Source organism: Patiria miniata, unplaced genomic scaffold (genome assembly GCF_015706575.1).
Source record: "Patiria miniata isolate m_02_andy unplaced genomic scaffold, ASM1570657v1 HiC_scaffold_1, whole genome shotgun sequence".
In the NCBI taxonomy this organism is placed as follows: Eukaryota; Metazoa; Echinodermata; class Asteroidea; order Valvatida; family Asterinidae; genus Patiria; species Patiria miniata.
Window position 1 is genome coordinate 20,023,732 of NW_024037047.1, and position 144,179 is coordinate 20,167,910.

At 41.8% G+C, this 144,179-nt stretch overlaps 8 protein-coding genes across 13 annotated transcripts; 5 read left to right on the forward strand and 3 right to left on the reverse strand.

Moving 5' to 3' along the window:
- Positions 1-11,254: 11,254 nt before the first annotated feature.
- On the reverse strand, positions 11,255-17,410 carry LOC119725006 (ras association domain-containing protein 8-like). Its single transcript, XM_038196374.1, has 4 exons — positions 17,286-17,410; positions 14,124-15,104; positions 13,020-13,239; positions 11,255-11,430 (listed from the first exon to the last, which is right to left on the reverse strand). The coding sequence occupies exons 2-4, from the start codon at positions 15,051-15,053 to the stop codon at positions 11,336-11,338; spliced, it is 1,245 nt and encodes a 414-aa protein (XP_038052302.1). The 5' UTR covers positions 15,054-15,104; positions 17,286-17,410; the 3' UTR covers positions 11,255-11,335.
- Positions 17,411-23,766: 6,356 nt separating this feature from the next.
- On the forward strand, positions 23,767-35,763 carry LOC119731537. Its single transcript, XM_038204711.1, has 5 exons — positions 23,767-23,797; positions 29,787-29,951; positions 31,295-31,494; positions 32,160-34,226; positions 34,781-35,763. Exons 1-5 carry the CDS (start codon positions 23,767-23,769, stop codon positions 35,030-35,032), a joined length of 2,715 nt encoding a protein of 904 aa, XP_038060639.1. The 3' UTR covers positions 35,033-35,763.
- Positions 35,764-36,339: 576 nt separating this feature from the next.
- Positions 36,340-42,991, forward strand: LOC119725034 (gamma-butyrobetaine dioxygenase-like). The gene is made up of 5 exons (XM_038196403.1): positions 36,340-37,344; positions 39,128-39,233; positions 40,080-40,276; positions 41,055-41,221; positions 41,706-42,991. The coding sequence occupies exons 1-5, from the start codon at positions 36,791-36,793 to the stop codon at positions 41,870-41,872; spliced, it is 1,191 nt and encodes a 396-aa protein (XP_038052331.1). The 5' UTR covers positions 36,340-36,790; the 3' UTR covers positions 41,873-42,991.
- Positions 42,459-51,274, reverse strand: LOC119725017 (gamma-butyrobetaine dioxygenase-like). 2 transcript variants are annotated; one of them, XM_038196385.1, is made up of 7 exons: positions 51,052-51,274; positions 50,063-50,393; positions 49,234-49,446; positions 47,936-48,041; positions 45,889-46,088; positions 44,868-45,031; positions 42,459-44,502 (listed from the first exon to the last, which is right to left on the reverse strand). In XM_038196385.1, the coding sequence occupies exons 1-7, from the start codon at positions 51,062-51,064 to the stop codon at positions 44,336-44,338; spliced, it is 1,194 nt and encodes a 397-aa protein (XP_038052313.1). In that variant the 5' UTR covers positions 51,065-51,274; the 3' UTR covers positions 42,459-44,335. The 2 variants fall into 2 exon arrangements, with proteins under 2 accessions (XP_038052313.1, XP_038052320.1); XM_038196392.1 differs by lacking the exon at positions 51,052-51,274 and having other exon boundaries at positions 50,063-50,475.
- Positions 51,275-52,039: 765 nt separating this feature from the next.
- LOC119725043 (gamma-butyrobetaine dioxygenase-like) lies at positions 52,040-58,341 on the forward strand. Its single transcript, XM_038196409.1, has 6 exons — positions 52,040-52,278; positions 53,320-54,305; positions 54,792-54,897; positions 55,326-55,528; positions 56,349-56,515; positions 57,934-58,341. Exons 2-6 carry the CDS (start codon positions 53,467-53,469, stop codon positions 58,098-58,100), a joined length of 1,482 nt encoding a protein of 493 aa, XP_038052337.1. The 5' UTR covers positions 52,040-52,278; positions 53,320-53,466; the 3' UTR covers positions 58,101-58,341.
- A 4,606-nt stretch (positions 58,342-62,947) lies between these two features.
- LOC119725052 (gamma-butyrobetaine dioxygenase-like) lies at positions 62,948-69,683 on the forward strand. Its single transcript, XM_038196419.1, has 5 exons — positions 62,948-64,022; positions 64,520-64,625; positions 66,287-66,489; positions 67,403-67,569; positions 69,333-69,683. The coding sequence occupies exons 1-5, from the start codon at positions 63,184-63,186 to the stop codon at positions 69,497-69,499; spliced, it is 1,482 nt and encodes a 493-aa protein (XP_038052347.1). The 5' UTR covers positions 62,948-63,183; the 3' UTR covers positions 69,500-69,683.
- A 4,995-nt stretch (positions 69,684-74,678) lies between these two features.
- Positions 74,679-86,442, reverse strand: LOC119725062 (serine/arginine-rich splicing factor 7-like). Of its 3 annotated transcripts, XM_038196440.1 has the most exons (5): positions 86,277-86,299; positions 83,987-84,205; positions 82,445-82,699; positions 76,852-76,923; positions 74,679-75,248 (listed from the first exon to the last, which is right to left on the reverse strand). In XM_038196440.1, the coding sequence occupies exons 2-5, from the start codon at positions 84,187-84,189 to the stop codon at positions 75,233-75,235; spliced, it is 546 nt and encodes a 181-aa protein (XP_038052368.1). In that variant the 5' UTR covers positions 84,190-84,205; positions 86,277-86,299; the 3' UTR covers positions 74,679-75,232. The 3 variants fall into 3 exon arrangements, with proteins under 3 accessions (XP_038052368.1, XP_038052361.1, XP_038052355.1); XM_038196433.1 differs by lacking the exons at positions 74,679-75,248; positions 76,852-76,923; positions 86,277-86,299 and adding exons at positions 78,190-80,007; positions 86,347-86,442; XM_038196427.1 differs by lacking the exons at positions 74,679-75,248; positions 76,852-76,923 and adding an exon at positions 78,190-80,007 and having other exon boundaries at positions 86,277-86,301.
- Positions 86,443-86,724: 282 nt separating this feature from the next.
- Positions 86,725-119,145, forward strand: LOC119725086 (serine/arginine-rich splicing factor 7-like). Of its 3 annotated transcripts, none has more exons than XM_038196451.1 (7): positions 86,725-86,856; positions 92,873-93,115; positions 95,080-95,259; positions 98,328-98,387; positions 100,764-100,823; positions 107,204-107,250; positions 117,190-119,145. In XM_038196451.1, the coding sequence occupies exons 2-6, from the start codon at positions 92,886-92,888 to the stop codon at positions 107,229-107,231; spliced, it is 558 nt and encodes a 185-aa protein (XP_038052379.1). In that variant the 5' UTR covers positions 86,725-86,856; positions 92,873-92,885; the 3' UTR covers positions 107,232-107,250; positions 117,190-119,145. The 3 variants fall into 3 exon arrangements, 2 of the variants coding, with proteins under 2 accessions (XP_038052379.1, XP_038052385.1); XM_038196457.1 differs by having other exon boundaries at positions 86,725-86,837; XR_005270685.1 differs by lacking the exons at positions 107,204-107,250; positions 117,190-119,145 and adding an exon at positions 96,847-97,155 and having other exon boundaries at positions 100,764-100,782.
- The last annotated feature ends 25,034 nt before the right edge of the window (positions 119,146-144,179 follow it).

Here is a 144,179-nt window from a genome sequence, read left to right on the forward strand (position 1 = left end):
CAGATTCATGGCTATGCTAACCACAGAATTCTGCGTTGAAAACAGCGTTAGCAAAAATTTCCGGGGTAACACTGTAAGCACAGAGTCCTTTTAAGAACTCTGTGCTTACAGTTTTACCCCCGGAATTTACAATTTACATGTATATACGATGTACGAATGTGCATAGTCAAAATTCCTTGTTAACCCATGAAATATGTGACCGGCTCCACAAAAAAAGGGTATTAAGTCACGCTGAGCATTATTGTGTCATGACCCGCTCAACATTGAGAAGGTGAAAATTTTGTCAAAATAAGATTTTCATTTTTGGTCATGAATGACATCTTTAATACCTACAGTTTCAGGTTTCATTCACAGAACAGTTGATTCTAGTGTATATATTGGAAAAAACAACCATTTTGTGTGCATCATTCTGTTGTTCAACAACAGAGCCAGCTATTTCAAAGCCTGTTTTCTCAGTTGTGTAATTTGAACTCCAAGGAAGTAATTAACATGCAAATACATCATATCTCCAGAACGGGAGGGGCTATGGAGCTCTATTATATACCAACTGAAAGCTTACATTGTGGGCTTTCCAGACATAACTCAATTTCACCTTTTTGCGACATAATACCCTTTTTGTGTAGCCGGTCTCGTATGCTAACTGTAAACACAGAATTCTCAGCTAAAGTGAGCGGTTTTTTTTACTGATGGTAAGCAGAGCCATGTATTTGGGTCCTAGAAGCAATTAAGCTCAGCTGCTGAGTAAAAGTTTTTAAAAAAAATCATGGGATCCAGGGAACTAGACAAATCCGGCGGCAGCCATTTTCCACGGTGGCACCAGGCTCGCGTGAGTTGCACTCGTGAGTCGCACTCAGGGCCAGGCTCCTTCGACCAATAGGAATACCAAAATGCGCGTGCACCTCGTCTTTAAGGACCGCATGCAGCATGCGCGTGAGTGAGACAACACACGTTCTTAAAGAAGAGGCGCGTGCGCATTTTGGTATTTCTATTGGTCGAAAGAGTCCGGAGTGCGTGTGTACTACCTGAGAGCGACTCGCCCGAGTCTGGTGGTGCCACCGCAGAAAATGGCTGGTGCAGGATTTGTCTGTAAAATTCACACAACATTTTGACTGTAATCTGTTTCTGCTAAGCCCAGTAATATCTTGCACTAAGCACATTATCTGTGCTTAGCTGCTTCTTTAAATTAGCCCTTCTGAACTGGTGAAGTGGATGGATAGTGTTTCCTGTTCATATGCATGACATTCAACTTTTTTTCCTAGTAACTGTTTCAATCTATAGGTGAAATTAACGGCAGAAGGCTGCGGTTCAAAAGTCTAGAATCAGCCTTTGAAACTATTATTAGTTGTTAAAGCTGCGAGTATTTTGTATTGTCAGTAACGTAACGCTGTCTATGATATCAGTTATATTGATAAAGCAAGCAATAATAGTTCTATGCCTCTTTTTATAACAAGTATTAAAAATAAACTGCTACATTTTTTTAAGGGCTACAAAACAAAACACTAGGTATAGCTATTAGTTTTGTGTATAAAAAGCAAAAGGTAAATAGCAGAGGTTTGAATGTACAAATGTAGTACATGTAAGTTGCCAGTTTTAATTGATAAATCATGCTATTGCTCAGCATGTGTTAATTGAGCCATCAAGCCCTGCCCACACGGTGTTTTGACCAATCACAGCCGTGATTCATTCTGACCCGTATGCACAAAAGTCAGACATGTATGCACAGTGGCGTAAATCTGTGCCGGCAAGTGGACGGGATGGGAGATGATCAAAATCCAAAAATTGTCTGGCCATGGAAATTTGAAAGGGGGGGGGGGGGGCCTGGACACCACATTACACTAGGGGGCGCTTTTCAGGATATAGATACATATTAATATGTATTCTCGCGCTTACATAAAAAAAGCCACGTTTTTAAAGCGTTTGTACTTTGTTTCTCCACTTTTCAGTGCTATTGAATACATTTTGTTGTTGGGATGTTCCAAAAATACCTTTGAAATCCGCATTTGTTTTTCATCACGAAAAAATGGGGGGATGATTCAATAGCCCATCCCCCCCCCCCCCCCCCCCGGTCAAAAAGTGGGGAGATATAAACCCCCCCCCCCCCTTCTAGTTCTGTCCCAATTTTTTTTTCCGTAGAAATTCATCAAAAATAATGCCAAATCTAAACCATAGCATTCGAATGTCTTTCGAATGGTCTCCTAGACTTATCCCCGCCCCACATATCTATGATGGATACATTCAGAATCCACAATGGTTGGACCGGGAACCAGACTACGTCTCCCCAGACCCCAACTGTCCTTTTCTGGCCGTTGAAGGTGCTCGCCTCAAATTTAAGTTGGTTTTCTATTCATACCAAATTGCCTATTAAGCACATTCATTATTTTTTTTTGTCCCAATTGTATTTTGTTTTAGTTTCTTTTTCAACTTTTACTTTTGAATCTTCAAATTTTATTTTATAAATATTTTTAATTTTCTTTTGCCTATTTTTGGGTTACGCAATCTCCAGTCTTCATAAGCATATTTATTTAGTGAATGGTTTGAACTGTAATACAGTCTCTACATGTTGACAGTTACGAAAAAATTGTGTAAAAAGCAACAGTTTAAGTCGAATGTTAGTAAATGTAAGATTAACCATTAATGTTGGGGTTTTTTTTAATGGCAAACCAAAATGAAGATAATTCATTGGAATTGTGGTAGGTCTAGGTTCAATACATGTACATCATTTGAACTTTGTTTTGTTTTTTTAAAGGAAAACTTTTGATGATAAAAGTATATTTGACAAAGGTGGTATAGTTGTTTACTTTGTCTATATTACTTGTATGACAGTGAGCTGGATTGTTTGGTCTATTGTACCGGTAAGTGTGTGAATATAGTTATATACTAATCAACTCAAAAATGAAAAGGAATGATTTACTGTGAAGTGATTCCAGATATTAAAATATGTATTGAAATTGTCTGATATATTGTCCATGTGTTTCTTCTTTGCGTATACGCCTTTTATGTGCTGATTCCTACATTGTTTTCATAAGAAATTTAGGCAAATAAAAGCAGTTGACATAATCAGCCCAAACTGTGATATAATACATACATGTACATGTATTACATAAAGGCTCCTGTACGATATTCTCACTACAACTTATGAAATTCTGAAAAATGATTTCTTGGTACTTGGTACTTGGTTGGTTCCTCTCCTAAGGACTTCCACAAGGGAGTATAACTAGGAGGCCAGAAACACCGGGGCAAACCCATTCTCTTAGCGATAAGTGTTACTGGGTTCGTTTACGTGCGTTAGGCCTTATACAACACACGGGACCTCCGGCTTAACGTCCCATCCGAAGGACGAAGCAATAATGGTTAAGTGCCTTGCTTAAGGACACAAGTGTCCGGGCCCGGGCTCGAACCCACGCCACTGTTGCCTCTGAAACACCAGAGCATGAGTCCGGTGCTCTTAACCGCTAGGCCATGACACTCCACAGTGAGCTGATTTTGATTCATGTTCCAAGTGATTTTGGTGAGGATTTATAGTATGACTGAATTTCCCTTGCAATTTTTTTAACTTTTTTTTGGCAACTTTTAAACTTTCAGCTATGAGGTCATGATCTGATGTATTCTTGAGTTATTTATTTATATGGGAAAGTCCAAATTTGATGAATATATTCATTTAAATGAATGGTCAACCAATAAGCTTGCTTTAAAAGGGTTTCCAAGACATATGGAGATGTCACTGTTACGTGGGGGGGGGGGGGGGGTTGACCCCAGGGTGGTGGGGCCGCCTTATTCTTAGTTAAGTATAAATTTGCTTGGCAATAAGTCACAAACTGTTAGAAAAAGTTAAGTATCAACTCCAAACATTACTGTAAGATAGTTTCAAATGATTTATTCCCAATAGGATATAATAATTGGATATTACACAGAGGACGAATCTGTCATAAAGCGTCGGTGTTCAAAAAAAAATTAATTAAATTTTAAAAAACTCAGTCACAAAAAAAAACACTTGTGGACATATTGTCTTCAGTGTAGTGAACACTTTTGTTTAATCACCGAGTAAATGATGAAATTGGCTAAGTTAGCCATTTGTCTCTGTTCAACCAAAAATTAATTATTTTAAATTTTATATAACAATTTGCATCAAAGTAAATGACTTTCAACTGATTAACAAGTGTGAACAAGAAACAACCTCGTACTTTAGTCGCTTGCATTTAATAATAACAATAATAACAATAATAATTAATAATACAATGGAAATATAAATGAGTTTTACAAGGCATTAGGGAAAAGTACAACCTGGTGTGCAATTTTACATGCCATTAAACATGTTAAATGTGACCATATTGATGTAGTACGCATCGGTGAAAAATCAACTTTACATGTGTACATGTACATGTAAATATAAATTGTACCAATTCTCTTTTTACATTTGCACAATGTGCATGTAATTATGCATAATTTGTATGTTTGTTGTGAAGAATTTGGCTCATTTTTAATTGCAAAATTTTCACAATGGATTACATGAGGTAGACATGTCTATAGGTGTCTTCCAACAGCTACATGTAATGTACATGGAAACAGCAGTCACTGAATTTTGCAATTTATGTATGTAAATTCCGAGTAACATGAATAATAAGCCATATTTTCTGATGGCATATACATTTATATTTGTGACACTTCTACCCAGACTTGTATTCGAGTCACCAAACATCGAGTCCGAGTCACGGAAAATTTGACTCGAGTCGGATTCCGAGTCAACATGGTCAAGAGTCATACAAGTCTGCCACTACCTCAATAACACTACCATATTATTTTGTAGATAACATTTCTAACACGTATAAAAGGTGAAGTTGGACGTTAAAATAAAACAGCAATCATATGAATAGTTTAACTTGACAAAAACTTACACACATAAGTATCTCACAAATACCCTGCTTTTTCCATAGATGTTTCCGTACACTTACAACAGAGATATAAATGTATATAAAACTAAAGGTGCAAAACTTTGTACGCGTACAAAACATTTAATTTCAGAGTGGAAAGGGTTCAAATTCGTGCATTGATTTACTTTAGTACTTGTACAAAACAGGACAGAACGTGAATAATTATATAATATTGGATGGCTTTGAGGTGGATACAAGAACATATTGCACAAGCTATGACAATATTGCACGAGTCGAAGACATGTGCAATATTGTCATAGTACTTGTACAAAACAGGACAGAACGTGAATGAAGACAATTAGTGAACAATGTACAATATTCTCTGTTCAACTGCAGGTAAATTAATTGGACCCCAAAACACTGGGGAAAAAAAAGAAATTTTTCTTCTTATGACCCAGACACTTCAAATATAGTTAGTAAACAATGTGCACCTTTTAACTGCATGTACATGTATTCATCTTTAACATGCCCGTGTATTGTTACAATGTAGGTGAAAACACTCAACTGCTCAACTCATATGTTTTATAAATATCTTACTCCTGCTTGTTATGTTCTTGTTTGTCCGTATTTTGTCCCCATCAGTCACTTGTATTGTACAGGTTGTGGACAAAAGCTATAACGTTGTTCCGTATGTATTTTGTTGATTTGTAAAAAGTAGATTCGATTCTTGTCTAATATACATGTTCTAATTTTTGTATTATGTAAGAAACGTTGTTGAATAAATCAGGGGTGTTAAATCTCAGCTTTAAAGCTGATTTCAGCTTTTTTGTTTTGGATTTCAACTCCTCTTTTTTTTTAGAGATTTCCAAAGTTCAGCTTCTTTTAACACCTTTTCCAGGTGTTTTCAGCTCTATTTATCAGTGGTCACTCACACCCCTGATAAATATCCAAGCAAACAAACAAATTATCTACAAAGCATTTAGTTTGGTATCAAATGAATAATGCCTTTTTAATGGTTAAAATAATTTTGGCATGACACAATACACCTTATCATTCCATTACAGGTGGGTAATACAGTGCTACATGGCACTAATGCTGCGCTTACTGTATAGAATTACAGAACTGAGTAATTCAATAGTACTTCCTCGTTCAGGCATTCCCATTGTGACCATGCATGGAGGGCGACGAGGGCGACGGGTTCAAACTAGTCGTAAGCTCAAGGAAACAAAAGTCCTTTAAAAACAAATGGACTTGGGGTTAGAGAGAAAAAATAAAGTGTATGTATATAATGCCCTTTAGGCCAAATAAAAAAATATATACATGTTTAGCGTCCCCACCTGCTTCCTTTTTGGAGCCAAATTAGGTTTTGCCCTTCACCGACGTTTTTAAACACTGTATACTCAGTGTGTTACCTCCCGAGTGAAAGTTGGAAAAAATTTGATCCTTTTTGGAGGCCGTCTTTTTTCTTTCTTTTTTTTTCTTTTTTGAAAAAAAAAAAAAAAATTAAAAAGGATCAATTTTAAACAGTGACATCATTTTGCCATCTTTGTCTGTTGCATCTAGCCCATATAAAGCTGGTATGTCATTCCTGAGTCCAAGTGGCGGCCATTTATAAAAAAAAAAAAAAGCTGGCGGCCATTTTGAAAAATAGCCCAGTCGGGAGGCCATTTTTAGAAGGAAAACCAAAACAAAAAAGGGCCTCCTTCCTTTTTTTTCGAAAAGACAGGACGCTAAACATGTTTTTTTTTATTTGGCCTAACATCCCCTCTACCATGTCTACTGTAAGGAATGTACATAGTACATGTAGTAAAATTTGTTGTGTATAACGGAACTTAGCAGAACTTCAAATGGTTAAAATGGCCACAAAACGGAATTGGGATGATTTTTCACCGATTTTGAGATTTGGGCACACTCATTGGAAAGGAAATCAACTGAATCCAATAATTTCTAATTTGTGAATCTTAATATGTTGGTAAACTTTCACCTGTTGTTTTTGTTTTTTTAACTTGGAAATTCTGTAACTTTCTGAACACAAAAATCTTACTCATACAATGTAAGTAGGGAATATTACACTTTTCAAGTGTAAATTTCTACGTGCGCACGCCGCAAAAAGTACTTTTAACATGTTTAAATTAAATTTACCTTCGATGTACAATTTTTTGTTCAATGTTTTCATGTAATTTGTGTTATACATGTAATGTGCTTATTGTGCTGTATAATCTGAATAGAAAATATAATACATAATTATAATTTCATTTACACTTTATGAATGCATGTGCTATACATGGCAAGGTTTTCAGCTTAATAGTATACATGTACATGTACCTGTTTCTAAATAACAAATCCATTTGCACCATCTACGCGATGAAAAATATGCTGAAGTTGCAATCACTAAATGACTACAAGCATTTCAGACCTGCTTCCACGAAACCCAGATAAAGTTGCACAAGTTGTTTTCGCACCAGGGGCACGTGAAGTCATTTGGGGTAGGCACTGACTTTTTTTGAGGTTTTGAAATTTTCTAAATCAGCAACTATAAATTTACAGACTCCCAAAATATGAATAAAATCCATCAAGCATGAATGTGTTTTTGGTCGATTTTAGTGACAAAAATATTACTGTGCATAGAAATTTACACAAAAAGCATTTCAATACGTGTATTTATCTCATAATTGGGTTGTCATGCGTCTATCACTTAATCCTTCACCCAGGGGTGATAGGGTCACGGAACCAACGACAATCAAAATATGTGAAAAAATTCCATCTTATAAAATAGTTTTAGCGGTACCCGCTGCTATGTACATCAGATTCGAACCGGCCAATCGATCCCGTTAGCTCGGTGGTCGAGTGGTAAGACATCTGCACTAGAAAGCAGGAGGTCATGGGTTCGAGTCCCACCCGAGTGATGTTTTCCAACTTTCACACGGGAGGTAACACACTGAGTATACAGTGTTTAAACGTCGGTGAAGGACAAAACCTAATTTGATCAAAATATATCATTTTGAAGCTGAAAACCTCAGGAAATTGAAAATGCCTGAACCTAAAAAATTACATTTGTCAACTTTGTCCGGGTTATGTTGGAGCAGGTCACATTTACAGAACATGTAGTACTACATGTAGTTCTGGTTAATACATACATGAATTAAAAATAATACATGTTGTTTCGTGCATCAAAGTACACAATAATGATAAACAAGTACACTAAAGTGTGACAAATATGTAAGTTACATGTAATAAGTTATGTAAATTCTATTGCTCTATAAGCTATTCCAATGAACTGTAGCAAAGGCATTCTTTTGACATTGTTCATTCCCATGACTGTGTCGCCCGACTTGTAACAGACTTTTCACTGGCTGAATTACAACTTCGGATAAATGTATGGCCTCTGTGTATGAGCAGCAGATGAGTGGGAAGGACACACCGGATGGGCGGGCCGTCACCGCCTTATTGTATTGTTGAACAAATTAGGACTGAGGTATGGGGACTTTCTGCTGTCCCCACAGTGTCTTCGGTCCCCATAGTACCATGGGACAAATTGTGTGTACATTTGTAGTCCCCAGAGTTGCTGACTCGAGTCATGTGACTTGGACTCGAGTCGGACTCGAGTCGCTATTTTTGTGACTTGTGACTTGACTTGTAAATACCAGCTTTGACTTGTGACTTGACTTGGACTTGCAAACAATGACTTGTGACTTGACTTGGACTTGCGAAAAATGACTTGTTACCAACCCAAGTCAGACGCTACTCGATTTTGTTAAAATTGAAGTCGCCCATCACAAGGCCCAAAAGGCCACTCAAGGTGTTTATAAATGCAGTTTATAGATGCAGCGAGAAAGTTTCATTCCAGAAAATAGACCTCAGTGACTGAATCCAGTAAAATGAATAGTTCCCACTAGTTTCAAAAGTTTTCAATAAGACTGTCACAACAAACTACAGTTTTCAATGACCAACTGTCTCTTGCTTAATGTACTGGTTGAACAAACTTTGAAAGGAACCTTTCATGAAAAGAAAGCATGCCTTTGTCAATTGCATGTAAAATACCGGATAGCTTAACCCATTGGTATAGGCGTTCAGTATACATGAAAATTGAACAATTAAGTGTTAGTATACTTTCATGTCATCTCAGCATTTATTTCTACAATGTAAAGTACATTTATTAAAGTATACAAAGGGCTAATATCCGACGGATATGTGATAAACTACTAGAATAGTAATTGCAACACATTGAAAAAGGGGAATTAAGGAGGCATGTTCAAAATAACTCGTAAGTTAACGCCAGGTTCTTTTTTAAAGCTGAACAAAATAATGTGCAACTTGACGTGTTCTTGGACAAAGATACTTGTGACTTGACTTGTGTTTAGACCAAATGACTTGTGACTTGACTTGTGACTGGACCTAATGACTTGTGACTTGACTTGTGACTGGACCTAATGACTTGTGACTTGACTTGGACTTGCAAACAATGACTTGTGACTTGACTTGGACTTGCAAAAAATGACTTGCTGCCACCTCTACTTACTAGTCCCACAACTACTGAACTAGTATGTCTGCTCATGGGGAAGACCTTTGTTTCCCTTCTTTTGTGTACCTTTGTTCATATTGAAATCTCAACTCCATAGCGTTTCCCTTATGGGGAAGATTGATTTTTAAAGATTTCCTTATAGGGTCTGTTGTTCTATTGTTTTTTCCACTCCATACGGAACCCTGTACATTTATACATGTACATGTACATAGTGGATGGCGAGTGTTTGGTGCAAAATATGCACAACTGATTCTATTCCAAGTCTGCTAGGGTTGTGCATCGGAACAGGGTATCCAGGTACCCGACTGTTGATGGTTGAAAAATGTCAACCAGGTGACATGGGAAATCAAAACAAATTTCATGTTTGTGACATTCGCGAAAGTTCCCGTTTACACCATAAAGCTGTCAAGCTCACTGTACACGCTTGTAATCTTGCTGTATTGACGCACCGGTGTGGTATTATTCTGCGGACTTTATGAACAATCTGGACAGCAACTTCCGAGATTTCAATTTTGGGTTGGGTTTCTTTAGGCCAAAAAAAAAAAGTCGCCGGTTTCTGGTATGCGCGCGGGTTGCCGTAGCCAGCGCGTCGGCAAACTGAAAAAGGTTTTTTTTCAATGAAAGATGATGTCTCAAAACCGCCAAACTCACTGGCCTGACTGGAATCCTGCTGCTGCACAATTTTAACGTGTTTTTAGATGGGGTTACGATCGAGAATAAACTTTATGTGGCCTCTCTGGACTCCCATATATTTGCACTAAGTTTAGTCGGGCACCATTTGCAGTCATCAGCCGGCATTTGAAGAAAAAAAAAAAACGGTACCAAAAAAAAAAAAGTCACGTCGCCGCACCACTTTTTGGACAAGCTCCATACCAAAAACCGGAGACTTTTTGTTTTTGGCCTTAACGGGTACCCTAGGTTTTTCAAACAGGTACCCGGTTCCTGTACTACCCATAAATGCACACCCCTAGAGTCTGCACAAACCCATTACATCTTCACATGAGCATCAGGTGCCATCAGCAATGCCTTTGAATGTCCCTACCAGTGGTCTTCCCAGACTCTCACTTTGTGACTATTGAGGGGGTACAGAACTGCACAAAGTCCATAATTTAACTCACAAATTAGGCCAAGTTCGCGCATGGACTATAGTTGACCAATGGTTAACTAACATTTGCCCGAACTCTGTCTAGTCGACGGTGGTTGACTACGCTAGTCGACTTTTTGGAACCAGCCTACTGGGGTTGGTTGCTTCGCTGGTAACCAATAGCCACGCGCATTCATAACGCTAGCAGAGAGCCAGGATCCAGAAGTTTTGCGATTTTGACCAGCGTTTGACTAGAGACGTTCGCACATTGCTATCAGTGCGCAGGCGTAAGGTACGTCACAAATCAACCACTAGTCGACTAATGGTCCTTGCCCGAACTTAGCCACAGTTGCTATTCACAGTGGGGGTGGGCTCCGTGCGCCAACAAAAGAGAGCGCGTTTTTACCACTTTTGAGAGCTCCGTGAATGGGACACACAGCGTGTGCGTACTGTACTGGTTCGCGCGTGAAGTTGGCACGACTTCCTGAATGTGCCAAAGCTATTAGCCACAGCATCTTCGTGTGAGTGTCAGGCCTCGTCGGCACGCGAATACATTCAACTTTAACTTGCAATGGTCTCCCAGACTAATCCCTGCCCCCAATAACTTTGGATCATTAAAATAAGCAGTGAGTGGACTGGGAACCAGTCTTGGTCTTCCCCAACTCTCCTTTTTTGGTCCTTGAAGGAGAACTTGTGCACGGAGCCCTTAGTGGGTGTTCATTTTAGAGAAAACAAAATAATATTAAAGCTGAAGTACAAAAACCTGAATACATGTACTACATAGTACAATCTACCTTTGTGAGTTGAACAACACAACTATATATATATATAGCACCTTTGTTGACTGGTCCCCATGTTTTTTCATACAAATACGCCTTCTGGGTTATCGCCCGAGGGTTCCGCGATGGTAAGATTGCGGGCACTGATGAGACGCCGAAACGGAAACGTGGCATACACTGTGAGTGAAAAGACACGGAAAGAAAAAAAATAGGAAATATGGACAAGGGTTCACATTAAAGAGGTTGTGGAATGCTCGAAGACATTTCCGTCATCTTTCGGGTATATTTAGCCTAAGGTGTGATGAAATAAAAACGACTATTGTTTCTGTCATAAAATGAGTACAAAAGGTACTTTTGAGAGCTGTTTTTCAAGTCCTGTCATGCCTGTTTCAACCTGAACGTGCAATTTGTGTAAAAGTCGTCGTTGCGGGCAGCAAACAAAACACAGTAAATCGTGACGTAATAAACAGGACTCCCGATGCAGAGTAGCATAAACAAGTCCTGTTTATTACGTCACGATTCACTGTGTTTTGTTTGCTGCCCGCAACGACGACTTTTACACAAATTGCACGTTCGGGTCGAAACAGGACCTGAAAAATAGCTCTCAAAAGTACCCTTTGTACTCATTTCATGACAGACACAATAGTCGTTTTTATTCATCACACCTTAGGCTACATATACCCAAAAAATGACGGAAATGTCTTCACGCATTCCACAACCTCTTTAACAGTGACCAGATCTGATTTACAACAGCCCCATTGGCAATCTTTTCAATATGGTTTTCTCCTTTCACTGACACGTTTTTAATAGAATAATTAAATCTGTGAAAATTAATTACATGAGTGAAGGGCGAACAAATTTTCATACCCAAAACAACAATTGGACCAAAAATGACTTCATACAAATTACAGATGGCGGTACCTATTGTACAAAGATTTGAAGAGGTCAGCAAAGGTCAGAAAGCTGTGTGGTCCAGTGGTATGACGTTTGCAGTAGTAAACAGGAGGTCACGGGTTCAAGTCCCACCAAAGCAAGTTTGTGAATTGTTTCTCACTTGCTCTTGGAAATCAATGAGTACACAGTGATCATACAGCTGAGGATGTCAAAGGTTACCCTAAGCTCAACAGTAACAATATCTATTTCATGTTTCGAGCAATGATGTTGCTCGAAACAGCAAGAAAAATACCCAGTAAATTTAATTGGGTACAACTAACTTACAGGGTGAGTAAAAAAAAAAAACGAAACCGAAATGTCGAGACCATTGTTTTAGTAAGTTCTGCATGTAGTACTTTCAAAATCTAGGATATGAAAGCCCAATTCATAAGCTTTCTTTTAGTACAAGAATCATTCAAATCACTCATGTACTTTTCGGAGTTTTAAACACAACCACCGTTTTACAGTTCTTTCCACGGATCACAAGAAAGGTGTGCGTTCTTTCAGCAAAACGAAAACAATTCACACACATCCCTATGTGATTTGTTTTCGTTTTGCTGAAAGAAGACTGAAATTTTTGTGATCCGTGGACAGAACCTTAAAACGGCGGTTTTGTTTAAAACTTCGTAACTTGAAAAGTACATGATTGATTTGAAAGATTCTTGTACCAACAGAAAACTTATGAATTGGGCTTTCATATCCTAGATTTTGAAAGTGCTACATGCAGAACTTCACTAAAACAATGGTCCCGACATTTGGGTATCGTTTTTTTTTACTCACCCTTTTTACTCATCAGTTATAGTTTCTGAAACGGGTTTTTGATGGGTTCTTACTTTCGGTGGGCGTACTCTCAGCACGTTGGCGCAGTGGTCTTGCCATGCTCTGGGTACTATGACCACCCGTTGACGTCAATAATGAACCCTCCTCCCCCGCTGATTTTGGCGTCTCGTTAAATCCTCTCATGTTCTCCCTGGCAAGATCATCCACCAGTCTCATCTCTTCGGCCCTCTTGTCTTCCAGACTTTGGTTCAGCCTTGCTAACTCTGACTCCGTCTTTGAGAAATTTAGAAACAGAAAACACAACAATCGTTATGAAATCACACAGGTGGCCCAATTTCATAGCACTGCTTAACAGAAAGCAGAAAAGTTGTGCTTACTATAGCAGAAAATCATACTGCTGCTTAAGCACAATTTCATGCTAATGGTTGCACGCGCACGCGCATTGAGATTACTATTGTTACGTCACTGATTTAAGCAAAGTTTTCTTTAGGGGTTAAGCGTGCTTTTGCTGTGCTTACTGCTTCAAGGTCCCTATGAAACAGATGGAGGCTCGGTAAGCACAAAGTCGGCTGTTAAGTAGCGCTATGAAATTGGGCCGGGTTAATCTTTCCAGCTTAGTCGCATGATCAGAATGTTAAACACATTTGTTCAACTATTTGCTTTGATTTCTGGGGGGAAAAAAACAGATGTACTCGGTCAAATTTGGGCTCTACATGTAAGTGCATTGGAGTGAGTCAAGGAATTTGACACGCTGTCTGCACATTAAGATGTGACAAATCCAAACTGATTGAGTTAGTTAATTTCATCCAGGCACTTCTAGTGTCTCAATTCATCATCTAATTGTCACAATTCGGACTCAGTAAACCTCACTTTCTAAAACCTCTTTTTGTCCAAATAGAATGGACGTACATGTATTAAGACTGTTATGCGTAACCAACACAGAATTTTAAGTATTGAGAATCTGTAGTTGTCAGACTTGGGAGCACTTTTGGAAACATTAACCCTAATCCTTGAGCCCTTTTTGCTAGGATTTATTCTCAATCCTCCCAAATCCTCCAAAACGGCAATGAGGTTTTTGAAAGATGGAGGAGGGTTAGGGTTAATTCTATTTACAGCAGTGTACAAATGTATGTTTGTACATGTACATGTAGGCCTACCTCTTTTGTGCTTTTTATGTACTCTTCATACTCCTGCTCTAGGAATGAAATCTCTTCTTGCAACTCGGCCAGTCTCGTTTGAGCAGCTTCATCCTCGCTGCGACGTAGCCTCTCGCGTTGCTCCAAGATCTCCCGCTCCAAGTCCGCAATCTGCCGTTGCCGTAGCAATAGCTCCTCCTCGCACGCCCGGACGCGGTCCTTGAGTCTGTTGAATTTCTCCGTGAGCCCCGAGTGCATCTGACGCTCAATTTCCAGTTCGCTCTCCCAGAACTCCAACTCGCGGAGCTCCGCTTTGTTCCTCTTGGACCGCAGTTCAAACTCCTCGATCCCCGAGTCCGAATCCTCCCGATGGGTGTCTGCCGGCGGTTCGAACCCAACCAGTGTCTGAATAATATTCTCAATGTCCACGAGGTCTTGATACTGGTGGGCTAAACGTTCCTGCTGCAAGGAAACTAATTCGCTCAGTTCCTTCTGTCTTGCCCTGTCCGTTGCCATGATTTTCTGCGACTCATAACTCGGCTGTGACGCGCTGCCGCGATACCCACTAAAAGTCTGTGATCGTCTCACACTTGCAAGTCTCTGCTGGGGGAACTCCCCTATGGATTCCGTCGGACTATCGGTCTGTTTGAGCTTCTCACTGATTTCCTTTGTCACAGAAGGCGGGCGACTATTCCCAGGTGTAGACCCCGTCTTTCGTAATAAAAAATACGAGTTTCTAGAGTTTGGACCCCATTTGGACATCACCCGTAAGGGGTTTTCGTTAGGGCGGAGGGAGCGTTCTGAATCCTGACATTTCTCGACCAAGTTGAAGCGGCCGACCTGGCCTGTTGCTTGGGCCAGCGCAAGGACAACATCCTGACATCTTGTGGCTTCGCTGACGCCGCACACAACTCGGTGCACGCCGTCAACGTATACCTTCAGTTCCACCATGATGGACAGCGCAGGCGGGGGCCTGTCCTCATGTGCAATTGCTCATCAATTCTGCAAGATACATGTAAAAACATGAGACATGTCAAATGGGCATATGGTCTAGCATAACATGTAGCAGATCTGTTAAAAATTTGGCGATCGTGAAGTGTACATGTAGGGCCCGGTTCCTACATGTATAAGGGAACAAAATCCACTTTAAAATTATTTGACCTACCAAACTAGTTGGCGACATTGTCAATAAACAGGTAGGCCTATGTCATAAATAAAGGGCAGGGTTTTGATTTTTTGAGGGAAATTTGGGGGTAAAAATGACGATGACAGCGCGGCGATGACGATGACGATCACGGAGCGATGTACCGTGAGCACGCACGGCGCGCTGAATCGCGAGGTACAAACCGCGCAGGAAAATTGTGATTTCTACCCCAAGAATCTGTTCAAAATTGCAAAATGGGTGTCATTAGAATTGAGAAAAGTCTGCTTTTGATTGTAAAGGTGATTTTTGAGCAATAAAAAATATTTTTGACTCTAATTTGATCAAAACAAAACAGGGGCCCTACACTTCATGATCGCCAAAAATTTAAACATAATTATGTACATGATGTAGGATGGGTTGCCATATTATCACGGTACTTATCACGTTTCTCGTTCGGAATATAGATTGCCCACTAACCTTCCTGAATTGTCCTCTCTTTTGTGAAGTATAACTCTTCCTTTACACAAGTTGATATAAAAAAATCCGACGGTGGTGTGGTTTATTCCATGTACGATGCCTGTGAAAATAGACATGCTCAGAGTGTGCGAACAGAGGTGGACTCCCTATTATCGGGGTATGCGGGAAGTGGTTTTTATAATGATCTCAACTTTTTTATTCACAGTTAATGTTTGACCAAAACATCCCCTGAATAAAGTCTGATGTTTTCCTAGCTCTACTGAGTGGAGCGTTGAATTACGGGTACCCCTCCATACAAACGCTCCACCGATTTGCCATACTTTGGTGACACCGTCACAGTAGCATAGTCACAAACCCACGCGAGGACAAAAAGACCCCAAAAAAACCGGTAAAAAGAATACAAATGAGAGAGACAGTTACCCTGGATTGATCTACACATTCATGACATTCCATCAGACCCCTTACATTGTTCCCAAACAGCGAAAATTTTGAAGAAATACAGCAAAATAGTCTGAAAACTTACAGCTCAATGTGTTCGCCGTGAGGCTCAATCCTTGCACCGGTTTGCCGAATGAGGGCGTCTGACGTAACGTCACCGTCGTTGCTCGATCGAAGAAAAACAAGTCGCGCTTTATCAACGACTGTTTTGTGTAATAATACGTGCTCCGATCCGCGCCGTACGACATTATGGGCTTTGAACACACGCAAGGTGGAGACGGCTGAAGCGTACACGTTCTAAATTATCAACAAATTAATAATATCAAAGAACTACTAATACTGACAAATGAAAATCCCATTGTTATTAAAATATGTTTCAGCCGTCTCCACCTTGCGTGTGTTCAAAGCCCATACTGTCGTACGGCGCTGATCGGAGCATTATACGAAACGGTCGTTGATAAAGCGCAACTTGTTTTTCTTCGATCCAGCAACGACGGTGACGTCACGTCAGACGCCCTCATCCGGCAAACCGGTGCAAGGATTGAGCCTCACGGCGAACACATTGAGCTGTAAGTTTTCAGACTATTTTGCTGTTTTTCTTCAAAATTTTCGCTGTTTGGGAACAATGTAAGGGGTCTGATGGAATGTCATGAATGTGTAGATCAATCCAGGGTAACTGTCTCTCTCATTTGTATTCTTTTTACCGGTTTTTTGGGGGTCTTTTTGTCCTCGCGTGGGTTTGTGACTATGCTACTGTGAAGCCGTCACCAAAGTATGCCAAATCGGTGGAGCGTTTGTATGGAGGGGTACCCGTAATTCAACGCTCCACTCAGTAGAGCTAGAGGAAAAGCATTTTGAGGCAGGACTGTCATGACTGTCTGACGATTTTGAAGAAGGTAGGCGCTGTTGCAAAATTTTGGAGGATTTTGGAGGATTGAGGATAGCAAAAGGGCCTGGGGGTACTACTTAGTCGTTGACGTTAGTTAGGGTCTAGGGACTAGGCGCCCTAGTTAGACAACATGAAAATTGAAATGTCCGGAAACTGGGCACCATTCACAAGACGAAATTCCCGTTCGTGTCGTGAATTAAAATATTTCCATACTTATTAGTAAACTGTGACTTACCAACATTTCCTTTCTGTGGTGTAACTTGTATGTGATCGAATTTGTTTTAAGGTAGATGAGCTAGCTGCTCTTCGTTCGTCTTCCGCAAACGAACGACATTTTGTTGTGGTTATATTAATCGATACCAATGCATTTCGAGTACACTAGAATCGGTCCTTTTTTTTTTATAGCGCCATGGTTCATAGACTGGTTCCCGCTCCTAGCCAGTTCCCATTTAAACCAATAATCCTCTGTACTAATGACGTCACACTTTGTTTACATGTGCACTTTCCTATAGTGCTCATTGGACCGGCCCCATTGATGTCCATTAGTAATGGAGATCAACGGTGGGCCCCCACTGGCTCCATAGGAAAGTGCACATGTAAACAAGGTGTGACGTCATTGTACATAGGCGTGTTCGGTTCGTTTAATAGTAAAAAGTCATTCACGCGCGCCTTGACCATTGATACTAGCGCCCATTGGCTACAAACGCTCGAGATGCGTTAACTTCCGGTTCCAATCGTGCAGAAAGTGCTGAAGGTGACGTCACACTAACGAACCGGATTGAAATAAACGCCTGAGCGCGTGCGCAGTATGATTGTTTACGCATGGATGACAGTTGATCAATCGGAGCGTGATAAATAACTATCGCCCTTTTGCCCTAACTACTTTTTTTCAAGTAGTACTATAGTACTCAAACTATGTGATCAACCACTCCAAGAATACCACTCACTTAAAATACTGGGCCTAATTACCAGTCAGATCTCAAATGGAATGAACGGGTGATAGACATTACTTCAAAAGCAATTAGCAGGCAAATGTACATGCTCCGACTTTTAAAATAGTTTGCATTGCCTTCGAAGGACCTGCTCACCATCTACATGGGGTACATCAGACCAATAATGGAAATACGCAGTCCATGGTCACCTGGACCCAGCAACGGAGTGTAACCCTGGAACAAATCCAGAAAAGAGCTTGCAGAGTCATCCTCGGGTCCGGTCCCAGTATTAGGGATATTATGAACAGTCATTAACTGATCTCAGTCTCTGCACTCTTGCTAAGAGAAGAGAGGACATCTGTTACAAATATGTGTGTAACCTACTTAAAGATGACAAGTTTAGCAGCTGGTTACCTGTGCACAGATGCAAATCACATAATAACCACTCACGAAACAGTAGCCACCTCTCTATCCCTAACTGCAGAACAAATCGGTATAAAAAAACAACCCTGTACCCTACCTTGTTAATTAGGCTATGGAACTCCCCCAAAAAAGTAAACAATTTTTTTTAGTGCCTCGTCATAAATAATTACTTTTTTTATTGACATTCGTGTCTAATGTTCTGCATGACTTTTTATAGGAATAAAAATCCTTTTTAATCCTGGGAATTTGTGTTATCCCTCCTCTTCCACCCTGTCCTCCCTTAACTTCACACAGCATTTTTATCATGTTGTGAGTTTGATGTTTTAAAACAGTAATGTAATCCTTAGTCTTTTTTGTTTGTTTGTGTAAATCCCTTTTTTTAAGCCTAGAAACTTCTCACCTAAAAACCTTTTATCATTCTTACTCATCCATTTTTATGTAATGTGATGTACATCTTTTTATCTGTGGTTTTGAAATAATTTAATTGAATTTCATGTCTAGCCTGTATATTCCAATCGTTGTTCTTGAAATGATTTAATTTTATGTGTGTTCATATTCCGTTTCTTTACCCCTCCCCTTTCATCCTCACCCCTTCTCAGTTTACCTTCCACATACCCTCTCCATTTCGTGTTTTTATACAATTTTAGTCTTTTGCTGCCCTTGTAAAGTAAAGTTTATGTTATTAAGATTGAAAACCATGGCCGGGTTATGGCCGCAACCTGGCTGGCTTGATTTGCATCAACGTTTTATCGACGTGCACAGCATGAAGTTGTAAACAAAATTATCAAGCCCAGGTTATATCTGCATCCTGGTTGTCAGTAAGTATTTCCATAAAATGGCTAGAGAGTTCTGACATCAACCTCAAAAAATAAAATCAGCTCGAAAACTATTACAATGCGCCGTGAAAATCGGCATATATTTTCCAGTATGCATAAAAAAATGGTCAGTTTTGAAGAGCGCCCCCATTTGGAAGATGAGTACAAGCACCCCCCCCCCTTGATTTTACGGAGGCAAAGTAAGTGTCCAGAGAAAAAAAACATGTCTAAATAGCTGGATACGCTACTGTTCCTTATCTATTGCCCACAATACACGGGTCCCCACAATTACATTCGAAGTCCGACCGAACGACAATGGACTGGGGACTGGGGACCGGGAACCAGTCTTAATGGTTCAATATGTTGGATGGACTAGGTATTATCCCTCGCCAGCAGGTGTTCTTTGCTGCAAAACTTTGGCAAAGCAATCATAACGTTTTGGAAATGGAAATAGTAAAATATTAACGGCACAGATCAAACATTAATACTGAATAAGGAGGGGACTAAAATGGATTATCCACTTAGGGGAATATCGATATCGACACTCATGTATTTTCGGCTTTTGAAACATTTCAAACAGTTCGATCGACTTGCCACGGTGTTTGCAATTCATCGTACTCTATCATGCGTTCGCATCAGCAATGCTTTTTAAACTTCCCGAATGATGCATTCTTCAATTGTTTCCATGCATGTCATCACGGCTCACGCTAATATTTTCGTGGCCCGCCCGCAAAGCAATATAGCTGTAGCTACGTCATGCTGACCAATACCCACCATGCTCGTGGGCATGCGCCGTTCTACCAAATATCCACCCGTTAAGAGCTTGGAGAAAATCAACCTAGTCCCCGTGATGTCGAGCACTTTGCAATATTTTGAAAGAACACCTTTGAGACCTGGGAACGAGGTTGGGAGAATTAAGCTGTCCAAGCGCTCTTGGCTATAAGGTTGGCATGGTGCGAGCAAAAGATCGCAGATCGTGACAACGTACGTACGCCTGGCAAGCCTCGGATGCGGAATCATTTTTACCAGGACGGTGGCGTGATCATGAGGGGGCTGGCAGCGCCTTCATCTCGGCCCAGCATCAGCCGAGTCACGGTGTATGTTGTGTACTGGTCATTATTGGCTTCTCTTCATCTTCATGCCGCATCGGCTGTTCCAGTGACTTCTCAGCGACTGCTTTTAAATTCGACGGCGATCAACGGTACACATAAAGGTTAGTGGCACTGCATTCGTGTGGTAAACCTTGACTAAACTGTTGTTATTTAGGAACTTTCCTCACTTTTTAGTTCTTTGACCTGGGTTCAAATCTCACTCACCCCGCGACGGGGCTGTATCATAAGTCCGACGCCTCATAGGTCCGACGCCTCATAAGTCCGAAATTTCGGACTCATGAGGCGTCGGACTTATGAAGCAAAAATCCGCCTCATTTTGTCCAACGCCTAATAAATCCGACAATGGACAAACACTGTTTTGGACTTATGAGGCGTCGGAGCTATATCGGACTTATGAGGCGTTGGAGCTATATGAGGCGTCGGACTTATGAGGCGTCGGACCTATGAGGCGGAATAAATAAATGTCATGCCTCATAAAACCGTCGCCTCATAGGTCCGACGCCTCATAGGTCCGAAATTTCGGACTTGTGAGGCGTCGGACTTATGATGAGGCGTCGGACTTATGAGCGGACCCCCGGCGACATGGGGATTGTGGGCTCATTCCCTGGCCCTGCATTGTTCCCTTAGAATATAGGCCTATCACTGCAAACAATGAGACAATTAAAATTATGGTGTTCGATATTGATATTGAACCGACATTGGAGAAAGATACTATTGGCTGTGCTGCAGTCAAGACGCGTCACGAGCCCTCACAAGTCCAAATATGGGCAAGTCCAAGTTTGGCTCAAGATAGAGAGGGGGGCGGGGGTTAGCTGTTAGGGGGATGGGGGTAACAGGCGTGCTGTCTTTGTTGTTGTTGTTGTTGTTGTTGTTGTTGTTGTTGTTATTGTTGTCATAGTCATAGATGTCATATAAGATATGCAAATGAACTGCGGCAAAGGCAATCATTTATTATCATCTCCGGTTTGTGATCGTGCCTTCTTTCCCCTGTCACATTATGCTGCCGCGTTGGAGCGAGTCTTCTTCTTCTTCTTCTTCAAAAAAAAAGCCCCGTTAATGGTGAGAATATTGTTAATGTCATGGTTACCGCTCGTTATCATACACGGCGTATATGCGTCACGAACAGTCGGCAGTTACGAAACTACGCGTTTGTGGAAATGAAAAGGCAAACATACCATGCGCTCTGCGTCCACACTGAACCAAATTGAGCAAATACCGCACTTGAACACGCTCGTAATGACAATGTAAACTTTTATCCCATCATTACATTTTTTGCTGTTCAGTGTTTTGCAGCCCCGTGCTAAAAGTCGTGTGATTAAGTCTGTCGATCTCGAGCAAAATGGCTCACCAGACCGGCGTTTATCATCAGTTTCATCGGCACGAAACGACTGAGAATAATTATTTCTATTCTCCCTGGATGGGATGCGCTATCCAGGGACGGATTACGGTGTCCCGTAGGCCCTACAGGCACCAGTGTTTCGTAGGCCCTGTCGCGCCAATTCCATGTTGATGCTAAGCAAGCCAGACCACACTGTGATATTTTCGTAGGCCCTCAATGTTTTTTCGTAACCCCGAATTTTTGTGTAGGCCCTGTGGAACAGTGCCTGTGTGTGCCTTTTGGATAATCCGGGCCTATCGCAGCTAGGTCACACCCCAACTAATAATTTATATTCTGAGTGTGGAGAGATGCAATAGGTATGAAGTGGCTTGCCTTACGACACAAATTAAGGTGGGAGTCAGGTTGGCGTACAACAGTATACTTTCCTCGCCTTCCACCGCTGTGACCCGGGTTCGAATCCCGCCTGGGCCGACATGTGAATTGGGTTTTCAGTCCCTACCTGATTCCGTGGGTTTCCCCCAAAATATTCTTCTGGGCTTTTCCTCCCACCTCTATAAAACTCTACTTCCTTCTCATTATCTCCTCTCTACAGGGTTCTTCAGGCTTGCGAGCTACAGTGCCTAGGGCGCTTTTGAGGAATCCTTGGTTTCATTACCAGAAAAAAATGATAAAAATAATAATAATAAGATGTGGCCAGTAGCGTCATTCGAACCCCTGACCTTCTGATTATGCGTCACAAACCCTAACCACTAAACCGCATTCCCCATGCAGGGAAAATAAACCGAGGCATTAACAGAAGAAAAAAAAGCATTTTCTAAAGGGCATTAATTGAAAGCACATTACAAAAGCCAGCGAATACTGGTTAAATTTAAATTTCTGTAGTTGAAACCCACATCTTGCCTGCTATTTGTTTGTTTTCCCTGTTTAGTATTGTAACGTGAATTCAGCCTGGAGCAAAAGCCATCTTTCCCTCATGTGTAACATCGATTGTTGGTATTAATTTGTAACGACATTTTGTGTCATCAACAACCAAAAGTGGGGCTCGTATGTAATAGCGCACCCAAAACGATGACAGCTTCAACAATAAATGTTCGTCGGTGTCTTTATGCCAGCGAACTCCAATATTTGTTCGGTAAAATGAAGCGAGACGGTATAACTCGTGACTCGGTCGTTGGGAAAGATCCATCATTAGGCCCACATGGGGAAAAAAAATTAGAACCGTGTAAATTGAGATCTCGGAAAACGTGACAAATGGACGGTAACGACCCCACACAAAAAAAAAATCAAGAACAGGTTGCGAAAACCTTCTTCTTGATTATGTAAATTTAAGGAAGTAGATTTGCCGTGTCTTTCGTGCATGGCATGACCGTCTCCATCAGTGTCCGGAATCTGTACCGGACAGTAGGCCTATTTGTTTTCCTCAACGAGAGCGGACAAGCCTAGTACAGCTGGTCTCAGATCGAACGAAAATCTATATTCAATAATTGCTTGAGATTAGTTATTCATTGGGAGTCTTCATGTAGTTTGGTCTACACATAAGGCTGGATTTAACCCAACATTATTTCTTTGGCGTCACAAGGTATAAGCACTGCTAGGGTCACAAGACAGTGACTCGATATAGGCTGGCTCTCTCCGGGACCAGCGAAAAGTCTGGAATATAGTACAAAAGGACTGGTACGGTAAAGTGAACTATTATTGGAGTCTTTGAAATACGTACCCTTGGTTATAATGCGCATGCGCATAGTGAAAATAATTAGGATAGTGTCAGGTCACGTGTCAGGGTTAGCGTCCATATAAGGTAAAGGAGACCAGATTTTATAGGAGTCCAAATTTCATATATGGCACAGGGAAGCAGTCTATTTTCACCCACGGTTTTACAACAGCATGCATGCATGGAAAGTTATCCAGGCATATACATCTATCTTTTACATTTTTCGTAAAGTGTCGCGATATTATATTGAAAATGCCACTCACGTGCCAAGAAAATTGATTACACATTTCCGTTTTGCCGTAAGTACCATTTCTTTTGGCGCCAGGACCCTAGGAACGTGAAAACCTGTCAGTGCTAAGAGAATGGATCAATGACTCTGACAAAATGCCCCAGCAGACTAGACATGAGGCTCAAAGTTGGTAATGAACAACCAGACAATCTTTGCTTTTGCTTTTAGTAGGGGAAAGGGTAATGTTATGCCGCATGTTATTCCGCTTGGGCGGAAAGGACCCTATTTTAAAACACGTGTCGTATATCTGTTCTGTCATATTGTATCTATAATTATTATATCCCTCAGTGGATTCGTCTGTTGTTTTGTTTCCTCTCTTGTTTGATGATGTCCTTCCGAAGACAAATATTAAGGATTTGTCATATTCTTGCTCAAGCAGCAGTGTGATAATTTAAAACCTGTAAACCCTCCCCTCCAAAACAAAATCACATAAAGCTAAATAAAGTAAAATTACATGTAGGCCCACTGTACGAACTGGGTTTAAAACTGTAACAGCATTACATCGAGTTAAATTGTAAAAAGACAATTTGAAAATCACTCTAACTCTCACTGTAAAATGATTGTTAATTTACCAAACTATTAGAACCTATGATAAAAAAATCAGTTGAAAATAACAACGAACCACTTGCTCATTTCATCCTCAAAATGAAATCTGAGGCAGATGCAGAAACCACCACATCAAACGTATGGCCGTCCTGTGTTTGAATGAAAACACTTAGTCATAACCATTGAGGTTGCAGCATTACCATGGAGTTCAATTGTTAAAAGAACATTTTACAAACACTTTAACTCTGACTGTAAAATGATTGATAATTTACCAAATTATCAGGACTTTTGATGAAGAAAATCAGTTCGAAATAACAAAGAAACACGTCTTGCTCCTTGCTTTGTGCTCAAGATGCAGAAATCACTGCGTCGAAAGTACAACCGTCTTGTGTTTGCACTGAAAACACTTAGTCATAATCGAGGAGAAATTATTTCGCCGTCGTAAATCACTATCGCCACAATTTCCAATTTCATACACGAACGCACCGTTATTAAATAAAGAACAAGATGAACGCATCCGGACCCATGTTTACTTAGTGCCCTAAATTGAAATAAATTGGCAAACATCAAAAGTACGGTAAAAGGGAGTTAATGTTCCTTGGTGTTTTAACGGGGAGGGAAAAACGCCATTAGTGCAAAGATTTGTATAGTTTGTCAGTATCAAAGAGCCATAGAAATAATTTCTGTGTACATGTTTTGCGTAGACATCCATGCCTCCAAACTGGTCGGAAACAATGTGTTGTTTTTTTATTTCGTATCTTTCAGTTTCATGAGATACTTTGTAATACCTTACACTGCAAAACAGGGTGTTCAATTCAACACTGGTGGTATCTATATATAGGACCACTGGAAATATTTTGACCAATGGTCATATATACCAACAGTGTTTAATTTACACCATAGTTTTTGCAGTGTAGGCCTAAGGTATTCCCTCTTTAAAGCGGTAAGATACTGACTGGTGTAGTTCGTGTGAACTGACTGAAAATCACTTATACAGAAACACACGGCGCTTTTAGACTAAAGTTTTCATTTCTAGCGCTCGACTACATTTTTAGCTTCCGACTGCAAGCCTTATATTACCTCTTTATGGTAGATTTCTCAGGCAATAATTCTGGCAAGAATTATATTTCCTTTGAATGATTTTAGCCGGCAGTTCGACTCGAGTATCTTGGAGTTACATCTGACTAGGCGCACTCATTATTTTGTTGCTGTGCTATCAGTTTAGGCATTACCTTCACTGTGTAACAATTATTAACCAAACAGGCAGTATGTCTGTACCCAGGTTTTCCACTCATGGACAATGTGGAATGTTCTATAAAAAAAGAAATCGAAAAAGAGAATTGAACAAAAAAGATCGCCTGGAAAATGTAAGAACTAATGCAGTGACTTAAAGATGTCATCTCACAGTGACTTTTGATGAAGAATTTTGCACTTTCCTCACCCCAATGAAATTGATTTATTCCATTATGAGGAGCCATTATTCATTTTCAGATTAGGTAAACCGACGATCGGGATAGTGCACGCATTCAATCAATCGGCTCAGTCATTAGTCAAATCTAACCCGGCAAGACGACAGGATCTCGCATCTAAGTGTTTATACCAAAAGGTTAATTATCTCCGTTTCATTGCGTCATACCATACGCAGCACTCTCGAGTATCGTATCGTCAAAAGAGACCTTTTCTTTGCCAACGCGTGGTTTGCACTTTTTGCCAACCATGGCTTGGCAAACTGGAAGGTCAACGACGCCAAAAAAAAAGGAATATAGTTGTTAATGTTTCTAAACATATCATTGGATTATTGAAAATACACAAAATGTACCAACCGTAAAACACTACCAAAGACTTAATAAGAATTCCTCTTTCTTACCTAGTTTAGGTAGTAATGAGGGTGTTCATGAATTATGGAACCTTTGGCAAAATCTGTTGCCATAATGCCAACCACGGCTGAAATTTAAGCCCATGTGGCAGCCCACTCAAAATGGCGCTCACTTTTTAGAAACAAAAGAAAGGTCTATCAAAAATGTAACAACGAAAGGTCAACCTGTGGTAATAAACCAGCTCGTTAAAAATGCAAATCTATGCGGGCATGCGCACAAGCAATCATCGAAGTGAAAGAGCACAAGCAGTACGGTTGTACGCACGGAGCAACGATTACAAAATTGTGTTTTAATGTTGAAAAATCTCCAGAATCAACAACTTTAACATTATACAGCCAACACGGGTGCCTGTACTCTTTGCAGTCGATGCTTGCTTCTGCGCAAGTGAATTTATTACAGTGCTGATCGATGGTATTTGAACAACTCTCTAGCACTGGCTTACGCCTGTATTAGCTCGAAAAGTCGAAGTCTACAACACCTTACATATTAATTTGATACCACTAGCGGGATTTGCGCGGCAGCCGTTAGCTGGGTGGAGTCATATACTGATGTTTACTTTCACCTCCATGGCCATGTTGACCCAAAGTGCAGGCGTGGTAAGCCTTGGTGAAGTAATTTTGCCATAATTTGTCATCATCAACGTTATGTGATGCGTAATAGCGATACGTTTTGAAGTGTTCTAATAGAGGTAATGTTGTAACATGTAACTGTTCAAAGTCTGAAAGAAACAAATTTGCAAACAAACAAAAACACCGTTTTTGTTCATGTGCCAACCGTGACTTCAGAGGACAGTGAAATCAAAGCATAGGCCTTACCATTTTAAGGCCTTTTACACACAAAAAATGCTCCTAACGTTAACCGTTATCTACTATATTATTTACCACTATCAGCTTTACAACTAGAGGTTGCAATGGGAGTGTAACATTAAAACTAGGCCTATTTCCCGGATATTTTTCAACTTAATTTTTCCCCGTTAGGTCACCTGATGAAATGCAAAAATCCATTTCTGTTTTGTGTCTTTCTACACGTTCCAATCTCATTGCTTAGTCGCGATACGTACACAATGAGTGTACAAACAAACATCGCACGTTCGTGATTAACACGAGTTCATCCAAAGGTTGATCTGGATTGAAAAAAAAGGGAAGTAATCGGGAGATTTTTTTGCTGCCATAGCAGAAAGTGCAAGTAAAATCCAGGTACGGTCATAAATATTTTGAATTTCTAGGGTCCGGTGGCCGAGCGTTCATCCAAAGGTGGAATTCAGTGCGGAGAAACAAAACGTTCGAGCTTTTTTGATATTTTTTCCCCCAATATATTGAGAACGCTATACAGGAGTATACATATAGCGATTCGAAGGAATCACCAAATTGGCGGTGACTTCACAACCTCTTTACGTTTCTCGGTGTGCTGGAGTAAAATTCGAAAACGGCTGGTAGATTATATTAAGTTATTAACCATTTCTGACAATGAAACCAAGGATTCCTCAACAGCGGTCAAGGCACTGTAGCTCGCAAGCTTGAAGAAACCTGTAGAGAGAAGACAATGAGAAAACAATTACAGTTTTAGAGGTGGAGGAAAAGCCCAGACAAATATGCTTGGAAAAAAACATGTAAAAAAAAAAAAAATGTTGGCATAGGCGGCATTCGAATTCACAGCGGTGGAAGGCGAGGAAAGTACCGATACGCAAACCTGACTCCCCAAATTCTGAGAAATGTGTTCTTTGAAGACTTAGAAACATTGTTGCAGAGTTATATTTAGAAAAACCACTAAAGAAGGCACGTAGGCCATGTACTAGTAATAAATCGTATACTACTCTATGACTTTCCACGCTGTTCCTTTCCCAATCCGAAGTAAAGTTATATAAGCATGTTATCAATATCAGTCTTTTTGCTTTTAGCCTGTCTCTATTCGTTAGCGAGAACATTCACAACAATGTATACGAAAGATAATTGTAAGCCATTAAGGGAAGGGATTTGATCAGGCAACATGAGAGAGAATTTTTTATGGGAGTGAAACATTCTTGTTTTTCGTTTTCAACGCCAGAAAGGAATTAATTTGGCAACTCCTAAAATAAAATGTTGAACACGATACCAAGGACGGCAACAAGACACGATCGCTAATGCAAGTTGCAATGACAACACACATCAATAACATTCCGAAAAGGTATAGTGTTACATAGATGAGCGAACGGAAGCTTCTCACTATAAATAACTATGGGTTTAAATCCGTGGTTGCTTTTGCTTTGAAATGGATTGGTTTTAAGGGTATGATGGATTTTGACAGGTGCATTGGCATTCTCAAAAAGTGCTTCTGGCTATAAATAATTATCGGATTGTTCTTAAATCCGTGGTTCACGAGGCTTTTGCTTTGAAATGGATTGGTTGTAAGGATTTGTATGATGAATTTTGCCAGGTGCATTGGCAGTGCCAAAAAGTACTTCTCACTGTAAATAATTATGGGATTCTTCTTAAATCCGTGGTTGCTTTCGCTTTGAAATGGATTTGGTTTTAAGGATTTGGATGATGAATGTTGATATGTGCATTGACAGTGTCATATTGCATGGAGGGATACAATGGGCCTGAATGTACAAACGACATGGACTGGCTGATCTTGTAAAAACAATACGACTGTATTTACAGGCTGATTCACCGAAACAGTCATACTCTTATGCATGGGTTAACCGTGCACAACTGAAATTAGTCAACAGAATCATGTCACTGAGAAAATCCACTTACATCGAGTCGCATCGAAATTAGAAATAAAGCTAACACGATTGTTGTGTGTTTTTCATAAGCCCTAGAAATTTCATAAGCTCGTCATTTCTCGATCTGTTCTAACCTTCTTGTTATAAGAAGTGTAAGCCAGCATATTCTGGGTAGGCCTAGTTCAATTAAAAATTGCTTTTTACTTGAAGCCTTTATGGTTCCCATGATCTTTTGTTCCCGTCTCTAATCAAACAAAGAATTAACGAGAAAATATATTTTCTTTCTTTGAATCTGAACAAACTAAAACGCCCACAGCACTTTCTTTATTTTTTCCCCTTCAGAGACCAATTCACTGAGATGATTTATCGCGATAGCTTGCAACTCATGGTCGTTATCATTTCGAGTGGAGATTGAACAAAGTTCAAGACGTGGCAATCCATAATGAATATAATATGCGACTGGTCAGGTCCCTAGCAACACCTGTTGGGCTGCCCGTCGTAACGGTCATGTTCCCTGCCTCACTCATAATCTTCTGATTCGTGTGCCTGTCTGTCTATTATTCCATCATTCCCATTCTGTACCTCGTACGTTCTCGGATGATGATGATGATGATGATGGGTTTAACAGCCTTGAGTGGGCAAAAAAAAAAGGAAATTGCCCCTTATGTATCTGATCGCTCATACCCTTAAATCCCGGAATGGCCTACAACCGAGGGTTTTACTTGCACATGAAGAAAACACTTAAGCCCAAGAGCACACCATCCATCGTGTCGGCAAAGTAAAAGGGAACACTAATTAAAAATGTCCCCGTACACAAGGGTGATGGATTCCAATCGCGCTAATTTGTTCGAGCAAAAGTTTGATGAAATTAAACTTGGTCATTGTGTTTCTTCTATCCCTACTTAAGGAAATGGGAGTAAAACTTCGCTGAAAAGTCTAGCTCTATTCAAACAAAGTTGAATTGATTAATGGATTATTTAATTAATAGAACTCCTCCTCCTCCTCATCCTCTTCCACCTCATCTTCCCTTCCTCTTCCTTCGCTTCCTCCTGCTCCTCTTTCTCTTCCTCCTCCACCTCCCTCTCCTTCTCCCCTCCTCCTCTAGTTCCTTTCATTGGCTCTGTCCCGGGCTGCCTCGAGGATCTCCTAAGATGTAATAGTTACACCTTTGGAAATCAGTCTAGCCGTGTTTGTAGGCCTACTGGGTACAACCATGCAAGTATAATTCGTCTGCCTTTCCTATGGTTCCCATGCTCAGGTTGAGGACATATAGCTTGACCAGATAGTCTTTTGGTTTCCTCTGGTGATGGATTAATTAATTAATAAAGCAGCGTTGAAATTCACTCCTTCTTCACACGAAGGCCTACTGTGCTGATCACGCAGTGTCTTTATCATTGGCTCGTACTCCAATTCAGCATAAAAAAAAGGTTCGGCAACGTATGGAAACACACCGAATGAAATACGAAAGTGGGCCAATTATTATGTGAACATTATTAGTTTGTAGCATTCCGAACCCTAATCATTATCGACGCCCATCATTCATCTTTCTCATGGAATTGCCAAATAGTACAAAACACCTTCCTTGAATATTTGGTACTGACTATATATCTCTGTTCCAAAAGACTTGTTAAACAATCCCAGGATATTTTTTTCTATTGCCTTGTATGCAACTTACAAGCACTTTCGCCGAGTACAGTGTAAGCACGAGTGTCCACCCGTCTTATTTTTCTTAGCATTTAGGGCATTATATCTCAAGATCTCGCGAGTGTTTATACATCGCAGCATTTAAAATAAAAGCACTGTGGGTCTGCTGCTCCGCGGTTTTAGATTGTTGACGCCGTCACGAAAAATAAAAAGGCATCTTGGGCCGTTTTAGCGTTTCAACAGATAGCAGCCACTTACCAAGCGAAACCCTTAAGTGCCCCCTCCTGTGGTAGATTAGACACGATCCTATTACATCTTGCCTTGCTCCGGTTGCAACGATAAACTCAGAACATGTCACCGTGAAGCGAGTCACGAAGAAGTGAGATCATGTTTCTTGTTATATTGGTCCGGGTAATAATTTGTCCTACTTTGTAAACGCAGAATAGGGTTCAGTACCGACAGAAATTTAAAGGTCTGTGCACAAGACGCCAATCCCATTATGTTATCTTTGCGAACTGGGACAGGCACGCCATGATGTTTACTCGCCACTTACGGAGCAATTCTATCATGACCTTAGGAAGAACTTACCTGCTGGGATTTTTGAGTTCTTCAACTGGGCTTGTCTAGAACGAAGCAAGTTAGATCAGTTAGTGGCGTCAAATTATTGGCCTTACTCACGAATTCCCTACAGGCTTGATGAGTAATTAGCCTTGGGTTAAAAAGAGGGGGAAAAGAGCATAACGCCGGATGGGTGTGAGAAATAGAAACCCATTGCCCAAGCGCTATTTGATATTGAGCAACTGCCATCGTAATGATCCATGAATTTTTTGTTTCGTCCACTTTGCTATCTAGATAGTTTGACAAATGTCACCCATGGGGGCGCTCTCCACAGGTTGTGTATTGCGTGTGCCCCGACGCCAGTTTGCCCGTGCGATGAAGAGTGCCCGTTTTCAAACGGCTGTTGTTACGACTACGCCGAGTTTTGCGAGACAGCCGAAGATGACAACTTTGAAGAACACCCAAGTGTCGAGACACTTGATGAAAATCTGAAGGTAAACAAACAGGCCATTTTTATTGTAACGACTCCATTCTGTGTACAATGAGTAGTCTCCGGCAAGTACCGCGGAAAAAAAGGACTTCTATATCTTAAGCAGGAGTTGAAAATAAAATGGTAAAATGAAGGGCCCACTTTTTGAATGATAACATAAACTTACGTATAAACTTAATATTCATGACTTTTTGCTGCCGCCGAAAAGCAACCGATACAGCGCCCTCATTCGCTTGAAAAAAAATACCATGGCTTTAAAATGTTCATGTTTTCTTTGAGGTATACTGTTAAAAAGCTGTTGATGCGCGGTTTTTTCTTTTTAAATTTGGTTTTTTTTAATTCTAGTGTTTTATTGGCATAAATTAAAATTTACAAAAAATCCCTATTTCGTTTATAAATGACGGAATGGGGCAAGCTTTCAAGCTAGACATGACTAAACTATGCATATGCACACACAAACTATAAATGGGTTCCATTCAAAAAAGGTAATACTGGCCGCGATCATAGAGTTTGTGTGTAATAATCATGTAAATGAGTAGAGGCAACATAATATGCGCTATCGCTGTCATTGGGTAATAGTAACTATGTAAATTAGTAGAAAAAATACGCTATCGCTGCCATTGATTTGTATTGCATTCCAATGTGTCACTGTTTATTTTACTTACTCAGAGTGAGCAGTTCAGCTGTTATGGGGTCAAAGGTGAAAGACATGGATACCTCCTCGTCGATACCTGCAGCAAAGACTACAACGATACCTACGCCTCGGGAAAGTGCCGTAGTGAGGAGAATGGTTCCTTCCACTCAATCTCCCACGTGACTGTTTCGAGTTTGGCAAGTGGTGTTTCGTACAGAAACATCTACTGCGCGGTGTGTAACAACGAGACGGTGAAAGATCTCCGGGCGTGGCCAGTGCAAATGATGTGCAACACGGAAGAGGCTTATGAAGCTTCTCTGGTGAAGCTTCGTAACTCGAACAGAGACGTTGCGGGCCGTGCTCTGAAGGACCTGAACTGTAGTGTAGATGTCCGGCTACCAGTTGCTACCGAGGGAGTTGATTGGAGGACGCCGGTGCGTCGTGTAAGCGCACGACGCTCTGTGACTCGTTGTCACACGGGATATTCTATTGTGACACAACTAAGCAAAACGCAGAGTTCCATCCCTCCCATCTCAATCCTCTTGGATTTCGGATCTAGCAGCCACGTGAGGATAGTCCGGGAGGAAACAGTCGTCGCCGAGGAGCAAGTGGCCTGCCCGGCAGGTCATGTTTTTGACCCCTTCGCGTCGAGATGCCGACGGCTGTTTTGTGAGGATGGATACGTCTTGACCGACGGTCGTTGCGTTTTCGTGCCGATACAGGGAAGTGTCGGGGAACTGGACGTAAAGATACATGTTACCCGCACTATATATGAAAATAATACAGGACCTGACTGTTCACAACGCCAAGACGAAACCAGCTTCTGCCTTGCAAGTTTCTTCGGAATAGATCTCAATGACGTCACGCTACACACGACGAAACATCCAGAAACCGGTATGAAGACTGGTGTGTGTTCGTATATTTTCCTCTTAGACTCCAGCGAAAAAAGCTTTCAGACACTATGGACCCACTTGCTCTCGTCTTGGAGTCCAACTGAAAACTTTGGTAAGTGTCGCAACTCGGGAGTTTGGTTCACTGAGATTGAGAGAAAGGCAAACGACACCGATACTCCATGTAAAACAAGTCTGCTAAATGCTACCGACTATTCGATACAGCGAAACAATTCCACCGGTATTGTCAACACGTACTCATCTGAGCAGGTGGCAATACATGCGACCTTTAACACCGAAGGGATGAACTTCAGCAGAGTGGTAGAACTTGAAATCTGCTATGAAGTAACATTCACCTGCCCCCTCATTTATCTAAACAGGAGTTTGTTCCGAGAGGCAGATGGGGCTAGCGGGTCGGTGGTGTACATTCCGACCGGACGGGTGTTCACGGAGCTGGAGTACCAAGACACGGGAGACGGCAGGTTGGAGCTCTGCTCGTTCCTGGAGAGTAACGGGACTCGCAACGGAACCATCACCACCAGATTCTTCGGGTACTCCGATACGCAAGCCATGTTGAGCTTGGTAGGTAACGTGGTGTCGATGGTTGCTGGAGGAGCGACCTTCTTGACGTACTTTGTCTTTGATGTCCTGCGCAACCACGCCACATGTTGCATCATGAACCTAGTGGCGTCCTTATTCATGGCACAGCTCTTGCTTCTCTTGACGGGGTCAGCCATTGCCAACCCAGCTGGCTGCACTATGGTGGCAGCTCTGAGTCACTACTTCTGGCTGGTCAATGTTTTCTGGACCGGCATCCTGGCTTACGATCTGAACAGGACCTTCGCCGGTAAATCATGCATCGTTGGCCGGGGCTGTGACCGCGGTCACTACCGCCCAAGGCTTCGCTCCTACGCGCTGCTGACCTGGGGAGGGGGTCTCCTAATCGTAGTCCCATGCCTGGTGATCTATCTATGCGATTGCACGGAGCTTCCAATATGGTACGGAAACAGTGAGGTTTGCTGGATCGGCAACGGCCAGTCCATCTTAGTGGTGTTCGCCGCCCCCTTGGCTTGCATCTTACTGACAAACATTTTCCTCTTCATGAGGACTGTGTGGAGTATTCGAAAAACGAACAAGGAGACGCAGCACAACGTTCAGAAAAACGTGACCAAAGTGAGAAGGGCGAGGGAGGAACTTATCATATATGTTAAGGTAAACATTTGGTAATGGAATACCATTTTGCTTTCAATTGATTTGATATATATCCTGGATGCGAGCCCAAAGGTGTTTATGCTGTCGAGACAGAGTGCATTAACGTAACTACGATCTGGGTTAGGGTTCGAATCCCACCGAAGCCGACATGTGAGTTTGGTTTGCTCTCTCACATTGATCATGTCTGCGTCGTTTTCTTGTCGGTGTCTCTTCCAGTGTTGTAGTCAAGGTGCATGCGGTAGATCACATGGCAACACAGGCCATTTCCAAGTCAATCATACTTTATCCCATCCCAAGTCAACTCACAAGCTAATCAAATTATTGTTACAATGGCATTCCTTTGTATGCCTCATGCTCATCCAACTTGCAAATTGACGTTTTAGTCGTGAACGGACTGGTAATGTACCGGTGTTCCATCACTAGTACATCAGTCTCGACCACAACACTACTTCTTTAGACCTCGGAGATACAGTGCCAGTGCCTTCCGGTTCCTGGCTTCAATTTAAAAAAGAAAACAAAAGACACCAATTAAAAGATATCTTTCTCTTTCACAGATATCCACACTGATGGGTTTCACGTGGATCTTCGGCTTTGCTGCCGCCATGAGCGACCTTGGAGGCCTTTGGTATGTCTTCATCATCCTGAACACCCTCCAGGGCCTGCTGATATTCCTTTCCTTCACCTGTAAGCAGAGGGTCCGGATCTTGTGGATGGAGGCCTTCTGTGGGGAATCCTCTCGAAAGAGGAGCTACAGCCTCGGCGTAGCTTCGTCCAGTGCCTCAGCGACGCGCATTACCAGGGTGTAAAGGGCTCAGTCCTCCCGCAAGTGTTGCAGAGAGACGATATAGAGTTGACGGCTTAGTTCAAACTACGTGTAGTAATAATTATGATAATGTATACTTATGTAGCGCTTTTAACTAAGAACAAAGTGCTTTACGTTATTATTACCCCTGGTCATCGGGCCAAGAAACATTCCAAAGACTATCTCAGCTCGCTTGGGAGTATACAGATCGATGCTGCAATTTCGGCACAAAGCAGCTAAAATTATCATTCGCAATACCCATCTCTGCACTCACAGGTACCCATTTACTCTTGGGTCCGGAGAACTAATGAAAGACAAAGTGTCTTGCCTAAGAACACACGCACCACAACAGCAAGTACCCGCAATTAGTCTATGGGGTCAGTGCTCCGGACCACGAGGCCACGGCGCTCCACACATTTGCTACAAACTTTAGTCATTCCTTTCATCATGAGAAAAAAAGTTGGATTTTTAACCTGTAAATGGCACCATGCAGTGTTTACTGCAGGATCAATTCATCATTACATCATTAATTCTGGTTGCATCACTGATGACGCTTTTAATTATTTTGTTTTCCTTTTTTTTTTAGATCTGTGCGTCGGTATGAAAATTCTCTTAAATATTGAAATATTCTTATTTCTCTGCTCTTCTTTTCTACAATCTGAAATTACTTTAACCTTTGCCTGACATTCTGGTCTTGTGTTATATCCATCAAAATCCTTTACCTTAAAGGGGCAGTAGGTCCTGAAATCCCCGAAAATTTCAAACATCTGGTTGTCTTACCGTTCCCGACATGACATGACGGAGTACGAATACGTCTTTCGTGTCGTTCTCAGTGTACGCTATACACGTTGTGTGTCTCGGGAACAGCGCGCGGTGACCAATCACCAATGCAAAAATTGGTGGTTTCTTCCACGTCCGCAAAAGGCGAACACTTTACGCGTACGAATGAAATCACAACTAGCATCCAAACAGCTCGAATTTATGGTGTCGCAAAAGTGGACCCCGAAATTCGTTCTCGCACGCATAAAACAGGAATAACACAAAAACGCCCAGTTTTGAAAGGATAGTTGTGTGGATGTTTATGTCCTACTTTTTAATGTTATTTCCGATTATTTATCATCATCTCGTTCAAAGCGCGTTTTGTAGCCCAATTGGGCTGTTCCAGGACCAAGTATCCCTTTAATGTACAGAGTATTTGCATACAATCCAGGTAATATCAGGGCAATGTCTGTATTATTTGTAGTAGATTCACGAATCACGTACCGTGTCTTGGGGTCACTGCAGTTACAATTGAACTACCTTTGTACATGTACATGTATTATAATCAAAAGGCTTCAGGGTCAAATGTTCATGACCTACAAATACAACTATTTGTTCACATCGCACGATTAAAATCAATGCACAACAATCCGTCTATGGGCTATTGATAAAAAGTTCGAGCAAGGGTCTTTGGTTAACTACAGCGGTTGATTCGTAACGCAATGGCCCATGCGCGATACAATTGCAAATGGCGAATCATGACGATGGCCCTAAGTCCAACGTCATCATGAAACCTCCGTCTCCTGGTTCCCTGTTGTACATTAGGATAAGCGCTGCTATAAACCAGCGACGCTGGTCCCAAACAGTGGTCTAGACCACAGAGCGTCCAACGCATCGACTAGCGTGCGTTCGATAGTTAGACGAACTAGAGTTAAGCAGTTCTTGATTGACCGAACGTGCTCCAGTCTGTACTGCGGCGCGACGGCTGCTGACGAGAAGCAAAATGGCCTCTGATAGCGCGTCTCGAGATCCGATCCTGAAGCAACTCCGGAGGGTTGACGATGAAGGTTGGTTCGTCTTGGAGTTTGATAACGGCTACACGGGGAGGTACCCGTACGTCTGGATGCGTGACAACTGCCGCTGCTCCGCTTGCTACCACCCATCCTCCTGGCAGCGAACTTCGCATGTCGCCAACCTGGATCCCGAGGTACTAGCGAGCCGCGAAGAGATCCGAGCTGACGGAGCGGTCTTGGCCGTCGACTGGTCCGACGGTCACCGCAGCGAGTTCCAAGCCGAGTGGCTCAACCGCCAGCGATTCGCCGAGTCCGTAACGGACCACGTGGAGGGGCAGGAGCTGCAGACATGGGGAGCCGAGATGAGCAGCGAGGTGGCCCGGTTCGACTTCCAGCGGCTCCTGGTGGATGAGGTGGAGCGTTACAAGTGGCTGAGCCAGCTCTTCACCAAGGGGATTGCTTTGGTCCAGGGGGCACCCTGTCAAGTGGGTACCATTGGGCAACTGGCCAAATCGGTCGCCTACTTGAGAACCACTTGCTATGGGTAGGTCCACGCAGCTGCCTTTTATTGCCGCAGTCTGGTTATTAAACGAATTACTTTTCGTACACAGGAACACAATTTTCATCTAATCTACAACGTACACTCCGCGTTGTCAAAATACAATTTGTGTCCGTATTACCAATATTAAAATGGTGACATTTTTGCGATTTCTTTTATCCCGTCATATGGAACATCAAGTTGAATGTGCAGTTTTTAATCTGCAGCATATTATAATTACATTGTGATTCCCTTATCATGCATGTCCTATCAAACGGCAATGGTTGAACGAATTAGTAATCATTTTCTCCAGAACGAACTTTCATCCCAAGTCTTTGTCACGTACTGCTACGCTAGCATGCAACAGAGGCACAAACAGCTGATACTCTTATCATATAATTGCCCGTTTCATGTCAAAATGTAAACAAACTAGCATCGCCCACCTACAATATTAGTCTCTGGATATGTTAAGTTTCTGAGCAAATTCGGCGATTAATTATGCAAAACAATACTGCATCTTGGCCTTGAGATTCTGAGCATTCAGCGGCGCCTTCCAACTGGCCTTCGGTAACCCGTTGTTGTATTACAAAAACATGGCATCCAAGTTGACCAATCATCAGCTTATTGCACATTTCTGATCGAAGTGACGCCACAGTTTCTGAAGTCGACACCAATTATATCTGGCGCGCGGGGTTGCATATAATTTGCATAATTATGAGACGTTCGAGCGTGGCTCTGCGCGCGCACGTGCATGTCTGATCCTTAGACAAACAAGATACGTCTCGACCCAAAATACATGCCTCAGATAGCTATGCCGTATAATCAGACTAAACAAAATACACTGAACAGTTCTTGTACACTATTGAGAGAACAGTATCTTTCTTTAACATAAGCACCACGATTGATATTCTTCTTCCTAATTTTCTGAATTTCAAAACCGCCTTTAATTTCCAGATTTCCGTTTTCCATTTTTTCTGCATCGAGTGTAACATTATTTTGCTGCGTTCCAACAATGTTTGATTGTTTATAGCGATCGCACCTTTAATGTTTAATATCAAGTGGCTGTATGGAATCACTCCATGACAACATGTAATTTGAGCCACCCGACCCTCACAACCAGCCCATTCACCCCTGATTAACCTCTGGCATGTCTGGGGTATCTCTCAGGCCCCAAACAGCCGTTAAAACCACATACTTAACCCCATGTGACATTCCATTTTGGTCACAGGGGTACGTGATCGAAACAATCCCAATGTATATAGTGCATTAATTTGTACACAAGCCTATGTAAATGTGCACAAGCACACAGGGTTTTCCCGCCAATTTTCAACCCCTCCAGTAGGATCACAAGACTGACACCCCCTCTGGTGGATGTACCTTGGTCCATACTAGGATCTAGTGATAGATGGCCCCGGCTGGTGGGTATACCGCGTGGCCAGGACAATATAAAACATAAAAATGTGGATAGTCGTTATTCCCAGGTGAATCCTGCTAATTTATTAATTAATTCACTGCGCGTGTGCAGATCAGTTTATCTTATCAGGTGCGCGTACCTCGTATTCACATACGAAAGAAACTGTTTCTGTGTGAGTTCAAAGTGTGTGAATGAATAAGCCTATGTTACTGATGACGTCACAATTTGTTTACGTGTACATGCAAACAAAGTGCGACGTCATCAGTACGGAGGCTTATTGGTAAACGTCACCTATATTGTTTTGACTAAAAACAGAAACTGAAAAAACAAAGAAACCTAGTCAACTTTCTTGTAAAATTATCCGCACTTTGACAGGGACACTTTCCAAGTCTTCAGCAAACCCAGTGCCAGCAGTATTGCCTTCACGCCCAAGTCGCTTGGACTCCACATTGACCTGCTGTTTTATGAATACTGTCCAGGTGTAAGTACATGTCACATTCAGTGGGTTGTAAAGGGCTATCAATGTTGGAATCTAAAACCCGACCTTTTGAAAGTAGTGTAGTGTAGGCGGGGCTAATATGTGGAGTGTCCAATCACACCTTGGTAAATCCTGACGTCAACAAATCATTTGCAGCTATTCGCCCTTTGCGGACGTGTCAGAAACCACATTTTTTGTGCATTGGTGTTGTGTGTAATGTGAGACATGTGTATTATGTACAGTACATGTCCCGCTAGTACCGCTCGCCTAGCTACTATATGCAAGTTTCCACGCAACGATCGACTAATAAATAATAAGAAAACGAATTTTGAGGTCAGTTTAGGCTTTTAACATACCACCCCCAAAACCTCACATGGACGATTGGACCAAGGCGTTCATCTGGGTACAAATGATTTGCTTAAACCAGTGGCTTATGAGGTCGCTATTCGCGCTGTATTTTAATGCACTGTATAGCGAGGATAATTTATGCCGCCGACCGTTAATACTGCGTACGGACAAATAATGACGAACGCATAGCCAATTCTTCGCTCGTACCCCCCGCCCTGCAAACAGGACGCTGGTAAGGGCTGATGTCATTTGAGCTCTCATTGGATAGATTTGCGTGATCTGTGACGTAGAACGCGTCACACAAACTAGCTTCCGGTGCCAGTCATGCGTAGCGTGCGCTAGCTGCATGCAAAGGTCAATCTGTACTTCCTTCACAAGATTCTTTGAAGCTCATCAGCCCTTAACAGCGCCCTGTTTGCAGGGCGGGGTACGAGCGAAAACCAAGGCTAACACGCATATGGCTTTATCAATACTTTGGGGTGATATCCCTTCCGGACTCAGATCCAGATGCTCCATTGCATCCAGCAAGCAGGGGAAGGTGGTGACAGTCAGTTCGTAGATGGCCTGAATATTGCTGAACAGCTACGCCGGGACCACCCCGCCGAGTACCAGCTACTCCGCACGCTGCAGATCGACTTCCGTGACGCCGGGGATGACTACATCAACTACCATCTCAAGACTCGACGTCCCATGATACAGTGAGCATGAGTATAGTGTTCAATTAAAAGTCTGTCTGCAGGGATAACACCATGGCAGTGGAGAATACAATGTGCAGGTTATAATAAAGCCGAGTGTCGAATTTACACCGAGTGAGGTGTTGTATTGAAATCTTGTACAGTGTTGAATAAACACAGGATGCGATGTTGAAATTAATAACGTTGTTAAATTAACAGCGTAATTTGTGATGTAAACTTATCACTAGGTGCAGTGCTAGTGTACAATTCACCACAATGTGTGGTGTATAATAAATACTTTTAATTGATACGTGTGTTAAATTAACACAATCAACATGTATTTTGGCGATTCAAAACACTGACCCACTGTGGATTATATTTTGTGAAAAAGAGGTGGAGATTAAAGATTGCATCATCAGCAGCTGTCCAAAATTATTCACATCCAGAATTAAAGATGGACGCCAATGTACTCCGAACCGGTTTGGGAAAAGCAATTTCTCCGATTCTCAATGTTGTTGTTGATGTTGTTAGTGGTGTTGTTGTTGCTGTTCTTGCTGTTCTTGCTGTTCTTGATGTGTCATGGTTGCACGAACGACAGACTATCGTTGTGCCATTACCTTATCTACTGCGTTTCATATCAGTAGGAGTTCACAGTTCAATGGAGGTGGCACAGTGTTACTTATGAAAGGACTCGTTCGCAGGATGCATGAGAGCTGGAAAGACAATTAAAAATTAAATGCAAAGACAACATTCAGTCACTGGTCGGCACGGTTAATGCATTTACGTCATCTTTTCCTCTTAGGTACGATCGTCACGGGAAGTTCCAAGCAATTAATTACAGCGATCACTGCCGCTCAACAGAGCTGAACATCCCCGTGGAAGACGTCAAGAAACTCTACAAGGCCATCAAGGTCTTCAACACGGTCATGTATCGTCCGGAAAACGTGTTCAGACACCGCCTGGCCGCTGGTAAAAATGTGCCACGGATTTTTGATAGCCCTCCGTTAGAGGCCATGATTGTGAAAAAAAGAGGGCGCTCTAACGGCTCTGGTCATGGGTGAACCAGACATAAATACAAGGCCATTGACGTACATTAACCACAGTCATGTTAATTCCAAAATAAAAGGGGTCAGTTTGCACCCTTTTCAATGTTGCTTTCTTCTCAAAACAGCATAACTATAGCACCCTCCATTGTGTCCACCATCTCAAAAATGCATATGAAGCTTCTGCCCTGGAGGCGGCGCTGCTGTCCTCATAATTTTGGGAATTTGTAGTCCGTAAACAACACTGTCAGGAGTATAAAATGAACATTAAAACACTTCTAAGAACTTTCCACTGACATTGACGTCATTGACGGATACTTGTGCCCGAAAAAATCCAAACATTTGGTGTACAACTACCTTTAGAGGACGCAGGTAACACATCGCCCCTTTTAAATGTTCTCCATTTGCAGGTGAGATCATAACTTTCAGCAACGGCCGCGTGATGCACGGCCGCAGCGCGTTCAAGCTCGTGGGCTCCCAGGCAAGACATCTGGAGGGAGGCTACTTTGATTGGGACGAAGGCAAATCGGCCATGAGACTTCTGCGAGAGAAGCTGTATGGAGAAAAGAGGCTTTAGAGGACATGATTGTCGAGTTGTGGTTCGCAAGTTCTCGCAAGCCTTCAAAAGTCCTTTGCCAAAGTCCTCGAAAGCTTACAAGTATTATCACAAGTCGTAATTGAACAAAACTCCATATTTTCTGAAAATTCTTGAAGCGTCCCCATAGGTCCCCAGAAGCTTTACAAAGTCCTTGCAAGTCCACAAGTTATCACAGAGCTATGCGTATTCTCACAAGTCCTCGTAAGTCCACATAAGCCATAACAAGTCCTCACATAATTACATGTCATCATCACATTTCCTTACAAGTCAGCACGATTTATCAATAGTTTATACCCAAGTGCTCACAAGTCCCAACAAAGACTCGATCAGAAGAGCCCACTAGTCATCATACATCTTCACCTGCCCGCAGAATTCATTTCAAGTTTTCAAACGTTCTCACGAGTTCTCAAAATTCCTTACAAGTCCTCACAAGTCCTAGCAGTTTGGATCTCGACTGAGAAATATTTCAGAAACCTGCTTTAAATGAAAAACGTCCTGCAGATAACACAGAAGCTCAACTTTGACAGACTGATTCCACATCAAGGATGTATCTTCGAGCCATATATATGACTATATTGTATCATGTTATACATGTCCTTTAATTGTTCAATTCCAGCCTTATTGCTGTGGCACCTGGTATCAAATACATCTCAATCTTTAACTCAATTAAAAAATCTCAACGACAAAAATCCCTGAATGGTCAAAACCAAACAAATATCTGATAAAAATGTATTAATTAGAGTGTTCAGTTAAACGCGTCGATTGACAAATTCTGACAGTTATTAATAAAGCACGCGCCCTTAACATTTTAAAGTGATTATTATTATATTACAAATATAAAACCAACGATATCACATAGTTGAGGTATTTAATGGTTGGTAGATTATTACACTTATATTTTCTAATTCCATTTAATCTACATTACACTACATGTAAATGCAAAAACTGTTCGATAAAACTATGATTTTTTCACATCTGGGCCTATGCTGTCAATATAAAAAGGATTTTAGTATTCATATCATACGCATAATAGTTTTATTCTTGCATTTCCCAAAATAGATTCGAATAAAAAAATATTGAAAGATATGCAGAATTATATATTATTTTTATTATATTATTTGTGCTTCAATTGGTCAAACCAGCAGACTCAGAATGTTCTCTGTTGCAGACCTGGCCGCGAATCTTTGTTTCCCAAACGACATCCGCTTCCCATCTCCTGATTGGTCCACTGCGTGTATATCTAATGCCTTGCTCTCCACCACACAAACCCAAGATAGGCTTTTCGTCTTGTGAGAAATATTCCTTCCTCACTAGTTATTTAAAAGGTAAAATGAGATGAGAAAAACGCTCACAGGGATTCGAACTCGGATCACCGGATTAGAAGTCAGGACTACTTCCAACCAGTCCACGAATCAGCCGCCAATCGTCGGTGATTTAAACCCCATTATTCTCTGTTATATAACTTTAATATCTCAAAAGCCTTGGCCATCATGAATATGCAGAACGCAGAGACAGCGCCCTCTTTTGATATTGTCGTTTGGGGAAAAAAATTCAAGACCCGGCCCGTTGGTACACGTACACAAAAATGACATCAGTGGGGCAATATAACGATCAATGACAGTGGAAATCCTTTGCCACATTTCATTTCATCCCATTTCTCAAGTTCGGATAGAAAAGACCGATCAATTACGCCACGCCCTATATGATGTTTAGACCAATCACCATGGTTAGTAAAAACGTCCCACACACACGCGCACCATAAATATTAGCGCCCTTGGATAAACACTCAATTTGCGTTAGCTTCCGGTTCCAATGGATCCGATGCATAGTGGCCAGTGGGCGTGGTTTAAACTGAACTGACGTAACACTAAAGAACCGGATTTGCATTGTGGTTTTAAAGCTACAGTCCATCATTTGCAGCTATCCAAAAAGTAACTGACGTAATTATTGTTGAAAAACATACTTGGTTGAAAGATAGTAAGTTGCTATAATTCGTCGGATCGCTGCGATGCGCGTCAGATCGCTGCGATGCGCGACATCGTGTCTCGGACGCTGAATTCAGGCACAATTCAAAACATGATTCAGCAACTTTTGATTTGAAATCGAGATCCAAGAATGCTGTTTTTCACGATATATACAGCTGAAGCTGAGCTGAAACTTCATCAGGTTAGTTGTTCAGCACCCTTATAAGCACGTTTGTTGCTTCAAACGAACAAAATGCACAAATTACAAATGATTGACTGTATCTTTAAGAAGCGCATGTATCGTGGCCAAGGTGCTCTGTGGGCGGGGCTAAATGGATGGTATTTACAATTGATGAGTTAATTACAACTCTGTCTTTTTGCACAAATTAATCAATCGGCAAAAGTATGATCAAAATAAGCAACTCGGACTTCTTTTGTTAATTTTGGTGATGGGGAAACACAACTACTTTGTCGAACCTTAAAGTCGTTTGATGCCGTACAGTTTTTCCCTCAAGACGCGCGTGCGTGAACGAACCTCATCCCAGTCGATGTAACCGCCCTCTAACAGACGACTACTGCCAGCCTGCACTTCAAAAGAGCTACGTCCATGCAACAGCCGTCGGTTGTTAAATGTGACCATCTCACCTTGAAAAATATTGAAATTAAACGGATTTATTTGAAAAATCTAGAACTGATGCATGCAATGTCAAAACTTATTTTGTGGAATATATACAATGTTCTCACACATAAGCTGTTTTTGTATGCAATTCACCTCAATTTCGGGGCAATAATTAAAGTTATTGCATGGGTGGGTTTTGGGGGGTCAGTTTTTTTTATATATTTTGGAACGTTATTGTAAGTCCATCATTATACATGTAATACTTTCATCGAGTTTTGTATTGGCTTCCTTTTAATTAGAACAAAGATAATATGAATTTAAAAAAATGCAGGTGGAAATGAAAAACTATACCTAACCCAGTGATTGACAGTTATTGGAATCCTAACAATACCTTCGGTCAAGCGATGGTGCACCAAATTCTGGGGGCGGTAGATAACTTGATTGAACAGCTTAATGGCCTTGTACATCTCTGTTACTTTTTCCACTGGCATCAGCATGTATGGAGCGCGAATCGGGTCATTATAACGCATGCAGAGTTCTCCTCGAAGATCGTAGCTAAAAAAAAAACACAAAATACCGAGAGTATGGGAATAATAGAAACCTGCTGCAGTTGAGTTTGCATAATCAAGCCATGATTACTAAAAAAAAATCAAAGTAATAGATACCAAAAAATTTTAAATTTCCACAATGTCTGTTAGAATATTTTGTTCGTCAATGTCGACATTGTAGAAAGCCAGATATTGATCGTGCAAGACATCAGCACTTAATTACTACGTTTAGGACTGTGCAAACTTCTGTTGACACCTTAATAATGGGTGTTAGGTAACAAGCTATCGACGGTGACAAGTTCTTCTTACCAATATTCATCCCATTTTAAGTGTGTTTTGACTTGTGATTGATGATGATTAAAGCTCTGAGCTTCTTCGTTTGAACAGCTCTAACCTAAAGATAATTTATTCACGGTAAACATATTTGATGTTGGCTTTCAATTTTCATTTGGATGGAGCAATGGTTAATTTCATGTGCATGCAGCCCCCATTTTGATCACGCCGCCTAAACGAATTTCTAATATAGGACAGGTTGCCAGTCTATAGTTGCGATTTTACATTGAGGTAATAAGGTTTTTTTGTTTTTTTCCTTTACAGTGTCCCTCTTTATAAAAACAATATGTGGTTAAAGTTCACATAACTGCAAAATTATCAGCTTGGGAATTGTCAGCCACTACATAAATTTACATAATATAATATTGAGTACATGTATATTGGAACATGATAAGAATTATATTATACCGAATATCAGGACAAACATGGATTTGCTTAATGTCTTCTTCATAAGACCTTTTTACTTGATGTTCGGGGACCAATGAAGACAAAAATCAGTTTTGAATCAAGACCAAGACTGCACTGACTTACTCGATGATTGGTCGGCTGGCCTTCATGTGGAACGGGTATTGGTCTGTGGCCGCGTTCTTGTAGTCTATCGGCACGCCGCTCAGCAGTTTGTACGCCTCTGGGTGTTCGGCCTTTAACTGTCTGACAATGTTCCAGCCGTCAACGAACTGGTTCTCCCCACCTTTTCCCTTGGCTTGCTCGATGCAATGAAGAAGCTGAACCTAAAAGGTTAACATTACGAAAGGGGTTTGATTACAAAACCTCAATCCGGGTTACACGGGAGGGGCGGGGTTACACGGGAGGGGGCGGGGCTACCATATATCGAAGAGGAACTGTACACACTATCCCAAAGCAGTGTTGTGTAAATGTGATCTTTTTTGATAAATGTTAATTTTCAAAGAATATGACATGCACTGAAAAAAAGCTTGGATAAAACACTGTTGGGCAATATAATTTACCCAGAATTGGTAAGAAATTATCTCATATTGGGTTGAATTGGGTAAAAACTGTCAAAACTATTGGGAAGAATTTGCCCAAGAGTGTTGGCAGTTGATAATTTGACCAGCGTTGGTCGAATGTTCAACCCATTTTCCCCATTTTTTTTTACAGTGTGCCGACCCCGAATTAGTATAAACAACATTTTATTTTATCAGGCAAGCAACTGGAAAGTCACAAAAGAGTAAATTCCATTAAGGTTTACAAGACACACTGACGTTTAAACATTTCAAAATATGTAATGGCATACAAGAGAAGCAGAAATAAATTATAATAGGAGATCATCTGATACACTGTACCAAGAAAAGTTCAATACATGTATTAGTTTGAATGAAGAAACTGAATGAAGCGGGGCTTGAGCCCACGATATCCAGAAGACTGCGATAGCTGTTGCTCTACGAAGCAACCCTTAAGTTTGGGTCTGCCATTTTTCTCTCCATATCTTGGTTCTAACGTTGATATATAAGCAGTTGTAATGAGGTAAGGAGTAAGACCGAGCACTGAGTCATCACAAGTTGTTAGCGATGTTACGAACTTGGAAATGGCGACCACGGATCATTCGTGGAATATATGTGACTCGTTATTACAACTCGTCCAATAAATTTGGAGAAAAGGTCATCAATGGTCTTTGGGGACTTGCTGTACTATCTTTATATCAATAAACCCTAGAGCGAATTCGCATACAAAAGCAACATCTTTAGGTAAATAACACCGATAACAAAGTTTTAAAATACCCCAGATGGACTTTGCCCGGATGTCCTTAAAACGAACAATATGCACGTAGCCACGTTGTTATCTGAATAAAGTAGTGTGATTGTTTGTATTCCAAGATATCTTGAGGACAGTTGTGAGTGTTATTTGTTCGTTTGAGCTGTAAGGTGCACATCGCTGTACAAGGATCTATTGTAATGCATGCATTAACCTTAAAAAAAACCACCAAAGTCTAATACGATACATTTGCGGCCCGGCAAAAGCAATTGAAGGTTTTGGTTATTAATCGTATATCACTGTGCTTTTTGCACATGGCTATTATACAGCGTTCATCTTCAGTCGTGCTCATCTAGTAGCTCATTAGGCAATGTCTTATAAGGACAGCTGCATAACGTTTTCCAAGAAATCATGTAATGTTTACTTTTTTTCAGAACTGCACTTCGTTGCTAATATTTTGGAGTCGCTAAAACTCTCACTCACTCGGCCAAATTTACCAATTTCAACAGCATCCTCCTATACTTGTGTTCGCCATTATTAATGTGACTATATATACATCGGCAGAATTGACCTATCGCCTTTTGCGAGTTAGCCACGCCCCTTAGACAACCCTATGGATTGTGTACGTTAAGTTTTGCGCGTCCCGCGTCCATTTTGCATATCATGTAATTGGACAATATTTCACAAGCTGCGTTGATGCGATTCTAACGCGATAGGTCCATTATGGTGTACCTGACAATATACATGTATAACTCATGATCACCTTTACAACTACACTGTATTACCCCTCCCCAATTCCTGTGCTTGAAACACGAAACTAGTCTCAATTTCTGAATTTGGGGGAGGGGCGGGGTCACAGTCTTACCTCAGGAGGGCTGATGTAGTATGGCAAGTCCGTGTGGAGGACAAGGTACTTGGAGGTATAACCCAAACTACTGACGTTAGGTTTGCTCTCCACCTGCCACTCCTCTCTGTCATAAAAAAGAACGGATATCGATAATCGATATTCAATGGACCGATCCAGTAAGCACCGCCCCATGGTATTCTGACCAATCAAAGCCGTGATTTATGACCGACGTGCGTGCAGAAATGTCCGACATGCGTGCACGCGCGTATGATGTGCGCGGCAGAAAAATGCAGCGTGGCATTGAAGAGGAGCACGTGTTAATTTGCCCACGTGCGCAGTGGGCGGGGCTTACTGGATCGGTCCATTTTCACTAATCACTGTCACAAATTGTATAGGCCTACTAAATAACATGGATTGTATGTTCCAAATTTGGTCCAAAACTTGAAAACCACTACTGTTGGGTGAAGGGATACATTTTTTTCTGTTGTGTTTTTCTCTGTAAAGATCTTGAAGAAAATCAGATCCCAAAATACTTAATTAGTTAAAAAACCAACCTTCGTATTAGGTTTATGTTTGAATAAAACCTTCTAATGAAGTATCTTCTATAGGCATGGTTTGTTTGTTGTTTTCTCATTTTTTGTTGTTCACTCCTTACAATTTATGGTAGGGTATGCTCAGCCAAATCCTTTTAAAAATGACATTTTATACTCAAGTCAAAACAAAGTACATTGTAAAATGTAGTCTTGGTTGAAACTGGGACGCTTACAGTCACCTTTTTAAACATGTTGGCTTGACATGGCAAGATCATGTCCCAATGGTTTTAAACCATAAACCTGCAAATGCAACAGAATGTAACAACGGTATAAAGTTGTTGCAATTAAGTTGTTTCATTTAGCAGCCCACTCAAGTCCCCGTGCTTTGTTGCATGTTGTTGCATTCGAGGGTAACTGCTTTTGGTGCATCATGCATAGGCGATACAAGATTATCGACTGTTGCACTTGCATTTAGCAGGGTAATTGATGCCAAGGTTGGCATGCTCTCACCCTCCTGAGGACGGACAGAGCACACTGTCCGAAACGTCGAGTTCTACACTCAACCAACCGGTTCTTCAAGTTCAGAACCACACTTCTTCCAAGAAGAGATTTCTTTCCACATTACCCGCAGGCTTACTGCACAATGCAACAGAATCCACTGTCGCAATTTGATGCATTTGGCGGGGTATACTCATTTGAGTTGAGTTTGATATTGTTGCATTTAGCAGGGTACCTGAAAAATACTCGATGGGGGGTTAATAAGGTTAGGCAATGCGCATTTACCCGTAAATTGTCCTCCTGAAGAATGCAACCCTCTCAGCCAATTGACGGCAGACGCCTTTCTCCTTGGGAGCCCGTTGCACCAGTGCTATCCCGGTTGTCTGAAGGACCCTCAGCCACTCGTACAACACTTTATCGGTGCTCAGAATTGAGGCGTAGTCAAACGTGGGGATGTTGCCGTTCATCTCTGCTCCCCATACCTGGTACTCCGGATGGCTGATCGGGAAAAGTAAACATGTGTTTCATCATAACCCTCTATTGTTGTTGATAGTGCAGTGTGGTGGCCTCGTGGTTAAGGGCATTTGATTCGTGGTCTGTAGTGTGGGTAAAACTGCAGGTTGTGGGTTCCAGTCCAGCCTGGGGTCATGGTGCGTGTGCACTTGGCAAGGCACTTTGTCACTTATTGCTTCTCTCCACCCAGGAGTACATTGGTACCTGTGAGGGCATGCAGAGATGGTTATTGTGATTGAATTAGCTTCGTTGTGCCTAACATGTAGCGCCAGTCGAGCTGTACACTCCCCAGGGAGCTGAGATGGTTATTTTGAATCTTTTATGGGCCCAATGAGCTGATGTTCAGAGGCCTAAGTGTCCAGAGAAAATAACCGGTCTACATTTCAGCACGCCTCCTTGAAAAAAATTTGGATCTACCTTTGCTAGCCCCCCCCCCCCCACCCAAAAAAAATCTATTGGCTCTAGAACCGCGCCTGCCCCCGGGATTGACGCCAATGGGTGAGCGGACAAAGTTCTCTCCATTGACATCTATTAGTCTTATTATTATTATTGGAGATCAATGGTTATGTCAATGAAATGGGGACCTGAAGTCCGCTGTTACCTGATGGGGTCAATCTGGGACTCCGAGAAACGCTGGCAGTCCAGCCAGTCAGCGCGGTAGCTGCTGCGGTGCTGATCGGGCCAGACAACCTCTAACGCCCGCCCATCATCCACAACCGACTCGCTGGCCGGCAGAACCTCGGGGTCCATATCTGCCGTGAGCGTCTCCCGTTGTAGACATTCCTTGTTGTAGCATTGGCTGCACTGGCAGTTGTCCCTCAGCCAAACGTACGGATACTTCCCCGAGTAGTAGTCACTCAAGTCCGCCACATACCATTTCGCTTGGTCGTCTCTGGTAACTTTGAGGAGGCGAGGTTGTGCTTCACCGTTTGCTGCCATGATGGAATATAGTTTACCATTACAATACACACGAACATAATTGTACACAGGAGGTACATGTACATTATTTGTACAATGTATGTAAGGTGTGCATGCGATAACAACGGTATTGCGTAACACCCTGTATTAGCCCATTATGCAGCAAGATAATGTGACAAAGTGAGCCCCCCCCCCCCCCCCCGTCTTTCGTGTTGGTCATCGGGGCGGCGGAACGCTTTTTTGGGGGGGGGAGGGGGAGGGGGGGCTCAACACCAAAAAGCTGCCCTTGCTCAGGAAAAAAGGCCACATTTCATCGGTGTGACAACCCCCCCCCCCCCCCTGTCTTTCGTGTTGGTCATATCGGGGCGGCGGAACGCCTTTCAAACGGGGGGGGCAACATTTTAGTGTATGTAGTGTGTTTTCCGGTATTTAGTGTCTTTTGGTGTTTTCTGGTGTTTTCTGTTATTTAGTGTGTTTTCCGGTAGTTTTCCGGTTTTTCCCTGTGTTTTCCGGTAGTTTTCCGGTATTTTCCGGTGTTTTCCGGTATTTTCCGGTATACGGTAACACCCGCGTGGCGATACTTTCCTTGCCTTCCACCACGTCCGGTGTCCACTGCTGTGACCCAGGTTCGCCGCCTGGGCCAATAATGAATTGGGTTTTCACAGTCCCTACCTGTTTCCGTCATGTCCGTGGACTTTCCCTTCCGGGCTTTTCCTCCCACCTCTAAGACCGTGATTTCTTCTCGCTGTCTTCTCTCTAAGTTGGTGTGATCATGGGTGTGATCATGTGATGTTTCCCCGGGGCGGGATGCTCTACCGACTATGATATGCTATCTAAACAGTTATGCGAAAGTCTTTGCTAACATGTGCACGCACGCGTGTACAATACATATGTACAGTACTACATGTACTACGAACGTACATTGTACGTTTAACGTTGTGTACATGTAGTACGCGAGTAACTAGCTACTACGCAAAGCCGCCGGTGTGGCAGGTAATTCTGTCCCCCTGGTAAATGTGTTCCCCCGGACAAATTTACCGGCTTGTGACCCGGTAAATCTGTCCCCCTCCCTGGTAAATAGGTCCCCCTGCCCAACGTTGAAAGTGTCCCCCTGATAAATGTGTCCCCGTGCAAGTATCACCTATGCTATGATACGAGTCGTGTTCGTGAGCGCGCATCGCCGCAAGTACATGCTGCAAGATTTGTGGCAGCGTTTATCGCATATGTGTACATAATGTGTATCCCGCTACACAAAGGAAATTCATCCAATAGGAAATTTCGTTACGCGCTACGATGGGAACGCAGACCAATCCAAGTATCAATGAGGCGTCCACCGTAGAAAAGGGCTACACCGTACTCCGAATCGATCGAAACATTGTGTTCACATTTCACATCTAAGAAAGACCAAAAAAAAATTTTTTCATCTTCATGGAGGGCAGACTAAAGAGTAAAATATACCTTGTAGAATGAATTCATGAAAACAATATAGAGAACTGGCCTTCTGCGTTGCAAAACTAGGGGGACAAAAAAACCTGGAGGGGACAGAATTACCTGAAGGGAGACAGAATTAACGGGACGGGAGGACACTTTTACCTAGGTAATTCTGTCCCCCCCCCCGGACACTTTTAACGGGGGACAGAAGAACCATCCACACCGGCTGGCACGGCAGTGACCGGTGACCCAGAGCAGTGACCTCGCGCTGGGGGTCCATATCTGCCGTGTGTGACGTCTCTTGCTGTTGACATTCCCTGTTGTAGCATTGGCTCAATTTGACTGCACTAATGGGCGAATGTACGGATACTTCCCCAAGTAGTTGTTACTCAAGTCTGTCACGTCGCTCCGGTAACTTTGAGCACGTACGTTGAGGCATGGTTGACATGGTTGAGGAGGCGACATACTGTAAGTTCAACGTCTGCTATAATGTTTAATCATGCATAATGTATACATGTACATGTACATGTACATACATCATTGTATGCAGGAGGTGCATGTAAGTGCATTTTGTAGAACGTATGTACACGTACATGTATATCTATGGTGCACGTTGTGCATGCGATTACTACACAACGATTACGTGTTGTAGCCCAAAAAGAGGCGCGAAATCATATTGTTGTTAATTTCATAGGTGGGTGGGGGGAGGGGGAAAATGTCCCTGCCTACCCTTGAAAATGCTGGAAAGTATATGGAATTTGTGAGGAGAATTTGCTTTGCCCCCCTCTAGAAAAATTCCTGGCGACGCCCATGGGAAGGTGGAACGCTTTAAAAGGGGGCACCTAACATCGGTGTGAACCTGGAGGAAAAGAATATATTCCTCCATAATGGTTCTCCTAGGCCATTGTGTTTAAATGGTGATATTCTTTGAGCGGATTGAACAATTTCAGTATTTTTCATCTAAAAGTAGCTTATGAAATTGGCTTTCAAGACATTATAATTTTCAGTGCTACATTTTTTTTTAAATATGAAATACATTTGGGGGTTTGTTTTTTTTTTTTTTTACTCGCCCTGAACATGCATGGGTGAACTATTGCTACATCCATGCCCTGAAGTTATCAAGAGAGATACCTTTTTCATTGCGAGAGGGGCGCTGTTGCTTATTTTGATGGCCAGTTCACGTAACCATTTTTATTTTCGCGTGAGGATCTATTATTTTTAGGGGCCAGTTTTCCATCTTAAGAGGAGGCACCGTTTTTAATATGGCGAACGGGGCACGAATTTTTCTTTCGATGGGCAGTTTCGATGTGTTTCCCACACACTCACATTCCCAGTGCCCCACCCAGGCGCCCCCCCCCCCCCAAAAAAATTAAATTCATCCAAAAATAGCCACTAATGACTATTTTTGATTTCCCTTTACCGTACGGATGCGGCTGTATGAAATGTGAATGAAGTGATAAAAAGAGCGCCCTCTTGCAACTTTGATTGTTGTGTTTGTTTCTCTGGCAGGAACTGGCCTTTGAAACCTTGTTTATACATTGGCTGATACCAGTGACCGACCTTGACATGCATCAGTTTAGCACGATCCATGTACACAGGTTGTTCATTCCAGTTGACTGAACACATTTGTACACTGAAATTATATGCGGCAGAGTTATGGCGTTTGTTGCTAGTATTCATACTTTGACAAGACATGGACTCGTCCGAGGCTCTGTTCCGAGCCTCAGGCAGGGCGGGGCAGCTGTGTTAAGGGGCGGGCTTGAGGCGCGGGGTACAAAATGTGTTGGGCAACACCCCGACAGAAGGGCAGCAAGTTTGTTTTCGGTCTTTGGGCGGGACTGGTTCACTGGCGTTGGAAGAAACCTCCCCAGTAAAGTCGAGATGACAGCAGGCTGTTTCAAGCCTATCAGTAGCATCATGTCGAGGAAGGCCTACTCAACCCAGGCTGCACCGAAGGGGGAGAAGGATCGTAGGTTTGTGAGCGTGAACAGGGATGATTCGGCCGGGCAATACCGGGTGGAGTTCAGCAGTGGCCCGGTGGGCGTCTATCCCTACGTCTGGATGAGGGACAACTGCCGATGTCCTGACTGCTACCACCCTTCCTCGTGGCAGAGAGCCTCCAGCATTTCTGACTTGGACCCAGACGTGGTGCCTACTTCCGAGGAGCTGGTAGACGAGGGCAGTGTCTTGCGAGTCGTCTGGCCGGACCAGCACAGCAGCGACTTCCAGGCTGCCTGGCTGAACCGCCAGCGATTCTCGGAGTCTGAGAAAGACGAGGTGGGCAGTCCGGAGCTGCAGACATGGGGAGGAGAGCTGAACGGCAGAATCCCTACTTTCGACTTCCAGCGACTCTTAGAAGAAGACAAGGAGCTGTACAACTGGCTGGATGTCTTGAACGTCAAGGGATTGGCCTTGGTGAATGGTGCACCGATTAGGCAGGGAGCCCTCGAGGAATTGGCTGAGAAAGTTGCCTATACGAAAACGACGATTTATGGGTAAATACTTTTTTCTATGTCGTTCGACATTTTAAAGTGAATCATACTTTCTTCACTTGGAAAGGAAAACTATGCATAATAGTTTGAAGATTATTGGTCTGTTACGAAAAACTCTTCCCTACGGTGCTGCCAACATACTGCAAAAGTCACCTGGGACAATACAACCCAAAATATCAGGCGAATAATGAGAGCTAATTCATGAATATTCATTAAAGAATCCCCAGTTATCCCCTCACCTCAATTCTCCAACGAGCTTTCACTCATACTCCTTGGCCTTGTCCAAGGCCGTTGACACAGACCGACCACACATTGTTCAACATCCAATCAGTCTAAAAGTCCTCGCACAGTTTGGCCAACGAGAGTGGTTTAAACAGCAGCCTGTGCCACGCCCTCTTTGTTGGTACTTGGCATGAGCCCGCAACAAACTTCTTACGAATCTTGCCGATTTCTATTGTTATTTATTTCTTTTTGGTTGACATTTTTCAGGAAAACTTTTCAAGTTTTCAGCAAACAGGAAGCCAGCAATCTTGCGTACACACCGAAGGCACTGTTGCTTCACATAGACCTACCGTTTTATAACTACACACCAGGGGTAAGTATAACTTTGTAACTTTATATTTATTTCACTTTACAACGTATAACTTTGTAAAGTTAAAATACTTCAGGCAAATTTCAAATATTCCTGATGTATGATACTTTGACAAGTAATATCGCACTGGGTAAAAGTACAAAACACTTGGTTGCTTCACACGGACCTATACCGTTCTGTAACTACACACCAGGCGTAAGTACATGTATAATTTTGTAATAATAGGCATACCTTTATATTTAGTTTACTTTACAAAATATATCTTTGCTAAAATACTTCGAAGTTTGCCAGATGTATAACTCATTTACAAGTGATATCGCACAGGGTAAAGGTACAGAACACTTGGATGGAAATTTCCCATATCCCAGTACAATTGATCTCAAGAATGGAGTTACGTTCATCAAAACTGCTGTTTGAAAAAAATCCAATAGATTCAAATGCTACACTGCATCGAGCAAACCAGTGACGCCTCGGGGGGAGCCAGCCAGTTCGTGGACGGCCTGCAAGTAGCAGAGCAGGTCCGCCAAGAGTTCCCGGAGATGTACCAGACTCTCCGGACGCTGGAAGTGGACTTCCGAGACAAGGGCAGCGACTACCGCGTGTACCATCTCAAAAAGAGGCGGCCTATCATCCAGTAAGACAAGTCTAGCGATTAGGCCTTCATTAACCCTTCCTGTCTGCCAATCTTTTTTCTTTCAAAACCCATTCAAGGCAAAATGAAAATGTAACATTGACAGGTTAAATAATAAAAGGCAAAATAAAAAGGTCATTGGAGGTGCAGATCCTAAAATGCATGATTGTATGAGGCTTGACAATACGAAGGAGAGACAAACATATACTCTTTTGACAAGAAGCAAAGGAAACATTAAGGACTTACAAAGTTATAAATAAGGAGCTGCGAATCATTCAGCGTACAATGTACAAGATAATTGTTTTTGCTGAAATTTAAGTTTTTTCTAAAAAAAAACCAAATATGTGGTTGAAACTTTCGAGAGATTGTTACCCCACAACTCGTTTCCCACCTGACAAATTAGATCACGACTTTGGGTCAGGTGACCCCGGTAGCTCAGATTAAACTTGGTCACATGTACTGTCAGAATTGAACACGAAACAAAATTGGGCCGACCAAACCGGAGCGTTTCATTTCAGAGAAGACCGCCATTTTCAAAAATTTAACATGCATGCCACTGTAAATAACTCATACCTATTCAAACCTGTGGTTTGATAAATGGTGGTTGGATTGTTGTTCGCCTTTGTGATTATTTTCTAATGATGCATGGTTTGTGATCGAACAAACTGTTTGTATGAGTCGTCATTGGCGTCTCTGCTACAAAATCTATTCAAGTTGTCGAAGATGGTATCTCTCAATCGAACCCGAAAAAGGCCCCCAGAATCCAATAGTAAGTCCGTGTTGTTCGTTCGAGATTTCAGTGTTTATTTTCCTTCCCACTCAGGTATAACAAGTATGGCGAGTTCATGTGTGTTAACTATAATGACCACGTGAGGGCGCCATATTTGTCACTTCCGGTGGAGCAGGTCAAGGAGGTGTACAAGGCAATGAAGCTGTTCGAGGAGTTCATGTATCGCCCTGGTAACCTGGTGGAGCACCGACTGGGAGCAGGTTTGTTTATTGCCTAGTAAGGGGAAGATCAAAAATTACATTCGCTGGTCATCCGACCGCCCTATGATCTTATAGGCAGCTTGTGATAATGCCTTTCACAAACTCTTGTGGAGGAAATGCATTGTGGGTAGGTCAAGTATATACTGTGATAGATGTACAAACATTACATGCGAGCGGAAGTACCCCTCAGGTCATTGGGGTCAGAAAATCTGTCCATACAATCTGTCCTTACAAAATCTTAGCTTACGAAATTAGAGGCCACCAAGCACCATAATTATGTAGTCTATGATATTTGAGCAGATTCGCTGATTGATTAGGCAAGACCCCGCCTCTTGACCTCCTACATTTTGACCACTAAGCGGCCGCTTTCTACTATATCGGGTCTTCGGTCATTCACCCGTTGCGCGTCATAGACAATGGATAAAAAAAATGTGTCACGCACTCTGTATCATGTTACGCGACATCGCGCCCAGCTGTTGTATTACAAAACACTAGCATTCGATTGATATTGACCAATCAAACCATTTAGTCCTGATTTAGGAATGAAATGACGTCACGATTTAGTAAAGTGGACTCCGATTGGCTGGCGCGATATCAGACGTTATACGGGAGTCTTGCATGCTCCGTGGATAACGGGTGATACTCGGACTAGCTCCCATGAGCAAAGGTTGTTATTTTGCCCTCTGGTTGCGTGCGTGGCAGATAACTGATCTGGAGCGCATCGTGCGCACGCGGAGTGACCCCGGGTCACCGATGAACAAGATCTAGGCAATCAGAGGGCAAAGTAATTTAGTTGTACCGTAACCTTAGGGCCGTACCTTGTGCCGTTTTCCTACGAACTGTAAATAGACGAGATAATTTGACAAACTTTGAGATACAATGTAACTACCACAAAAGCAACATTGAAAATTGCTATATTTGAGAATCATCAGTAATCGTTGGTTGTCACGCGACATCGGCAGAACGGGGGTTAAATTCTGCTTATCTTTATATAATGTGCCAACTGCCAAGCACAGAAGATAAGGCGCAATGCAAGTTCAGCCAAACTGTCACGCGAAGCCGGAACACATCGCTTTGCAAATGACTTTCAAATCTTCCAAAATGACTTTTTGCATAGACATAGACATGATAAAAAAAATCCCCATAGACACAGTAACAAATGCTCATACGCTATGTATTACGCCGGTTACGCGATCCTGATTTGGGAATGAAATGCCGTCACGATTTAGTTAAGTCAACTCCGATTGGCTGAGGCGCGAGATCGCATAATGCTGCATGCTCCGACATGTCAGACGTTATACAGGAGACTTGGCTCCGTGGATGAAGGCGGGCGATACTCGGACTAGCTCTTTTAGTTCGTCACGATCACTTAAAAAACAACTCTTCATCACTTTATTTTCCCCCATTTACTTGCGCAGGAGAAATAGCCACTTTTAACAATGGCCGTGTGCTCCATGGTCGCAGCAGTTACACCGTGACGAAGGAGGGAAGACGCCATCTTGAAGGCGCCTACATGGACTGGGACGAGGCTCACTCGCGCATGCGCATTCTCAGGGAGACGCTTTTCGGTGACGAACCACTGTGATCATAACAAATAATTATGGTACACTCGGGAAATGTCAATTGATACGGAGAAAACAGATTGTGTGTTCTTTGGTGATTTTGACAATCATGTTCCTCAATTACATATATACATGTATATACCACATTCAACAACATGGATAAGGGATTGGAAAACTTTCGCTCGTACCCCCCCGCCCTGCAAACAGGACGCTGGGATACTCTGATGAATTCACGCTCTGATTGGTTGGATTTTGCGTGACCAGTGACCTGCGCGTCTTCAAGGCCATGACTCTGCAAGGTGTGAAACGACCGTTAAGACTGATTCATGACTCTTTTATTCCAGTTTAGAATTTTTTTTGTTTTCGTTTAAAACCATAATAAAGTAGGAAATTCTGTAAAACTTATCTGTGTTGTAAATTCACAATTCTCGTCACTTGCTCAGGCTCCGTTTCGAATCACGAACGGTCGGATTGCATTATGCGACGCTCAAAATTTTGAAACAGAAATCACATCCGGTATGGAATGCGCGCATTTCTATGGAAAGTTTTCGGATAGCATTTGCGCCTATAACTGCGGTCTTAAACGGCTGCAGCCAGATGCTTTATACATAGGCCATTGGCCACTTCCTTCGCAAGATTCTGTGAAGCTCATCAGAGTATCCCAGCGTCCTGTTTGCAGGGCGGGGGGTACGAGCGAATGGAAAACTGGGGAGATTTAGATTGCTCCATTACATGTGTATGGGGAGAATAAAGACTCTCGATGTTTATGTGTGTAAAACAATGGAGGAATAAAACGAAACTGCCCAGGGAAAAAAACCTTATATAATGAGTTTACATTTAAGAACTCCATGATTTTATACATGTATTTCCACTTTCTACTACTGTATGTACTGCCGGAAAAAGCCTCCCTTCGATCTCGAGCTATTTTATTGGTTTCTTTTTATATACAGATTCGTACCCATTATTCATGTGGTACAGTCGCAAGCTGAACGCGTGTATCTCGGATATGCAGGTCAAGTGTCGTGTATTAATTTAAACAGGACATACAAGGGTCTGTTAATTCTGTAAGAAAGGTGTTTATTGGAAGAAACTTTGAGATAAAAATGTCCCTGGATTAAGGACAAATCACAATGAATTTTACATGCAAGAAAGAGGGACTCTTTCGCTTTACAAAATTATATTGGGGTGGATAGAGCAGAGAGGACAACCGGAAATTCCGTTCACAAAAAAATAGAAACAAACCACTTTAAAGCTCGACACGTCCAGATGACACGAAGTCCAGTTTTATTTCTTAAAAGAAAAAATCAAACACATAAACATGTAACATTATTTGAGAAAAGGACAACATCTGGGTACTTCATATCACTTAAGTTAACGATAATTGTGAGATGAGTAACACATCTATCCTACCTGAAATAATGAGCAATGCTAATGTCTAGCATGAAGGATAATCACTTTGTACCAGAGTAGGGACGCCAGCCAATCCTCCCCAGCAGCCAACTGTCCCCGCCTGGCTCCCATAGGAAAGAGCATGTGTATTAACCCTAAAAGGGCCGTGAAATTTTGACCATCTCTCTCGGCCGGGGAAGGGGATGGGGATTTCGCCCCCCAAGATCTCGGCCATCGAGTGACGATGGATTTTTGAAACTCGGTACATGCATAGAGCAACTCTCCATGAACATACCCAAGAAATTTCATGACTATAGGTCAAAGGGTTTGGGAATTATGGCTAATTAATTATTCATGTACGAATGGCAATTCTGCACTGTGTACATGACGTATACGCGCCGGATTTTTTTTTACATTTTTTTGGTATCAAAAGAGGCGCAAGGCTCGAGGCTAAGAGGTCATAACAGCTCGGGTCACAGAAAAAAATTTTCAAGGTTATCATGGAAAAAGGATAAAACAGAGCCTGACGTCATTGTGTCCTGGGTCTACCAATAACAAGATGAATCACATCCAGTTTTGGCAAAACTGCCGCCTGGCTCCCATAGGAAAGCGCATGGGTAAAGAAAGCGTGGCGTCATTATGTTTTGGGTCTCAACAGGATGAATCGCACCCAATTTTGACAATATTGGCAGCGCTACCCACGTAAATTTTGAGCATACCTCACACGTTCTGTATGCAAGCTGATGAGTGCATGAGGTATGCTCGAACTTTCCAATGTAGCTCTGCCAAAGTTCCCTAGACTGGAATTGATTCATCTTTTGAATAGCGCCCTCTACCATCACAGTGGCTTGACGAAGCTCGCCAGGAATCAGAACTGGCGGCATTGAAGTGAATTGAAACTGAATCCAGACTTTGGACCACTAGGCCTTTCTTTTGTTTGTAAACATTGGTGCCATTTTGTATGGGCTGCCGTAAGCGCATAAGTTGAAGCCATGGTTGGCAACATATTTTTCAAAAAAGTCCTCATAACGCCAGCAACACAGAGTAAAAAGGCATATGTGGGAATTATTTTGTAGCTTTGTTGAAAATGTTGTATTTTCAAGTATCAAATAATATTTTGGTGATCTGTAATAACTCTTCTTCATTTTTGCAGTGTAGAATCTTCCATGGTTTTGCAGGCCGTGGTTGGCAAAAAATGTGGTTGGCAAAAATGCAGTTTGCCAATCAAGCGCAGAAAGGTCTATACGATACGTTCAGAACTCCTTGGCAATAGAGCAATGTTACCAAGTCTGTATCGAGATTCTGCTGATCAGCAGATAAGCCTTCTTTAACCCCAACCCTCCCGGGTATGTTTGCTAGAACCCTGCCAAACCCTGCAAGCTTGCCAAATGTAGAAAGATCCCATCAGACGGGACAAGTCTCAAAGCCACACTGCCTCAGGTCACTGCAAGCAGCAGGATACAACTGAGGCTTTGTTCCATGGGACTTAGCTCTCATTGTTTCAGAGCTGGCCATTCATTCACTGGTGTTGGCAGCTGATCGCATCGAAGTGCACCAAGTCTTTTCCATCTGATGCACTGTGTTGAGTCTGGCAGCACTTAAAGGTATAGTCCATCATTTGTAAAATTTGTGCATTTTGTTCGTTTGAAGCTACAAAAGTGTTCAAAATCTAATGAAGGGGGCTGAACAACTAACCTGATGAAGTTTCAGCTCAGCTTCAGCTGTATATTTCGAGAAAAAAAACATTCTAGGATCTCGATTTCAAATCAGAAGTTGCTGAATCATGTTTTGAATTGGGCCTGAATTCAGAGTCCGAGACACGTTCTCACTGAGCCGATTGCAGCTACGCGATGTCGCGTACCGATCCGACGAATTATAGCAACTGCGCGCGCGTGTGCGTCGTGTCAACGCTTGCGCGCGCTTCGCCGAATAAAAAAAACGAACTACTAACGGAAATTTCCAACAGTGCTTCTTAAGACGCACCGTTGGAAAGGCCTTCTTTCGTTGATTTCTTCAAAATGACAGCTTGCCAGAAAGAATAATTTCACAGGGAGTTTAGTCCCCTTACTATCTTTCAACCAAGTATGTTTTTCAACAATAATTACGCCAGTTACTTTTGAGATAGTTGCAAATGATGGACTCTGGCTTTAATAGGGAAATGCGCTCCAGTTGGAGGTCTGCAGGTGAGCAAGGGCTCCGTACACAAGAACTCCCTCAATGGTTGCAAAGGGAGAGTTGGGCGAGACCAATGCAAGGAGCAAATGTCCCTGCCTACCCTTGGAAAAAAATGATCAATTCGGAAAATGCTGGAAAGTATATTGTGAGGAAAATTTGCTTTGCCCCCCTCTAGAAAAATTCCTGGCGACGCCCATGGGAAGGTGGAACGCATTAAAAGGGGGCACCTAACATCGGTGTGAACCTGGAGGAAAAGAATATATTTCTCCATAATGGTCCCGTTCATTTCGCTCAGTGTCCTTCTTACGTGGTTCTTCTAGGGCCATTGTATTTAAATGGTGATATTCTTTGAACGGGTCGAACAATTTCAGTATTTTTTTATCTAAATGTAGCTTATGAAATTGGCTTTCAAGACATTATTATTTTTTGGTGCTACGTTTTTTTTCTTAAATATGAAACATATTTTTTTTTTGGAGGGGGGTGGGTTTCGCTTGTTTTTACTCGCCCTGAACTTGCATGGGCGAACTATTCCTACATCCATGCCCTGCCCTGATAAAGAGAAAGACCTTTTTCATCGCGAGAGTGGCACTGTTGCTTATTTTGATGGCCAGTTCACGTAACCATTGGTATTTTTTCGCGTGAGGATCTATTATTTTTTAGGGGCCAGTTTTCCATCTTGAGAGGCACCGTTTTTAATGTGGCGAACGGGGCACGAATTTTGCTTTCGATGGGCAGTTTCGATGGGCCTCGGGTTGGGGGTGCACGTCCCCCCTCCCTCCCCCCACACACATTCACAGTGCCCCACCCAGGCGCCCCCCCCCCCCCAAAAAAAAAAATCTGCTGATGACCATTTCTGTCCTCCGTAACCGTACGGTTGCGGCTGTATGAAATGTGAATGAATTGATAAAAAGAGCGCCCTCTGGCGTAAAAAAAACAGTCCCCCCCCCACCCACCCACACACACACACACACACACCCACACCCACACACACACCCAGACTTACGTTACATACCTTGTGTGGACATTGCTTTGTTTTCGTGTAATTAAGAAAACTCGGTACAAAAAATAACTTTACTTAAACTGTGAAAACTCTTTTAACCCAATTTTTTTTCTATGATTCCCTATAGTGTTTCTCTTCATTCTGCTACGGATAAACCTAACCCAAAAATGCCTCTAAACCTGTTTTCCAGAAAGGGCAAAACCTTATGTGGACACGGCTTAGTCCACATAAGGTTAACACAACCTGCATTATGTGGACCTCTTTTGTTCACAAGTCCACATAGGGTATGTAACACAAACTCACCCATTGCAACTTTGATTGTTGTGTTTGTTTCCCTGGCAGGAACTGGTCTTTGCTCCAGAGTGTCACTTATAGCTACTATTTTTAGTCCTAGACCTGGCGGAATTATGAAACCTTGTTTGTAGATGGGCTGATACCAATGACCGACCTCGACATGCATCAGTTAAGAACGATCCAGTACACAGGTTGTTCATGCCAATTGACTGGACCTATTTTACACTGAAATTATATGCGGCAGAGTTATGGCGTTTGTTGCTAATATTCATGCTTTGGCAAGACATGGACTTGTCCGAGGCTCTGTTGCGAGCCTCAGGCAGGGCGGGGCAGCTGTGTTAAGGGGCGGGCTTGAGGCGCGGGGTACAAAATGTGTTGGGCAACACCCCGACAGAAGGGCAGCAAGTTTGTTTTCGGTCTTTGGGCGGGACTGGTTCACTGGCGTTGGAAGAAACCTCCCCAGTAAAGTCGAGATGACAGCAGGCTGTTTCAAGCCTATCAGCAGCATCATGTCGAGGAAGGCCTACTCAACCCAAGCTGCACCGAAGGGGGAGAAGGATCGTAGGTTTGTGAGCGTGAGCAGGGATGACTCGGCCGGGCAATACCGGGTGGAGTTCAGCAGTGGCCCGGTGGGCGTCTATCCCTACGTCTGGATGAGGGACAACTGCCGATGTCCTGACTGCTACCACCCTTCCTCGTGGCAGAGAGCCTCCAGCATTACCGACTTGGACCCAGACGTGGTGCCTTCTTCCGAGGAGCTGGTAGACGAGGGCAGTGTCTTGCGAGTCGTCTGGCCGGACCAGCACAGCAGCGACTTCCAGGCTGCCTGGCTGAACCGCCAGCGATTTTCGGAGTCTGAGAAAGACAAGGTGGGCAGTCCGGAGCTGCAGACATTTGGAGGCGAGCTGAACGGCAGAATCCCTACTTTCGACTTCCGGCGACTCTTGGAAGAAGACAAGGAGCTGTACAACTGGCTGGATGTCTTGAACGTCAAGGGATTGGCCTTGGTGAATGGTGCACCGATTAGGCAGGGAGCCCTCGAGGAATTGGCTGAGAAAGTTGCCTATACGAAAACGACGAATTATGGGTAAACACTTTTTTTTTCTATGTCGTTCGAAATTTTAAAATGAATCAATTAAACTTTCTTTGCTTGGAAAGGAACACTATGCATAATAGTTTGAAGATTATTAGTCTGTTACGAAAAACGTGTTGTTGCAAAGGTCACCTGGTACAATACAACCCATAATATCAGACGAATAATGAGAGCTAATTCATGAATATTCATTAAAGAATCCCCAGTTATCCCCTCACCTCAATTCTCCAACGAGCTTTCACTCATACTCCCTGGCCTCGTCCAAGGCTGCTGACACAGACCGACCACACATTGTTCAACAACCAATCAGAATGCATAGATCTGACCTTTCCCTAAAAGTCCTCGCACAGTTTGGCCAACGAGAGTGGCTTAAAAATCAGCCTGTGCCACGCCCTCTTTGTTGGTACTTGGCATGAGCCCGCAACAAACTTCTTACGAATCTTGCCGATTTCTATTATTATTTTTTTGCCTTTTTGGTTGACATTTTTCAGGAAAACTTTTCAGGTTTTCAGCAAACAGGAAGCCAGCAACCTTGCGTTCACCCCGAAGGCACTGTTGCTTCACATAGACCTACCATATTATAACTACACACCAGGCGTAAGTATAACTTCGTAACTTTATATTGATTTCACTTTACAACTTATAACTTTGCAAAGTTAAAATACTTTAGCAAAATTTGAAATTTTCCTGATGTATAATACTTTGACAAGTAATATCGCACTGGGTAAAAGTACAAAACACTTGGTTGCTTCACACGGACCTATACCGTTCTATAACACACCAGGCGTAAGTACATGTATAACTTGTAATAAAGGTTTTTCTGGCCAATTTCGCAAAAATAGCATTGGAATTCATCTTGATAGTGGCCAATTTGCAGCGGAGTAGCGCCCTGCTGTTATTCCCGTGGTTCGTATTAGATTTCAGGCGTTCAAATTCGTTTAAAGACCTGACATTTTCATGTTTAACTCATCCTAAATTGAAGTTATGTCATTCGGTTTAAGTGATCATTCAATTTAGCAGTCGGTTTGGTCAAGGATTATTTGCATGAGGTTCTTGATTTCTTTTTCATTTCCGTGCATTCTATTTAGCACTTTTTGCATTAAAAAAAAATTAAAATAAAACGAAAGCATACGACGCGCGTCTTTTTATTTCTTCCACCTTTTTATCATTTCTGCTTTTCCATTTCATTTTTTTCAAAGTGTCTACTATCTGTCTCTTTATTCTAAAGAAGTAAAAATGTAAACAAATTAAACAAAAAGGGGGCATAACTAAACATATATGAATATATGAAACAACAAAATTATAGGCAATAGTAAACTTTATAGGTGATGTTTTCCCTTCTTTTTATCGTGTTCACATAAATCTTACTTCTTCATCTTTGGGTTTTTGATCTTTTGTTTTCAATTGTGATCTTGGTTATATATATTTGTTTATATCTCTTTAACTTTTTAGATTTTTAATCATCTTAGAGTCCCTTTTTTGTCTCTCTTTATTTTGGAATGATGAGGATACTGTCTCCTGCAGGTCTGTTAGCCATCGATCTCTTGCTGTGCCAAGCATCTACATTTGAAATTCTCATGTAACGCCCATGAGCTGCCATGTTGATATTTCTAGTGCTTCAAGCTAACACTGTGCACGGTGATCAGAATATTGGCAGAATCTTTTTGGAGACAGGGTTTTATAGCCATACTTCCAAATTGGAACAAAGGCACTCCATCTAATTCTAACAAACAACGGAATGACATAAACCTATTTCGAATTCAGTTGCTTACTTTTCACAAATGCCTACTTAATGGTGAATTTGAATGACCAAACATACACAGCTGGAAGCTCCGGCGAATTTGGATGCTCGTTTGTGCAATTTTAATTTGAATGCCAAGTTGTTAAAATTGCATGATTAAAATGTGAAATCGCATGCTTCCAATGTTAAATTGATTTGTGTTTTTTGCTAATTGAATGTTGATCTCCACGTGCATTCAAATTTGTGCGAAAATGAATGATTGGTCACCAATTTGGCCGCCAAATCTGCTAACTTGACCGGGAAAACCTATAATAGGCATACCTTTATATTTAGTTTACTTTACAAAGTACATCGTTGCTAAAATACTTTGAATTTTTCCTGATGTGGAACTCATTTACAAGTGATATCGCAAAGGGTAAAGGTACAGAACACTTGGATGGAAATTTCCCAGAAACCAGTACAATGAATGGAGTTCCGTTCATATCAAAACTGTTGTTTGAAAAAAAATCCTATTTAGATTCAAATGCTACACTGCATCGAACAAACCAGCGACGCCTCGGGGGGAGCCAGCCAGTTCGTGGACGGCCTGCAAGTAGCGGAGCAGGTCCGCCAAGAATTCCCGGAGATTTACCAGACTCTCCGGACGGTGGAGGTGGACTTCCGAGACAAGGGCAGCGACTACTACGTGTACCACCTCAAACAGAGGCGGCCTATCATCCAGTAAGACAAGTCTAGCAATTAGGCCTTTATAATTTTTCCTGTCTGCCAATCTTTTTTTTCTTTCGAAACACATTCAAGGAAAATGAAAATGTAACATTGAGAGGTTGAATAATATCAGGCGTAATAAAATGGTCATTGGAGGTGCAGATCCTAAAATGCATGATAGTTGCTTGCCATAGCACCAATACGAAGGAGAGACAAACATATAGTATGTGTAAAAATAGTATTACTCTTTTTACTAGAAGAAAAGGAAACAGTAAGCACTTACAAAGTTATGAATAAGGAGCTGCGAATCATTTAGCGTACAATGTTCAACTGGCTTAGAATACAGAAGATAATTGTAATTTAAGTTTTTGCTGAAATTTCAGTTTTTGCAAAAAAACACCAAAACAAACACTCACGTGGTTGAAACTTTCGAGAGATTGTTACCTCACAACTCGTTTCCCACCTGACCAATTAGATCACGACTTTGGGTCAGGTGACCCCGGTAGCTCAGCTTAAACTTGGTCACATGTACTGTCAGAATTGAATACGAAACAAAATTGGGCCGACCAATCCGGAGCGTTTCATTTCAGAGAAGAGGGTCATTTTCAAAAATATTCAACACGCATGCCACTGTAAATAACTCATACCTATTCAACCTGTGGTTTAAATGGTATAGATGGTTGGATTATTGTTCGCCTTTGTGGTTATTTTCTAATGATGCATGATTTGTGACCAAAAAGTCTGTATGAGTCGTCATATTAGAACAAAACGAGGCTTTACGTGCACAACGAGGCTCTTTGGCGTCTCTGCTACAAAATATAATCAAGTTGTCGAAGATAGCGCAGTATATCTCTCAACCAAACCCGAAAGGCCCCAGAATTCGTGTTGTTCGTTCGAGATTTCAGTGTTTATTTTCCTTCCCACTCAGGTATAACAAGCATGGCGAGTTCATGTGTGTTAACTTTAATGACCACGTGAGGGCGCCATATATGTCACTTCCGGTGGAAAAGGTCAAGGAGATGTACAAGGCAATGAAGGTGTTCGAGGAGGTCATGTATCGCCCTGGCAACCTGGTGGAGCAAAAACTGGGAGCAGGTTTGTTTATTGCCTTTTAAGGGGAAGATCGAAAATTACATTTGCTGGTCACCTAAGGCCCTATATGATCTTAAAGGCAGCTGGTGACCGCTATAGAATGCCTTTCACTAACTCTTGTGGAGGAAATGCAAAGCATTGAGGGTAGGTCAAGTATACAAACATTACATGCGTGAGGAAGTACCCCTCAGGTCATTGGGGTCACAAAATCTGTCCTTACAAAATGTGGGCTTACAGAAATTCGAGGTCATCGAGCACCCATTATTTGAGCAGATTCGCTGATTAATTGGGCAAGACCCTGCCTCTTGACCTCCTACATTTTGACCAATAAGCGGCCGCTTTCTACTATATCGAGTCTTCGGTCATTCACCCGTTGCGCACCATAGACAATGGATAAAAAATATGTGTCACGCACTCTGTATCGTGTTACGCGATATTGCGCCCCGCTGTTGTATTATAAAACACTGCATTCGTATGGTATTGACAATCAAACCATTTAGTCCAGATTTAGGAATGAAATGACGTCACGATTTAGTAAAGTCGCGGACTCCGATTGGCTGGCGAGATATCAGACGATATACGGGTGTCTTCCTCCGTGGATAACGGGTGATATTTAGACTAGCTCCCATGAGCGAGTTAGTTATATTATGAGTTATTTTGCCCTCTGGTTGAACGCGACGTGCTTTTGGGAGATAATGATCTGGAGCGCGTCGTGCGCACGCGGAGTGACCCCGGGTCACCGATGAACCGTGAGATCTAGCCAATCAGAGGGCAAAGAAATTTAGTTGTACCGTAACCTTGAGGCCGTACCTTGTGCCATTTTCCTACGAACTGTAAATAGACGAGATAACTTGACAGATAATGTTCTAAATATAGCCTAGTCTACGTGTGGAATTGACAAGGACCTAACATACCTTAATTATTGTTTTCGAGATAGCTACCACAAAAGCAACATTGAAAATTGCTATATTTGAGAATTATCAGTATTCGTTGGTTGTCACGCGACATCGGCAGAACGGGGGTCAAATTCTACTTACTTTTATATAATGTTCCAAGCACAAGGCGCCATGCAGGTTCAGCCAAGGCCAAGTTCGGGCAAGGACCATTAGTCGACTAGTGGTTGATTTGTGACGTACCTTACGCCTGCGCACTGGTAGCAACGTGCGAACGTCTCTAGTCAAACGCTGGTCAAAATGTCATCGCAAAACTTCTTGATCCTCTCTCTGCTAGCGTTATGAATGCGCACGGCTATTGGTAACCAGCGAAGCAACCAACCCCAGTAGGCTGGTTCCAAATAGTCGACTAGCGTAGTCAACCATCGTCGACTAGCCAGAGTTCGGGCAAACGTTAGTTAACCATTGGTCAACTATAGTCCTTGCGCAAACTTGGCCCAAAATGTCACGCGAAGCCGGAACACATCGCTTTGCAAATGACTTTCAAATCTTCCAAAATGACTTTTTGCATAGACATAGACATGGGGAAAAAATCCCCATAGACACAGTAACAAATGCTCATGCGTATATGTATGCATTACGCCGGTTACGCGATCCTGATTTGGGAATGCAATGCCGTCACGATTTAGTTAAGTCAACTCCGATTGGCTTAGGCGCGAGATCGCATAATGCTGCATGCTCCGACATGTCAGACGTTATACAGGAGACTTGGCTCCGTGGATGAAGGCGGGCGATACTCAGACTTTTTAGTTCGTCAAGATCACTTAAAAAACAACTCTTCATCACTTTATTTTCCCCCATTTACTTGCGCAGGAGAGATAGCCACTTTCAGCAATGGCCGTGTGCTCCATGGTCGCAGCAGTTTCATTGTGACGAAGGCGGGAAGACGCCATCTTGAAGGCGCCTTCATGGACTGGGACGAGGCTCACTCGCGCATGCGCATCCTCAGGGAGACGCTTTTCGGCGATGAACCACTGTGATCATAACAAATGGTACAATCGAAGAATGTCAATTGATACGGAGAAAACAGATTGTGTGTTCTTTGGTGATTTTGACAATCATGTTCCTCATTCACCCATCAATGTAGAATCGCGTCAACGCAGCTCATACTGTCCAATTACATGATATAAAAATGGACGCGGAACGCGCAAAATCCGAGACAAACAAAACTGAGTGTATAAATAGGGTTGTCTAAGGGGCGTTGCTAACTCGCAAACGGCGATAGGTCAATAGATCTAGTACGGTACCGAAGTGAATACATGACGCGCACAATTATGTGTGTAAAAAACAATAGTAAGACTAATGGAAATCAATGGTAAAAAAAAAAGAAGATATTAGCGCGTGATTAATTTAATAATAGCTCTATGTTTGCACTGCACTTCCCGGTTCTAAATGAAGTCACACTTCGGTTCTGTATTTGGTGAGATCTCGCCGTGTCACGATTTGACGAAAATTGTTATGTTTTTTTTTTTAAATTGATTTCAATTTTCGATTTGAAGGGTCAAAAGGTTAAACATTACTCGTACATGTATGTTTAATTTCTTGGGCAGAGGACGGAAGAAATAATTATACATGTTCATGTATATCACGAAATCTTCGCTCCAGCTCACCGTACATCTATCTCCACGTACAGTTCATACCAGATCGTATGGCCAACGGACATTTCATTATGCACCAGACGAATAGAATATACATGGATTAGCCTATACCTCACCAAATAAAGATCAGCCAATCCTTGGCCAATTTCAAATCACACAACTTTAAGACACGCCTGTTTACTGCTTTCACTAGTTTCAGAAGAGCATTTTCCTGTGTATATTGCGCTAAATAAGAATTGTTTATGATTACATGCATGTATTATTATCATATAAATTCATGCAGTGTACACATTTAATCCTTACGCCTTAGCGTGGCATGCATAGCGTTTTGTTGACTAAGTTCTCTGGCTAAACAAGAGTTATCTTCCGTTTATATTTACAACATGCCAAGAGGTCAAAATATTGACATAAATAACTGAACAGTGTAGTTGTGTTATCATTCGTTAATAATTTACTGGATTTGTAAATAGCCTTCGACCCTTGTTTGATTGTATTCCACAAGGGTTATTCAATTTAAGTGTGCAGAGTTTTAAAGTAAGCAACAATTGTATTCCATATACATGTACATTTAATCTGAAATTAATGTTGTACTTTGCAATGGACCTTGAAATAACTGTACACCAAAAAAGTATTGTAAAAGTTGCGTCGAAATTATATTCAAATTTTGTCCGTGATTCACGTTTCTCAATATGACATAATTTTAGTTAGTGGCACATTTAGATAATTGTCACCCAAAACAGACATATTTGAGAATATAAAAATGCATGCATGGTGTATACGTATGCTACGTATACATTGTAGTGTTGATTATAATGCATACATGTACTGTAGATATATAATGCATTGAACGCATCAGTCACCATACATATTACAATGTAGATGTACATAGCCTGCAATAAAATGTCTGGAGATTTTGTGGGTGCAAAATCAACACAATGAAAACTGTGTGTATGAGGATGGATACCTGCAAATAAACTCCCATAGACACTAGTGCTAAATGCCCATACTTTAAAATTCTTTTAAAAACACTCGAAACTCACAGGTATTCAAGCTGCACAGAAAAATGATGATCAACATGTCATCTTTCGTTTTCTTTTCAATTTTTGGTGGGTTGACCATTGACTTTTCGAGATATTTTCACCCAAAGAAGACGACCCCTATTTTCCCCAAAGCGGAAAAGTAGCCATCTTGAAAAACGATCCCTCCACAACACGGCAAAATAGCGCCGCTTTCGAACCCAATAGCATCCAAAATGCTCAGAATTGGAAGCCCCAAGTCCGGGTCAGAGGTTCATTACCATATCTCTTCAATTCCCCAATTTCACGGCGCTCAGAACTCTCTAATATAGAATATTTTGAGGGTATAACTTCTATTCATGAGCTTGGCGGATCGATTTACCGGCGTGCACCCATGAGCCTATTCAAAAGCCATGCACGCATGGACTGCACGAACATAGTTACATGTGGTTGACATACCACATTCAACAACATGAACAAGGGATTGGTAAATTGGGGAGATTTAGATTGCTCCATCAAATGTATTTGGGGAGAATAAAAACTCTCGATGTTTATCTGTGTGTAAAATAATGGAGGAATAAAACAAAACAGCCCACGAAAAAAAACCTTATATAATGAGTATACATTTAAGAACTCCATGATTTTATACAGTCATGTATTTCCACTTTCTACTACATGCTGCCGGAAAAAGCTTCCCTTCGATCTCGCGCTATTTATTGGTCTCTTTTATATATATAGGCCTACATGTAGATTCGTAGTCCCATTATTCATGTGGAACAGTCCCAAGCTGAATTCGAGTAGCTCGGATATGCAGGACTGCAGGTCAAGTGTCGCCTATTAAAGCAGGCCATTCAAGGGATTTTCTGTAAAGAAAGGTACATATTGGAAGAAACCTTTGAGATAAATACGATCCCTGGTTGAAGGACAAATCACAATGAATTTTGCATGGAAAAAAGAGGGACTCTGCTTTACAAAACTAAATAATACCGGTCACCCCACAGTGTGATGATATTTAGTTGCTACGTGGTACGTCAAGATACAGACGACGAGTAGATAGCTGCCCGTTTGGGCAGGTTTCCCATGCTGCTCCGTAGACAAATATGGTGGAATGCAAACTTTGAAGAAAAAAAATCATGTTTATCCGAAAAAGGTACTCTTGCATATTCCGTTCACCCCGAATTAATACGATGTTTCGTTTAAACAGTACAGCGGTTGTTAGAACAAAGTGCCTCAATTTTGATAGTCCGAGTAACTAGGACTCTACGGATCCCTTTTTTTTTTACATTTGGACATTGTCGGGCGATAGTAAAGTAACTATGCCTCTACGGATGTAAACCTAACCACCACCATTTCTATTTTTCAAGTCCCGCTGAAGCCTACAAGGGCGCATAAGGTACTTTGAAAACCGTTTTGGGGGTTGAAATCTGACGATTTTGATTGGGGGTACGAGTGAAAAAAGGTCAAAAAAATTAATAGTACATTGTAACCGCAATAGGGCCATCAATCTCGGACTCTACTATCGCCCGACCATGTCCAAATGTTAAAAAAGCGATCCGTTGAGTCCTAGTAACTCGGTCTACAATTTTGAGAGGTTTGACCGTGTTAAAGCTTCGTGTAGAAAATCTGGGGGGCAGATGCGCGCTAGTTATAATGCCAAACTTCAAATTCCAGATGTCAATGAAAGATTCTATTTGGGGGGGGGGGGTGCAAAGAGCAGAGAGGACAACCGAAAATTCTGTTCACAAATTGCAGAAACAAACCACTTAATATAAGCTCAACACGTCCACATGACACGAAGTCGTTTTATTTCTTTTAAAAAAAAATCGAACACATAAACATGTAACATTATTTGAGAAAACGGGACAAAATCTGGGTACTTCATATCACTTAAGTTAAACGATAATTGTGAGATGAGTAACACATCTATCCTACCTGAAATAATGAGCAATTCTAACATCTAGCATGATGGATAATCATATACAACCTCAAAAACAAGACAGCTTGTGATTTTACAGCTAAATACACATGTACACAGACAATAAGCCTCTGTACTGATGACGTCACACTTTGTTTACATGTGTGCTTTCCAATGGTGCTTTGTGGACCGTGGGCCCCCACTGGCTCCATAGGAAAGTGTACATGTAAACAAAGTGTGACGTCATCAGTACAGAGGCTTATTTACATGTACATGTTGCGTTCTCACTACTCTAGCAATTCCCAGTGTCTGGTTTCCAACAAAATCAAAAAACATGTCCATACATAATGTTAAGATAAATCAGTACGTGTACAAGCTTTTCAGAAGTTTGGGAGTAACCAAAAATCAAACGCCCAAGCTTACTTGAAAAAAAAAATTATACAAATCAAGCTTAATCGAATGCAAATAAAAAGCGACACAACAAGAGTAATGTACATTACATCCAATGGTGGGGTTTATACGAACAACAATGACATACAAAAGTTTACCAGGACTGATGTTTAATTATATTTCTACAAAAGAACAAGACTGAAATTTTTTTCAGGGTGTTGTACGACTACTAGGGTGTAACATGATTTTAGCTTGTAAATGGCCGATGTTCCGATGGGCATTTCTTTCACTTATATTTTTTTTATACAATGTACAGCATATCAGTAAATTGATTCCATACACAATAACTTTAAAATGTTTCAGCAATGATGAGATAGAATACATGGTTGCCGCTGTGTTTTATACACCATTCCTGCAAATGGATGTGTGCTTCTGAATAAAGGTTTCATTTGACTGAAACCCTTTCTTCATGGGCCGATTTCACGGAGCCACTTGGCGCAGAAATTTGCCGAAGAGCAGAACTTTTCTGAGCAGAGAATCTCTTCGACCAACAAGAGCAGATCACCGGCCATAATGCTGCTACTTAACCCTCTAGCTGTCACAGTAAAAAAAAACAAATCGGTCCTCTTCTGCCATGCCTTTGTACACAGGCTGGTAACCAACAAGCAGCCGGATCACGTTTCTGGTAAGCACTAGTGGACTTGTCACATTTCATCAACAGATAAAAGCAAGTAACTGGTAATATGCTGGGCGAGTAAAAAAAAAACCAAACCCAAATGTCGGGACTACTGTATTATTAATGTTCTGCATGTACACTTTCAAAATCTAGGATATGAAAGCCCAATTCACCAGCTTTCTTTCAGTGCAAAAATCATTCAAATCACTCATGTACATGTACTTTTCAAGTTACGGAATTTTAAACACAACCACCATTTTAAGGTTCTGTCCATGGATCGCAAAAAATTTCAGTGTTCTTTCAGCAAAACGAAAACAAACCACATAAGGATGTGTGTGAATCGTTTTCGTTTTGCTGAAAGAACACACACCTTTTCTGTGATCCGTGGACAGAACTTTAAAACGGTGGTTGTGTTTAAAACTCCGTAACTTGAAAAGTACATTAGTGATTTGAATGATTTTTATACTAAAAGAAATCTATGAATTGGGCTTTCATATCCTAGATTTTGAAAGTGCTACTTGCAGAACTCCCCTAAAACAATGGTCCCAACATTTGGGTTTCGGGTTTTTTTACTCACCCTGTACAGCTGGCTTATCAATCAGCTGCTACATATATTAATGATGCAAAGCTGTATCAAGTTATATTATCAGTCACAGCCAGTTTATCTTGCTGTATGCAGGCAGAAGAAGGCTCTTAACTGTTCAAAACAGTCACATGATTGATTTTGTCACTGCTGGGATGGCTTTGTTGAATTTGCCAGCCAGATAAGTTGCAATGGTTCACTGTCGATTTTGGCTGCGCAAATCAATTTGCCAACTTGAGCAGCATTTTCTTCTAGGCAGCTAGGTGGCTCGGTGGAATTGGACCGAGCTCTTTACCACGTTTACTATACTTAACATCACGCAGCTCATATATTTTAGTGTTTATCACTTCTACACTGATGGAATTATTAACACCACAAAACATTGAGGTCTTCTGAAACACAGACAAAATTACCACACATTTAAAAAACAGTAAAATGGATGAACGTCCTGTCTGGACGTTTATACCTCACACTGGCTCACTCTATTTCAACATTCCAAATGGCTCACGTTGATGCAGTCTCGCATACCAGCAGATTAGTTGCGGTAGGGGCTGTGGTTGGATCAAAAGAAAAAAAGAAAGCTTTCGATAAATAATTATTCACAGTTCACTTGAAATTGGAAATACATGTACCAAAATAACAAAACATGTAACCAGCTCGATGTTAACTTACCGCCTACAGAATATCTTATCCGAATACTAATCAGGCGCGCACCGATACATATGTGATATTGAATAAGCCAGTTCTGCATCTCGATGTAGTTGTCAAGGTCAATCGGATAAAAGCATTGACGCGATGTTACGCAAACACCCATTCTACTCATAACTAAGGCGCAAGCGTCATGCGACCGTCTCCCTGCGCGTTCATACGTTTTCGATAAGCGTTAGTTTATCCCGAATGACCTGTCACCTATATTGGGCACATGCCCAGTTGATGTTACGAACTGGCTTATTGGGTATTGGGTCCACTTATATTGAGCTGCTAAGCACAGAACACTGCTTTACAAACTTATAAGGCCCGACAAAACAAATTGCCTGACAATACTATACATGTACATATGTCAGGCATGCAACTGGCAATTTAGAAAAACGAGGAAACTCCTAACCACACAAGACTTTGCACAGTGTTTTTCGATTTTTAATGGCATTCATGAGAAGTAAAAAATGAGAAAATCAGCGAATCCGAGGAAAAGTTGCATGCCTGATATGTATGTGACTATCACAAGATATCTATGCTGGTTATTGTTTTTGTTGACGAATACTTTTTGGTGTCACGTCAGGTGTCTGCTCTTTGCTGCCTTTTGCATGTGGGTTAGCATGCTCCGGGGCACTGATAGAACTTGTGCTCTTGGGCAGGACAATTTACCACGACAATGCAAGACCCAATTCAATCAGCCCAATTGCCAATCTGCTGGGTACCATGGTCAACAAATCAGCCAACAGTACACTTTATGGCAAGAATGGAAAATTAAGCTGTCACTCCAGGTTGAACCTCTGAGGTACCTCATTAAACCACAAGGTACCTCATTAACCCTTACCCTACTAGACCCTCCAACGCATGCCAATATGTGCCTCAAGAAAATCTCCTATGTTTTTTGCATGGCCCTCCAATATCTGCCATGTCATTTCAAGGGTAACTGGACAGGCACTCCAATACATGCCACAGAGAACAATGAGAGTCCTCTGATAACAATCAAGTGCCCCCAGCTGGTCAGTATCAGGCACCCTCCAGGGCCTCCAACTCCTGCCAATTGGAGCCTTCACTGCTACATTTAAGTATCCTCCAATAAACTGCAGCTGGAGGGCATTGGCATAACCAACTGACATGCAGTAAACTACCCTCAGAGAGTAAGGGTTAAACCACAAGGTACCTCATTAAACCACAAGGTACAATGTCCCTCAATTAACCCAGTAGGACCTCATAAACCTCGAAGTACCTCCAGTTCATGCCTGTTTAATGTTACATATATGTACACTACTCCCCTTAATGACATCACAAAACACACACATTTGATTAAACAAACCTGTGGTGTACGTGGTGCCACAGGGGCAAAGTCAGTTCATTTTCCTTGATAATGCAAATTCTACTTTCAAACTTGATACTTGATATGTTCTTTGCAACACTGTGCAACAGCCGAACCTTTGGGTTTCTTACCTGCGGCTACGGCTGCGGCTACGACTGCGCGAATGGCGTTTGTGGGAGTTATAGCGATCATTTGACCTGGACCTACGTGGAAATAAAAATGTTTAACATAAAATTATTTCACAGTACTTGTACTCATTTCCAAACAAAAACACTACATTTCTGATTCCAACTGGCATTCTGTTAAAAAGAAACAAGGAAAGTTTCTGTTATAAGACACACTCTAGTGCAAAATTTTTGCTGCCTTTACACAACTAACTGGGCCAACTGAGTATAATTGATTATAGAGAACAAGTGCTTAAAACAAAATTATTAACAAAAGTACCAATGTAAACTGATGTCCTTTGGGAATGTTAGGCCAAAAAAAAAAATATTCGGTCTCTGGTCAGACCAAAGTTCCGGAATTGACGCGGCCACGCGGCTTTTTTTTTGTTTGTTTGTTTTTTGTTTGTTTTTCTTCAAGCTCGGATTGTACAGACAAGGTGGGTACTATTTTGCTTTTTTGGTGTCCTCATGTACATTGGTGTCCTCCATAATTTGCCTTGGTGCTTTCGATCATTTGCCTTGGTGCAATTTCCCATTCCTTGGTGCTCTTTGGTAAAAAAAAATTGAGGTGCGGAAATAGAGGGCGCTGTTGGAGCTACCGCGGAACATTTTTGGAGAAAAAAAAAGATCGCCGCGCATGATTAAAATCGACACGCGCGCTGACCAGAGACCGACTTATTTTTTTTTTGGCCTTACCTTCCTAAACCTAAACCTACAGGTACCCAGATCCCTCAAAATTCACCTGTGGTTTCAGAATTAAGAGTACACTACTGCTTTTTATGGGACTCGATGCTTCTCAAATGTTTACAAGAAATGTGCCTAGCACACGGCTCCTGCACAGTTGTAGCCTTGATATTGAATGCAAGGCTGTGTATGTGCTGTATCAGCATGCCATAGCTGACCAACGGCCGAGGAGCTGGCCATAGTTTTTCAGGCTCTACGTCCACACACAGCACACACACGGCGAGACCCTAATCCGATCGTTTGGACGATGCCCACAATGTATACTGTACGTATACACTGTACTGTACATGCCTGCCCCCATGTGACAGTCACAGCACACCGTGACGTACACTTGAGTGTACATGTAAATGTACATGTGCAAGTCACATCGGATCACAGCCTTGATGTAACTGTAGCTTCCGAGTTTTAAGGTTTTTGTTTCAAGTTTGTTAAGTTTTAAGTTCCTCAACGGCCAATCCCGTCACAGATCAATGATTATTGATTTGGTGATCCAACGCTAGTGTGAGCGGGATGCTGTTCAAGCCATGTTTTTAAACAAAGTGGCTTCTCCAATCAAGGGCCAATCAGATCCCGTTTGATCGTAAGCGGCTCATTATAACTGCAAAACCCGGAAATTACAGTTGCATCAAGGCTGTGCTTCTTCGGAGCTGGACTCTCACATAGTGGCAGTGCATGTGGGTAGACAGTACAGTGCATACAGTACCGTCTACATGCACGATAGCATTGTGTGCTTTTTGTGAATGATCAGATCGGGGTTTCACCATGTGGAGCTGAATGCACACTTGCTGATAAACTACCTACATAGCCTTGCATTCAAGGCTAGCATAGTTGTGGATTTTGGAGGGTTTGGTCACGTTCCTAGAAAAAAAAATTACCTAGTGAGAGAGTAGTTTATTGTGACCTACATGTCACGGATATCACATTATCCCTGCATGTTCATGTACATCAGACCAAGAAGAGTGCAATTTTCGACGTGATATTCGCTGGAAGCAACAATCACAAGAGGAGTCGACTTTTTTTTTGGGTGGGGGGAAGCAACGTGCATGTTCATGGAGTAGGGAGAAATGGGTTGTGCAGACATGTACTTCGTAGAATTGTACATGCAACATGTCCTGGCTGAAAAAAAACTGGATTGTCGGAAGTGTAGTTGAAGTCTAGAGATATCTTAGATTGATGAACATGTAGAATGTAGATAGGTTTCAAATGCCTGCTGGCCCACAAAATATCTACATGTACATGTAGATGGTCTGACTGGGACTTGTAGGAAGCTAAAATGGTGGCTGTAAATTGTGGTTTCACAGCAGCCATCGCTTTTTGCAGGTGAAATGGAGCTACCGTCGGAAGTGGGGGTGGATGGAGACACGTTCAAACGTCTGTAGCCTTACAGATATCTAGAGGTTTGGACTACGAATCATACAAGGGACGCTGAAATGGAGGTTAACGTTTTGCAGAATAAACAAATGCTTGCAGGTTAAATTGAAGGTATTGTGCGGAAGTGTAGTTGAGTTTGCCGATGGCTTGGCGTGCCTACTGGCTTACAAACATCTAGGAGTTTAGACTGGGACACATGCGGAGGAGGGGAGAATTCCTAATTCGCAGAAGCGGCAGGTGTTTGCAGGTAGGCAATGAAGGTATTGTTGGAAGTGTAGTTGCCGTTTTTCTGAGCTTGACGAGGGTTGGTTTGAAATGCATGAAGTCTATTAGCCGGCACCTATCTAGACGTTTGGAGTAGAAGGGCGTAATGTAGGTTGTAACTTGTGCTTTCAAGTGTTGTGTAGAGGTAGTAATACTAGCAGGATAATGAAGATGTTGTTGGAGTTGTAGTTGAAGTGTTTTGAAGGGCTGTTGCATTGCTTTGACCATGTAGGAGTTTGGGTCCCATGTAGCAGGGCACCTAGGTCGTAACTTAAGATTTCACGCATTTTGCAGCAGTAGCAAACGCACTGCAGGTATTCTGAAGCCTTTGTCGGAAGTGTAGTTGTAGTATCATGCATCTTAGCTTGATGTGGAAGGGTATGGAGCGCATGAAGCCAGTTGGCAGACCAAAATGTAGAGGTTTTGGCTAGGAGGGCATTACGCTGGCTGAAACTCAAGGTTTGGAGTATTTTGCAGTGGTAGCAAACGCTCGCAGGTAAAACGAAGTGCAGCAGCTGAAGCATTGGACGCCGGTCGAGAAGGGCGTTTCGCTCGCAGATACCGGATAGCCTTTGCTGGCTAACGAAACGACTAGCGGTTCGGACTAGGTCGGAAGGACTTGTGCTTCATGGCTTTCGGATACGATTCGGGACTTGTGGACACACGTAATTCGGCCGCAATGAGTTAGCTCGCAGAGACCAAAACGCCCGAGTAACATGAGTAGGGCCTAGGAGTCTAGAGATCCTGCAATCAACAAGTATAAACAAAAGCTGTTTAATTCCGGATGTTTTCTTCAAAAAAAACACACACATTTCGACAATGCAATCTTAAATTTAGCTGTGCATTTCCTGGGGAATTACTCATTGTGTGCACGGAATTAGAAGAAGTAAGAATGATGCATTGATTTTTTTACCACAAATTTGACCATTTGAGAGACCCCCAACATATGGCTAAGACGCCCAGTTGGCAGAGAACCAGTACCCTGTTCCAAAGGTCACAGCTTCAAACCCTACCCCGGTCAACTTTTTAACCCTTGCTCTTCTACAATTAACTTCAATATTTGCCAAAATCAAATTGCCTACCATCACTGCCGTCCAATATCTGCCGGTGAACCAGGTCCAATGATCAAAGTCTTGGTCCCAGACTGGTTTTGTTTTTATTCCACTAAAGCCCGGTTCATACTTCACGCGAAATCATGTGCAAAGCGAAATTCATGTCGTCAACAATGGTGGACGCGCTTCGAATGTATTGTTGACGTCACGAATTTCGCTTCGCTTTCGCTTTCGCGTGAAGTATGAACCGGGCTTAATGCAGATGGTTTCTGACACGCACGGTAAAGCAGCCATGGCAGTAGAGGTAACAGACCTTAGACATAATGACATCTCGCAGTGTTCTCCAACTTTGAAAGTCAAAGGTCGGTGCGCCGTCAAAAAGCGGAGGGGGGCGCTATAATTATGTTAGGGGCACTATTTGCAGTCATACATTTCTTTATGCTAGGGGGCGCTATTTGCAGATGAACATGCAATTTATGTACGGATAACAGCTCTTAGGCCATTTCTAACACAGTAACTGTTAAGTACAGCATCATCTTTTTAATACATCAGTGACCAGGGACGCCCATGCAGTTTGGCCTTGAGACTTTTGACCTAATTGATTGCTACAATGGGCAGGCTTGTCAGTTTGACAAGTGTTGCATGTTACTGCTTTTGGCAGAGTTTCTGGCCAAATATACCCTGGAGGGTGAGGGTAATCCCACTTGTTTGTCTTTTTTTATTATTTTTTCCTTTTTTTAAGCATGGTGGACAACTTATTTAGCTTGGCGGCAACTTTTGAAGCTTGGCAGGTGCCTCAGACAGCTTGGCGGGGCACCAGGTTATATTTACAGGTTGGAGAACACTGATCTCACTTTGTCCCCGGGTTGGGACGCCAGCCAACCCTCCCCACCTGGCTCCCATAGGAAAGCGCATGTGTATTAAAACAAAGCCTGGCGTCATTATGTCTTGGGTCTACTAATAACAAGATGAATCACATCCAGTTTTGGCAATATTGCCGCCTGGCTCCCATAGGACAGCGCATGTGTAAAGAAAGCATGGCGTCATTATGTTTTGGGTCTCAACAACAGCAATTTTGACAATATTGGCAGCGCTACCCACGTAAATTGTGAGCATACCTCACACGCTCTGTATGCAAGCTGACGAGTGCATGAGGTATGCTCGAACCTTCCAATATAGCTCTGCCAAAGTTCCCAAGGATGGATTTGATTCATCTTTTGAATAGTGCCCTCTACCACCACAGTGGCTTGACGAAGCTTGCCAGGAATCAGAACTGGCTGCATTGAGGTGAATCGAATCTGAATCCAGACTTGGACCAATATGATACGTTCAGAATTCCTTGGCAACAGAGCAATGTTACCTAGTCTGTATCGAGATTCCGCTGATCAGCAGATAAACCTTCTTTAACCCTAACCCTCCCGGGTATGTTTGCTAGAACCCTGCCAAACAGAGCAACATGCAACACTTGACCAAGTGGCAAGCCTGCCAAATGTAGCATGATCCCATCAGGGGTCAAGTCTCAAAGCCACACTGCCTCAGGTCACTGCAAGCAGCAGGATACAACTAAGGCTTTGTTCCATGGGACCTAGCTCTCATTGTTTCAGACCTGGCCATTCATGCACCGGTGTTGGCAGCTGAACGCATCAAAGTGCACCAAGTCTTTTCCATCTGATGCACTGTGTTGCATCTGGCAGCGTTTTATTAGGGAAAATGCACTCCAGTTGGAGGTCTGCAGGTGAGCAAGGGCTCTGTGCACAAGAACTCCCTCAATGGTTGCAAAGGGAGAGTTGGGCGAGACCAATGCAAGGGGCCTTCAAACACATTACTGATGACACCTGCCACAATGGCATGCACGCCAAGCCGCCATAGCTTTGTGCAGATTCAGAAAATTGTTGCACTTTGTGCTCTGCACGCGCAGTATGGCCTGTCTAAAAGCGGTTGAAAATCACCATCTGCATCTTGTGCACACAGTCCATAGACCTCCACTAGAGTGCATTTTCATGTCCAATTGTCATGTGCTAAGTTACAACCACAAGAGCAAGGGTTAATAGTGACCCTATAACGTAATGAGTCTCCGGGTATGGCTCATTTAATATCTTCATTTGAAACAGCACACGCAAAGATATTACCTGGACCGGGAACGTCTCCTATGCGAGTTGTAGGGGCATTCTCGGGCAAAGTGGCCCGGTTTGCCGCACTCGTAACATTTGTCATCATTGAAGGAGCGACGCTGTTGGTAGCGGCCACCACCGTAACCACCACCACCACCACCGTAGCCACCACCACCACCGCTGTAACCACCGCCACCGCGACGGTCACCACCACTTCGGCGCCGTTTCTCACCGGTGGCCATTTCCACCTCCACGCGGCGACCACAGATTATACTGTACAGGAAAACAATTCAAGAAAGAGAGTTGATACTGAGGTGCTTGTCATCAGAAGTCAACTCAAATCTATTCAAAGACACTGTGAAAAAAAGGGTAATTCAGGAGATGGTATTGCCTTTGCAGCAGTACGTGCAGAAACACGACCAGATATACATTGTGATTATAAATGCTACTTCTTGCACGCATGCAAATTATGCAAATGCACACACAATTCTGTTCAGAATATCCCAGGCAGAAATACGAGATTCCGAAGATGACCTCTGCGGGCTGTAAAGGGCGCCCACTTCGGTGAATCGCTGCGCTGTCCAAAAAATGCGCCCTGAAACACCACACCATTAACCCTAACCCTCCAGGGTATTTTGGCTAGAAACCCTGCCAAACGCAGCAATGTAAAACACCTGTCTAAGTGACAGGCCTGCCAAGTGCAGCAAGATCCAATCAGGCCAAAAGTCTCAATGCCACACAGCCTTCGAGTCTGTGGTCACCCAACGCAGCAGGATACAACTGTGGCAATGTTCAATGGGATAAGCTCTCATTGTTTCAGAACTGGTTGTTGATGCACTGGTGTTTAAGCATACTGGTGTTGATAGCTGAATGCATCAAAGTCCACCAGACTTTTCCATCTGATGAACTGTGCTGCATCTGGCAGGGTTAGGATTAACCCTAACCCACCTCACTCCTCCAAAATCCTCCTGGCGGTTTTGGAGGATTCTAGAGGATTGAGGATGAATGGTGATTGAATCAAATGAGGATTCTGGAGGATTGAGGATGAATGGTGATTGAAGCACAAGAGGATTTTGGAGGATTGAGGATGAATGCATTTTGAGGCAGGACTGTCTGATGATTTTGAAAAATTTAGGCGGATTTGCAAAATTTTGGAAAATTTGGGAGGATTGAGGATGGTTGTAAGCAACAAGGGCCTAGGGGGTTAGGGTTAAGGACGTCTGGAACCAAGACTAAATGAAGCCAGGCGCAGGTCTACTGGATTTATACTAAGTGAGATTTGAGGCTTTGCATGGTGGAGATACTAAATAATGAAAGGTTTGCGGAATCACCATGTGGGAATAATTTCTCAACTAAGAGAATGGTTCTGAAAAGAACCAGAGGTATAAACTCGACGTTTCGGTCAGTATGCTCTGACCGTTTCTCCTGAAGACGGTCAGAGCATACTGACCGGAACGTCGAGTTTATACCTCTGGTTCTTTTCAGAACCATTCTCTTAGTTGAGAAATTATTCGCACATGGTGTTTCCGCAAACCTTTCATTATTTGGATTTATACTCACGTGTCGTTCAGCTCCCTAACCGAATCAGACGCATCTCGTTGGTCCTCAAACTCCACAAAAGCGAAGCCTGGGGGCTGTTTGGCCACCCATACGTGCTTCAGAGGGCCGAAGACACCGAAGGCCGTTTCCAGCTCTTTCACCGATCCATAGTCGCTGAGGTTGCCCACGTACACCTTGCAGTTGGTGGCAGAATAGCGTGACATCTTGACAAGTAGCTCTCTGTGGGGTTAACAAAATTTACAAATGAAAAAAAGCACTTCAAATGTCTAAAAAAACCTAACAGGGTTGATTTTTTTTAACATAACAGAGAAATAAAATGAGAAATTTAAAACAGTAACATCATTTTGGCCTCTGTGTCTGTTGCATCTAGCCCATACACTATAGGGCCTTATTTATAAAGCTGTACGTCATCTCCCGAGTCCAATGGTGGCCCCTTAAAAAAAGATTAAAATCTGGTGGTCAGCTTGAAAAATAGCTCGGACGGGCGGCCATTTTAGAGGGAAAAAAAGGGCCTCCCACTTCCTTTTTTAAAAGGCAGGACACTAATAAAAACACCAAGTAGAAGTACACAATGAATTAGTCCGAGGAACTCTACGACTACGAGTACGAATCACCATTTTTTAACATGTCCAAAATGTAAAAAAAAAAAAGGCGATTCGTAGTTACTCGGACCTAGTCCCACTTACTGGGGCGCTAGTAGTAGAACTCCTTTTTTGACATTTGGGATGTTGGTCTGTCGTACTAGCTAGTACGACAGACCAACATCCATATAGGCCTATATCCAGTGTTCTCCAACATGTAGAACAAACCTGGCGCCCCGCCGTGCTTTCTGCGGCGCCCGCCATGTTTAAGAAGTCCCCGCCAAGCTTTAAAATCCTGCCGCCAGGTTTAATTTTTTTGAATCTACGTCTACAGTGTACATTTACAACTTATATTAATTGATTTCAGTTGTTTTTCCACACATTAACAATGTATTTCGATGTCATCCCAGCCCGATCGGGGTTGTCTTAAAATCTCGCTGAATCAATCACACGCACGGCCGGCCGTGCAAACACCAGCGATTCCCCATGCACTGTACGTACTAGTACGCGCGATGTACACACACTGACAACTGAATCCCCAGTTCCGGAGTGTGCCGATACTTCAAGTAGCCACAACCCCGCCGCAAAAATATATATCTGTATTAGTACACACACACACCAGCAGGTGTACGTACGGCAGATCTTACGTGCAGCCAACCGACTTTCTTTTTCTCAGTGCTTGCACGCGCGGTACACAATATAATACGCATTGATGTTTTTGTACGAGGCAAACGAGCTCGAGGCCAAAACACGCGTGCACATGGTGTTCCGATCATGCCGATTGTCAAAAGTTATAAATGGCGATCGTGTATGATGGACCCGGTTCCCTAAGAGAACAAAATCCACTTTTAATTTATTTGATTTACCAAACTAGTTGGCGACATTTAAGAACATACAGGTAGGTCATAAATAGAGGGAAATTTGGGGGGAAAATGACGATGACAACGACAAAACGCAACATGAAAATAAAGATGACGATCGCACGGCACCGGCACCACCCATAAAATCGCGTTAAAAAAAACGTAATTTGTATCCCATTTTGTTTTTCAAAATTACAAAAAGGTGTCATTTGATCTGAGAGAAGTCTGCTTTAGGTTGAAAAGGAAATTTTTGAATGCTAAAAAAATCGGGGGAACTGGCCTGGAGAATCGCCTCAGATTGCACCACAGAGCATCTAGAATCCAAAATTTTTCCGGGGCCCTTAAGCGGCCGTAAGGGCTTCGCGCTTCGTGCTCGCAGGAGTCCCCGCCGACCCCAGCGCCAACCTTTAATTTTCAAAGTTGGAGAACACTGTATATCCCAAATGAAATGTCAAAAAAGGAGTTCTAGCTAGCGCCCAACAGGTAGTGCGACTATCTCGGACCATGCACGTCCTAGTATAACACAATATAATTCTATTTCTTGATAATTGCAGTATCAATCATCAAATCTGAATACAAGATGCAAGTTCCCATCCCAGAGTTTAATGGATACGTGGTTGAAAATAAAATAAACCATGGCATGGGGACGAGGTTGGCATGATGAGGCAAAAAAAAAGCCTTGGCGTGGCGTGCGCGTGCACGACGTTCTTCTCCCGAGTCCCATGTTCGCATCGCAACTACATCATGTCAAAAATGCACGCGTTATCCCCGGCAAATACAGCACCAGAAGCCTTGACAAATAAAACAACTTCATAGCAATACTGTGCATAAAAAGGTGACTCGCTTTACCACAAATCAATGTAAAAAACTGAGATAATTCTGCAACGACAATTCCACAATAACGCACCTTACTCCTTACCTCCCTGGGCTTTCCGCAATCTGGTATCCCGCTTAGGCCTTTTCTTACCTGCAATAAATTTCGCAGTTTTACCTTTTGGTTCCTGGGAACCAGTGAAGCTAAAGGCACGCGGCGCGCGCGGTTTAGGAATCATCGTTGAGGGCGCTCTAAGGAGTAGGCGGGGCTTATTTGTTTATTGGGTTTTTTTGGGGGGGGTTGCTGTGGATTCCAATGATATTTTCCATTTTTTTGTATGACGCTATATATGTTTATACAAAAAGAGGTTGATTTGAAAAGAAAACAAAATAGTTAAACTTAAGTGTATCATTTTTTCCCCGGCGCGGCCGGGGGGGGGGGGGGGGGGGAGTTCGCGATCTTTCGCGCGATTTGGACGAATGAGGGCGCTACTACTAGCAAGGAAACAGCAAACTCAGCGTCCAGGGGTCGCGTTTTACGACGATATCGTCTGAAGTTTTTCGAAGAAATTAAATCTGTAGGTAGGCTTCAAAAAGGTAGTCATTACTGATAACGGTGAGCGTAACTATTAACCATTAAATATGATAAGGGTCTTTGTGTTTTTAATTTCAGGGCTATATCAAAAGAAAGCAAGGCCAAGCATAGCCCCACTAGCATGACTAGTGTGGCCGTCGGTATGCTGCGCTGAACCCAAGGCCACACACCGTGGTCTGCGCACTACTGAGGACGTTTTCATAATTTCAACAGCGAATTTCTTACATATGGTTGTATTCTACGATGTCCCAACTTTCACTTCTGGGATGCTTGGGTGTAATGATGTTCAATTTTCCAAGATATTCTTGAATCTTTCTGGAGCCCATATGCACTCGTGAACAGGTGAAACGTCTGGCATGTGTCTGGTGATGGCAGCCATTTTGAATGTGACAAGAGATGACCTCAAGCTGTGACGTCGCGTTTATGCAAATTGCTTGTCGAGCGAGGGCGCGAGTTGCAAATGCGACGGCTGTTTCCTGTGCCGTAGATCCTGAATAGAGATCAGTGCACGTGGCCCCCAGACGATAAATGCATGGTACAGGGAACAGCCGTCGCATTTGCAACTCGCGCCCTCGCTCGACAAGCAATTTGCATAAACGCGACGTCACAGCTTGAGGTCATCTCTTGTCACATTCAAAATGGCTGCCATCACCAGACGTTTCACGAGTGCATATGGGCTCCAGAAAGATTCAAGAATATCTTGGAAAATTGAACATCATTACACCCAAGCATCCCAGAAGTGAAAGTTGGGACATCGTAGAATACAACCATATGTAAGAAATTCGCTGTTGAAATTATGAAAACGTCCTCAGTAGTGCGCAGACCACGGTGTGTGGCCTTGGGTTCAGCGCAGCATACCGACGGCCACACTAGTGGGGCTAGGCCAAGCAAGGAAAGGATAAGAAAAATTAAAATAATTAATAAACGAAGTGGCTATCGTTACGGCAGCCGTTGTTTAGCGCCCTCTAAGATAGAGGGATCTGTGTCGGAGCTAGACGACTTTTATTTCGCGGGAGATTTTTAGCTTTTTAATCCTTGATTTTTCGCGTTTCCTTTGGCCATCCAGGTCTTTTAACCCATTTTTATCGCTTTTGATGTTTTTAAGGATCTGCTTATTGGTTTATTGTTCGTCGTTCGTGTGAATTTTCGTCAAATCTCGTCATTTTAATTTTAGTCAACTGTGTAAACAGTGAATCTTGAAGTCGGCCATTTTAAAAAACACTGTGCAATTTATAGACCGACATCGAAGTTTGTACTTGGACTTCCTACTACCGCTTCTGCAGCTTTTGACTTGGATTAAACCACCATGGAGTTCACCATTACTTATTTTGTGATTGGATTCCTGCTTACTCTCGCACGTATTAGTGATGGGATCTGCAAAACTGTAAGTACAACCGTAGACACAAGGCTGACAGAATGTGATCCCGATATTGGCACAACAAGCACCAGTTATTTTGCAACTGCGTTACTGCCTCGTAGACAATTTATCAAAACTCTGAAAAACTCTCATGGCCTATCCTGGACCCATGTTTTGTTGATCGGACTTGGAAATGATGTCAACCTAAACCCAGGCCCTCCATCCAACTCTTCGCTTGATGACCCCCCTGCACCGTGTGGTGTCTGTGGAGAGGAAGTAGGCTATTATCCAGAGAAGGGTATCCAATGTGAAGAGTGTGAAAAATGGAATCATGCCGCTTGCATCAACATGAGTAGTAAAACTTACAACTTGTTGGCTAATTGTAGTACCTCATGGATTTGTGATGGGTGTGGTCATCCAAATTTTTCTGGTTCGCTATTTAGTATCGTGACTGATTTTGAAACTGAAAATCCCTTTACTCCACTTGACTCAGACCAGTCTTTGAGTGATGTACAACCCCTTGCTGCATCATCCCCCAAACCGCCTTGTAAAACCAGGAAGAGAAATCCTCCCATACGTGACACAGCAAAAACAAAGTCTAAGAAACCCACCAGAGCGAAGAAGCTTACTGTCATCAACATCAACTTTCAAAGTCTGAAAAATAAGGCTTCGGAACTTTTGGGTATCCTACATGAACATACGCCGGACATTCTTATTGGCACAGAAACTTGGTTAAATGAAAAGATCCTTGATGCTGAGCTTTTCCCACCAGAGTACGCTGTCTTTAGAAAAGATCGTAATGATGGCTACGGGGGTGTCTTGATAGCTGTCAAAAACCTCTCCTGTCATCTAGTGGATGAATTAAATTCTGACGCTGAATGTATCTGGGTTCGCGTTGAATGTGGACCTAAGAAGAAGGTGTACGTGGGGGCTTTCTACAACCCAGACTCCTCTCATGAACCGATTGATAGACTTGATATATCTCTCTCAAAGCTCCATCAATTAACCAAAGGAAAAGGTGAAATTTGGTTGGGAGGAGATTTCAACTTGAAAGACATCAATTGGGACGATAGGTTGGTTAAGGTTGGCGCCCAGTTTTCTGCTCAGTGCAGGAAGTTAGTTGACATCTGTAACTCCTTCAACTTAGACCAATTTGTCCTTGAGCCCACCCGGATGGAAAGTATTCTTGACTTGTTTATGACAAACAACCCCACCATCGTTGAATCCACCAGGGTGCTTCTTGGTTGTGGAGATCACAGCATGGTGAAAATTCTGATTAACGCTGGAGGTGTAACTACCAAACCAGTTCGTCGCAAATTCTTCCTGTACAAAAAAGGGAAGTTTGAAGACCTCCGTAATGATTTGAAGAACTTTGGTGAAAATTTTCTCCATGAATTGAATCTAAGGACAGTTAATGAAAATTGGATTCTTCTGAGGGACACCCTCAACGCACTTACTGAAAAGTTCATCCCATCCAAGTACTCCTCAACGAGATTTAACTTGCCATGGTTTTCTCCTGCGCTCCGTCGTCAAAGCAGAAAGCTTCAACGTATGTATAATAAACAGAAGAAAACTAACTCTGCTGAGGACTCCAAACTGTTCAGAAGCGCCCGGAAAATGTATAAAAGAAACCTCAACAGAGCTCACCAGCAATATATCTCCAGTATGCTTGAGGAAGATCTCCAACATAACCCAAAAAAGTTCTGGAAATATGTCAAATCAAAGCGAACTGACAATGTAGGCGTCCATCCACTGAAGAATGGCACTGACACCGTTTCAGACCAAGTTGGGAAGGCAAACATTCTCAACTCCTTCTTCAAATCAGTTTTCACCAAGGAAAACACATCCAACCTCCCTAACCTACAGCAGTCTGTTCCAGACATTGAATCACTTGAGATCGTGGCTGAGGGTATCGAGAAACTTCTTCGTGATCTGAACCCCTCCAAGGCCTCGGGACCAGATAACATTCCTAATAAAATCCTTAAGGAATGCAGCGTGGAGTTGGCACCACTACTAGCAGGGCTGTTTAACCAATCCTTAAAATCTGGTGACCTCCCAGATGACTGGACTACAGCCAACGTGTCTCCTGTCTTCAAAAAAGGCAGTAAAAGTGACCCCAGTAACTACCGCCCCATATCACTAACATCAGTGGTATGTAAATGTCTTGAGCACGTCATCCATCGTCATATAATGTTCCACATTGAGCAGCACCAGATCCTGACAGACTGCCAACATGGGTTTAGAAAAAGCAGAGGGTGTGACACTCAACTCCTCATTACCATTGATGACATAGCTAAATCAATCGAGAAAGGCAAACAGGTTGACGCAATATTACTTGATTTCTCGAAAGCGTTCGATCGCGTCCCACATCAGAGGCTTCTCACCAAACTGAGGCACTATGGCATCACCGGTAATGTGCACAAGTGGATCTCAACTTTCCTTACAACACGTACCCAACAAGTCGTCCTGGAGGGTAAAAGTTCTACAACAGCTGAAGTTTTATCTGGAGTCCCCCAGGGCACTGTCTTGGGACCCCTGATGTTTCTCCTCTACGTTAATGACATCCCTTCATATGTTTCTTCGAAAATCAGACTGTTCGCTGATGACGCCATACTTTACAGAGAAGTAGAAGAAACATCTGACGCTACATCCCTGCAAAACGATTTGGATGCTCTGTGCAGATGGGAGAGGGAATGGGAAATGAAATTCAATCCAGACAAATGCTTTGTCATGCATATCACCACCAAAAAGGATCCACTCATCAGTACGTACAAAATCAACCAGAGACCTCTCCAAACTACTACCAATCACCCATATCTTGGCCTCATCCTGAGTTCTGACTGTAGCTGGTCGTCTCACATCAACAAAATTACCAACAACGCTAGGCAGACCATTGGCATCATCAGAAGAAACTTCAAATCCTGTAGCAGAAAGGTTAAATCCCAACTTTACCAGTCTCTCGCCCGCCCCAAACTAGAGTATGGTGCCTGCGGCTGGGCCACCTTCACTGAGGAAGAAAACAAACAACTTGAAGGTATCCAGAGATACGCTGCCAGGATGTGTTGTAACAACTTCACCAGGCTTGCCAGTGTCACAGATATGTTGAACCAGCTTGGTTGGCCTCTACTTGAAACACGTCGCTCCATTGCTAGACTAACCATGATGTACAAGATCTCTCACAACCTCGTTGAAGTCAAACACGACCTTAGGCCCAAAACAAAAACCCTTAGGAGCTCGCACCAGTTTTCATACCACCGACCCAACGCTAAATCCAAGTTCTATAGCACCAGTTTCTACCCATCAACGATCCCCATCTGGAACGACCTGCCAAACACTATCATCACCATACCCGACTTAAACCAGTTTAAACAAGCCTTAGTAGACCACGTCATCGGGGAGGGAACCAAAACCCAAGTTAACTAGCTCCAGCACAGCCGCCCCAACTCTAGCGGGATGCGGATTCTACCGTTTAGCTGGAGCAACGGATACAGATACAGATACTTTTTTGATACGCACGCATGTATATAATTATTTGTTTCCCCACGTTTTAGCGAGCAGTGCGACAGCTCAGTCAATAGAGGGTAGGATTTTGCACCGCGAGGTTGCGGGTTCGCATCTCAGTTTTGCACTTGAATTTTTTTCCTTTTCTAACCTAAGGCTTTGGAGTATTTTTTTTAAAAGGGAAATAAAGTCCGAATTTCATAACGTTCAAATTCACTTTTTTCCTTCTATTTTCTAATTTTATATTTTCTTCTCATGTTTTTATAAAAGTTGCAGTAGGCCCCTACTACCGTAACGATAGAAAATGGGAAATGCGTTACGGCTGCCGTAACGATAGCCACTGCGAAAATAAAATGCTAGTATAGGCCTAGTCGGACTCCCTATTATCGCGGCATCCCTATTATCGCGATATGACTAGAGGTAGGCCTACCGGTAGTTCAGTAAATTGGCCACATTTATGATGCTGTGTCTGAACATGCTAAATCATGAATGTATAATGTAGGCCCTTTAAAAATTAAAATCAGACTAACTTTAGCTCATAAATTTGGCCAACCTCCCTTAATAAGGGCCACACTGTACCCAAAAATGTAGAACTTTGTCAACTTTTGATTTTCATATTTAGACTTTGTAGATATATTTACACTTTAGTAGCTTGAGTATTAAACTCTGCTTATCGCAATGCGATACGCATTGGAGCTGGAGTTACTCAAGCCAACACTTTGGAAGCATACCGGTACTAAACCTCTTTAAATCGATGGAAAGCAAGTCCCTCCTTTCTCAGTGTCTATTTTTCGTGTAATTTCAAGGCTTGTTTGCACACATTTGCATACCTAATTTCCAACGCGCGCGTACGTACACAAGTATGCGCGTAATTCGAAGCCACATGACATTTGAACATGCGTACATCATCACAGGTTGCGTGATGCAGCCTGTTTTTCGCACACTATTCTCAACATACCAGTAAGAGCAGAGAATGTCGTGTCTAGGTTTTATGAGGTGTCTATGGTTACGGCAGTCGACCGTCTAGCTCCTTGACTTCATCGAGATACCGAACTGGCCAATAAATTCTTGACCGTTATTTCAACGAAATATGAAAATCCTCCAAAGCAGAAGCTGCTGATCATCAGACTCGATTGTCTGTTTTGACCAGGATAAAAAAAATGTAGTTTTGTGTTGCAGACAACCCACTGACATGGGGAAGTACAGCAGTGATGAAGAAAACAGCGACGACGAAGGAGAGCGGACCCGCGTCTACATCGGCGACATCAACTATGAGACGTCCCGGACAGACCTGGAGAAAGCCTTCAAGAAGTTTGGCCCGCTGTTTGAGGTGTGGTTGGCCCGGTACCCACCGCTCTTTGCCTTTGTCGTCTTCCAGAATAGGAAGGATGCGGAGGAGGCCGTGCGGGAGATGAATGGAGAGTGAGTAGACATTAGGCTCAGTGCATCGAGTCATGGGCGTCGCCAGGATTTTTTCCAGGGGGGGGGAGCAAAGCAAATTTTTCCTTAACCCTAACAACCCTGAGCCCATCAAGCTCCAACAGCGGGTTTTGCTTGATTTTGGCAGGGTTGGTACCGAACACTGGCCAGTGTTGGACTTTGATTGACTGGGTACCAAAGGCCCAGGGAGACCCTGTTGAATTTTGTGAGGTTCGGGGCAGAAGGGCATGAGATTTGTGAACACGTTGGAGTTCACTGGCATTTCTTCGTGGGTATGCTCACCCACGGTCCTCAGCACAGCTTGTGGTCAAATGTGCATGTACATATTGCTTTATTTTGTTAGGTTTGGTACCATCCCTATCCAATCACTCGACAATGCATAGGCCAATCCATACCAAGTCAATCAAACTCCAACAGTTGGAGTTTGGCAGGTTTAGTTTTTTTTCCCCTAGCGACGCCCATGCATCAAGTTAAAATAATGGGGTCCATGACACAAAGTTTAACCCTAACCACCCCAACTCCATCAAAATCCATTCCCCGATTTTGGCGGATTTTAGGGGACTTGGTCCAGTGGGCCTGGTGTGACTAAGTATTGATGGAGTATGATGGACTTGAGCCTAATGGCCTGAAGCAGTGCTTGGGGTTTCCAATTGACTCTGCCTACCAGTACTGCTATTGTCATACATTGTAAGCCATGTGTATTGGTAAGTCTATCAATGTCAACCAGAACGTCGGTGGTGGGTTCCATTGTGTCATTTCTTGAATATGGTCCGTGGAGGGGTGACCACTGCCAACATCCTGCGGCAGTGACTGTCAATATGTTGAGGCTTGGCCAGTGACATCCTGGAGCAGTACGGAAGATTTCAAGCATAATCCAGGCCAATATTTATGCATGGTTGAGCAAAAACAAGGTCCGGCCCAAGGCCTTGACAAAGTGCATCCTACCATGTAACCTCAATCCTCCAAATTCCTCCACTTTGGCAAAGAGGATTTTGAAGGATTCAGGGCGGTTTAATAGGGTTAATGGAGAAGCCATTGTGTGCGCTATTGTTCAAAGCCACTTCCTCATGACGGGTTATCTGAACAGTAGCTTCACAATGCTTTCTCCATTGAAAGGTCCTTCGTGATAGAATTTATAGCGTGCCCGCATTGGTCGAACACTGTGGTATTGTTCCAGCTGTTTTCCCATTGCATGTTCATGCAGTTGCAAAATGCACGATAGTATGATATGGGCAGTGCAATATGGACGGTACAATATGGGATAATACCCCACAGCTGTTGTCATGGATTGACCAATCAGGCTCCAGGACTCAAGTTTGTTTGAAGATCAATCAGTGTTGTAGTTGAGTACTTTTTTCCGAGTACCGAGTACTGCCGAGTACTTGAGTTAGCGAGTACGAGTACTAGTACTTCCGAGTACGAGTACTACCGAGTACAAGTTTAGGTCTCCGAGTACGAGCACTTGTACTTCCGAGTACGAGTCCGAGTACTTGTATTCCGAGTACAAGTACTATTTCCGAATACGGCCATACCGCAAATGACTCATTGTGCATAATTGGCCCAGGCCCAGTCAGACCGATATACAGACCCACTCACGGCTAGCTGTTAAATGTGTTTGTCCGGACATAAACAGAGAAAAATCAGGGAACTTTGAATTCTCTGCAAGCCAATCAACCATTTCCAACTGAAAGTATCGATAATAAAATAAGGCTGTGGTAAGTCAAGCTGTACCATTTTTCGAGTTCTGCTATTCGAGTACGAGTACTTTGATGATCGAGTACAATTTCGACATGTCGAGTACGAGTACTTTGCTGCCCGAGTACGAGTACTGTCATTTCGAGTACGAGTACTTTGACACTCGAGTACGAGTACAAGTACTCCAAAAAAGTACTCGAGTACGAGTACTACAACACTGATATCAATGTTATTATTTTGATCCCTTTCAGGACGATCCGTGGCTCTCGGGTGCAGGTCAACGTTGCTCGTCCTCGCAACCGCGGCCGGATGGGCTTTGGCCGGTCCACCTTCCGTGATTCGGACATCCGTTGTTTCCATTGTCGGGAGCGGGGCCACATCGCCCGGCACTGCACACGCTTCACGTCGGGCTATCGCCGCTACTTCAGCAGGTTGGTACCCCGCTATAATACATGTCGTGCCATCTTTACGGCTACCGACGTGTACAAATATACTACCCTTCAACAAACCCACTCGTACTCTTCATTTGTGCCATCACCCTATCCAACGGCGCTGGTGACTTCTAATTGCTTTCACAAAATTTAGTGAAGAAACGCATAATGTTGTTAAGTTTTGGGGGTATTTTCACACTATCGTCTCTCCTACATGTACCTGTGTTGAAATTAACACAGGTTCACTGCCCGAGGGAAGGTATAGGCCAGCCGTTCACACTGTACACGGGTCGTTCGTAGATTTTGGATTTTGTACCTGGGTAGAGCCTCTCAATTAACTCTGGTCCCAACCAGGCGTGTGATTTTCCCCGTGTACAGCGCCAGACCCATGTACCAGGCATGCAACTTTTTCTCGGATCAGCTGATTTCCTCGTATTTTTACTTCTCATGAATGCCATTACAAATTGGAAAACACTGTACAAAGAATTGTGTGGTTTGGAATTTCCTCGTTTTTTTTTTTTTTTCTAAAATCCCAGTTGCATGCCTGATTTACATGTAGAAGGCATGTTGGATTCCTGCTAGTGTGAAAAAGGTCCCTGAAATGTCCCTTGTTGGAGCCAGACCAACACAGGTACATTGTAATTTGGACAGTGACAAAGGCCCATAACAGGCATTTTAAAAAGGCCAAAAAAAATAATAGTTCTGCTTCCCGTTTCCTTACCTATCCTATTCTGACAGCCCCTACCCCAATTTTTTTATGGGCAAAATGAGGGGGAAAAACCAAAAACCATCAATTTCTTCCTTTACCTTTGACAACACGCTTTCATATGATAGTGCACACAAAAAATTGGCCAAAAAAAAAAATTCCCTACCTATACCTACCTTCCTATCAAATGCCATGTAATTGGAAGCAGAACTATTTTTTTTGGCCTAAGCTGTTCACGCATTTCATGCATACATGGAAGCATTGACCTCCAGTTCAACAAAATCTATCCAATGAGAGCTCAAAGAAATGAGAAGTCACCAGTTGCCCTGGATACCGAGATGAGGGCTGTTGAGCTGCCATTTTGAAATACTGTACAGCAGGTTTAGTCTAGATTTGTGATTCATACCGTACATGTACTTCCACTGGTTGTAAAAAAAATTATTCAGAATATACTTTTTGTTAAGTGACCAATGCAACAGTATTTTCTCTTAACTTTTTATATTGAGGCAGAACAAAAATCTTGAATTTGTTTTTGGTTTGAACACTAAACTACAAATTTGGTACCATATTCACTCATGCCCAGCTACCCAGAATGCATTGCATATATCAAAAACGTCTAAACAAAGAAGTTTGAAAAAACATAATGCTAATTAAGATAATATTTATGCCCTCTATTGGATATAATAACCATCGTCATATGTTAAATGAAAATTGGACTTCAATATTTTAGTTTTCTGCAATCTTCTTTTAGATGTTCCAATGTTCCAAGTTAGAAACACTGCTTAAAATCAAACGTCTGAGTTTTGTAATCATACCGACAGTTTGTTCATATCACTGAATTCATATTTTTCATTTGCTGGTATTTTGTACATAACCTCTAGGCTGGTGTGTGGGCTTTGTTGTTGGTTGCCATTGGCTGCGATGGTGTCAGGATGAGTGGAAAAAATGTTGGGGAATTAGTGTGGTGATGATGATGTCGTTAAAGTTGCCGAGAAAACAAAATAAAAGATCCCTCTTGGCGCAAAGCAGTTGGTGTTGTGGTTTGGTCCAATGCCCCTCCTCCACTCACGATGTTGGTTCTCTGGACTGTGATTGGTTGGCAAGGAAGCCCCGGAGACTTGTGATTGGTTGGTTGTGAGTTGGCGGCTGGGTCATTTGGCAAAAGAATATGGTTTTATAAAAATCATATGGTAAGTGCGAGTGCAATTCATTTTTGATGTTTTGGGTTTTCGTTTGTTTTTGTTGTTTTTCTTATTACTACTTGTATGATGGTTTTATAAGTTTTGTTGGCTTTTTCCCCTGCAATACCACAGAATTATCTCACATAAACCATTTTTTAAGCCACACTTCACTTATCTGTTAATCTGCCCTGTCAGTGTTTTAACCCTAACCCCTTGAGCACTTTTACTAGAAAGTATCCAGAATCCGCCAAAATCCACCAATTTTGTCATGCAAAAAAATGTTGGTGTCCTGAGTCCATCAGAATCCACCAGTATAGTACATACATGTATACCTCATATAGCCAACTGCTGAGATCCTGAATCCATCAAAGTCCCCCAAATGCTCGATATGGAGGTATCCTGAATCCATCAAAATCCTGCAGTACCGCTAGGTTTTACTGTCCTGAATCCATCAAAATCGCCCAACTTTTTCAGTATGGAGGTATCCTGAATCTGCCGAAATCCTCCAAAACAGGGCAGTGGATTTTGATGGATTAAGGTACCGGTACATGTATGTACGTGTACGTTAGGGTTAAAAGGTAAAATAATGTACCCTAAACATAGTTTGACTTGAATATTTTATCCTTCCAAGACACAGTGTACCATAATTTTTTAGATGACATCTATATATAAGTATGTACATGTACCTTCAGCCATGTCCGAATTACTTGGCTACGGCTAGCAATTACACACGGGTCTATGGGAAGTGGCTGCTGCGGCTACCATTAGGCACGTGTGTAAAATAAGCCGTAGCCCAGTAAATCGGACATGGCCTTACATGGACCACAACTTGCTGTAAAGTAGAAAAGAGAACTACCAAGGGACGAAAAAAAGAAACAAGGTTTTTCCTTGATAAATTTGTAATCACTTAAATACGTTTCTTTTCTTTTTTGGTGTTATTTTTCCCATTTGGATATTTAATCAAACATGATTGTATTTTTCAATCCCCTCTTCATTCAAACTTTTGCCAGTGAGTAATTTCCTTAAAAGGGTCCTCTATATTTAAGTGCCAATATTGTGTATACAGCCTCTAACAATAAAAATGTGGATGTTTGAATTTTGTCTGATGTAGCCCTCCATAGCTGCTGCCCACCGACAATTAGAGAAATTGTCACTGAATTTTGTCTGTTCTTCTTTTTAAGGTCCCGCTCTCGATCTCGCTCGCCTCGTAGGAGCCACCGCAGCGGCAGTCGGGAAAGAAGGTAAACTTTTGACAAAACGTGTTGAACTTTGGAGATTTAGATTTGAAAGGAAACTAAAGGTTTAGCCATACTAGTCTTGGCCTCAGACTGGATTTGGAATTGTGTTCAGCTGAACCAGCCAGTCACTTACAGGCATGGTCATGCTGTTGTGGCAGTAGAGGGCGCTATCACCAAGAATCAAATCCAGTGTTGGGAACTTTGAGCCTTGGATCCAAGTTATTCCGAGCATTCGTCGTGCCCATGCACTAGCTTGAATATAGCGTGCATGAGGTATGCTCCGAATTCTGAAGGCTGAATGCCAAAGTTCTAAAGTCTGCATTTGATTCATCTTGTAGATGGCGCCATCTACTGCCGTGGTTCTAATACGTCCTTAGCAGTGCCATCTTTCAGCGCACACGAGTTATTGCACTGTAAAGCGTTTCACGGTAGCGGGCGCCCTTATAAACACGCGCCAACTGTCCGCAAGGGATGCCTTGGCAATTTCATATTTTTGTATGTGCATTTGCATGCGTGCAAGGCGTAGCATGTCTGCTTTCTGTGCGTACTGCAGTTTTCCAAGCCTTGCGTGTACAGCGTGCAACGAGCCTTGAAGCGTTGTCGGATGAAAATGTCGACTGCGTGGACGAAACAATAAATTTTGCATCAAAGAAGCTGGGCCTTGGATGGCTAAAAATCAGTACTCTAAGTCAATTTGGACGTAAAATGGAACAGCTCTTTTGTTTCCACCAATTTGCATTTGCTGCTATTTTTGCATATTAAGTCAAACCCTTTTGCAAAGGGAAATTCCAAAGACGTTCTTGCGTGTGGTTCATCGACCGAATCAGGTTCGTGAACTACCCCGCTAGAAATGTCTTGCACCGAGACTACGGCCGTGGAAGAATAACTGCTCGTTTTTAATACTAATTATTTCTGGTAATGAAACCAAGGATTCCTCAAAAATACTGGTAGTGTAGGCACTGCAGCTTGCTAGCCTGAAGAAACCTGTCATGCCTGTAGAGAGAAGACAATGAGAAGAAGTTACAGCTTTAGCGGTGGGGGGAAAACCCCAGAAGAATATTCTGGGGAAACCCATGGAATCAGGTAGGGACTGAAAAATTAATCCACATGTGGACCAGGGTAGGAATCGAACCCAGGTCACAACGGTGGAAGGCAAGGAAGGAAAAGCTAGGCCAACCTGACCGGCCGGCAGTTTTGACCCCATCATTGTAACTATGTTATCATCTCTGTACAGGTTGTCCACATATGAGAACCTGGACCAAAATAACATTCATAAATACCTCAGACAGTTTGCCGACTCCTATTGGTCGAGGGCCTGTCACGTGGGTGGTTTTAAACCGCCAGTTAAACGCCGCTGCGTTTTGCACCACATCACAAAGTATGCGCCGCGTGCGTGCTGATTTCCATATACATGTAAGCAGATTTTTAGCATTACGCACGCGAGTTGCGAGGCACACACTATAGATAGGCCAGAGGGGTGTTTCGCAAAACAGGAAGTCAAATTGTTTTCTCCACAAAGCAAAAGACCTCACTGTACACACTTGTATCATGCTGCATTGTCACATTGATGTGGCAGTATTATCGTGCGGACCTTTTTGAACAATCCGAATTGCAACTTCCAAGATTTGAATTTTGGGGTTGGGCTTCTTTAACTGGTACCCGGTTCCCATACAACCCGTAAATACACCCTAAGGTTGATTGTTAGTCATTTAAAGATATAGTCCATCATTTGTAATTTGTGCATTTTGTTCATTTGAAGCAACAAAAGTGTTCAAAATCTAATGAAGGATACTGAACAACTAATCTGATGAAGTTTCAGCTCAGCTTCAGCTGTATATTCTGAGAAAAACAGCATTCTAGGATCTCAATTTCAAATCAAAAGTTGCTGAATCATGTTTTGAAGTGTTTTGAATTGCAGCTACATGTACCGGTATACGCGATGTCGCGCACTGATCCGACGAATTATAGCAATCGCGCGCATCTGTGCGTCGTGCCAATGCTTGCGCGCGCTGCACCGAATAACAAAACGAACTACTAATTTAGATTTTCCTACGGTGCATCTTAAGACGCACCGTGTGAAAGGCCTTCTTTCGTTGATTACTTCAAAAAGATAGCTTGCCAGAAAGATTAATTTCACAGGGAGTTTAGTCCACTTACTATCTTTCAACCAAGTATGTTTTTCAACAATAATACGCCAGTTACTTTTTCAGATGGCTGCAAATGATGGACTATAGCTTTAAGGGCTACCTTACTTTTCCATGTACAAGAATCGTGAAAATATTTTATAAAGTTCCCATTGTATTCAATGTTGTTTGAATCGCCTCCATGGTATTTCAGTAGTTTCATTTTTTTTCACCCATTTTTTCCCTGTTTTTCTAGAAAGCGGAGTGCTTCTCATTCCCGTAGTCGAAGCCGCAGCCGTGATCGTGAACGTCGTAGGTAAGAGAATATTTATTTATCCCATGCTAGTCTTTACATTTAGTTGAGTTCATGTACATGTACATGTATATTATAAGTTATCCCGCGAGCGCGAGTGGAACACGGAATAAAATAGTGTGTCTGTGTTCCACATACCACGAGGCCGGTATGTGGGACACAGACGCACTACATTTTCCGTGTTCCACGAGCACGAGCGTGATAACGAATTTATCTTCAAGCAAACTTGACGCGTAGTACAGTTTGGAACGAGCACGCTTTACACGGACATTCAGCAGTTCAGTGTTTGCAGCTAAAATGTTGCTCGCATCTTGGAACAGCAGAATACGCGGAATGCGGTATGGACCGAGGCTGTGCTACATGGTTATATGTAGCACGTCTTGTTGCCATGGATCCACCAATCAGGAATGAGGATTCAAGTTTACTTGAAAATAATACCATGTGTCTAACTTGTACAAGTACTTTGACATGAGTATGAGCACGAGAACAAGTAAGTTCTTTGAGTACGAGTATATGAGTTTTTTTTCCTTTAGTGTAGGTACAAATCCTAGTACATTTCAACAAGTACGATACAACTACGAGTACTAGTACTTTTTCCGTGATGCAAGTACATTTCAGTTGTTAATTATAGTGTTGTTCATTTTTTGAATAATTTAGCATTCAATTATTTTAACTTTTCTTTGATTGAATATGCAAGTATTCAAACATTGACACAGACTTAAAAACAAATTTTGTGAATATCAAGCATGTATTGATGTTTATTCGAGGTACGTACATGTAGCTGACTGCTGTAGTTGATATCAGATTTTAAAGATTGAAATTAAGTGTATATCCTTACGGAAGCTCTCAAGTCCTGCATGTGAAGTGGCTGTTCCCAAAAATCTTGCATTTGACAAAGAATGAAACCACTTAACTGTACGGTGCCACGATTCACCGCTATGCAAGTTTCCACTCAACGATCGATCAATAAGAAAAAGACATTTAAGGTCAGCTTAGGCTATTAGCATAATGAGCACCACCCCCAAAACCTCACATGGACGATTGAACCAAGGCTCTCTATCATCTCCAACTGATTTGCACAAAAAAGTGGCCGCATGAGGTCGCTGTTCGCTCTGTATTTTTACATGCACTGCAAGGCGAGGATATGATGCCAATTGATTTCCGCGTACGGACAAATAACGACGAGAGCCTTGACCAAGGCTAGCACAGCCCTAAGTCTTGCAGTGATTGGCAACTATTTACCGTTATGAGTCAACCAGATTCATAGCATACAATTTCTTGTCTCTGATGTTAATATGCTGCCAGGCCATGATCAATGTTTCATGCCTTTCATATGTGTTATGCATACATGTTCGTGTTCTACATAACCCCCGAGGACAGACACACAAAGGGAGAAGAACAGATCCTTTCAGTCTTCCGGCGTTGGGTCTTTTGTTCAAAACGGTCCTCTGTCGTAGGTTCATGTGCTTAGTCTATGGGAGAGTGTTATATTAAAGGGACATAGGGAAACACAAAGCATTGTCCTCGGGAGTATAGCAAGTCAAGAGTGTCTGTAATAGCTAAATATTGATGGGCATGTTGCAACATTGATACATGTAATTACCAGGAAACAAATCTACCAATGTAATGAGAAAGTGTACAAGTTAAACTGCTAAAAGTAATGATAGGGATGGTACCAAATACATGTACCCTGTGAAATTATTCATCCTGAAATGGTATCATTCGGAGAATAACAATCAATGAACACTGTTTAAGGTGGTTTAAACCAAAAAAAAAAGTTACCTGCGTTAGCAATGGAATCTAGTTATGAGACCCAACAAATTAAAAAAGTGCATACAATGTATGTGCACAATGTATGCTTTTCTCTGATTTCTCAAAATGTACGTGTAATATAGCCACTGAGCTTAAACTTTCTTAAAGGTACAGTCCATCATTTGTAATTTGTGCATTTTGTTCGTTTGAAGCAACAAAAAAGCTCATAATCTGAAATGGGTCCTGAACAACTAACCTGATAAAGTTTCAGCTCAGCTTCAGCTGTATATTTCGATAAAAACAACATTCTGGTATCTCGATTTCAAATCAAAAGTTGCTAAATCATGTTTTGAAGTGGGCCTGAATTCAGCGTCCGAGACACGTTCTCACTCAGCCAATTGCAGCTACGCGATGTCGCGCACTGATCTGACGAATTATAGCAAGCGTGTGGGTCGTGTCAACGCTTGTGCACGCTTCGCTGAATAAAAAAAAACGAACTTCTAACGGAAATTTCCAATGGCCTTCTTTCGTTGATTTCTTCAAAATGACAGCTTGCCAGAAAGATTAATTTCACAGGGAGTTTAGTCCCCTTACTATCTTTCAACCAAGTATGTTTTTCAACAATAATTACATCAGTTACTTTTTGGATAGCTGCAAATGATGGACTGTAGCTTTAACCCTAACCACCCCAACCCTTCAAAATCCAACTGCATGTTTTGTTTGATTCGGTTGGAGTGAGTACTGCACTAGTCAACTGATTATGCTTTACATGGGATCAGGCATACATGTACAACCACCATAATCAGAGTCAAACAGTTTGGGTGTGGAGTTTAGGTGTTGGATTTTGCAAGAATGAGGAAGGATCCTAGTAAATCACGCAAGGGGGTTAAGGGTTAAGCTTTTGAGGAAAATCAATGCACAAAGAACAAATAATCCTACGTACCGTTTAACGTTGAAACGGTGGATGAAAGGTTTGCTATCAAAAATCATTCATACATGTAAATACCTAAGACAGTTTACGCATTCCTATTGGCCGAGAGCCCGTCACGTGGCCAGTCTTAAACGGATGATAAAGACATGGCTAGCTGGTCTTAAACACTTTTTCGGTGTCACATGAAATTTGGACTCCCATGAAATGCAGTGCCTTTTAACGTTTCATTGGTTGAACGTTCACATTCCTCACGTATGCATGACCAATACTACCAGTGAATCAGTATTTCATGGTTCGAAATTCACACTACACCAGCCCAGCTGCGTTTTGCACGACATCGCGCAGTACGCGTGACGCGCACGCCAATGTCCTTATAAGGTAACGAGTTGTGGAGGGGCATTCCATATTATAGTCAGAGGGGTGTTTCGTAAAACATGAAGTAAAATTGTTGAACAAAAAGGTTGGCAACGTCTAGTTTTTGACTTATTTTGATTTTTGGACTGAAAAGATTTGGGGTTTTTTACCGAAAAGAAATTTAAGAATGGGAATAAATATGTGTTCGGTCGGTATTAAACACTCTGTTTAAGACCGGTGGGAGTCTGGATGGGTGATAATTACCCGAGGCGAACCCATCCAGACTCCCAACGGTCTTAAACAGAGTGTTATATTACCTTCCGAACACACATTTATTCCCTTATTTAAATTAAACGTTGATCCCCACCTTACAGGCCAACCATACTTTTATCCCAATGTCAGAGTTGGACTTCCAAACACTGTTAATGGCAACACTTCTTGTTCGTTCCTAAAAGAAAAGAAAAAAAGAACATAACCTTGAGATCACATCACATTACTTCCGCTTCAAAGCTTAACTGAAGACAATTAGATTATCAAATCATCTGGTCTGATGGGTTTCCTCTTTTGAATGGCTTCAGAAACCAAAAATCTAAAAGCTCTCACATTAAGAGGTAAAAAATCAGCGTCTCCTTATCTGATTACTGTGAAGTCAGTATGGTTAAGAGCTGAAATTTTCGCTTCCTGGAGTAAATTTCAGTCATTAGAGTCGTTTCAAATTGTTCTCCACTCAAAGGAGGGAAACCAGAATATTAGATTTAGGCCTAAAACTCTTTGAAATTTGTCTGTCTAAAGAGGTTTTTTTTAGCCTTTTGTTGCTCAAGTGACATGCATCAACGTTGAGTTATTAAGATTTTGACAGCCAAGGACAAAAGACACAAAAAGGGCTTTCAAAAATTGGGCAGCGTTTGATGCACTTAGGAGTGTTCCGAGGCTCGAATAAGTCAAAGTAATTCCTATTCAGAAGCACTTTCAATTAGATTTATTTCCGTCTTTGAATCTTTTCTCCACCAACTGGTAAATAGACTTCAGATGCCTTTGCTGCCTAAAGACCAACATTAAATTTCCTTTTTCTGATCAAAAACTGCACCACTCAGTCTCGCCGCATTTGCGCGCGCCCGCAGAAATTAAATTACAAGTTGGGTGCACTGTCAGTCATTCGGGCAACAATACTTTTTACAAGGATCTGAGTGCACGCTTGATTGTGTTAATGGGACGCCGAAAATTTGGCTATTAACACTGTGGTACATATTTTGAAGACTACGTACACTGTCAAAGTGTCACAGTGCCATCACCTCAGTCCTTGTAGAATGACTTCTGGTCTCTGGTGCACATCATTGCACATGTACATTTCCAGATGCACATTTGAACATTATGTAAGTAATACCACATGAATACATCAAGTGACAATCTCTGCAGATGATGTACGTGTTCTACATAACCCCCGAGGACCGACACGTAAAGGGAGAACAACAGATCCTTTCAGTCCTAGGGAGTTGTGTCTTTTGTTGGAAACGGTCCTCTAGAGTAAGTTTGTGTGCTTAGTCTATGGGAGAGTGTTAGATTACAGGGACAAAGGGAAACACAATGCATTGTCCTCGAGAGTATAGTAAAACACGACTGTATGTGTGTGTGTGTGTGTGTTGTTTTTCCCCTTGATAAATGTATTTCAATATGTTTAGGTTAATACATGGACTAACATGGTACCGTAACATTTTTTTCACAAGTTACATCTGACCAAACCTTCTCCTCAAAAGTCTTGTTGAACTCAATTCTAATGTTTTAAAGCTTCAAAACATAATTACTGTTAGATTGCATAACAGTTTCAATCATGGGCATTATCTATTCGACTGTCCGATCCATATTGTAACCAGGGCCCAATTTCATGGCACTGATTAACAGTTGGCAGAAAAGTTGCTCTAATTACATTTATCTTCAAGAACTAACTACATTTATCTTCAAGCAAACTTGAATCCTCGATCCTGATTGGTCGATCCATGGCAACAAGCCGTGCTACATAATAACCAAGTAGCATGGCCACGGTCCATACCGCACTCTGCATTTTGCACTATTCCAAGATGCGCGCGCCATTCCGTACAAACCACACACGTGTAATAGGATATATTCACTTTGTGTACAGCGTGCGTTTCATCATTCTTGTGCGTCAAGTTTGCTTGAAGATAAATTCGTTATCACACTCGCACTTGTGGAACACGGAAAATGTAGTGTTCCATTATTCTGTGTTCCACGCGCGCTCGCGGGATAACTTATATTATCTTCAAGCAAATTTGTATCCTCGATCCTGATTGGTCGATCCATGGCAACAACATTGTGATATTATACTGTATCGCACGGACCATATCGCACCCTGTGTTTTGCGCTATTCCAAGATGCTAGCAACATTCCAGCTGCAGGCGCTAAACAACTAAAAAGTTCCCGTAAAGCGAGCTAGTTCCAACTTTACTGTGCATCAAGTTTGCTTGAAGATACATTCCTTATCGTGCTCGCGCTCATGGAACATGAAAAAATGTAGTGTGTCTGTGTCCCACATACATGTAGTACCTGGCCTCGTGGTATGTGGGTCACAGACACACTACATTTTTTCAGTGTTCCACTTGCACTCGCGGGATAACTTATAGTGTAGGCTACATAGCAGAAAGGTGTGCTAACCTTAAGCACAGCTACATGTGCATGTACCGGTAGTTGCGCACGCATGGAAATATCTTTTTTTTACGTCACTGATTTAAGCAACTTTTTCCTCTGAGGTAAGCAAGTTGCCTTTTGCTGTGCTTACTGCTTATGGTCTCCATGAAATAGATGGAGGCTCTGTTAGCAGAAAATTGGTTGTGCTTAGCAGCGCAATGAAATTGGGCCCTGATAGAATGTTTATAATTTAGACTGACAAAAAGCAATCAGTTGTTATTTATGGATTTCTCATTGTACATGTACTACTCTAGCATACATGTAAAAACAAACTCCTGTGTCTAATAAGCATAATGGAAGCAATAAACTGACAACCGTTTTTTCCATTGCCATTGCCTCGAAAGCAGGAGATCAAATTCTGATCAAGCACTTGACAAATTAATCAATAAAGAGGCATCGTATTTCGGGGACCCTTGCCATTTTCTGTTCGTGTAGCAACAAAAAAAGATGAAATCACTCTACAGCATGTACTCATGGGATCAAACAAAGACTAGAATAGATCTTCGAGATATTCTAGCATTTAAAGCTTTTGTGTTCTGTGAAAGTCTTTGACTACGATGTAGTGAATCTCAAAATGCTGAAACCCTATATCCATGTCTAGCACCCTGGCTCTGTGTCACCATTGTTTTTTGTCTTTAACCACCAGGAGCCGGACTGAACAGGCAGCATCTTAGTAAAGACAGCTTGTGAAGGGTAGGCATATCATTTCACTTGGCTTTTCTTTTAGTTGTTGAACTTGGACTTGCATATCTGGATAAGGTTTCTGATGTGGATTCATTGCATGAAAGATTTGACCTAAATGGAATGAGCTCTTTGGACTTGTAACTTTAATAGCAGCTCTGTTCAGTTCTCTCTTATTTCTCAAAGGATTGAACGGTGCTGATGGCCCTTGCCAACTTGTTACTTAGGGAATAAATATGTGCTTGGCTGGTATTAAACAAACTTGTACGTTTAAAACGGGCTAGGGGCCTGGTCACGGATAACGGCCCGAGCGTGGGCCGAACATAAATACCTTTCAGTCATAAAGTCAAAACAAGTCAAAAATTCACAATTTTCAAACTATTTTGTTCAATAATTTTACCTCATGTTATGGGAAACACCCCTCTTGCCATGTCAGTGGTATGTGCCTCGGGCGCGTAGTACTAAAAATCTCCTTTTATGGTATTAATGAATGATTATTAATTTGTGGAAAAGGAGCCAAGGATTCTTCAACAGTGCCTAATTCACCGTAGCTCCCAAGTCTGAAAATAACAGTTGAGTAAATTAACAATTGGGGAAAATAATATTCTGGGGAGAAGAATCAGGTAGGGGTGCAAACCCAACCACATGTCAGTATGGTTGGGATTGGAACCCGGGCCACAAATGTGGAAGGCGAGGGAAGAACCACTGCGCCAACCTGACTCCCCAAGACGTTGTGTAAGTTCCAATTGGGCTTTCTTGAGAGACAGACTTATTATCCCACAAACACAGTAGTCTTTGCACAGAAAAGACAAGTCGTTACACTACTCGCTGCCACATCTAATTCAATCGTGGTCCGCTCATAAGTCCGACGCCTCATAGGTCCGACGCCTCATAAGTCCGACAAAATCGCATCCCCTTACCAAATAAAGTCCCATAAGTCCAACGCCCTCATAGGTCTGATGCCTCATAAGTCCGACGCCTCATAGGTCCGACGCCTCATAGGTCCGAGGCTTCATAAGTCCGACAAAATCGCATCCCCTAACCAAATAAAGGCCCATAAGTCTGACGCCTCATAGGTCTGACACCTCATAGGTCCGAGGTCTCATAAGTCCGACAAAATCGCATCCCCTAACCAAATAAAGGCCCATAAGTCCGACGCCTCATAGGTTCGATGCCTCATAAGTCCGACAAATTAAACACCTCGTTTTTCCGACGTCGGACTTATGAGGCATCGGACCTACATGTATGAGGTGGAACAAATCAATTTTCTGCCTCATAAGTCCGACGCCTTATAAGTCCAAAATTTCGGACTTATGAGGCGTCGGACCTATGAGGCGGGGGACTTATGATACAGCCCCAGTCAATCGACCGCTGATGACCCCGGCAAGCTCAGTGGTGGACTGGTTGAGACGTCTGCACTACTAAGCGTGAGGTAGTGGGCTGAAGTCCCACCCGAATGAAATTTTCACCGTCTCTCATGCAGCATGGAATATACAGTGCTAACAAAATTCTAATGTTATTCACCATACAACCCCCCAATATGTTCAGCCCCAGTTGATTGGTTTTGCAGGGTCCCTTTTTTTTGGTAATTTACAAATGGAATGGAAAGCCATATGCCGTCATGCACCAAAAAGCTTTAAGTCTATTACCAAGTCAAATTGAGATTGTACACTACATGTGTGCATGCATGATAGAGCATGGCAACGTGATAATGCGTGACCGAACTGCAAATTTCCACCATAAACGGGCCGGTACCCAAACCGTGGCACTACCTGAAAACCAGTAATAATGTGTATTTATTAAGAGCACGTATCAACCACAATTGATGCTACATCGGCACTACATCGTTATTACCCTACTCATTGGGCCAATGAAACATTCCAAATACCATCTCAGCTCCCTGGGGAGTACATATATACAGCTGAATGCTGCCATTTCCGCACAAAGCAGCTAAAATCAACCACATAACCATCTCTGCCCTCACAGGAATTGTGGGCGGGGAGAAGCAATGAGTGACAAAGTGCCTTGCCCCAGGCTGGACTCGAACCCACAACCTGCAGAATTACCCGCAGACCACAAATTCAATGCTCCAGACCACTAGGCCACGGCACTCCAGTAAACTGTAATTTATATCCATTGCAATTAGCAGCCGTCTTAGAGATGATGTTTTCAATATTAATTCATTACCAGTGAATGAATTCGAGGTCTACCGGTACCTTTGCACATTATCATGAAACAAAAGCACCCCATGCACTAGTCTTTGTACAAGACTGTATTTGTAGTTTTATTCCCCTATTTTGCAGTCAGTCCACCCTGTGACAAACATAGCTTAACAAGTTGCTGCGGCGGTAGAGGTCTCTATCAACAAGATGAATCAAATTCTTGGCATTATTGGCAGCACTAACCAGGAAATTCCAAACATACAATGTACCTCATGCACTTGCCCCATAAATGTGGCCAATTTACTCGACTACCGTACCTCCGTAAATAAAGGCCACACTTCCACCATGTTCAAAAACATGTAGAACTTCATGTCAAATTGTGATTTTCACATTTAGGCTTAGTTTGTAGTTTATTTTTGCTTTAGAAGCATACTCACCCTCTTCATAGGCTAATCAGAAAGTGCTGCCTTTTTCAGATGTCTTTTTTTGTGAAATTTCCATATTCGTTTGCACACGTGTGCGTATCAAAATTTCACCATGAAATTTCACGAAAATTAGACATCTGAAAAAGGCAGCACTTTCTGGGGTTACTCATGCACATACATTAGATTGTATACAGCACGCATGAGGTATGCTTAGAATTTACCTGGGTAGCGCTGCCAATATTGCAAAGACTGGATTAAGTTCATTTTATTGATAGCGACCTCGCTGCTCTATGGTACAACTTAAGAGAAGAAAATCTAAATGCAGTCTTGGACCAAGACTACCCATGCACACACACCTCAAAATGACTCCAATTTTCTCTCACTTCCAATGGAATCTCCCCAGTCTGACGAAATCAAATCAGGCTGTGTGCATGTATCCGCTCCGTTCACAAGTACCCCCTCACCGGCAAAGAAAGCACAGTTGGGGGTGACTGACCGACGCCATCTTGCCTGACTGCAGTTTTGCCGCGACGCGCGGCCGTACCATGTACCACTGCGTGTACATAGTACAAATCCCCTGGTGTGCATGCGTCACACACAATGAACGGTGCGCGTCAACCAGCTAAATGTCCCGCCCGTGGGACGTCGTTGCTAGGTAAAAGGGCGCCCTCTTTCGATGGTGCACGGAGCCCATAGACCCATTGACTTATTTTGTACATTTTAAATATTTCAATTGTGTACAGTTATCAATCCTCCAAAGCTACCAAATTCCTGTAATTGGAACAATGCCCCATTGTTTCAAGAGCTGAGTATAGGACAACCACATAAGTTGTTAAAATTGTGGACAAAAAACATTAGCTCATTGGAAACATTTATGCTTAAAGCTTGCTCAGTGACTAATACTGTCATGTACTTAAACAACAATGAATCACCAAATATGCAGAAAATTTACGACTCAAAAATTCGAAATTTTTGCATCATTCGGCGCTGAGGCAGCTGTAATGTTCACTGAAGTTTCTGCCCCAAATGACGTCACAGTTTTGCTCATGAATATGCAAATTGACACTAGCTTTAAATACAAAAAGGCACCAACACACCCTTTAAAGTGACAAAATAAAGTTTGACAACAGATTTTAATTGGAATACAAAGGTGCATTTTCAATGATTACATCAAAAAGTTTCATCCTTTTAAATCCAACGTGGATGGCTTACGTGTGGCATCTCCATGGCCCCAGCTTGTCTTCCCACCTCGAGTATTCAGTGTCGAACGGAGTGACGTGACCGTCGCCTTTTAGGAGTTTGAGGTGTCGCTCATCAGCTACGGAGGTGTGATCAGCAGGGTTGAATGTATTAGGGCAGCGGTTAAGACCAGCCTCGTTAGAGGAAGCCTGACAATCCCGGGACATACCGTTATTTCGTTTTACCGTTTTGGATTTCTTCAAAAACAAAAACAGTAAACGCACCGTTGACCGTTTTTTCGTTTTACAGTTTTGTCAAACGGTCAAACGATATTAGGTCACAAAAAACAATGACCTTTTTGTTGTTTTTCTTAATTGTTGAAAGCGATAAACGGTTGGTTACTTCATTTCAGAGTGTTGGTTTACAAGAATGTAACCATGAAAAACGGTCAATAGTCCTGTCGACCATTTTTTGATTTAGGTTCGGCAATTAAGCAATGCACCTAGGAATGTTAATGCGTCCTCATGGGATCGAGTCATTGCCTGGGACCCAAATTATACCCTCTTCACATTTTGTTCTCACGACATAGTTTTCGAACTGGCTATTGAAGAGCCGAACTCCAATTTCCTTCAAATATCTGCAACTTCTTCAAACGTATTACCATCCTGTATCCATTGTAAAAAGTAATGTCCTCCCTTGAAGTTTTCCAGCGCCATTTTTGTTTGCAACTCTTAAGCCCCACCAACTGAATCGCATGAGAAGGGGGTCAGGGTCACGCCAGGAATCACACCACGCATTATGCCGAGGTAACACTTTTTCATGTAAAGCATGGTCCCCCTCCATCCCCCTTGCCCAGCACCACAAAATGCACCACGGACTGTTCACTATGACACTGAAATAAATAAAAAAACAGTCTGTATTCAATACTGACCGTTTTGCTGTTTTTCAAAGTTATTTGTGTAAAACTGTAAAACAAAAATAGTTGATCGTTATGCTGTAATGAATTTTATTAAACTTATAAAACAGAGAAACCGTATTTATCTTAATACCGTTTGACCGTTTTACAAAACTGTAAAACGACAAAACGGTCAATGGTTTGTCTACTGTTTTTGTTTTGAGGAAATGCAAAACGGTAAAACGAAATAACGGTATGTCCCGGGATTCCTGACACATTCTGGTCACATTTTTGTTCACTATAGCCAGCCGGGCTTCTGAAACAGCCGGCCTTGCAATGAAGCGTCCAAAGAGGTCCAGCTCATCCCCCTGCTTTTCAAATTGGCAGCACTTGTGGTGGCCTGGAAATTGAGGGGAAATGACGTTGATCCGACCTAGCCCTCGGTGCCCCATCAATAAATGCCGGTGTTCCCCTGCACCCCCTCTCCCCCACTGTTGCCTTGTCAGCAGTGTCGGTCCCGTTCCCTGATCACAGACGGGGGGGTGTCTTCAAATCCGAACGTGGAACTTTTTATGTGCGAAGCCAATACGACACTGAGTCCTGGGCCTGCTGAAGGGTCTCAGAATAAATAGGATTCTAGATGTACAGTGATGCAATCCGAGGAATTTGGCCATTTTCCCCTGATTTTTTTAATCATGGAGTGGGCCATGATCCAAAGTTGATTTATCATTACTTTTTGTGTTAGTTTTAAATTTCCCAGCGGTAGTCGCCACCAGGCCGGGGGGGGGGGGGGAATCCTTTAAAACCACAGAAACACTCCCACTCCCTGATTTTAAAAGCCCTAACTCAGAAGGAAACCAGTTAAAAATTGTATCTCACAGTGCATTGTAGCTGGTCTGACTGATGTTTATGGCTATAATTAGTACTTTTTTGCGTCAATTATTATTTAGTTCAATAATCTATTTTAAACAAATAATTATACACCATAGGTTTCCCCATCCATCCACTAAAAAGTCTCGGTACACATTCATAACCGGCCCATTCAAGTTTATTTCGATCAAAATTAAAGAATGTCTTGAATCAGGAATCACTCTATATGAACCATTATACACATGTACCTGTATGTATTCATCCGATAGGCTAATAATATGAAATACTGCTTTTCCCTTTTTTTCTAAAAGAAACTTTGCGCCTTTTCTTTGGAAAAGTTTAACACTCCATTGACAACTGCAAATATGTGTTACTTTAATTAAACATGCATATGACTTCTCACAGTAGGGATCAATGTTTTTCGGATGAGTGGGAAACATGTCTGTTCAGTACGGGTATTAGTTTTGCGCTTCTTTGGTGTATCCAATTTAATAAGAGTTTTGAAGGGGAACATCATCACTACCGGCCATTTTGTTTCCTCTATTTTTATGCCAAAAAGAACTCCCACCAATCTGGGGAGAAAATCCAAATGGCCCTTAGGATCGCTAAAGTGTTCGTCACATCCTAAATCTTGTGCTTGATTTCAGGCTTTCGATGTGGTTCTTCGTAATTTATCTCTCTTTAATAATTCAGGATCCACCATGATTGGGTATTATTTCCAATCCATTAATGTATTGGGCAGGCTATTCTACATCGTAAAAAAACAAATCTAAATGCCATGAGAACTTGCCGACCTCCTTAACAACGGCAGACTAGTCGTCCGGAACGAGGGAAAGACGTGCCAGAACGCCAAGTCTTTATGGGGATGGGGCCTAAGATGGCAAAACTACAGCATGTGTGGTCAGAGCCAAATATTATTATTTGGTTGGGAACCCGAGCAAATAAAGCCACTGCATGTTGCCTACTGATGGGATAAATTGTTTAAAAATAAGGGGGCCTGACCATGCTGAACGTTCAGTCCTTGTAGAATCTTGCAAAGGCAAAATGCTAAGTAATGTAGAACTGCATAATGATGAGAAGATGCTTTGAATGGACCGATCCAGTAAGCACCGCCCCATGGTGTTCTGACCAATCACAGCCGTGATTTATGTCCGACGTGCGTGCACAAAAGTCCGACGTGCGTGCACGCGCGTATGAAGCGCGCGGCAGGAAAATGCAGTGTGGCATTCGAGAGGAGCACGTGTTAATTTGCCCGGTGCGCAGTGGGCGGGGCTTACTGGATCGGTCCATTCCTTTTGTTATTGTCGCTGTGGTCCAATGGTTACGGTGTTCGACTCACGTGCTGTGGTACGTGGGTTCGAATCCTGACGGGGAACATGGTGCTTGTGTTCTTGGGCAGGACACTTTACTACAATTGCCTCTGTCCACCCAGGAGTGTAAATGGGTATTTGTGAAGGTAGAGACCAAATTGCGCAGATCTCGAGCTGCTGCAGAAAAATGGTCTCACTCCTGATGAACAGGAATAATAATTGTAAAGCGCTTTGAAACCTAAGGTAAAGCGCTATATAGATTTGTACATGTAAGCACCACTTTATAATTTCAGTTGCATTTTCTCAGATATTTACATCCATGATTCCATTTTTTTTGGCAAGAGCGTACGTGCATAATGTCAGTACTCGTAATTACCCAAAAAAATCTTGAAAAAAGAACATGACAAGACAAAAGCGTTCAGTTTCAGTGATAACATGAAACATTTGGGGTCATTTTGGGCCGAAGTGCACGTAAACCTGAAGGTTGATGTACCTCTAGTGCACACTGTGGACATCTATCCATCAGCTGGAGATCAGTTAGTAATCCCTCTCAGGATGCTGCAAAGCACAGATGAGTGATCAATAAATCCAACTGGGAAAAAAACCGAGTTCCCTATAGACTCTGCCGGTTTTAAGTTTAAATGCCAGAAAAACATGACGGTGTATCTGCAGAAAGACTGCTTTGAACGTGACTTAGATACGGGGATGATGGTCACTGGTCAGGGGCTTATGTGTGGACCCTTGCATGTAGGTTCTTGAAAGAAAGGTCAGCCATGTCTTGAATAGCAATGACACAGTGTCTGAGATTCTGAGATTTACGCATCCTAATAAAACTTCCTTCAGAAAAGTGTCTTTTGTCGAGTTGACTGGTTTTTATTTTATTTATCTCCTAGATTGCATTTTACAGTGGTGTTGTAGTCGAGCCTGTCACAAATCCTCGCAAGTCCATCATATCAGTCCTCACAAGTCCATCATGCGTCACCCAGCCCTAAAATTAAGACAGGAGTCATTGAAATGAACTCTACCAAATGCATTCCTTTGTTATTGTTTATTCCCTTTTGCATGTGACTGGACTTGTAATGGCCTCAACTACATCGCTGTTTTACACTGGCAAAATACAAAGATTGGGAGACTGCAGAGATTGGGAGAAGAAAGAACACAAACTTATTGAAGTGTTTTACAATATAAATGCATTTTGGGTCCTTCTTAAAGGGAAAATACAACATTTGCAAACATCAACAAATAAAACTACCAAATCATTTTGAAATACATTGCTGGACTGTTAGTGAATGACAGTGTAAAGCATCCTGTAAAATCATGGCACCTGGTATACTGACATTTTCAAGAAAAGTGGTATTTTTGTATCAATTTCCAACGCTGGTCGGCCGACCAGCGTTGGAAAAAAACTGGCTTTTTTTTCAAATAGTGGCCCCAATTGACCATCGCACTTGTTTGCAAGACTGGTTCCCTGACCTTACAATTCCCCAATGTATGTAAACTGCTCTGTTTCTTCTTATATGGAGTCAGGGAACCAGACTACAGGAAAATGATTGTTTTTCTTGGTTTTTATAGCATTTTCGAACCCAAAACCTCAAAAAAGTCAGTGTAACTATATTTGCTATATATTTCCAACCCCCCAATTCCATCCATTTCGGCTGAAAATTACAGCAAAAGCAAATGATGTATATTCCCTTTAATTGGCTCAGACCACTCAGTCACGGACGTTACACTTCCTTTCACAATGCTGGAATTGCCCATGTACCTTGTACCGTTGAAGCCTATTTAGTCAGGTGGCTAAGATCTAATTTTCGTCAAGATCGTGACCGCCTGGTCCAAAGCACCAAACTTGGCAGATAGATTCTTATAGACCTAGAGAAGATATTTAGAAGGGGTGACACCCGAAATTCTTTTGGGAAGGGTGCCTAATTTGCATAAATCGTTAATCCCTTCCGTGTAATATATTTATTCCCATATTTTGGTATATTTTTATTTTTTTCATTTTTTTGAAAAGTGTATTTTGGGATTTTACTTACATATCTTTACTTAAATAACATTTTCCAAAGCATATAAGTGACTGAATAATTATGAGGACATAGTAACGATCCAAAATGGCTACTATTATGCCCTAAATTGCGCGCATTTACCTTGTCCCCAGATATCATCAATTAGTCTTGCCAAACATCAGCATTGATGAACTTCAAATTCACCACGTAGCTTACTGGTACAGTTACCCTATTGAAACCGTATGCAAAATCATGTGAACAATGAGAACATTGTGATATTTAGCCCAGGAAACAAAAACTGGGGAAAAAAACGAGGTGTCCATAAATTGGGCTAACAAGTAAGGTGAAGGGTTGCCTAACATGGAAGACTGGAACAAGTTCAAGGAAATTCCCAAAATTATTGTAGAGAAAACGGTTTGGCGTAGACAATATTATTGTAAACAACAATAATCTCTTATTTGGGGGGATTTTGTTGAACTTGTTCAAGTCCCCACGTTACCCTTCCCGTAGTAGCCCAATTTACGGACACCACATTTTCTCCCCTTTTTGGTCTTTAGGGCCAAACATCAAGATGATATCAATTTTCACATGATTTCCCACTTATTTTTGTTAGGTTAACTATGTCAGTAAGTACCTTTGTGAATTTGAAGCTCATCAATACCCACGTTTGGCGAGACTAGTTGATGATATCTGAGGAAAAGGTAAATGCGCGTAACTTTAGGGTAAAATAGTAGCAATTTTGGTGATTTACTATGTCCTCGTAATTATTCAGTCACCAACATGCTTTAGAAAATGTTATTGAAGTAAGAATATGCAAGTAGGATCACCAAAATACCCTTATAATAAAAAAATAAAAATATACCCAAATATGGGAAAAAATATATTACACGGCAGGGATTAAAGATTTATGCAAATTAGGCACCCTTCCCAAAAGAATTTCAGGTGTCACCCCTTCTAAATATCTTCTCTAGGTCTATAAGAATCTATCTGCCAAGTTTGGTGCTTTGGACCAGTCGGTCACGATTCCGACCATATGCCACCTGACTAATTTGCAAAAGTAAAAAATAATTTGTGTTTCTGTCTGGTTTTTTTCTTCTCCATGTATAGGACAAGTTTCCAGCTGGACCAGCTACTGTGAAAGTTTGCAGCCGTTTTCCCATGCAAACTTCATGGTATGGATCAATGATTGTACACCGACTTGTAAATATTGTAACCGCCAGCATTTATATACTGCTGGTTCACCATCAGCAGAGACCCACAGGTTATGTTGTATTCAATTTCCTTTTTTTATTTTTAAATAAAATTTAATACCCGCGTGGGCTATTGACTTTTTTGTTTTACACATGTACATGCAGCTCCTTGTGCAGAAATATACCAAAATACTAGAATTCCTGTGTGAAAACCAAATTTGAAAGCCTGAAATGATTATGCAGCATGTGTGTTGGAGAGATACAAAAGTTGAAAACAAAGAATAAATTCTGAGCAAAAATTTGGAACTGTGAGCATCATGTAGAGTTTAATTGGTATACTTGTTTAAAATTTGGAACAGAACTCTGTGGCGCAGAAGTTTGAAGGATTAATTTCCCGAACAATTACACACATTGTGAACATGAAATGGAAAATTTTTTTGGTACTGTTTTGTTGAAAAAATTTCAGTTGAAATAATTCTATTTGAAATAATTTTATTTGAAATGGAAAACAGTCAAATGTGGAGAAAAAAATTGTTGGCTGTATATAAAGGATTTTTTTTATATATAATAACTCATGAAAATTATTAAGGATGAAAATTATCGGGCTTACATGTATATAATGCTTATGCAAGCATAATCAGATTAAACAAATCTATGTTCTGTTTTGCATGATACATCAACTTGGGCGTAACTCTTGGAGCTGCCAACACAGAAACTTGCTAATCATTGAAAAATTAGTTACTCATTCAGAACAGGTTACCATGTAAATGTTATACATGTACAGTGTATATATGTGTGTAACGTGACTGGTTAATGTTTGCTGAGCACGTGAGTTCGCTATTCGATATTCTTTTTAGGGTGGCGTGGGTGGCTAGTGCCTAAAGCACTCGCCTCTCACCGATGTGGCCTGGGTTCAATTCCTGGTGTCGGACCATATATGAGTGGAGTTTTCGTTGATTCTCTCCTGTGCCAAGAGGCCTTTCTCCGGGCTCTTCGGTTTTCCAGGATCCTCCGGGCTCTCCGGTTTTCCTCCCTCCGCAAAAATCAACACTTTCGATCTCTGGCTGTGCGCAGTGGTCAGATATGGATCGTATGGTCGCTGCCAAAAGCGCCTTTACATGCCCTCAGTTTAACCACATTGTAGCCGCGTCCTTGGCAGTTCTGCTTCTCAGCTGCGAGTAAGGATGATTAGCCCCCGAATTGTTACATGTATTATTGTTCTGGTCAGGCGCTCCATTAAAATGGTCCCATACAGGTTTTGTACAAGTGATAACTTTGCTGTATATAAAGCAGCCCTGCCCTAGTGCCCTGTATACAGTTGAACACCTTTATAACAAGGTTTTGGGGACTTTACAAAATTACCTCGTTATAACCGGTACCTTGTGTTAACAGTAATAAAAAACAAAGACTCGGGACCTAAAATGTTGCTTGTTATAAGCAGGACGTTGTATTAACAGCGCTCTTCTTGTCAGGGTACGGCTGTACTTCTAAATGACCTTTGAGTGTATGCAGCTCTCATTCAAAGCAGAGCGAAGAGCTGTCAGGAGGATCTGTGACTGTGTGATGACGTCAAAGCAAGAACCCTTCTTAATTCACCTACTTGAAAACGTATTAGCTTCTTGTGGTTCATGGCAACATATGACAATACAATAGCAAGTCACCGATGTCGTAAGCCGTACACAATGGCTTGACTAAGACTAACGTCATCACACATTCAGCCTGTTTATAAGCCACAGACAGATTGTGGCTAATCTGGGCTTTATAAATCTTGGCTTCGCCTTCAGCTGTGGCTTCAGGCTACAACATCATGATTAAGTCCAATGAATTGAGAGACTCCACTGCAATACTGGTCCGCTTTCTGTTAAAGGGAAAATACAACATTTGCAAACATCAAAAAATAAAACTACCAAATCATTTTGAAATACCTTGCTGGACTGTTAGTGAATGATAGTGTAAAGCATCCTGTAAAATCATGGCACCTGGTATACTGTCATTTTCAAGAAAAGTGGTATTTTTGTATCAATTTCCAACGCTGATCGGCCGATCAGCGTTGGAAAACACTGGCTTTTTTTTCAAATACTGGCCCCAATTGACCATCGCACTTGTTTGCAATCGATTACAAACCTAAGTTGAACGGGTACGAGCCAGCTAGACTGGTTCCCTGACCTTACAATTCCCCAATGTATGTAAACTGCTCTGTTTCTTCTTATATGGAGTCAGGGAACCAGACTACAGGAAAATGATTGTTTTTCTTGGTTTTTATAGCATATTCGAACCCAAAACCTCAAAAAGTCAGTGTAACTATATTTGCTATATATTTCCAACCCCCAAATTCCATCCATTTCTGAAAATTACAGCAAAAGCAAATGATGTATATTCCCTTTAAAGACCAATTCGAGCATACTGTTACTTCTATCACGAAGGCCCCTTTTAATGACGAAAGCATTATGCTAGCTACTGCTCGGGTAATCCATTATGGGGCAGTAGCTTTGCACAATAGCTTGCACAAAATAATATGGGTTCAATGTATTTGCGCCATTGAAGGGGGCCTCGGGTGATTAGGGGGGCCTCATTGTGTGATCACATCTAAAGAGATATAATTGGGATGTAGCGGAACAGCATTCTTTTGAATTTTGGGATGAAGATGGAGACAAGGTCGAAGGAGAAGCCAGGGTTTCGTGAACACTCATATTTTTAGACGTGTCTTGAATTGATAACACACTTTTCAAGATTTTTGCAAGATGAAGACAGCTAATATTTCAATTTATGTTTAAGGACACTCTACATCTTGAATTTTGCTGCCCAATTAAGAATCATGGCTTGTGATGCTCTGTGTACAACTAATATTGCCCAATCTGTAAATTATGTGCAAATTTGAAAGGTGCAAGTTTTCTTTTGGAGTTTGGTGGGTGGGTATAAAGTTTATTTACAGTCGAACACCTTTATAACAAGGTCCTTGGGACTTTACAATTTACCTTGTTATAACAGGTACCATGCATTAATAGTAATGGAAAACAAAGAAAACAAAAGACTAGGGAGCTAATATTTTGCTTGTTATAAGAAGACTGTATATTAACAGTGCTCTTCTTATCAGGGTTTGACTGTATTTCCTTCTTTCTTCCTTTTAAATGATGGGGGCTTAATGGCTTATTTTGCATGTTTGGTAAAATGTTGTTGCTAATTTTATGTAGATTGTGTTATACATTCAAATTTTGAGACACTTTGATTATCGTTGTTTTAAGTATGTACATGTACATTATATCAAAGGACCCATTAGAACGGGGAATAAGAAGCCATGGTAGATATCAGTTTTATAAGTTCCTCGGTTGGAATCAAAATGCACTCTTGGACATGACAGCTTTGTGTGATTTCAAGGAAAGAGGCTTTGATTTGAAGAATTGTTCATTAAATCATATCTTTCTGATCACCTTTTTCCATTATGTAAAAAAAAAAATAATAATAATATCCGAATCTTGTCTTGTACCCGAGTCCATAACAAGTCAATCAGAAGTCGTCAAAGTCCAGTCCCATGTCAGTCACAAATTGTTCAAATGGATCGTAACAAAGATATTCCTTTATTTAGGCCTAATTGCTCAACACCTGTTATGTGTGACCGGATTGTGAAGTAACGTGTTATTCATATTTCACAGGACGTGATGAACTCTTACTACTACAAAACTGCAAAATCCAAGCGTGTGGTTTCAAATTACTTAGATTAAATGTTTATCACCGCATCGTGGAGTTATTCAATTTTTTTTTTTGAATTGAAAGCAGGTGGGCCTACAAGTAATTAAGGTCACAAGTATGTATTTGTAGGACCTCGCTGAGTATAAAGGTGAATAAAATCGAACAGTAAGTTATGCGATGGATGTTGCGTCGGATTGCTTTTCCGCTCAGGCCATCCTGTATAGTGAAGATATTTTATCACTTGAGTTTCGAAGTAACTATACCTTAGGCCCCAAAAAAAAGTCTCCGGTTTCTGGAATGCGCGCGCGTCGCCGTAGCCATACGCGTCGGCAAAATGAAAAAGGGTTTTTTTTTTCAATGAAAGATGATGCCTCAAAACCGCCAAACTCACTGGTTTGACTGGAATCCTGCTGCTGCACAATTTTAACGTGTTTCTAGATTGGGTTATGGTCGAGAATAAGCTTTATGTGGCCTCTCTGGACTCGCATATATTTGCACTAAGTTTAGTCGGGCACCATTGCAGTCATCAGCCGACATTTGAAGCAAAAAAAATCAGGTAAAAAAAAAAGAAAGCCGCGTCGCCGCACCACTTTTTGGGCAAGCTCCATACCAGAAACCGGAGACTTTTTTTTTTGGCCTGATCAACACATGATTATTTCCTTTGTTCCATTTGCTTGATTATAGCACAATCCTGTGTAGCCACACTAGTGGCCTCGGTATTGCTGCGCAGCAATACCGAGGCCACACCAGTGGGGCTGAATCCTGTGAAGAGCGACGAGAAAACGCCCAAAGATAACGCATTACATGTACAAATGTAGTTGGTTTCTGATGCGGGATTTTGCACTCTCTGACAAAAGCTGCCACCCATTTTTACTTCGTCTAGCGCGTTCCATCAGCCCATTGCTGATTTCTTGTTTTGATCGAATAGCAAACCACATCTCGATAGAGAGGCGAGAAAACATCCAGGAATCTTTAAAAAAAAAATCCCGTTTCCAAGAAGCCTCCTAAGCCCATTTCCTGTCAATTAAATTTTTAATGAAACCTCAGGTGTTTAGATCTGTGTTTAATTAGTAGTCTACATAATACATGTAGTAGCCTTGATTTGTATCTGTACGTGGAAGCTATGTTACGTGACATTTGTATCAACAGGCTTAAAGGGAAGATACAACATTTACAAACATAAAAAAAAACGAAATGATCAAATTATCACGAAATATCTTACTGGATTGTTCAGGCATGCAACTTTTCCTCGGATCAGCTGATTTCCTCTTTTTTAACTTCCCATGTGTGCCATTAAAAACAGAAAAACACTGTACAAAGACTTGAAAAGATTTGAATTTCCCCTTTTTTGTGACTTCCCAGTTGCATGCCTGATTGTTAGGGAATGACAGTCCAAAGCATCCTGTAGAGTCGTGGCTCCTGGTTTGCTGAACTTTAAAATAAAAAACCTGTATTTTTCCAACACTGATCGGCCGACCAGCGTTGGAGAAAACTGGCTTTTTTTTCAAAAAGTGCTCATAATAATTTTGTTCATGTTTAGTTATTCCACATTTTCTTTGCAATATTGATGACACACCTGTGAAGAGGAACAAGCCAGCTAGACTGATTCTCTGACCTTGCAATTCCCAAAAAGTCTATAAATTGCTGTCTTTCATCTTAAGCGGGGTCAGGGAACCAGACTACAAGAGCATTGTTGATTTACTTGGATTTTCCAGCATCTCCGAACCCAAACCGTGAAGCAAATCAATTTAACAGCATTTGCTATAACATACTAATTCCACAACTCCATTTATTTCCAAAAATTGCAGCAAAAGCAAATGTTGTACATTCCCTTTAATTGGGAATGGTTTGTCAAGCTCGGTTGGATGAGTTGACACGGTTGGCTGTTGATGAGTAGTCCTCTCCGTAAACCAACGTCTGACATTATGTGAGCAATGCCAATTTGATGCGACCCCGCGCGCCAGCCAATCGGAGTCGACTAATAAGAAATTGTGACGTCATTTCGACCAGAAATGTGGACTTAAGCTGTTGATTGGTAAATTTGGCTTCCATGTTTTTTGTAATACATTGTACACATGGGCGTCGCCCCCCCCCCCCCCCAGCAAAAAAAAAATGCTGTTAATTTAATGTGTTGGGGGATGTCCCTGCCCACGCTCGAAAAATGATAAATCGAGAGTATGCTACACAATAACAGGGATTTCGGGGGGGGGGGAAGTGTTTTGCCCCTCTAGAAAAAATCCCGGCCACGCCCATGATCGTACAACAACGGGTTACCGAAGACCTGATAGAAGGCGCCCGCTGAATGGTCAGAATCTTGAGGTCAAGATGGCGTCTTCTAATTTGCTTAGGAGGTGAATTACAAACCTTAACTCCTGGATCCCCTGAAAGCAGGGATGTAGTCAAGTCCATCACAAGTCCCTGCGAGTCCATCACAAGTCCTCTAGTCCTAATTCAACTCACAAGCTATTCAAATGAGCTTTGACAAAGGCATTACATTGTATATTGTTTGTTTAGCCTAATTGTCTCTGTACTTGTGAATGGACTTGTGATTTCCTTGTGACTAGGCTTATGATGAGATCGACTACTACATTCCGGCCTGAAAGATTGAACAGATTTCTGACCGATAATTGGGTTTTTATTAGCCTTGTTGCAATGCTGTTCTACTACACTGTATACTCAAAGCTAATGGACCCTTCCATCTTGCCTGTCAATCAAGCAGTGCGCATCGACCAATTAGATCACGCATTTTGGTCAGGTGACCACGAAAGCTCGGCCAAATTTGGTCACAAACACGGTGAAAAATGTACATGTACACAAACCAAAGGTGGGCGGGGCTTATAATGGTCATACTCGGAATAGTCCATTGTACTTCAATCTAACTTTGCCCCTTTTTTGGCGATTTGAACAAAAGCGAGGCCGCACTTGCAAACAGACTTATTCGCCAACCTCGTTCTCAGTCTCTAGTTTAGATCGACCCAAGACAATAATAGTAGGGCAGCTAGTGGGAGCATGGAGGAAAAAATATTCCTCCATGGTGGGAGCGTGCTGGCACAGCTCGACGCCGGCCATGGGACGAAGTTACTCCGCTGGCTTCGCGTCGTTAAGCGTTAGGCCTTTACGTCGATGCCCCTTTTTATGAAGGAACCCACGAATTTAAGTGACCATAGATTCTGTAGTACATCCTCTCTTGAAGATTAACCCGACCCTGAAGACAAAGATTTAGCAGTAGGCCTATATGGAGTGCTCGGAAGTTACATCTTGACCCTTTTAGTTTCAGATCACAAGTGGCCCTGGCTGGGCAGTAAAAAGGCACGTGTCGCACGCGCACCGGGACACGTTGCGTTAATGAATTGTGTGCAGCTCATCAAACTGCCTGCGCAGGCTACATGTACATACATATATGTCCATCACTGAATATGGCAGCTACGTTTCTAAACAATTTGTAGGGTTTTTTTACCTGGTATCGGCTTCACCTGTGGCTTCAGAATCGTTGAGAAGAAAACCATTTTGTAAACACTATGACGTTCTAAAATTATGGAATTCGAAGTTCCTGAAACTGAGTCAATGCACCTAGTCATCACATGATGTGATGTATCAGACGTTCAACCGTGGCTTTGCCCACGTAAACGTCTGATCCTCGGACTAGGATGCGCTCCTCCCCCCCCCTTAGAAAAACAACAACATAGAACTTTCTGAATCCAAGGCCACAACAACTAAACTGAGCAGGGGCGTAGCACGGTCATAGTTATTGGGGGGGGGGGGGGTAAAACAATTTGAAAAGGGCACTTGTACATCCGTTGTGAAAATGTAGACAGGTTTTTTTTTTCTCCGGATACTTGGCCTCCGTACAATCGAAAAGCGAGGTGGTGGGGGGGGGGGGGGCTGGTACCATCTGTCGATGGGGCACTGTTCAAAACCGACAATTATGCACATACAGGGCCAATATATGGTGCTTTTCAGGGCGATACATGTGGGAAATTCTGGAAAAAGCGCCCAAAACGGCGGATGCCACAAAAGAGGGCACCACTTCTTTTTTGAAAAGGGCACTTGTTCAGAAAACAGGGCACTTCGTAAAAAAAAAAAGGCACTGTTAACAAATTATTGGGGGGTAAGCCCGTTGAAAAAAGGGCATTTAAATGGAAAAAGGCAGTCTTTACAAAATATTGGGGGGGGGAATACCCCCTTACCTCCCCCCTCCCCAACCCCCGCTGTGGGATGCCTAATTGTCGTTTTCAGCCTTTCGATACGCGCTATTTACTAACGGCTAAGCGTCAACCAAAAAAATCGCATGATGTGCAGTCCAGGCCAGCTATGGGTCATTTGTCAGCATGTCCTTGACTTAATGGAAACTGGTTTTGAACAGGCTCGCCTGAGGGCAGGAAACTGAAAAGGCTTTATGAATGGTTACCACGTAGCGCACGCAAGTTTTCAGCGAACAAAAAAACCTGGCAAAATAACGCTCGATTTAGGCACAGTTCTATTTTTGCTACCGCAGTAGTCCATTCCTCCAGAACTGTGCAGTTGCATGGTGTTGTGTTACCGCGTGTGCTATGTGCTTTTGCTGTTCTCTCCACTGCAAAAAAAAAATACTTTCCCTGCCAGGTAAACAGTAAATTATCTGTGTTTCAAATGTTGATGGATACTGACTAATTTGCTTTAAAAGTGGGATTGATGAATCGTCGACTGTTGTACGTGAAGCACCACTAGTTTACCATCTCTACAGCGTTTGTTGCCAGGTAAGTCTCCAATGTAAACATGACCTGAGCGGCAGTGGCCTAACCAGGTGTGGATTCGGTTTCACCCACCTGAAAGCATTTTGTGAAGCAGGCTTAATTGGTGCTAATGCCGATTGTTAAGTGCCTTCTTTTTTCCTTAAAAAAATGAAAAGAAGGGCAATTTGCCATAAGGGAGAGAAGGGTGAAAAGCCACTACAGGGCGAGTAAAAAACCCGAAACCCAAATGTCGGGACCATTGTTTTAGTGAAGTTCTGAATGTAGCACTTTCATAATCTAGGATATTAAAGCTCAATTCATAAGCTTTCTTTTAGTACAAGAATCATTCAAATCACTCTTGTACTTTTCAAGTTTTTACGGACTATTAAACACAACCACCGTTTTAAAGTTCTGTCCACGGATCTAAAAAAGTAAGTGGTCTTTCAGCAAAACGAAAACAAATCCATAGGGTTGTGTGTGAATTGTTTTCGTTTTGCTGAAAGAACGCACACCTTTTGAGTGATCCATGGACAGAACTTTAAAACGGTGGTTGTGTTTAAAACTCCGTAACTTGAAAAGTACGTAAGTGATTTGAATGATTCTTGTACTAAAAGAAAGCTTATGAATTGGGCTTTTATACCCATGATTTTGAAAATGCTACATGCAAAACTTCACTAAAACAATAGTCCCGACATTTGGGTTTCGTGTTTTTTTTACTCCCCCTGTATAGTATCTGGTACTATTTTATTATTCAGTTTTTGTAGAGTGTGATATCACTGTTCCTCCATGGTACTATATCGCACTCTACAAAAACCAGTTCGTTCAATTTCAATGAAATGGAACCAGTAGGAACGTTTGTTTTGCTTGTTTATTGAAACACTACATGGCATTGTGACTTCAGACAATCATTCATTCCGAGTTGGTTGATATACACTTGATTATTAAGGGTCATTAAAACAAAAATGGGGTTCAAATTATGCACCCCTTATTATGAAGATCTGTCAAACTGCAACAAGTATACCCGACTAGAAACTTACAATTACATTCACACGATGCGATTTTCACAGACAACCTAACCAAAAAAAACCAAAAATCACAAGTCCAAGTATTCTTCCCGAAGCACGAGGGTTTTTCTAACAGTTTAGTACGAAACGTTTTCAGAAACTTGTACATTTTGCCCTGTCGTTTTGCTGTTAGAGTTTTCCTTAGAAAAGTTGCCAGTAACTATAAACTGTCTCATTGGCATCGCCATATTGGAATATTATGTCACAGTTGTCATATTTGGTATCCATTGCGAATGACAGATCTCAAAATGATGAGTGGCATTCGATTTTGACAAGCTTGGAATCTAGACCAATCTGTCAGACAACTTCCCCCCAACATCCTCCTGAGGACTCGCCCAGACGTCCAAGGCTTATCATCAGCGATACCGGACGCCCAAAATACACACCTAACGAGCGTTATGATTGTTACTCCTCACAAAACGTTCTGCCAACCCCCTCTGGGATAGTTAACTGCAATCCAACGGATGCATTCCGGTTCGGTTAATGACACCAGCATGGCAAAATTATTTGTAGGACTGAAAAACATAAAATAGTCGATAGCTTTTACAGTCGGGACTAAATAGTCAGATATCTCGATGGGACATTATGCCGCCATGGTTAAGTAGCGAAGGCGGTAGAGAACTTCTAGAGTTCCTATCCCTTTGCGACTGCCCTGCCAGGATTGATTTTGTATGATTTCACTATAAAGTTTACGTTTCTAGTAAAAATGACTCCACCTGTTTTGCCTTGGGGCTGTTTGGTATGGATCTTTCCGTACTTAGCGTCATAACACAGACAGATAAATTGGGCAGGTAATAACACCCGTTGGAAATTGGCGTTCAAGAGTCGCGCCTATATAACCAAATTATTCCAAACATTTGAATTTATGAAAATAATGTGAGACAGTTTGGAGTGACTACGTCGAAAGATCCACGTCATTCGGAAACGAATCTAGAGTCTAGTCAATTGAAAAATAACTCATAAATTTCGCCTGCATGAAACCAAAATCTGTTTGGGTCGACATGAGTTATTCTATTCTTTTGATTTCGGCACGACTCTGGATCGCCTGTCTGAAACTATAGTCTCGGTCCAAGACTGAATTTGTTCTTTCATTCCCCTATTTTGCAGCCAGAGCCGTGACAAACGCGGTTAAGTTGCCGCGGCGGTGGAGGTCTCTATATCAACAACATGAATCAAATCCAGCCTTTGCAATATTGGCAACGCTACCCAGGAAATTCTGAGCATAACTCATGCGCATGCATTAGCTTGAATGCAGCGTGAGGTATGCTCGGAATTTCCTGGGTAGCGCTGCCAATATTGCAAAGACTGAATTTGTTTCATCTTGTTGATATAGCGACCTCGCTTATCACGGACCGGCTGTTTCAGGGGAATAAAATCCAAATCCAGTCTACATCTGACAACACTACACAATGACTGACTGAGGCTGTAATATGATACCCCTTTGAGTTTTGGGACATCAACCCCAGACAAATTTTACAAGACAGTTGTTTGTCTCCTTTAAGTGGATCTTAATGAGAAAATCATCAGCCGAGGATTATAGTCATGACAGAAATCTGCTTATATAATGACTGTCACACATGCAACTGCCATGTCAATCATTCGAAAGTGACATGTTGATGGGTCCGGCCGCGGATATTTTGAAGGAAGTTCCCACTACGGTTTGGGTCAACTAATTGCGTGCAAAAGATGTGTTGCTCTCTCAATCAAGGGTTATTGCCAAATCTTAAGAATTTGGATTTGATGGGACACACGTGGTGAAAATAACAGGAAGAGAGCACACGACCTTCGGATTGACAAACTGTTTCGTCTGGAAAGTTAATGTAGCATGTCTTATGACACTGAAGGTGACTGCGTATGTTGTAATAAGATGGTAATTGTGGACCCTGTGTAGGAAGCAATTGCTAATGCCATTTTCCAAAATGTTGGTGTGCACCTGTTCAGAGGAGATATGCAGAGCTGTACAATTTTCAAGTGTGTTACATATGTACCGATGAAAGGTTCTAAAATTTCAAATGATGGACCAAAGTTATACACATGCACTGTGGTAAAGACAGCCAGTGTTTTTATTTTCCAGTTTAATATACTTCTGTAGAGTCAATTCAAAGCTTGATTTTAAAGAGTTATTGGAATTGCAACTATCAAGGACATTGAAATGTTGATATATATTTTAACACGTTTTCCGTTTTGTGTTCCATAGTCATATCGACGGCGCGTGTCCTCCTTATAGGAGGACTGCTGCCAGTTCAGCCATTAAAATGTATTGATTTTGTAGTGCTTGACCCACTTTTCATCGGATTGGGTTGTATTGTCTAAAGAATACATTCGTCTGGAAAGGGGCCAAGAATGCATTGTTAACTACCCCCCCCCCCCCCCCACAAGTGGTATTTGCACCTGCTAACCTCCATGTAATACAACATTTACCTCTACGTGTCGTCGAACCCTTGGAATTTTCTATTGATAGTTGGAGGCGTTCCAGGTCGCGAAAAAGCCTCTCATCACATACAAAGCCCACAAAGACAATGAGAGTAAACTTTGGCTGAACTTCTAAACCGTCTGGTTTTCAAGGGTTTTTTTCCTTCAAAATGTGACAGCGGGTTGAATATGTACTGAAAGCACGGGCGTTTTTGCGAAATTTACTTCATTTTCAAATAATATTGCTCTAGTTGGAAACCTTCTATTTTTACTTCCATTTTTCTCCCTTCTTTGGAGAAGATATTGCCCAGTACGACGTAGTTTCGACATTGATGGAAGAATGATGCTCTTTAATGTATACTATGTCCTTCCTCCATGTTTTGTCAAAATTTTATAGGTTTTGAATCAGTTTTAAGCACGAGTAAGAAGGAAATGCTTGGGCCCTATGTATTGTTTAGTTTAATATAATTTAACTTATGTATGGATAAGTTTCAATAGAACCTGTGCAGTAACAGTAAATTAATCAACTATAGAATCAAATCGCGGCCCTATTTTATTCGGGGACAGAAAAAAGTGTGTGTGTATGGGGGGGGGGGGGCAAATGATATGACCCCCCCCCCCCCCCCAACACACGTTAAATAGTGGGGGGCGTGTCCCCCGTCCCCTACCGATCGACGCCCATGACTAATAACAAGGCAAACGTAAACCTTAAGCCAACTAATAAAAAAGAGGATAAACTAAATAACATCGGCGATAGCATGAGAAATGATTTGCTCCTCGAGAAATGAAATACATGTAGGCTACTTGTTACAGTACTGAGTTGTATCACAAAATGTTTACTATTAATCTTGACACGGCTATCGGATGAAGCAGTGTCTGGTAAACCTTTAAGCCAACTAATAAGAAGAGGATAAACTAAATAACATCTGCGATAGCATGAGCAATGATTTGCTCCTCGAGAAATGAAATACATGTAGGCCTACTTGTTACAGTACAGAGTTTTATCACAAAATGTTTACTATTAATCTTGACACGGCTATCGGATGAAGCAGTGTCTGGTAAACCTTTAAGCCAACTAATAAAAAGAGGATAAACTAAATAACATCGGCGATAGCATGAGAAATGATTTGCTCCTCGAGAAATGAAATACATGTAGGCTACTTGTTACAGTACAGAGTTTTATCACAAAGTGTTTACTATTAATCTTGACACGGCTATCGGATGAAGCAGTGTCTGGTTGGATGAAATTGAGATTACGTTTAGATCACGTGCACGCGCTATCTTTGGAGATAAATTCCGAACATCAAAAAAACACAGTTATATCGACGTCCCCACTGATTGAACAACTGCGTTCAACCTTCGATGTGATTTTTGGAAGAGAAAACTTGGAGTGTAATTTTGGACAATTAAAGTTGTTTATACAAGTATCACTTTCTATTCATCGTCTGTCCCCTTTTTTGAAAAACGAATCATATCACGTGATATTATTTTACAGATCAGGGGATTGCAATAACCAATTCGTTTGTTTAAATAAGTAAGCTAATTACTTTATTTACTGTCGTATGCCAAGAATTTAGTATGACGTAGTCAAGTTGACCCAAGATCTTTCATGTCAAAATTCAAGGTCAATATATATTTATCAAAAATGTTTAAACTTTTCACGACTTTAAGGACACCGCAGCATGTACGCCACAGCTGTTTACTGTTAGAACCCCGCTGTGGGTCAGGGCCGGGAACCAGTCTAATATTACAATTGAGATCTTCCCATCACCAATATGATATAGGCCTACATCGCAGGCCTGCAAAACATGAGACAAACATCACACATCCTGACTTTTAATTCAAGGCCCTAACCGTAAAATTATTACCCGTCTTGTCAATCCCACAATGTTGTACGCGGCTGTATTTTGTTTAATTAATTATTCAAGGGCTTCTTTCAAAGATAAAATATGTCTGCCAATTTGGTTAGGAATGTGTCCAAGCTCCTTTCCTTGGATATGAAACTCAAAGTGTGTGGAGAATCTAGCCTTTAACAGGATTCTTGGCATAATTTGTGCTCATTTTATTAGAGGGAATAATTAGGTTTGTGCACTTACAGGGTCATGAAGTGAAAACAAAAATTAGGAACATATTTTGTGCAACATTCTACTCCCCTTAAAGGTATGAACACTATTTGACATCCATTTTTTGGTTTATATTATTGAACAGTGCACTTCTTTAAACATTTCAACATTTTCCATGCTTTTCCGGACAACTGAGGGCGCTGATGATGTGATGTCATTTCAGGAAGACACAGAGGTTTTCTGTTCAAACTGTGAACCCCAAAATATGCTCACTGAAAACATCTGTGACAAAAGTTGCTCACCGGCTTACTGCCATGTACTGACATAACATCGAGTCATCCCAGAAACGAAATTTTACGACGGCAAAACAGTCAAAATTCTGGCAACTTTTGATGTTTAAATGAATGTAGCATTGAGGTTTCTGCCTGAAATGACATCACACTTTTGCTCCTGAATATGGAAATTTGCAGAAGCATAAAAACCAAAAAGGCACCAAACTACAGTTTAAAATGCAAAACAAAAATTGAAAGTAAGGTTGCATTTTCAAGGATTGCAATAAAAAAAAACATTGCAAAGGCCCTTTAAATACCATGAACTATATTCTACAGTCAAAATAAAATTCCTATTCCAAGAAGGAGAACTTGTGATTTTGGATGGGGTGAAAGCTTAAAGCAAAAACATTGTACGATTATACTCTCTAAACTTAGGGAGAGTATTATGAGTTTGCATCCTATGTCTGCTTAGACATTATTATATTTAACAGAAGCTTCGTTGCCGTTTGCAGCTCACACGTTTTCAGAAGAAGCACTTCTTTAGTATTAAGGTAATGCCGCCCCCTAGAGATTTGATTCTTTCTCAAAGGGCCATGTTAAATGTAATTTGTCTTACGTCGTACTTGTAAGTGCACCTTCGCGTCCCATTAAACTTATTTTCAATGTTCATGTTGCCATTTTTAATGGCATTTTGGTGCCTTTTTTGTTTTTATGCAAATGCAATTTTGCACATTTCATGAGCAAAAGTATGATGTCATTTCAGGCAGAAAACTCAATGTTACTGCTATTTCAGCACAAAAATTTGCCAGAATTTTGGATATTTTGCTGTCCTATTTTTTTTCTTTTCTTTGATGATTTGTTGTTTCAGTAGCCTACATGACAGCAAACCAATGAGCAAATTTTTCTCACAAACCGTTTACAAAAGGCAAATTTTGGGTTCACAATTTAAACAGAAAACCCCGAAACTGAACAGTGTCTTCCTGAAATGACATCACAGCAACAGCGGCCTCATTTGTCCGAAGCATGGAACATTTTAAATGTTTAAAGAACTGCATTATTCAATAAGATTAACCAAAAAAGGATGTCAAATAGTTTTCATACGTTTAAGAGGAGTAAAATGTTGCATAAAATGTGTTCCTCAGAAAAATTCATTTTCGAATACGGACGATCCATACATCCCACAAAAACAAACCTTGGTCCAATTGCAAGGAGCAGCTTAAGTAGATTTTGCTCACTAAATTTATGTCCAAGCAAAAGACAGCATACATTGCATAACATTTTTGCTAGTAATCTGCTCTTACTATAAAAGCAAGTGATTTTATTTCCCTAGCAAATCCAGAGTGTGCCAAAGTGCAACATTCAGAAAACAAATAATTAAAACTGTTTGATGTTTTTTTTTCTTCAATGAAATTATATATTACATCGAAAGCCTGACTATTTCTCAATCCACTCCTTTTTTACCCCCATTCCATTTGGGTCCCTAGATCCAGCAATACAATCAATTAAGTGAAAGGGTGTAAATTTTACTAGGGCCACTCTCACCTGGACATGCTGAATCTGGGTTAAGCATTGAATAGACGTTGCAGTTGGTGACATCACAGGTGAGAGTGGCACATGTCAAATTTGCACCCTCTCACTTGATTGATTGTATTTCTGGATCTAGGGACCCAAATGGAATGGGGTAAAAAGGAGTGGATTGATAAAAAGTCAGGCTTTGTACTATGTACTAATAGTCAATGTACTATAGTGTCACCGGCTATTTTAAAACGTTTATCAGTCGAATTCACAGTTTCTAATAGTCAAATTCGTCCATCAACATCAACAATGAGCACACGTTTTCGTACCGGAGTAGGCCTATTCGATTTCGTCTCGACAACGCCAAACCTTGTCATATTCAGAAATCAAATTTGTCTAATTGATTTATATCAGACGAATTTATCTCAAATTGCTGCCATTCATTCAGCAACAGCTTAGACGAATTTGATGGGTAATGACGAATATTCTTGACCAGGTGGCTAAAGAGGGTGACCAAACTTTGAAATTGAATGGTTAATGACTAAATTGGTTTTGTTAAAAGCGTGTGAAATGTTTCATGGACGAAATAGAATGTTAGTGTTGGTGAATTTGAAGGAAAAATCTTTTTAAAATCATAGCCGGGAAAACCTACATATAATTTCATTGGAAAAAAAATGAAATAGTTTTGATTATTTGTTTTCTGCAGGTTCAGCCACACTCTGTATATTATGTGTGTCTGTGCCGGAAAAGCTTCACGTAATTGGCCTCTGCATATCTTGTTACAGTTTGTAGACCACCAGTAACATTTTTTAACTTGGATCGAGAGAAAATTACTGGTGAACATACTTTCCATACTGCGAGGTAACATGAAGTCTTGGCCGTGAAAAAAAATCAGGTGTAGCTAATTGTGTTGCCCACGTGGGGTAGCCTTGATATTAAGACAGTTTTCAGGCAGAGCTTGAAGTCAAACAAACACTGTAGGGGGTGGCGGGCACAGAGGGGGTTCCTTCTTCATGGAACGGGGGAAAAATACATGAGGCCACTTTCGGCAATGTTTTGAAGGCTTTTTTTTTCATAACCCAAAATTTGAAACAGCCGTCTATGAAACGCAAATATTTCATGAAGGTATTGTTTTCGGCAAATCGTCAATTTAATTTGTTAAGAGAGAAATACCATTGCCTAAACTTTCAGGCTGTAAAACGTCGTGCACAAGGTTCCCTTTGGTATTGAGCTGTATATTTTAAGATCGTTTTTCTTCGTTGAATATAAGTTTGCTTGAAAGATCAGAGAGCCTAATTTTTGTCCACGAATATTTCAAAAGAAATGACAAGTTGGCATATGCTTTTAAATAATTTAAACACACTTAAAAAACGAAAACCTTCACCAAAACCTCGTTATTTGCAAATCTTCTTTTTTGGGGGGGGGGGGGGTGTATTTTATAGCAAACATTGTTACGCTGACTTGTTTGAAGTTTTGTGTTCGTAGATACTGGAAAGAAACACAATCTTGTTCCTGTAGTCTGGTTCCATGACCGTAACTCCACATATGATGAAACGTGGCAATTTATAGACGTCGGGAAATTGTAAGGTCAGGGTACCGTCCAGCTGACTTGTAGCCGTTCATACGTGTGTTATCGATTGCAAACAGAATGCGGACTAAATATGGTACCCTGGGGGCAGTATTTAAAAAAAAAAAAAAAGGCCAGGTTTTTTCCGACGCTGGTCGATCGCCGACCAACGTTGGAAGATACAATTTGTCTTGTCAATGACAGCACACCAGGTGTCATGATTTTACAGGATTCTTTACTGTTATTCACTAACAATCCAGCAATTTATTTCATAATAATTTGATAGTTTCTGTAATGCTTGCAAATGCAGTATATTAATCCCTTCTGTATCTGTATCTGTATCAGTTGCTCCAGGTAAACGGTAAAATCCGCATCCCGCTAGAGTTGGGGCGGCTGTGCTGGAGCTAATTTACTTGAGTTTTGGTTCCCTCCCCGATGACGTGGTCTACTAAGGCTTGTTTAAACTGGTTTAAGTCGGGTATGGTGATGATAGTGTTTGGCAGGTCGTTCCAGATGGGGATCGTTGACGGGTAGAAACTGGTGCTATAGAGTCCCTTTGAGACTACTATCTGTTATTGCCTAAATTAGGTCTGCACATGTCTGGTTTTCTAGGACTTTGGGATGCAAGCATCCATGAAACAAGAGCCGACTGAATAAAAGCAAGAATGACAGACGATTTCAGCAAGAACAGCAAACGTCAAAACCTCTTCAACTACTGTTTCATTCATTACCTCCATCCTGCATCATGAAGCAAAACAAATGACGCCATTGTTGTCGCATGGAACAGCCGTAGCATATGTCTTCATCGCCTGTTGACTTTGCGCGGGTACGGGTGTCGTTCAGAGGTAGCCCACCGCATCGCGTGCATCATCCGTCCTATCCCCTCTGCATACAATGTCACTGGCTGGCCGTATTTAGATACGAGTCACTGTCACACACGGATGAAGTGCTGTGGTGCGCGTGAGCATAAAATATAACAGCCAGTCTGCGCTGCAAACCAAACGCACTTCTGGCCCCATCATCACACGTTACTTGATCCTGCGTGTTGGCTCGGATCAGCTCGGAGGAGGATGTAGACTTCAGTGAGTGTTTTTTTCCCAGAGTCAGGAAGGACTCTAGATCAATGCACTTCGTCAGACTGTAATTGAAGGCAGACTCTAATGTTATTTGCTGGAGTTTATAGCTCCGTGTTCAGAGCAAGTTTCCACCTGTGGCCTGGCTGCAACATAGCTGTTTGCTGAGTGATTTGGGCGGAGGAGTGTACAAGCCCAGCCTGCGCGTGTATGCACTTCTAGATCTGGTGTACCTCAGTATCTGTTGCAAGTGAACATCAACATTCTACGGTCGGTGAGTTGTATACGATGTCGGAATTGGTGGGTACTACCGGTCAGCTGTAGTATAGCTCTTGTTTGGACAGGCTCGTATTTCACGAAGCCATTGCACAGCCCGGAAAGCCAAGCCGAGAAAAGAAGATAAAGGAGAACAAAATCTTCTGAAGAATTCTTGCCGGCTGATTTAAAATAAACAACGTCTGCTGTATGCGCACTGTGTCTTCATTCGAGATTCTTTGCATGCGGACCTTTTGGCCTGGTGATTCGGGAAGGGAAAGGGAGAAACAATTAATTAAATTTTCAGAGAGACTGGGACTTGTAAAACAGCTACATAGTCTAGATCCCTCAGCCTAACGACCTGAGACGGTTGTCTTTAATCCTACCCTCTTGTTAATTATAGGATCGCATTTTTCCCCGCTCGACTGCAGTTCGGATCCCCAAAGAAATCTTGCCAACATCGACTAAGTCAATCAGCTTGATTGCTTGCCGGATTGCCACCCCGAAAATATTCCAACCGTACCTCAGACTTGGTCAGTGCCCAGAGACAAGCAGCGTTGATACAATGCCTTGATTTCCTGCCGATCGCGCACTCAAGTCTATCGACACCGTCTGGCGTCCTGACTCAGTTGAGCCGCACGGCATCTCTATATACGTAAGTAAACTACTACTTTGCAGTGACATCACATAGTCTCGCAGTGAAATCTGTGGCTGTTCATCGATCTATTTAGTCAGCTCTTCATCGATCTTCAGACGGAAGAAAAAGACGCACATCACAACTCATCCCATCGCTTCTGATCTGCCGACGATTGTGCAGGCCAATATCCCACAAAATCACTCCGGACATGATTACCATTCTCTGTCTGAAGGCATTTCCTTAGTCGAATTTTGATGTTTGCAACGACGGTCGCCCAGGCAGTTGCGTAGAAACTACTGGAAAATACCACAGCATACCGGTGAGTCTAACCACACAGGCATTTAATTACAACTTCCCATGTTTATAATCAAATTCAACTGTATTGGCTCATATTGGGACATAACCATGCTCAATAAACCTTTTTACAATGATATTCACAACGCATCTTGGGTATGGATGACACACAAACCCAGGTAGTTTGTGCCCAAACAATGGGGCTGTGAACCAGTTGCAAGTGTTATTTGATTCCTCCTCATTTTATAAGTCAAGAATTAAATGATCAAATCTTCACACATTGTTGCACTTGTAATTAGAAATATTATTATTACAAAAATCTTTCTTTTTTAAATAGCTTATCACTATATCAGAATGATGAAAGTTTTGGGAATGCCTTTTCAGATACTAGTTCCACTACTCATGTATATAATATGACCCTGGCAATATTGACCAATCAGAAGCAAGATTTCAAGCTCATGCTTCCAAAACCGACCAATCAAAATCGTTCTTCTGGGACTGACGACTGGTGTACCTTGAAAAAAGGCAAGATTTTTTTCTGAAAATTATTTCCAAATTATACTTCTTACAATTTCTATGCATTACAGGTGAACGGTGAGGATCAGTTTATTTTGGAAAATACTTTTTAAAAAAATTAAAGTTTCACTGTCCCCATAGGTTTGTGCATAAACTGCATTGCTTGTTTGTCATCCATATACTCATGATGCAATGTGAACATCGAGAAGGTTTATTTTATTAAGCAGAATATTTAAAGCTTAGCAGATTTGTTTGCTTGCAGGCATTGTGCCAAAAAGTCATTCATGAGGAATATATAGTCTACTTCAATACTGGGGTCCCCAAAATGGTAACCTCAAAATAAAAGGATAATTATGAATTGTCTGAAGAAGATTTTCACATGCCATTTTTGAAACAATGGAACTGCATTACTATGCATCCAAGATTTCAATGGAAAGCTTACTGCACCTATAGTTAATTATATAATTATCATTGTCATGTTCATGTTCATACCTTGATTATAAGTGGGCTACCTTCTGGGGATCGACACCCTGTATTGAAGTACATGTAGACTGTCTTCGCTCTGCACTATTGCCGAGCAACTTTCGATGGTACTGAAATTGGCCCCTGCATGAATGCACGGATTTTATTTACCCAAAGGGTGATATATATACGATCCACTACGACTGAATATACATTTAGAGCCACGAGCATAAATTGAAGACAGCGTAGTTTCTCTTAACCTATTAATCCTTGAAATGTGTCACTTCCTCAATTTCCGTTTTCACTCTCATTGCAACTTAACCCAGTTAGCATTATCTATAAGAAAAAAAGCAGTGACATCATATTACTGTTCAGTGGAATGTTGCAAATTAGAAACATGCATGGGAATATCTGTAGCACTATAGCAAATAACGCCTTGCACTATATCACTCTTGAAACGTCTGAAATATAGTTCCATTGAAAAACAGGTTGACCTGACTTTCGAAAATATAACATACGTTTACTTCGGTTCTAGGGTATACATTTTGAAAAATGTAGAGCTTAAAATGCATATATTCCTATTGACTGGCGTCCTGAAAGCAGCACATAAAAAATGTGGTGAGTGCCATATACCCCCAATGTATGGCTACTATATCATTTCTACTCTGCAAAACTTCCGGGCATTTTTTATCAACGGAAGGAAACCTGTCAAATCTACATCCTGAATGCGTTAATTTCATTCCGGTTCCAGCACATTTTTTTCGTGGGTAAGAAGGGACATCTTTGAAAATAACGTTCCGTTGCACGGCCAAGAAACTTTGAAAACAACTGCTATTTTTTCTTGAAAATGACACCTCTCGTCAAACAAGTGACCACGGTCAAACACCACTCCCATGTCAAATTTCCCTTTAGGGGGCACTGCATCTTAAAATCCTCAAAATGTTCATGTTTTGGATTGTTTACTTATCATAATTCAAACATCTGGTTGAAAGGAAACCAACCTAATGTCTTACCGCTCCCGAGAAAAGACGAAAAAACAGGTCGTTTACATCGGGCTCTAAGGAGTACGCATACGTTTTTGCTGTCGTTTTCAGTCAATGAACAATAAACGTTTTGTGTGTAACGTAAATTACACACAAATGTTGTTTCTTAATACACGTCCACAGAAGGCGAATAACTTTACGGCTGGAATCACAACTAGCATGAACAGCCTGACTTTTTGGGGGTCGCAAAAGTGGACCCCAAAAGTTGTTCTCGCACGAATAACACAAGAATAAAACAAAACGCCCTGTTTTTAAAGGATGGTTGTGTCGATGTTTATATCCTACTTTTATATGCTCTTTCTGATTAACATCATTTCGTTCATAGCGCGTTTTGTAACCCAATTGGGCTCGTTTCAAGACGCTGTGTCCCTTTAAACATGGTCGCGAAACCGGAGTGAAAGTTGCAATGTTGAAACCTTTATTGCATGCTGGAGTATTTTCAAGTATTTTGTTTTGCCCAAAGTCCCTTTAAAAAAAGCCCCACATTGCATACAGTAATGGGGATTAATGAGGCGGACATCATTTCTCAAATACTGAGCCCAATTCGTTCCGCATCCATGGACCGTTGCTCATTAGAAAGCTAATATCTCGGCCTTCTGGATTTCACGCACACTCGGTAGCCCATCAAGTGTTAATTATCCAACACATTTTAAATATTAACGCAGTTGTAGGAATCATGACTCTCTCCGCTTGAACCGAACGAGCTAGTTTCATCGAACCTGTGCGCCATGCTTCGTGTGATTGATAAGCCGTTCCCATCGTTCCCGTGATTAACTGAAAACAACGAGCATTTCCCCCTGCAGACATCCATTCAATGTCATTTGGTGAAACATTGTATGGAGCGCTAAAGCTGCACAAAATAGCATTGTAACAATTTTATTCACCATATAATTGTGTAGGCGTTGGCCTAAGTGTACATTGTAAATGCCTCAATCGTAAAACTCGGGGCCATCATCTCGAAGTTCTATTCCATTATTAAAATGATTAAAATGTATCCAGTGTATTTAGTATTTGCTATTTTTAGTATTTAGTATTTATTTAATGTCCTTGGTCAATTGTGAGACCTTTTATGTAGGAAAATTTAATTCTTGGTCTTAACAGACAATCCCTTAGAAATGCAAAACTATTACACACACAGCCAGTTTGTAAAACATCGAACCCTTGAATGCTTTTCATTCATAGCAAATTAAAAGGGAAACAAGGAGAAAGTCAAGAATTAAAGCAAGAAATTTCATTGTGTAAATGAATGACTGCACTTGTCATTGTATACAGCACTCGTTTTGCCAAGTTATGTATCATTCTCCATTAATTTATTTTCGAAAAGTAATTGCAAGTACAAAGGCAAAAACGAGGTCACCCGTGCGAAAACAATGCCACGTGATTATTGTTTTGCCCTTTTGACGTTCCATAATCGATCCAAACCTCTCCGCACTATCTGCTTAGATACTCTGGCTCTGGAACGTGTCCGCGCGCCCGACGGCCGCGTTCACACCCTCTGATTAGTACGTGACCCCCGCTCATCTTTCCGTCTGTCTGTCTGGCAGGCTTCGTAAAAACCCTCATTTTGGCACCCAAGACCCGACTATTGCCGCCGCGAAATTACTTGAATTTCCCCCAATTAAGGCCCCAACGCAGAGTGGAATTGAGATGTCGCTGCGACGTGATTGTCAGAAATACCGGGCTAAAAGCTATTTGGTGTAACTTTTCATTTACCTTCCGTGTTTTGTACATGTTCCTAGTATGTGGCCTCACTATTAACTTAATGCTAATTGAACAAGTAGAATGTCTCTGTTTCCGACACACTATAGAGCATGTATATTATACCAGATCCGTCTACAGACTTGTGTTTTTAATTTTCTGATTTTTCCAACTTTTTTCCCAAATTAAGATCGTCACATCACGCAAAGTGGCATGTTATCATCACATATACGGTAATTGCGCTGCGTGCGTGACGAGTACAAAACATGGTAGGCCTACAGCACTAGTTTAAAACGTTGATTAAATTCAAGTCAACATTTCTCACTTGTTGTTACACGTTGTAGCCGAAAATAATCAAACCCTCTTGCAAAGGCTGAAATCTTACACTGTTTAAAGAGATTCAAGAGACTCATATCGGTCATTGAAATGCAGTTTAATAAAGGGCCCATGTAATGTATTATTTTTCTAATGCAATTCTTTTCGTTTTGCCATTTTCAAGGGTATTTTGGTGCCTTTGGGGTTTTATGCTAATGCGAATTTCCATATTCATGAGCAAAAGTGTGATGTCATTCCAGGCAGAAACCTCAATGTTACAGCTATTTCAGCACCAACAGCCGCAGAAACCCCTAAACTAAAGAGTGTCTTCCTGAAATGACATCACAGCAACAGCGCCCTCGGTTATCCGGTAAAGCAATGGAACATTTAATGCCTAAAGAAATGCACTTTGTAATAGAAATCAATAAAAAAGGAATGTCAAATAGTTTTCATACATTTAAGAGGAGTAGAATGTTGCACAAAATGTGTTCTTAAAGAAAACCCATCCCTTTAAGTTAGAGTAATCAGGCTACTTCAAGCAGACGATATTACTGAGGCGGCACTACGCTCACATATACAGGGTGGATAAAAAAAACCCGAAACCGAGATATTATTGCTAATTGGAACAAAAGAAGGGAGATATTCTCTGTTAGGGTTGAATCTCCTCTTTAAAATGACACCCTGATCAAGTCATTACATTCACGGTTGACTGAGCAGTGACCAATTTTATGAAAAGGTCTATTTAAAGACTTGCACCACTTTTCATGGTGAAATCTCTTTCTTTTTTTCCCACCAGGCTTGACTTGGCAACCAAATCCTTTCACTCTGTGACAATTGACACAACTAAAACCACAATTGAAAAGTGGCGCAAGTCTCTAAATAGACCCTTTCATAAATTTGGTCACTGCTCAGTCAACCGTGAATGTAATGACATGACCAGGGTGTCATTTTAAAGAGGAGATTCAACCCTAACAGAGGATATCTCCCTTTGATTCACATGTGCCCTACTTCTGTTCCAATTAGCAATAATATCTCGGTTTTAGTTTTTTTGATCCACCCTGTGTACGTGTACGCGTACACTTGAGCGGTGCTCTTCGGCTAAAAGCGTGAACACAACTTGCCAAAAAAGTACACCCATGCCAAATTTAAGAACGCGTGCTACGTTCGCGCGTGACACCACCTAAACGTAATTAATGGATTATAACTGTGGTAGATGAATTAGTGTATATTAGTACGTTTAAACAGGATTGTGAAATAGACAGGTGCTCACAGTTTGGACTCGGCTGTTAAACTCATTAACCGAAGTTACAGAAGTACGTGAAGGCATTTGAATTTTGATCTTGACAACTGCAATCGCGCAGGATTATGTCATATCCGCGCATCACTTGACACCTTTGCTGTTAGCATTATCGTATATCGACGCAAACATCTGAAATCATCATCAACCAATTCAAATCCGTCCGATACCTGCGGGGGTTCACATCGGTCAAATTACTAAGACATTTCGCGTGGGAAAGATATCAAATATCAGGTGCTTGTACTTACACGCGATTCAGTGTCAACGGTCTCTGGGTCAGTGTTGTAAACAACCAATTGAAGAATACTGATTCATCTAACTATATTTAGTTACTATATTTACAGCGATGGTTCAACTTCAAAAGTAGTTGATAGGGTAAAATGCGGATATCTTGGGCACTATTGACACTTTTGGCGTGTTTTAATAGACCAGATGAAATCTTAATTGCAGAAGTGCTCATGTAATGATATCCCTGTTTCCTTTTTCTTTGAACAACGAGTTTGAAGAACAGTATATGCCACGGAAAGTTTACAAGAAAAATGTTTGATAGTTTTTTCAATTCGGACTTCAAGAGGAGAATAATCTACAAAACCCTTCTCCTAACATACAAATGTCTCCATCGTCTCGCCCCTACACATTTTAAATATTAACGCAGTTGTAGGAATCATGACTCTCTCCGCTTGAACCGAACGAGCTAGTTTCATCGGACCTGTGCGCCATGCTTCGTGTGATTGATAAGCCGTTCCCATCGTTCCCGTGATTAACTGAAAACAACGAGCATTTCCCCCTTGCGGATATCTTGGGCACTATTGACACTTTTGGCGTGTTTTAATAGACCAGATGAAATCTTAATTGCAGAAGTGCTCATGTAATGATATCCCTGTTTCCTTTTTCTTTGAACAACGAGTTTGAAGAACAGTATATGCCACGGAAAGTTTACAAGAAAAATGTTTGATAGTTTTTTCAATTCGGACTTCAAGAGGAGAATAATCTACAAAACCCTTCTCCTAACATACAAATGTCTCCATCGTCTCGCCCCTACTTACCTCCAGCAATTCATACATAAATATGAACCTCGTAGAAATCTTCGATCAAGCTCACAATCCCTGCTCGCCTGCTCCTCAACATCGACAAGGTCATACGGTCAGCGAGCGTTTTCATCTGCAGCTCCCACCCTCTGGAACAAACTACCCAATCACATCAAGGATGCCCCAACCCTAGACACTTCAAAGCTAATCTTAAAACCCAGCTGTGCACTGCAAATTATATATAATGTTAGTGTTTTCTCTGTTAATTGTTCAGCGCATTGGGACCCCGTGTAAAATGCGCTTGATAAGAATGGTTTTATTATTATTATATTATATTCAAAGCCACACTGAAACGTAATGCGCTCGACACCAAGACACGTATTCACAATATTTGCATTCACGGTTATCTGATCCGCCGAGAGAGTTCCAACACGAATTGCTTCAGTTGCTATGTAACAGTAGAACCAATTGCTCATTAATGTTATTGGCACTTAAATCAAAAACCGAATCAAAGTTACAACCTGAAATCCACAAACGCTACCACAAAATGTATGAGTTAAGGATGGTAATTTCCCAATGTTTCCCCATTGGTATTGATGCGTATAATGCGGAGGTGACTGACCGCATGACCAATGCGGGGTTATTAACGTCGTTATTCGGCACGATCTGTGTATACTTTTTTTACAGACAATGCAAATCTGAAAAAGTCCACATCCACAGACGCAGCGGAAACATTTGCCAATTTGACTTAAAGTGGCTCTATACGGAAACTGCTTGGCGGCGGAATGGTTCATAGAAATCGTTTTGTGAGCTTGCGGAGTTTCATATGACTTTAAAGGTGTGTGTCTTTAAGTGATTGGATAGAATGGGAGCCATGCTTGTAACACTTATGCTACTCGACTCACATTTATTTTGGATGCTTCGCATTGTAAAGGAGCATACTGTTGTGACATTGCGCAACATTCGTAAATAAAATATCGCTTCTTAGTGATGAGAA

Excerpts from the sequence above, each read along its gene's own strand:
- LOC119725052 (XM_038196419.1), top strand. The coding sequence starts at position 63,184 with ATGGCGTTTGTTGCTAATATTCATGCTTTGGCAAGACATGGACTTGTC. Across the intron at positions 64,023-64,519 it reads ACGAAAACGACGAATTATGG|GAAAACTTTTCAGGTTTTCA; the intron begins GTAAACACTTTT and ends GACATTTTTCAG. Across the intron at positions 67,570-69,332 it reads GGAGCAAAAACTGGGAGCAG|GAGAGATAGCCACTTTCAGC; the intron begins GTTTGTTTATTG and ends TTACTTGCGCAG.
- LOC119725086 (XM_038196451.1), top strand. The coding sequence starts at position 92,886 with ATGGGGAAGTACAGCAGTGATGAAGAAAACAGCGACGACGAAGGAGAG. Across the intron at positions 95,260-98,327 it reads TATCGCCGCTACTTCAGCAG|GTCCCGCTCTCGATCTCGCT; the intron begins GTTGGTACCCCG and ends CTTCTTTTTAAG. Across the intron at positions 98,388-100,763 it reads AGCGGCAGTCGGGAAAGAAG|AAAGCGGAGTGCTTCTCATT; the intron begins GTAAACTTTTGA and ends CTGTTTTTCTAG.
- LOC119725043 (XM_038196409.1), top strand. The coding sequence starts at position 53,467 with ATGGCGTTTGTTGCTAGTATTCATACTTTGACAAGACATGGACTCGTC. Across the intron at positions 54,898-55,325 it reads TTTATAACTACACACCAGGG|ATTCAAATGCTACACTGCAT; the intron begins GTAAGTATAACT and ends AAAATCCAATAG. Across the intron at positions 55,529-56,348 it reads AAGAGGCGGCCTATCATCCA|GTATAACAAGTATGGCGAGT; the intron begins GTAAGACAAGTC and ends CTTCCCACTCAG.
- LOC119731537 (XM_038204711.1), top strand. The coding sequence starts at position 23,767 with ATGCCCCAGCAGACTAGACATGAGGCTCAAA. Across the intron at positions 31,495-32,159 it reads CACTTGATGAAAATCTGAAG|AGTGAGCAGTTCAGCTGTTA; the intron begins GTAAACAAACAG and ends TTACTTACTCAG. Across the intron at positions 34,227-34,780 it reads AACTTATCATATATGTTAAG|ATATCCACACTGATGGGTTT; the intron begins GTAAACATTTGG and ends TCTCTTTCACAG.
- LOC119725062 (XM_038196433.1), bottom strand. The coding sequence starts at position 84,189 with ATGTCACGCTATTCTGCCACCAACTGCAAGGTGTACGTGGGCAACCTC. Across the intron at positions 82,700-83,986 it reads GTTAGGGAGCTGAACGACAC|TATAATCTGTGGTCGCCGCG; the intron begins GTGAGTATAAAT and ends TTTCCTGTACAG. Across the intron at positions 80,008-82,444 it reads AGGAGACGTTCCCGGTCCAG|GATCTCTAGACTCCTAGGCC; the intron begins GTAATATCTTTG and ends TGTTGATTGCAG.
- LOC119725034 (XM_038196403.1), top strand. The coding sequence starts at position 36,791 with ATGGCCTCTGATAGCGCGTCTCGAGATCCGATCCTGAAGCAACTCCGG. Across the intron at positions 37,345-39,127 it reads TTGAGAACCACTTGCTATGG|GGACACTTTCCAAGTCTTCA; the intron begins GTAGGTCCACGC and ends GCACTTTGACAG. Across the intron at positions 41,222-41,705 it reads CAGACACCGCCTGGCCGCTG|GTGAGATCATAACTTTCAGC; the intron begins GTAAAAATGTGC and ends CTCCATTTGCAG.
- LOC119725017 (XM_038196385.1), bottom strand. Across the intron at positions 49,447-50,062 it reads TCCCAGATTGACCCCATCAG|CCATCCGGAGTACCAGGTAT; the intron begins GTAACAGCGGAC and ends TTTCCCGATCAG. Across the intron at positions 48,042-49,233 it reads TTCAGGAGGACAATTTACGG|AGAGGAGTGGCAGGTGGAGA; the intron begins GTAAATGCGCAT and ends TTTTTATGACAG.
- LOC119725006 (XM_038196374.1), bottom strand. The coding sequence starts at position 15,053 with ATGGTGGAACTGAAGGTATACGTTGACGGCGTGCACCGAGTTGTGTGC. Across the intron at positions 13,240-14,123 it reads ACATAAAAAGCACAAAAGAG|ACGGAGTCAGAGTTAGCAAG; the intron begins GTAGGCCTACAT and ends AATTTCTCAAAG. Across the intron at positions 11,431-13,019 it reads TGAGAGTACGCCCACCGAAA|TGTATGCCACGTTTCCGTTT; the intron begins GTAAGAACCCAT and ends TTTCACTCACAG.